Source organism: Eretmochelys imbricata, chromosome 23 (assembly GCF_965152235.1).
Source record: "Eretmochelys imbricata isolate rEreImb1 chromosome 23, rEreImb1.hap1, whole genome shotgun sequence".
Classification (NCBI taxonomy): Eukaryota; Metazoa; Chordata; order Testudines; family Cheloniidae; genus Eretmochelys; species Eretmochelys imbricata.
In genome coordinates this window covers 7,331,011-7,471,545 of record NC_135594.1, presented here as the reverse complement: position 1 = coordinate 7,471,545, position 140,535 = coordinate 7,331,011, and the positions used below count along the sequence as shown (strand labels likewise).

Sequence of the window (140,535 nt, the reverse complement as noted above, 5' to 3'; positions counted from 1 at the left end):
CGCGGAGTGCCAGGAGCCAGGTCTATGAAGACATGGGGATGGGGTCCTGAGTGACGTGTGTTCCCTGTGCCCACCCGCCCCAAGGCTCAGGACTGGCTGCCCTCACAGCTCCCCTGTGGGCACAGCTGGGAGCTGCAGGCAGCTGGTTACCCCATCCCGGACAAGGGGAGATTGAACCTACCTCCTGGAGGAACCATATTCCCGGCCTGCAAAGAAAAAGCAAGGGTTACAAGTTGGAGATGAAGCCTCTGTACTGGTGGGCAGGGGTTTAGGAGATGCAGCTGCCCTGTGGGCATAATAGCTCAGCGGTCAGGAGAGGGGTAACCTGACTGCTCTGGAAAGTGGGACAGCCCTTTCCAGCAGCTTTAGGCTGGGGGAGGCATCTCTCAAAACTTGTGCTGATTTATTGTGAACTAAGTGAGAAATGCAGGGGATTCAGCCAGCGGCGCTGGGGAAAGGACGTACTGCACAGTACCAACCTGACCCTGCAGGAGGGGAGGGTAACCTGACTCACCGTCCCACTGACACCTATGCGATCACTGGCGAGCGCCAAGGCAAACAACATGCAAGTGTCTGCAGCACGGCGGGCTATGGCAGCAGTTTCATTACCTTAGCAGTGTAAAGGTCTGTCACTCAACACCACAACCGGTTCTGTGTGAACACCAAAGACTCACGCACTGGCTGGCTACATAACGCAAGGACTGGGAAAAAATGTCGATTCCAATTAGGTGTGCGCACACTGCATACATGGCAGCCAGATTTTCCCCCTAGCAGTATCCATCGGGTTGGCCTGGACGCTCCCTGGGGTCACGCCTTCACGGTGCTCAATATAGGGCCATGCCGACCTACCATCCCCTCAGTTCCTTTTTGCCAGCTACTCCGACAGAGGGGTAGGAGGGTGGGTATTGTAATGAACATGAGCAACACATCTCGAAGAACAATAGTTAAGAGAAGGTTAGTAACTTTTTTCTTCAAGTGATTGCTCATGTCAATTCCAATTAGGTGAACCCTATCCTTAACTTTTGGAGGCGGGGTCGGAGGTCAAAGGTTCGCTGACTGAAGCGCTGCTCTACCAAAGGCTGCATTGTCTCTGGCTTGTTGGGTAATTGTATAATGCAAAGTGAAAGTGTGTATTGACCAGGTCGCTGCTCTGCATATTTCCTGGGGTGGAACATGTGCCAGGAACACCGCTGATGAGGCCTGTGCCCTGGTGGAGTGTGCTGTAAGCAAAGGGGCAGGTACCTTCACCAGGCCATAGCACTCCTGGATGCATGGATGTGATCCACGACAAGATCCTCTGGGAGAAGACTGGAAGCCCATTCATTCTGTCTGCTATGGCAACAAACAGATGAATGGACTTCTGGAACGGTTTCATTCATTCAATGTAAAATGCCAGTGTCCAGCGAGTGAAGTTTCTGCTTCCTGCTGCTTGAGTGCGGCTTAGGATAGAAAACTGGGAGAAAGATGTCCTGGTTGACGTGAAACTGGGAGACAACCTTGGGAAGGAAAGCCAAATGTGGCCTGAGCTGAACCTTGTCCCTACAAAACACAGTGTAAGGAGGCTCTGATGTTGAGGCCTTAAGTTCAGACACCCTCCTGGCTGTTACTGCTATCTGAAACGTCACCCTGTATGAGAGGTACAGCAGAGAACATGTTGCCAGCTATTCAAAAGGTGGCCCCATTAGTCTGGAAAGGACCAGATTGAGGTCCCAGGCCGGGACTGGCTGTCAGATGTGTGGATATAGCTTGTTGAGACCTTTCAGGAAACGACTGACCGTGAGGTTGGCAAAGATCGACTGGCCCTCTGCACCTGGATGGAAGGCAGAAATGACAGCCAAGTGAATCTTTACTGATGACATGGACAGCCCCTATTGTTTGAGGTGGAACAGATAGTCCAGTATGAGGGGAATGGACATGAGTGTTGGAGACGGACGGTGTTGCACTGACCAGATTGAAAATTTCTTCCACTTGGCCAGGTAGGTAGCCCTCGTGGAAGGTTTCCTACTGCCGAGGACTTGTCTGACCAGGTCCGAACAAGCGAGCTCCATTGGGTTTAGCCATGGAGCTTCCACACCGTGAGATGCAGTGATTCAAGGTTCGGGTGCTGGAGACAGCCATGATCCTGAGTTATCAAATCCAAGAAGAGTGGCAAGGTGATTGGGGCTTCCACAGACATTTCCAAGAGAGATGTGCATCAGTGTTGACGGGGCCAGGCTGGAGCTATCAATGTCACTGAGGCCCCGTCCCTCTGAACTTTGAGGAGCATCTTGTGAACAAGAGGGATGGGAGGGAACGCATACAAGGAGGTGGCCCTCTCAGGAAAGGAAGAACGTGTCCATAATGGAGCCCAGGCTGTGGTTCAGGAACGAGCAAAACTGCTGACATTTCTTGTTGCATCATGTGGCGAACAGGTCTATCTGGGGAAACCCCCACCGTTGAAAGATGGAGTGTGCAACATCCAGGCGCAAGGATCACTTGTGGCCATGGAACGACCTGCTGAGATAGTCTGTACTCCAGGGAGGTACAATGCTTCCAGCTGTATCGAATGAGTTTTGCAGAAGTCCTACAACTTGAGGACTTCCTGGCAAAGGGGAGAGGAGCGTGCATCCCCATGTGTTTATATAAAACATCGCTGTGGTGTTGTCCATCATAACTGATACACATTTCCCTTCCAGATAAACTTGGAATGTCTGGCATGCTAGGCGGACGACTCTCAGCTCTCTGACGTTGATGTGGAGAGCGAGCTCTGCCTGAGACCAGAGACCTTATGTCCTGAGGTCTCTCAGATGTGCACCCCACCCCAAGGCTGACACATCTGTCACCAGTGAGAGGGATGGCAGAGGCCTGGTGAAGGGAACCCCCCACACATACCACCTGTGGGTCGAACCACCACAGGAGGGAGTCAAGGGCTGGATGAGGCAGAGTGACGATCTTGTCCAGATTGTGCTGAACCAACCGATATACCGAGGCCAGCCACGATTGGAGCGACCAGAGTCTGAGCCTGCTGTACCCACATAGGTACAAGCGGTCATGTGTCCCAGAAGCTTTAGGCAATTCCTTGCAGTTGTGGTAGGGAACTGCCTGAGATTTCAAATAATGTTGCCCAGGGCCTGGAACCGCGATTCCGGGAGGTATGCCCTGGCCTGCATGGAGTCCAATACCGCCCCTATGAACTCTATTCACTGGACTGGGGACAGAGTTGACTTTTGCACATTCAGAAGAAGGCCCAGTTCGTCGAAAGTTGCGGTTATGAACCCAACTTGGGCCTCCACTTGCTCTCTGGAGCAGCCCTTGATCAGACAGTCGGTGAGGTATGGAAACACCTGTACCTGTCACCTGTGCAGGAACGTGGCCACAAATGTCATGCATTTGGTAAACACTCAAGGCGCCACTGAGAGGCCAAACAGGAGGACTGTGAAATGGTAGTGATTGTGGTTCACCACAAACCTGAGGTACCTTCTGTGGGACGATGTGATTGAGATGTGAAAGTACACGTCCTTCAAGTTGAGGGTGGCATACCAGTCCCCTGGATCCAATGAAGGAATAATGGAGACCATGCGAAACTTCAGTTTTTTCCATGAACCTGTTGAGCTCTCGCAGGTCTAGGATGGTCCTGAGGCCGCCTTTGGCTTTTGGTATTAGGAAATACCAGGAATAGAAGCCCTTGCCCTTCAGCTCCTGAGGAAACTCTTCTACTGCCCCCAGCGATAGGAGCGAATGCACCTCCTTTATGAGGAGTTGCTTGCAAGAAGGGTCCCTGAAGAGGGACGGGGAAGGGGGGTGGAAGGGCCAAGAATTGGAGGGAGTATCCCCCTTCTATCGTGCGGAGCCCCCAGCAGTCTGATGTAATATGGGTCCATGCAGGGTAGAAAGGGGACAATCTGCTCAAGAAGGTAAGGAGGGGTGGATCCAGTGTTCATGCTGGTGCGCCGTCCTCGACTGCGCCTTCAAGAGGTCTGCTTCTGGCCTGAAGACTGCTTCGACTGGCCATAGCCCTGGCGTGAGGAAGGGTGGGGCCTCTTCCCATCATTCCTATTCCTCCGCCAAGAGCCATCCCATCCATTCTGTGGCTGGTAGAACCACGGCAGAGGTTGCAGCCTGAAATGTTTCTGCTGTGTAGCGGGGGTATGCAGGCCAAGGGATTTGAGTGTGGCCCTCGAGTCCTTCAGGCTATGGAGCCTTGTGTCTGTCTTTTCTGAAAAAGGGCCGAGCCTTCAAAGGGGAGGTCCTGGATGGTCTGCTGGACCTCACAGGGGAGGCCAGAGACTTGCAGCCAGGAGCTCCTCATCATGGCTTCCCCCCTTGCATCGTGCGGGTGGCTCCAGCAATGAGCTTGCCCTCCTCAACCAGCACAGACAACTCTGCGCGGAAGTCCTGTGGCAGCAGCTCCCTCAAATTTGGCCATCACTCCGCAGTTGTGGTAGCTGTATCTACTGATAACGGCCTGTTGATTTGAAATGCGGAGCTGCAACCCCCACATCGAATAGACCTTCCTGACAAACAGATCTAATTTCTTCACCTTCCGATTTTTTGGGGAGGGTTAGCCGCGTCCCCTACCAGGGAATCTGGTGGAGGGCACATATAAAGGTGCTCATACCCCTTTGAGGGAACAAAGTACCTCTGCTCATTCCTCTTCGCTGTGGGAGGCAAAGAGGCCGGGGTCTGCCACAAGATTTTAGTGGCCTCTCTGATCGTTTTAATAAGTGGCAGGGCAATGCAGGAGGGCCCGGAGGGGGCAAGAAAGTTGACCACAGGGTTCGTGTCTTCTACTACCTCCTCCGCCTGGATCCCTAGGTTCTGTGCCACCCCCCCTAAGCAGTTGTTGCAAGACCCTGCAGTCTTCCAGGGCTGGGGCCGTTGACATGTGCATCACTGCTTCATCCGGTGACAACGAAGACAAAAGCCTGTCTGGCAGTGGGTCGTGCTCCCTGCCCTCGGCGCCAAGGGGGTCTTGTGGCGTCCGGTGTCCTGGTGCAGTCCCCGATGGGAAGAACGGTGTGGCCACAACAGGTGGTGCCATGGAAGTCGGTGCTGTGGATGCCGGTGCCACATATACCGTAGCCGCCGACATTGGAGCCATGGCAGCTGACTGCAGTGGTCGCTACAGCCAATGCCCCCAGTCCGACAGCGTCGATGATGGCATAACTGATGCCAAGGCCACCTGTGATGACCTGGAATGGGACCTCTGGCTCTGTCCCCGGCTCTGATGGAACACCCAGGGACTCCAGAATAGCCACTGGAGTGGAGCCTGCCATTGACCCGGCCATGGTGGCGGGTAGGGCTGCCAATGGCACCGGGATCTTCTGCTCCTCCTGGAGTGATACAGCTCCACCTCCGAGGACTCCATATAGGAGGACCACAGAGGAGCGGTGCCCATTGGTGCCGGTGATCAGTGCCGGGGGACTGGTGCGGCTCCCCTGCATGGGTAGCTGGTGCCGGGGAACAATGTGCAGGAGATGGTGATTGCTGCCCCATCATCACCGGCTTGCCCCTCAACGGCACCGAGGGTCACACTGGCCCTGGTGACTTGTCCCTCCTTGGAGGGGAGGATGGCGCTGTAAGCTCCAGCAGGTCCCTTGCCGCCTCTAGTGTGGAGGGGAGCTGCCGCTCTCGGCTGTGGCGGGCCAGTGAGCAATGAGGGTCCGGACTCGAGTGGCTCCCCATGAGGGAGGAGTCGGCATGACAGTGGTTGGCGGTGGGGCTGAGGTGGCGTGGCCTGGCCTGACACGGGTCACACACCCAACCGCTCCTTGGGTTTTGCTGGAGGAGAGCGGCTCCTCTCCAGCCTCCTCTTCTTTTGGGGCACCGGAGACTGAGATTGGTGCCTCCCTGTGGCCTGTGCCGAGGCCTTGTGGGTGGAGCCATGGTGGTGCAGAGGATCTCTCAAAGAGCCCTTCCTCGGCACCGGCTTGCATGCCAGCGCACTCCGCACTGACGAGGAGGTGCTCGGGATTGGCTCTGCCAAGCCGGGGTCCAATTGAGGGTGGAGTGCAGCCTCCATCAGGAGGCTCTTGAGACACTGATCCCGGTCTTTAAGGGTTCTGATGGCTCTCCCCAAACACTTCAGACACAATCTGTGCGGTTTGCTCCTGGGCATAGACTTGCCACAGTCCTCGCAGGCTTTAAAACCCAGGGACCGAGGCATGCCCCAGTGCCGGGAGAGCATTGGCGGGGAGGGGTACCCCCAAAATTAAACCTAGCGAAGAAACTACCTATTTATCTTACCACAACAACTACGATAACTATATACACAATTTATAAAAAAAGACACTGCAAGAGTGGAGACGCTTGCCGAAGCAAGAGCTAAGATGTTCTGGCTAACCGTCACTGGCGGTAAGAAGGAACTTAAGGGATGGTGGGTCAGCATGGCCCTGTATTGAGCGCCACGAAGGTGCAACCCCAGGGGGCGCCCAGGCCAACTCGACGGATACCACTAGGGGAAAAATCTTCCAGCTGCCGTGCATGCAGCACGCACACACCTAATTGGAATTGACATGAGCAACACAGCCTGGAGAACTTTTTTTTAAATACACAGGCCAATATTTTCAGAAGTAGAAGCCTGAAGTGTGGCCCTTCAGCCCACATTTAGGCATCTAAGGGTGGGATTCCCAGAAGCTCCCACGTGATTTCAGAACAGATGTTAACGACGCCCTGGACTCGTCTCTCTCAGAACAGATGAGCATTTTGAGAGTGACACATCTGAGTAGAAAAACTGCTGTGTAAGCTCTGAAATTCTCTGAACACTTAGCAAACTGCGGAGTCATGCATGAGCCATCCAGTTCAGCAACTGGAGATGAACCAAGAAGCAGTTGGCTAATAGGGAGATCAGCCAACTGCTCTGGGGAAAGGACGTACTGAATGGTACAGGCCTGACCCTGAAAGCTGGGGAGGGTAACCTGACTCTTGCAGCCCTACTAGCCAGATGGAAACAGAACAAGCTAATTACACTTTTAAACTTGCACATACAATCAATATTTTTTATTCTTATTAATCTTGATTTAGCTCTACCCTCTGAGGCACCTGGCATTGGCCACTGTCGGATAGGATACTGGGATAGATGGACCTTTGGTCTGACCCAGTATGGCCGTTCTTATGTTCTTAATCCCTGGCGAAAAGGGAAGTCCTGGGTACAGCAGGCTCCCGCTCGGGTGCTGGCCCTCCAGGGGCATGAGCCATTAGTGAGGCTGGAAGCTACCCAAATGGCACTGTTCCCCTAGAACACCGCACACCACGCTTCCCCCTCACAGACACCTGGACCCCTGAAGAGGCTGTTCTAAGGGACTGCAAGAGTCTGACCTCGAGGGTACTGGGAGTAGGGGTCTCCCACTGGCCTCAAAATCACTGGCCACTTCTGAAGATTTAGGCCCTAATCTCTGGGAACCCAGCCAGTGTCCAGAGCACATGCTGAGGATGAAGAGTGACATCTGCTGGACTCATGCAGCACTGAGTCACCTTCCAGCCTAGCCCACGGCCACTGCAGCACCATCCCAGTGAATGCTGGAGCAAGGAGCAGCTCTCTCTCCAGTTCTGCAGACAGCTAGCTCCCAAACAGCAGCTGCTCCCTGTGACACTGGACTCCATATGCTTTATGAAAATATGCTTATGATTGTGAATATGATGTAACTGGAATATGCTCTATGCAAAAGGTCTCTTGAAAGGTATCATTACAGAGCTTATGATCTACTGAGTGTGGTCATCTTAATTTGTTTGTATGTGTTATTTCTATGTCTGGAGTGAGGGGAAGAAGATATAAACTTGTTTCAGAGTAACAGCCGTGTTAGTCTGTATTCACAAAAAGAAAAGGAGTACTTGTGGCACCTTAGAGACTAACCAATTTATTTGAGCATAAGCTTTCGTGAGCTACAGCTCCGATGCATCCGATGAAGTGAGCTGTAGCTCACGAAAACTTATGCTCAAATAAATTGGTTAGTCTCTAAGGTGCCATATAAACTTGTATTACTGATGTAAATATATTAAGTGGAAGCCATTAAGGGTGCTTCAGAATCAATGAACTGTAAATGGCTCTGTTTACTTGCAAACCTTCCTGTGGAAGAGCAGGCCAGTCCAGGAAGAATGGGGTCTCACAGGACATGTGACCATGTCACATGATACTAAAATTCATCTTAAATCTGGTACTTTTCCATTTAGAAGGGGGGTGGGGACCCAGAGAGACAAACTATTCCCACCTTGTGCCAAAGCTATAAAAGGGGGTGGATCAGGACAAGGGAGGTCCCAATCATGAGAAAACCCCTAGTTACCACCTGAGATGGCTGCTGGAACTAGCAAGGACTGTATCAGGGGAAAGGATTGCGCCCAGACTAGGAAGGAGTCTAGTCTGTAAAAGAAGCTTATTGGAACATCTCTGAGGGTGAGCTTTACCTGTAATCAGTTTCTTAATGTATTAGGCTCAGACTTGCGTGTTTTTGCTTTATTTTGCTTCGTGACCTACTTTGTTCTGTCTGTTATTACTTGAAACCACTTGAATCCTACTTTTTATACTCAATAAAATCACTTTTATTAGTAAACCAGAGTAAGCGATTAAATACCCGGGGGAGCAAACAGCTGTGCATCTCTATCAGTGATATAGAGGGCAGACAATTTATGAATTTACTCTGTATAAGCTTTATACAGAGTAAAACGGATTTATTTGGGGTTTGGATCCCATTGGGAGCTGGGTGTCTGGATGCTGGAGACAGGAGTATTTGCCGAGCAGTTTTCAGTTAAGTCTGCTGCTTTGGGGGCATGGTTCAGACCCTGGGTCTGTGTTACAGCAGGCTAGCATGTCTGGCTCAACAAGGCAGGGTTCTGGAGTCCCAAGCTGGCAGGGAAAACGGGCCGAGAGGTAATTTCAGCACATCAGGTGACAGTCCCAAGGGGGGGTCTCTGTGATCAAACCCATCACGCTCCCTGCCCCCCAGTCTGTGCCTGCCCCACTCTCTGTCAGCACAGGAGTCACTTGCCCAGGCGGTGCCAAGCAGCGGGTACTCACTGTATCGTGGGGACGGGGAGCGGCTCTGCCTGCTGTACTGCCTTTCCCATTCTTCCCGCTCCTTTTCTCGCCGCTCTCTCTCCCTGCAGAGAAACAAGAGGGCTAAGCGCACAACCTGCAGAGAACATGCCCAGAGAACAACAGGGAAAGCAAGAGAGTTTACTTCATTCGGATCTTCCGGGCCATAGCTCGCAGCTCGTCTTCTCGCTCCTGAAAGAGAGAGGCACGGATCAGCCAAGCTCAGTGTGAACCCCCAAACACACACACTCCCCTCAGCACAGCAGTGCTCCCCCAACTTCACTCCCCACCTCTGCCTACTGAGTCCCTGGACCATCACCACTGTGGATGCTAGCTCTGCTCTCAGGTAACACATCCATGAGCGCTCCTAACCAGGCAGAGGGGTCTGCAGGGAGAGGCCGTTCCAAATGGCCAGACACTCCACCCAGGGGTGTGAAATGGGAGTAGTGGCGCAGCCCAGTGATTAGAAGCAGAGGCAGACCCATGTCAGGGTGCAGCTGGGTCACGTACCTGCCTTTCATGTTCCTGTTGCATCATCTTCTCTTGTGCTGCCTTTTTGTCAGCTTTAACTGAGAGACAGAGAGAGAGATTTTAAGCAGCTGCCACAAGGCCAGGCCAGAGCGGCAAGTGAATTGCATAATGAAACTGGTCCTGCTTACACTGCCTGTTGAGAGCCTTCTGCATTCGCAACTTCAGCTTCTCCTGTGGAGTCAGCTTTGGCTACGAGGAAAGTTAAACAGAGACATGTTAAGGGAAGGCACAGGGACATCGGCACTGCCAGACAGGATCAGATCCAGAGGCACTCTTGCCGAGGAGGGCATCTCCTACACCAGATGCCTCAGAGGAAGAGACAGGAAACCCTGCAGCAGACAGATGGGGGAGCAACCTGCCCCGGCAGGTCTCATCCAGATCCTTGACACCTAGAGATTGGGTTAGGCCCTGAAGGAGATTCTCCCCCCTTCTCCCCCCACTTCCAGTGTTCTGTGTTGTGTTGACTAGAGGAACTCAGGATATTCTTGTCAGCCACAGAAATGGCCAGTCCTTATTGCATCTTGCCAAGTTTTTGGCCTCAGCAATATCCTGTGTCAAGGAGTTCCACAGACTGTCTCTCATATTCTATTCAAAAGGATGTCTTCATCAGTTTTGAATTTTCACCTTCTAATTTCATGGAATGTCCCCTTCTAATGCTGCGAGGCAGGGAGAAGCTCCCAATCTCCCTTCTTGACCAGTCAGTAATTCATAGACTTTCTCCTGTCGCCTCTTATTCCCCTCCTCTAGAGGAATGTCTACCCTACGGCCAGGAGGTGAATTTGTAGACATACTCAGGCTAGCTTTGGTTGAACTTGATCAAAACTAGCTTGAGTAACAATAGCATTGAAGTCACAGCAGAAGGGGTGGAGGCATAGGCCAGCTGCTCCGAGGGGCCAAGGTAGCTAGATCAAATCTACCTTAGGTATATCTACACATGCTGCAATCCCACTTCCAATTGCAGTGTAGACATACCCTAAGGGAATAAAGCCAAATCTTTTCACTCTCTCTAGCCAAGAGTTTTTCTAGGCCTTTGACCATTGTTACAGATTTGTAGATTCCAAGGCCAGAAGGGACCATTGGGTATAACCCAGGCCAGGGGACGGCCCAAAAATAACTCCTAGAGCAGAGCTTTTGGAAAACCATCCAATCTTGATTTAAAAATGGCCAGTGATGGAGAATCCACCATGACCACTGGTAAGTTGTTCCAGTGGATAATGACTCTCACTGTTCCCGTCTGAATTTGTCTAGCTTCAACTTTCAGCCATCAGACCGTGTTAGACCTTTTGCTGCTAGATGGAAGAGCCAGTTATTAAATATTTGTTCCCCACACAAGTACTTGTAGACTGTGATCAAGTCCCCCCCTCCTCTGAACCTCCTGTTCTAGGGTATCCTGTGTGAGATAGGGTGACCAGTCTGCACCCCTGTTAATCTCTATCCGATCCTTTGCACCCTAGCCCCTGGTTTGTTTTCCTGGCTGCAGCGGCATACTGAAGAGGGCTCTGTTAGGAGCTGCCTGCAATGGTGCCCGGGTCTCTGGCCTGACTGGACACCACATTTACATCACTCCAAGGTGGGCGAGGGGGAGGACAATGTACTTTCCTGCCTTTTTCTGGGAGCACTCTCAGGCTGTGTGTTTCAAGCTGGGCCTCTCAGCTCTGGGGAGCTGCCCTGTGGACAGGCATCCAGAAACAAGAGGCTTCACTGGTGAGAATACGCAACTCAACTGAGGCCAGCAGGGACCCACTCACAGGCAGGCAGGGGCACCCAAAGTAGGGGCCAAGGGCCACTCTCCAGTTGGTTCTAGCGTAGATGGGGCGGGGAGCTGGGCAGAAGCTGCTGCTCCTCTAACAGCCACAGGACTGGAGGAACTCAGCCCAGGCAGCCACGTCTGTTCATGCAGCCGGGAGGAGACCAGCACCAGCAACACTCCAGGGGCCTGCTGGAGTGTGCAGCTTTCAATACCAGCTAAGGGAAACCCTGCAACTCATGGCCAGCTAGCAGCCTTAGGGCCACAATTTGGGCTCCCTGGAGCAAAGAAACCCAACCCCTGGAGCACTCCTCTGATTTAACACCCTCCGACCCCACACGGAAATGTGACCTGGGCAGCTTTAACGTGCCTTAAGTTACAGGTTACAGACCGGTACTCATGCCACAAGTGTGCCCAGGCTTTGACCCCCCCGAATCTGCCAGCGGCATGGGACCACTGCAGTCCTTCAGGGTAGGGCCATGGAAGCGCTCCCATGGCAAGCCAGATCAACCCACAATGGGGCAGCTGATACTAGACTCCTGCTACGCTCGGCCTAGCGCTCTCCTGACCGTTGGCCCCACGAGTTAGCACAGGTAGGACCAGAGAGAACCCATGTGGCAGCACCACGACTCTGGGGACAGCACTGATCTCTCACAGGGATTCTAGCCAAGGAAGAGTGTGTCTGACACCTGCAGTGCTGCGGAGCCCTGGCCACCCTAGCCCAGCTCCATTCATGGAGGGCCAGGCTGGCCAGGGCTTCACCTCCATTGCCCGCTGGCGGAAATGCAGAAGCTCGTCCCCAAGTCTTATTCCCTGAATGCAAGAAGTTAGTCCACCAAGACTGAGCATGTGGATTGCTGCTGTTGGCCGTCAGTCACGTTGATTGACATTTCCCCAGTGCTTTAGCAAATTTGATCCATTAGCCCAGCGTATTAAGCAGACAAGAAAACATATTTAACAATTGCCTTGGGGCTAGAACCAGCTCCCCACATTCAAATCATACCAAGAAGGTGGCTGGCCTATATACACCCCTCCCTCGCTGCTTTCTGATAGACAGCACCCATCTGACAGCCTGAGCCCTAAGGGTCACACAAAGGCTCCCCATGGTGGTGGTGGCTTGGAGATGACCTGCAGAGCGGCAGGCAGAGGGAGGCCAGGGTAACTCCAAGGGCACTCCCTCTCTTGCTTTGCAGAGGATCCCACTGCACACCCCCACACAGGCACCTTGCTTCCCTAGGGACCATCTTGGGATCTAGACCACCAGGAGTTCATTGGGTGCCACTCCTTCCCAGACACATGGAGGGAAGCCAACACCCTGCTGCCCATTCCTGGAGAGCCAGTGTGCGCCTGGATCCCAGGTAGGAATGCAGTGACGTGCTTTCCCTTCCTATTTGGGATCTCAAGGACACAAGGGTCAACAGAACACAGAGTGCCTCTCTGCATTGCCGGCTGACTTGGCCATGAAATGGCCTTTGCAGAGTACAGCAAGGCCCCCTGCTTCTAATCCAGCACCTCTCCCTCCATGTCTGGAGCTCCTTCCTAGGGGCTTCATCTGGAGTCAGGGCCATGCAGGCTGGGAGGGCCATGCTTTAGATCAGGAGCCTAACCCTAGGTCAAGGTGCTCCAACCTGCCGCACAGGAACGGGTAGCAGGCTCCAGAATGATGCAGAGATCCCACAGTTGCGAGGCCCGGAGTCCGAAAGCACCAGGAGGTTTGTTCCAGGAACCAAACAGCTGGGACGGGAGGATGTGTCCTGGCCCCAGCCCCCTTGGCAGTTCAAAGCACCTTCTCCTGTCAACGAGTCTCCGACAGCTCCTATTGGCGGCACTTTGTTTACTACTTTGTGCACCGGCACAGAGGCAGCCAGTGGGAGCAGTCACGAGACACTCGCCGCAGAGCAGCCCAAGCCCCAGACCGACAGGGTCTGGAGAGCACAGCTGGCAAGGCAGGGTGGGTGTTAAGCTGCCAGGGGGACTGACGCACCAGGCTGGTTTCCAGGGGCGGCAATAATCCCAGAACTTGGCACTCTTGCATTCTAGCTTAGTCAGTGCAATAGAGGACATAGGTTCATCCACTTACAGGGTCACTGAAAGTGGGGGATCTGGGTTAGCCCCCGTACCTGCCAGCCCCACCCCCCACGCTATGGACTGGCTACTACCCAGCGGACCGGGGTCTTTGTGTAGCCAGTATAAGGGAAGGTGTCTTCTGTTCCCAGGAATTCAGCGAAAGGGACAGTGACCCAAAACCCATCGCCACATGTCACTCAGAGCTGAGACTGCTCCGTTAACCCCCTCGCTCGGAGGCAGGGTTGCTGCCACTTGCCTATGCTGGCTGCCATTCATTCTCAGTTCTAAGGAGCTACTGGGCTTGGCGGGCCTGCACCTTGAGGAGAGGGCTCAGGATTTCCAGCCCAGGGACAGGGGACTTGGGTTTCAAACGCAGTCAAGGAGCCCTTCATTCAGACAAGTCCCTGCATCTCCTCACTCCCGTGAACTACGGGGTCCCTTAGTTTGTTCTGCAGTGATGTGAATTAAACAGGTGAGGTTAAATTCTTACTGACTTTGGCAGCTCCTGTCTCTTTACCACCAGCAGTGTCAGCCCTAGAGGGGGAAAAAGAGCTGTGATCAGAAGCATTGTGGAGCAGATGGGACGCCACGTCCTTGTCTGGGAGAGTGAGAGGCCCAGCACTAACCTCCCCCATCAGACATGGGCAGACCAGGCAGCTCACGCAGAGCTCGGCATTAGTCTCCTTCCTGTACCCACACTCCCGGGTGCCAGCGCTCCCCAGGGCGGGGGCAGAAGAAGCCCCTTCTGCTGCAGGGCTCAAGGCCAAACACAGCATGCAGAAGGGAGGCCAGGGGGAACAACTAGAACGGGGTGGCCTTCCCTGAACGGGCCCGGCTCCACTCACTCACTTTTTCAGTTTCTCCCCCACAGCTGGGGAAGCTGCAGGCCTCAGCAGTTTCTCTCTTGCTGGAGAAGCTGATCTGCTGCGGCTTCGTGAATCACTGGGACTCCTGCTGCTCCGACTGCTACTCCAGTGTCTCCCCGCTCGGCCGCTCCGGCGATAGCGCTCCCCAGACCGGGAATGGCTCCTAAGAGTGCCAAGGACATAGCCAAGGACCGCAGGCTTCCAAGCCTTCCCTATGCCACAGTGCAAGCCAGCCTCCCTCCCCCACCGCACATGCCCTGGAAGCGGGGCAGTAGCATGGCATTAAGGTTGACAATCCCACAGCTGTGGATAACTGCGGGAAGTGCTGTTGTCCACCATAGCCCCATCCAGAGGGTCAGTGGCCTCCAGCCAGGGCTGGAGCGGTTCCTCAAGGGACAGAGAAGGGAGGAGGAACCCAGGGTGTAAAGCTGCCATCTGACGCCCCACCCAGCCCTGTCACTATCTCTGCCTCCAGAGGCGCCTTCCTGCAGGTCACAGCAGCACATGGTCCCATTGCAGGGTGAACAAGCCATGCCTGGAAATTCCTGCAACCCCCCACTCTCCCCACCCGGCTCACTGAACAGCTCCAGGCGGGACTCACCTGGACCTGCGACGGGAGCTGTACCGGCGGCCCCGATCAGGCGAGTGTGATCTGGAGCGGCGGCGGCCATCCCGCGAGCCCCCTCCGGAGTAGCGCCGGCTCCTGCTGCGGGAGCGGGAATACCGTCGGCTGTGGGAGCGGCGGTACCGGCTGGACCGGTGGTGGTGCCCACTGGCTCGGTGAGAGCGGGAGCTGGAGCGGGAGCTCGAAGAGGAGGAGGACGACGGGGAAGAGGAGGAGGAGGATGAGCGTCTCCTATAGAGGATCAGAGACAACGCAAGCCATTCACGCAGAGGGCAGAGATGTGACACGGGGGTGCCGAAGAACTGGAGCATCATGGCGCGCCAAGATCCCTGCCCTCCTCTTAAGTAGCACTGGGCAGACTCAGCCCCTGGCCTCTGCCCCCAGCTAGCACAGCCAGCCAAGAAGCGGGCTCGGCATGAAGGAGGAACAAGCACGTTGCGACGGTTGTTACCAGCTCTTCCCCCAGTCCAGCTCCGAGACAATCTCAATACAGCAGCTCTTCAGAGCCAGGAGACAACGGCAAGTGGACTGTGGGGCCACATGAAGGCATCAGACAACCGTCCCCTCACTGCCGCCAAGATCCCTGCATGCTGGCCCAGGGGAGGGCTAAGGAAAGGACAGCAGTGCCCCCAAATGACTCAACAGCATGTTCAGTGCCCCTGCCCCCCCAGCAGCGTCCCTGTGCTTGAGCTGCGGAGAGGACCCTGTGGACCAGTCCCTCACACTCTGCACCATCAACCTCTGTGGCTAGCAGTTCCACTCCAGTCCACAGGGGCAGGGCTTACACATCAGCGGCTGCAACACAACTGCCTGCTGCCCAATTCACTCGTGCACAGTATGAGAGCATCTGGGGGTGTCCATGGCTCACTGACAGGGGGAGCCCCCCCAACAGGAGGGGCTAGGGGCTCAGTAACTCATGTCTATCCTTCCGCTACCAGAATCCTCCACCATCCATTCCCCCTGGGGGCCCACAAAGGAAGGCTGCAGGGAGAACAGTGGGGCTCAGGCCTTTGTGCAGCCAGAGGCTGTGAAGGCTCATTAGGCTAGAAAGGCCATTCTGGTCTTGCCCGTCTGCCCCAGAAGACTCTACAGAGGACAGGGCTTGCAGTGACTTCCATGGTCCCAGAGCAGGCAGGGGAAACCCAATTGCGATGGTACAGGCTCAGTGCAGGTTTGGTTACACCATCCTACCACAATGCTGGGGAAAAGCCTGAAGTCTTATCACTCCCCTCCCCATTAAAGGCTGAGACCATGCCGATGCCTGGGTCCTTCAACGAGGCCTCCGGCAAGGTACAGGCTCCACACCGGGCTCAGCTCTGGCTGGCACAGCGAGTTAGGAGGGAAGTGGTTCTGAGAAAGACCGTCGGGAATGCTGGGCTCTTCTCACAGCCCCCCCATGGCCTCACTGCCTAAGACAGGCAAGCGGCTTTACAGCCCCCCATGCCCCCAGCACGTCCTGAGGGCTGGGGGAGTGGACCTTCACCTCCTGCAACGTGGGCCATGAGAAGGCTCAAACGTGTGACGACTCTCTCATGGGGCAGAGCTACCGGGGCCAACCAGGATTCTGGCTCCTGGCAATGCTGCAGGGGGGGCACTGAGAAGGGCAGTAACGTTAGGCAGTGCCAGTGCCATGTGCCAGCCCAAAACGCCAGGACATGCAGTTCCACCTGAAGGCACCAGCCAAGGGCTCTGCAGAATGTCTGCAGCTCTGGCTCCCTACACAGCCTTGGCCAACGGGGTGCAGATGGAGCCTCCGGCTCAAGCTAGTTAGCCACAGACACACAATGGCAATGATGCAGCCACAGCCCCAAGGCCAGGCACTAGCTTGGTCTATACAGTGCATACGAGGCACTTTACAACCCTGTGAGCTCTCAGCCTGCACTCAAATGCCCTGCTCATCTGGAGAGGGAGTTGGGACAGGCCAGTACGCTGAGAACAGGGCCAGGAAGTGCCTGGGCACAGGAGGGGAGGGGAAGTACAGCAATTCGGGGGTGGAGGGTATGGGTCAGGTGAGGAGAGGAAAGGAGAGGAGAGGAAGGGATATTGTGGGCAAGTAGAAGAGCTGCCCCTTTCCAGCTGCCAGATCCCCCATGTCATAGAATCTCTCTCCCTCACTGATGTGCCAGGTCCCTTCCCTGGGCCCCAGGACAAGCTGCCCTCCCAGAGTTCCCCTCATAGGTTGAAAATAGGGCTATTCAGGGCCTTCCAGGCACCGTCTACCCAAACAGGCCTCTTGCTCAGTCTCCTGGAGAGTGCCCCCAACTGGCCACCCCACACAGCGCTTGGCCAGCCTGTGGACAGGGCTGAGAACGAAATGGCAGCTGGAAAGGACTGGATGCCAAGAGCTCCCACTGGACAGGGTCTCCAAGCAGGGGCAGCTTGGCTTGGTGCCCATTGGGGGCACAGAGGGTGCAGGCCGATCGCGTAGATGGGCCGTTAGCCCCTGCTGAGTCTCTGGTGTTAAGGTTTGGGAAAGCGAGCCAGACGGGGGAGTTACCGACCGGGAGGAGGCGCTATGACCTGCTGCAGCGCTGCCCTGATGCACTTGGGTGGAGCGCGGCTTGCCAAGGGAGACGGCTTTCCCGGGGACTCCTCCGGCTTGAGCAGCAGCTGCTTCCTCGTCACTGCCCCCGAAACTGGTGATGAACGTGATCTTCTCTTCTTGGCCCGGGGAAGGCGAGCGAGAGCGTGAGCGGGATTCGGAGCTGGATTCTGAAGGCGACCTGGGAACAAAGTGAGAACAGGAGGGCTGCTTCACGGCGGGAGGTGGAATGTGCCAAGAGCTCCCCCAGGGGGGCAGCACACTGGGGTGGATGCAGCTTCTGGACCCCTGCTGGACCTCCCAAGGGCTGCAGCAGACCCAGCACGTACCGTAGCACCTGCTCCAGCAGGAGGTGACCTTTCCCCAGCCCAAGGGCCCCTCAGAAACAGCCAGAGTCTGTCAACTACAAGAACCCCCCCCAGAGACTGTCGCTGCAGTGGCCTCTCCCGCAGGACGGGCAGAGGCACAGCAAACCACTCCTGCCATGCCCAGCAGCTACAAGCACTCACCGTTTGTAGGGATCGTACGTGGGGCTGTCTCTCCTCGCATAGCTGCAAAGAGAGAGCACGTTAGGGAGAGCCTGTGGCAATGGCCAAAGAGAGATCCAAGGGGCACAGCCTGCCATGCGGCCAGCAACCAGGCGCCCTGCGGAGTGACCAGCTGGCAGCACGGCCATGCCGCTCACCCTCCCTAGGGCCCCACTCAGTGCAGGACGCAGGGCAGAGCTACTCCTCTTGGGTTTAACCCACCCCACCAGGGTCGCAGCCCCCCCCCCAGACCTCATCTGCCGGTACAAGCAGGAGGGTTAGTGAGGGAGCCAAAGGCCTCTGAATGGAGCAGAGGCCTCTCCTAGAGAGGGAACGTAACCCTGGTGCACGCGGCCTGTACTGGCTCTACATGGAGGTGAGAGCACAGAGGTACCAGCGGTGGCCCACAATGCGTTACCTGGGCTGCAGGGGCCGGGTGGCAGGGCAGCGGCAGCCGCGGGGCTCGTGAGGGGTGGGGCTGCGAGCCCTGGACCCACAGGGCAACCCGGCCGGACCCCTCTGCGCTGGGCAGCTGGGAACCTCACAGACCCCCGGCATGCGGGCCAGCCTTTAGCACACAACTGAGAGGGGCACAGCTGTGTGCTAATTGGGCCGCATGCGTCCTCGGAGGTTGAGAACTGCTGCTCTAGCTCTTTGTGATGCAGACAAAAGAAGCCTGTCAGCCTATGATGGTTGCAAATTTATCAGTTGCATCAGAATTGGTTCTGGATTTAACTAAAGCCCAGGAAGGAAATGTTCCTAAGTTTGCGTCTGCTAGGGAGAAGGACGTTGTAACTAGGTCGCATCCAGTTAGTCCCAGGGACCAGGCGATGCTGGTGCTTCTTCTCTGCTTGTTGCTAGTGTGTTGCTGGGTAAAGATATGACAACTCTCTTTAATCAGGTTGATATAGCCAGGGCACAAGGAGAGCATGAAAGTGATTTAACTGTGTTACCCACCAACATTGTGGAAACTTGTAACTAAGTTACTATGTGTAGAGAGCCATGTTGCCGGTGAGGAAAGCTGCAAAGGGAAGGAGAAAGCCTCTAACTATGGAGTCTAGCAGCTTGCCTAAAAGGGGGTTGTGTAAAAATCCTCCTAATGGGCCAGTGGTGATTCTGAGTGTAAGTGAAACTTAGAAGGAGGTGGTGGTGGCTCTGCAGAGCAATGCTTCTGTGGAGCAAGATAAACGTGAATTGTTGCTTAAAGACGCTCCTAAGGAGAAGAAGCCTCATGGTAGTTTTTTCAAGCAGTTTGCTGTAACTGAGGGGTGTGCAAGTGAATTAACTGATATAGATCAGGATGAATTTCTGTCTGTAGAAGGCAACAGTTGATTGAGAGATTTATTTCAGTTCCTAACAGCCAGAATTCTTCTGTTGAAAATGGATCCGCTGACTTTGCTTTAGAAAGACCCAGTGTGAATAACTTAGAGAAGGCATCAGATGGAATGAAAATTGTCAGGGATTTGGAACAGCCCTATGATGACCAACAAGTGGCTGTGCTTGACCAGCTTGTTGGAACATGAATGTCTCCATACTGATTCTGTGAGTGAACAGTCTGGGTCTCAGGTTCAGAGGGAGGACTGAGTTGCTGCATCTACAGAGCAGGACAGCTGTGCAGTTATCTCTTGAGAATACAGGGGATGGCAGGCAAACTTTCACCCCTAGATACTTCGGATATGACTTGTAGTCTCTTAGTGGACTTGACATCTGATTCCATGTGGAAGCAGAGGTTGGTAATTAAAGGACACAAGAACCTTGAGTCTAACATGCTAGTGAAAATGGATGGTATCTCTTTAAGACAGAGTCCAGCCTTGGAATTGGTAATTGTTAAGAATCTGAAAACTAGTAAACAAACTAGTGTCTGTGTTGATGCAGATTACCTGACTGACAGGGGAAGAAAAGACTTACCCATACCAAAACTGTTAGCAAAAAGGACACACCTAGCCAGCCAATGGATTCTGTTACACAAAATAGCTCAGATTTTGACCCTTCAGGACAGGGAGGAAGGGAAAAACTTCATGTTGCTAATGGAAACCACAAGTTAGCCCTAAAATGCCAAAACCTCAACAGTATTGAGCCAGAGGCATGGCATAACACAAATGCTTGTAAATGTACACATGGGACAGATTTAATGTTAATATTATTGCTAACGTTAACTCTTGCAATTAGTTTGTTGAGGATACCAAAAACTGTAAAAATGTACAGTGTGCATGATCTTTTGGAAAAACCCTTGGGAGTGGTGCACAAGAACTCACTATGTGCTAGAAGCCTTTATGGGTTACTGTTTCTTTACATGACAACACACTTTATGTTAAAAGGCCTTGTGATACTGATATTTCACAGCCAGTGCCTGTAACCAGTCTTAAAACTTTTCACATCAGAGATGGCATTATAGACCTAATGTGTGTATGAAAAGGTAAACTAAGGCATACCACCCTATTGCTTTCATGGCTAAATGCCAAGATTCCTACACTACGGAGAACATTAATATCTACATTGACTTGATGTTAATTGCGTCCCAAACATTTGCCAGAGCTTGCATGGATAAATTAACTATTTTCATTAGCTCATGGCAGGATCATATGAGACCGGCAGAAATTATGCTGCAAAAGCACATCCAATCCACTATTGATCTAACCAAGTTTTACCTTGGTTTGTAAAAGAATTCAATATTGTTACTTCCATAATGAACCTTACAAAGAAAAAGCCTGTTTAAGCCAAACATGATTTTGATGAACCATTTCTGTTATACACTGATACTTCTAAGACTGGGTCAGAAGCTGTAGTAATACAGAACCAAGAATGGGAAGCCCCTACGATGCATTCAGCAGTATCTGGGACACCCCTTCCTGCATCAATTTTGTGTTGGAGGTGTGACGTTGGCTGATTAAAATATGACCACGTAGATCATTGTTGCTTCCACTGTTACACAATTGCAACAGATCTTACACAAAGTGTGTCAAAGTAAGGTGTCAACAGAAAAGTTATGATTTGCTGAGTATGATTAGGCTATTTGTATGCATGTATCATTTTTGTATCTGAAGCTATGAATATTAACTATGTACCTGTATTTCAAATGTTTGCTCATATGGAAACACCCACAAGGTGTTTAGCCAGCACATTGTGAAGGAACTATTCAAGTTGAATGGCCCATCAAAGAACACTTAACTCACAATGGAAGACGCCTAGCTACACTTAATGGACTTTCTCGTGTGATGGCCTCTACTATGACTAAGCGAAGCATGCATGGATACGTGACTTGCCCACGTGACTCCAAACACCATCTTATTCCCTGTAATTTTCCAGTGAGAACAATGGGTTTTCCCTCACTTGGCAGTTCTGCAGAAAAGGACCTAGGGGTTACAGTGGACAAGAAGTTGGATACGAGTCAACAGTGTGCCCTTGTTGCCAAGAAGGCCAATGGCATTTTGGGATGTATAAGTAGGGGCATTGCCAGCAGATCGAGGGACATGATCGTTCCCCTCTATTCGACATTGGTGAGGCCTCATCTGGAGTACTGTGTCCAGTTTTGGGCCCCACACTACAAGAAGGATGTGGAAACATTGGAAAGAGTCCAGCGGAGGGCAACAAAAATGATGAGGGGACTGGAACACATGACTTATGAGGAGAGGCTGAGGGAATTGGGGATGTTTAGTCTTCAGAAGAGAAGAATGAGGGGGGATTTTATAGCTGCTTTCAGCTACCTGAAAGGGGGTTCCAAAGAGGATGGCTCTAGACTGTTCTCAGTGGTAGCAGATGACAGAACAAGGAGTAATGGTCTCAAGTTGCAGCGGGGGAGATTTAGGTTGGATATTAGGAAAAACTTTTTCACTAGGAGGGTGGTGAAACACTGGAATGCGTTACCTAGGGAGGTGGTGGAATCTGCTTCCCTAGAAGTTTTTAAGGTCGGGCTTGACAAAGCCCTGGCTGGGATGATTTAGTTGGGGATCGGTCCTGCTTTGAGCAGGGGGTTGGACTAGATGACCTCCTGAGGTCCCTTCCAACCCTGATATTCTATGAAGCTATAAACGGCCCTAGAAATATCTCCATTTTGCCTCTTTCCTGCTCAAACCTCTGGACTATGAACTTATACTAATGGGAGCATTCTAACCAAGGGATAGAGGACCTTCCAATGATTTGGAAGCAATCAGAGACTTGACTTAAGCCAGCAGTTTATTCCATCCAGGGGCTGAGCAGGGCAGGCCTGCTACAAGCCTGATCCAAGAACTTGGCAATTACTGTATTTCATTCCTTTAACCAATTTTAACTCTCACCTTCCTTTTTTTCTTTTTATAAATAAACCTTTAGATTTTAGATACTAAAGGATTGGCAACAGCGTGACTATTGGGTAAAGAACCCTTTGTTTGATGGAATTGACTTTAAATAACTACTCATTAAGTTTAGTGTTTTTGGTTGTGATACAAGGACTGGAATGCCCAAGGAGACTGCTTTTCTGACTTCTTGTTAGCCAGTGTGGTGAAACAAGTTTACTTTTGTTGCTGGTTTGGTATATCTTATAGGAGAATAACCACCAGTTTTGGATGTGTCTGCCCTATTTCTCAGCAGTTTGTCCTGCATTTGGTATTCTCAGTTGTGACCCACGAAAGAATGGTGACACCAGCCTCCCCGCTAAAGGGGTTCAGAGGAGAGGAGTCCAGACAAGGAGAGGCAGAGACGGAAGCACATGGAACATCTGGAGCTAAGCGAGCCGCCCTGAGACCTTGAGGGACAGAGCTAATGAATTTACCAGATCACGGTCTTATAAGTTCGTGTGAGAGCAGAAGATTCCCTACCTTACACACAGACCCCTGGCCAAAGAAAGCATCACACTGCCCAGCCCCTTGGCCAGTTTGCACTAGCAGAACCCATGTAGACATAGCCTTTTCAGAGCCAGTTGTTTGAAATAACCATGATTCCAGAAGGAGTCGCTGTGTTCAGGGCTGGGGGAGCTGCCCTGACACTGCAGCAGGGGCCAGACACGGGAGACGAGAACCCAGCCCAGGCCCTTGTGCCCAGGACAGCTAGTGCCAAAGGCCCCACCCCAGCACCCTGTTGCTCGCCAGCCCCTCTGGCTGACTAGCTTGCTGCAGGGGGACGTTGCATCGTCACTGCCTTACCTGGGAGGGCTGATTTTTCTTCCTTTTAAGCGCTTCTCTCTAAACTCCCTCCTCTGTCTGCGAGAGCGACGGCCCTAGATGAGAAAGGCCCAGCGCTGAGCGGCGGAGGAAAGCCTACCAGGAACGCCCAGCCCATGGCTCAGCACTTCCATTGCTCTACCCCAGTACTAGGAGGTGGGAAATGACAGTCTGTCCCATCCAGCTCCTCTGGGCTGAGCTGCCCCAGTCTGGGTGCAGGCCAGCTGTGGGGAGTCCTGGCTAACATGGCCAGGTCTTTTAAAACCTCCTCTGCATCCCACTGCTAACCCTCTGGAAGCAGGGCCTAGCTGGAAAGCAGAAGAGCTCTCCAGAGGGCACCGCTGACCCATGGGGAAAGCAGCTTCGTCAGGCTTGGGAAATACAGGCAGACCAGAGCAGGGCTGGGAAGAGGCCTGGCTGGGACAGCCCTCCCCAGGGCTGCGCCTTACCGAGTACATGGCTTTCTCCTCCTCGAGGGCTTTGGCGTGTTTAATGGCTTCTGCCTCCTCTTTGTCCTTCCGCAGCATCCTTCCGGAAAAGGAAAGAAAGCTGGCTAAGTGTGGCTGCTCCCAGAGCCTGCCCTGCTCAGCCCCTGGATGGAGGTACACAGCTCAGGGGCATGGGTGCGCTGTGACAAAGGGACTTCACAACCACAACAAGTGCTGGCAAGCAAGAGCCTCTGCTCTGCCTCCACCCTGACACAGCCCCAGCATCTGTCTCTAGCACAGGGGCTGCTACCAGAGCACCTAGGCCTTCAACGGAAGAGTCAAGGGGCTAAGCTGGGGCTGGGTCTAAAACTAGTACCAGGGTGTTACTGGCACACAGGAGGAAGCGCCAAGTCGGAGCGGTCCATGCAGCAGCAGCGTCTGGGCTGCCCCTGGAAAGCAGGGCAGGTGCCATCCAAAGGGTCTTACACTAAAATTAACTAAGCAGCCCCCAGGTGCATCAGTGAAGAGAGGAGCTGCATTTAACTTGCACCTCTCCCTGGCTCTCCTGCCACCTGGGTCAGATGCTTTGCCCCTCTATGGGAGCAGTGCTGATGCCAGAGCTGGACGCTCCTCCCCACCGAGGGCTGGCACTTCACATGTATGGTAGGTGATGCAGCAGGCAGCGAGCCAAATACATGGGGCTGCCCTGAGGCTGCACCAGCCTCTCACCGATACCTGCAGCATCCAGACAGCTGTACACATCTGCCCCAAAGCAACCTTCTCCATGCATGTGGGCAGAGGGGCAGCAGCAGCAGCTTCCCATAAGCCAGGGCTGCCAAGGGCTTGCTGCCACGGGAGCCCCCACACCAAACCACAGTGGGTACATCTGCCCCCTACATCCCTCAGTAGCTATAGCTCCCCTATGTGGCTTGTGACTATGGCAATCCAACCCCCAGAGCACCTGGTGGTGCGCCTGGAGCTCGGCTCTGAGCCCTGACTCACACGTGGGCCGTACCTGACGAAGTCCCCCTCAGCCATCCCGTACGTGGTAGCCTGTTTATTCAGGTCAGCCACCTGCTCCTGATTTAACTCATCCACGTCAACTTCCACATCTGCAAGCAGAGTACCGGTGTCAGCGTGCCTCACCATCGTTCGGGGCAGACAGCTGAGCTGGGCTGCTCTCCAGCTGCCCCGGGACCACCCGGGGTGTTGCTGGAGTATCTGCTGCACCATAGTGCAGCTGAGGTTTGAAATGTGGGGGCCACAGGACTTTCTTGGGCCTCTCAGGGAGCCTGTTTCTGGTGCTGAGCTCAGTGAACATGCCCCCTCCACCCCCACATAGTCCTCCACCCACTGCTCACAGGATTGAGGGGGTAGAGCTGGGGAGCAGCCCCTCTTACCCTCCCCACTGGAACACGTAGCAGCAGCTTTACCTGAGCTCAGCTGGGGAAGCAGGGACAGCAGCTCCCGCCCAACCCAGGGCTCTGAGGTCAGCCACCAGACTCCCATTCCCCAGGAGCTCTTCACAAGCCCTAAGGCAGCAGCAGGGGACAGGTCTGCAGTGGGGGATGGTGGGGGGAAGAGAACACAACCCCAGCCAGCACCCAAGGCCCCTGCAAGCACCCACCGATGCATGAAGGGAGGAGGGGGCTGGGAAGGGTTGGCCAAGGTTCCCCACGTTAGCCAGGACTCCCCACAACAACTGCACTGCAACACACTGCTCCCCCACACCCCTCCCCTAGAGATACACACAGGCACCACGTAAAACAGGCATGTGCCCAACACACTGGGGAGTTGGCACTTGAAGGATGAACTCGTAAGCACAAGGCCTGGGAAAGCCAGTCTGTGCATGTGGGGTGGGGAGAAAGGCTACCCAAGCACAGCCTGGACAGGCAATATCCCGAGGCAGGACTGCCTGGGCAAGCAAGACACACCAATATCCGGAATGACTTCGTCCTCATCCGTGTTGCTGTCCTCCTCAGAGTCCTCTTCGTCTCCCCGCTTCTCCAAGGAGTTCTCGAGCTCGGCCACGGTGCTGTCCTCGTATGTGTAGCCAATCGATGCCTTCTTCTCTGCAAGCCTGGGCACAAACACTGTCTGTGAACGTGTACTGCCAGGGCAAGGGCACAGGGCGCACACCCAAGGTCCCTGGAGTCTTGCAGCACCAGCTTTCCCTGCTCTCTAAGGGCTGCTTTGTTGACCCCCACGTTGCCTCAGTTACATTTGAAAACCCAAAGCATAGTTAATGGAGAACCACTACAGAAAGAGCCCAGGGGACCAAAGGCCTCCCCACAGCCCCAGACACATAAGGGCATCACCTTGCCCTCCTCTGAAGCCATGCTGAGGCACCAGGCGAGGAGGTACAAGGAAAAAGGGCTCCCTTTCTTTATATTCCATCTCTCCCAATCGCTAGGCGGTGCTACGCATGCAGTCTGACTGGTTGGAATACTGGCACCAAGGCAGAAATAACCCAGTCTCAGGCTTCAGGACAAGCTGAGCACCGCAGGGTCAGGAAGGCATTGTCCCCAGTGCTATTCCTGTCCAGCAGCTTTATTATTCAGGAAGAAGAGGGAAGGACTTCCTCTGCAGCATCAGGTATCAGCCACTCCCACACTCCCTGGAAAGCCTAATTCTGAGGCAGGGCAGAGAGGAAGGACTGATGCCCCGCAGGCCCGGGGAGATGGGGCTCAGAGGGCAGCGGTTGTTCATTCTGATCCAACCTGGGGCACAAATACATTCACTTCTGTCCCCTCCAAAGCATGCCTAGAGGGGCAGCTCAGCACACACGCCACTGGGGACCAGCACTGATCCTCTTTTCTCCCATACTCACTTCTTTTTCTCATCCTCATTGGGCTTCTGGAGTCCCCCATAGAGCTCATCAATATAGATTTGATAGAGACACTGCTCCTCCGAGACTTCAGACAGAGAGACAGACAGACAGACAAGGGAGTTACATGCCAGCTTGAGGGCAAACACCGATGCCAACAGGCCTTGATTACAGCTGAGCGACAGGGCTCATTCGAGGTGACACAGGTAAGAGGGAGCCAGCCTCTCCTGTATGTATCATCAAACCACATGAGCAGAGCAGGATCCCTGCCTCAAGAGCCGGGTGGGTGTAGGGGAACGGGGATGGATTGCTGATCCTGAATCCTAGAAGTCATTGGTTGGAATGCAGCCTTGCCCAGGAGCGGCTGAAAGCTGTTACCAGCTGAAGTCTGCTTGAGGACTCCTAGGTGAAGAGCTGGGTGACATGTGCAAGTTACCAAATGTGCACTAACTGCCCTCTCAGTGTTATTCTTGGCAGAGAACCCAAGAGTCGAATGGGCCATGAGGGGGAGGGAGGGTCCCTTCCTCCTTCCCAGAGGGGCTCCTGGCAGAGCACAGCAGAGCAGAAGTTCACAGAGTGGTGTCAGGAACCATGCCCTGCTGTTGCCAGCTGATACCTCTCACCAGAGCCAGTTTCTCCTCACAGCATCGCCCCCAAGGATGTCTCCGTGCCCCAGAGGACAGTGGTCTCCAACAGACACTTACTGCCAGCGAAGTCGTTCTGCACCAGACCCCTGTAGCGCTCGTAGTTACACTTCCTCTCATCCGACTCCTGCTCAGGAGAGCTGAGAAGCAAGAACACACACTGGCACCAGGAGACTACTGAGCAGACAGGACAGAACTAAAGGTGACCAGCTCAGAAGCACCTCAGTGACCTAGCAGCCCATGGCCCATTTCCACAAGTGACTTCCTGTGAGATTCAGACTCCCATGTCACATCTCAGCAAAGCACTTATGGAAATTGGACCCTAAAGCAATTGCGGCTGCATTCTGCTAACTCCACTGTTCAAACAGTGCGACATTAACCCCTTGGTGGCCATCCCCGTGCACCAATGATTTCCATGGGCTATTAACAGACCTCAGCAGGATGCTGCACGGGAGTCTCCATAGGCAAGGCTGAAGCTAGTTCTCCTTTACCAAACTGATGCGACTCTCCCGCCCCTGAAACCCAGTTGGCCTAAAGTTTCACAGGGGACAACATGCCTAGAATTCTGGGAAATCTGGGGTGCTTGGGAGATATGCACGGTCACTCCCACTTACAACTGACTTGGCTTAGAAACATTAAGCTCAGAGAAGACGAGCTCTGAGAGGGGAGAGCTGGCTGGTGAAATTTAGTTATTGAAGCTGTTTCTGCAGGACTCAGTAGAGACTTTGCAGAGTCTGCATGGGAGGATTCAGAGTAACAGCCGTGTTAGTCTGTATTCGCAAAAAGAAAAGGAGTACTTGTGGCACCTTAGAGACTAACCAATTTATTTGAGCATGAGCTTTCGTAAGCTACAGCTCACTTCATCTGATCTGATGAAGTGAGCTGTAGCTCACGAAAGCTCATGCTCAAATAAATTGGTTAGTCTCTAAGGTGCCACAAGTACTCCTTTTCTTTTTGCATGGGAGGAGCGGCAGATGGAGGGGATGGGCAGGAAGGGAACCCATCTAGAAGTCTACTGACCATTTCCCAAATAAACCCACCTCCAGCCCAGTCCACCCAATGTAGTTCTCTCTACACCAGGATGGGAAGCAGGGAGCCACATGGGCAGAGTTGTGCAGGGACAGAGCCTGCTCCTTTCATCTGGCAGACTCCAGAGTCAACTGCCTTGGCAATTCTTACCAAATTTTTAAACTAAGGGAGATCCCAGCCCCCTTTAATGCTGGAGTCAGAGCTGGAAGTACCAGAGATCAGTTGTTCAAGGGAAAACCCCATTTAGTGACGTTCTGTTCCAAAATGGACTCTGTAAATGGATCTTTCTACTTAGCTCTGCTCCATATGTGAACCGATGGCCTCCCCCATCAATGATTTTGGCTTTTCTTAGGGCTGCAGAGCCAATAGAGCAAAGACTTCAACCACAGCAGCCCTGCTTGCTTTGTTCCCATCAGCCACACCTGGGCAAGCTCATGGAGTTGCCCTGGGCCCCTTATTTGTTTGGCAGAACATTATAGCAATGAAATGTGAAAAGAGACCCTGGTATGACTCCAAGCCTGGGTCAGGTCTGCAGAGCCGGCAGATGGGGAGGAAGGAGGAAACAGTCTTTTTACTTGGAAGCCAAGCACACTCAACCCAGAACCAATCAGAAACATGGAATCCCAGTGCCACAGGGTCCTTTCAGAGCTATGTTAAGCAGATCCATGCTTGGAGAACCCGCTGCAGCACCCCATCATCACCAGTGTTGGACAGCCTGGAAAGTCAGGGGTCAGGTTACATTTACCAACCCTATGTCCTAAGGGATACCAACAGCAACAACACGGAATGCTCCCGAGTCCCCCTGGTCTGCACTGATCACCCAGCACTCTATGCCCTGCTAGAAAGGACGAGGTTGGGGGCTTCCGGAGCATTGCTCCCAAGCAGCACTCCATGGAAATGGCTTACATTGGGTTGAGCAGTGGTGGAGTGTACATGGGAATGTAGTCCAGGTGAGCTCGCACATCAAACCGGTCGATCATGTTGTTCGTATCGCCTTGCCAGGGCATCCTGCAGCAAGAGAGCAACAGACAAACCAAAGTCATTTAGCACCTCAACTGGGACAAATGACAGACCTGCCAGAGACAAACTGCTATGAAGAAGAAGGCAGAGGTGCTGGGGCACTCAGTCTAGACCCAACGTAGTTCAGTCCCGTGACATCTGTGCACTGGCTCTGCTGCATGGTACACAATGGGACACGCTCTTAGCCAGAGCCAGCGTGTAGTGACAATCGGAGCACAGTAGGTCTACCCCAGGTATAAGCCTAACCGTGGGAAAGTGGATAAAACTTCATCAAATGTCACAATAATCTATAACAATAACGGTGCCAAACGGAGACAGAAAAACAAAATGAGTCTAAATAGAAAGGCCTCCTGATATAACTCAAGTATGTGAGATGGACATCATGCCCGGTAAACAAAAAAGCATGGGACCGGAAATCAATAACCCCAAACTGGTGTGTCAAAAACTAAGCCTAACTGATTAACAAAATAATGAAGGAGTCTGCTATTCCTTTCATCACTGTGTCTTGGGATCCTCAAAAGGAAAGATTTTAGGGGGAAAAAAAATCAACAAGAACGATGCTGGGTGACTAAAACAAGGAGGAGTGATGGCTGCTACCCCCACCATCTTCTGAAACACTGGTATCCACCATACCACCGCTAAGCCTTGGGCATTCTAATCCCAAGAGAAGTCCAGACCAAACCAGGCCAAAGAGAGGGACCCAGATGACAGCACCACCTCCACCGGCTAAATCCTGAAAATTATCTGGGATATGAGATTGTTGTCCCGCACCTCCTTGTGCGCCTTTGTCCTTCTCTGCCTCATTTCTTCTCTCTCCTATCCTTCTCCCATTGCCCTCTATTTAATAAGAGTCTGGTTTAGCAGGCGAAGACTGTATATTTTGTAAACACCGCTGTAAGCCTGTGATCAGACAGGCAACTAAAGGCTCGGCCCTAAACAGCCTGATGCTGGTGCAAGTTTGCCAGGTCTTAAAGAGGCCTGTGTTTTTCTAGCAGTGTTTGTCTTGTCTTCTAGGAAACAGGAATAGACCTTAACAACAACAACTCCAGCCCGTCTTTTCTCTTTTCCCCAAAAAGAACAATTATCTTTGATAACATCTAAGAGACTGTCACACAAGGGATTTTTCCCCTTCTAAAAATGGTTTCCAGGGAAAGGGAACAAGGGATACTGTTGCAATAAAAGCCTTACTTAATACTTTACATTTCAAATGCTTCTACGCTTTCTACTTCTCCTGCATCTATAACAAAAAGCTAGAGGGATTTTTAATTGTATGTTTGCCATGGCACTACGCAGGCTGAGGTCTCTGTATACCAAACCCTGAACCTTGATTAACACTCTGCCCAGGTAACGTGACCACCTTTGACTCTTTGACCAATTTATTCCACCTAAATTAGTACAAGCAGCCACCTGTTACCCTGAGCCTTAGTGCCATCCCTTTGAGAGTCTTGTTCTTCACCTCAGCAGGGCGAAGTAGTCCAGCATAAAAACACTGGTGCACTTGGACTTTCATACTTTACTCACCACCCCAGTGGGGAGGAAGACAAGTGAACTTGTTTTGTGTAACGGGTATCTCCTCAGAGGTGCTGCCAAAAGAAATTCCTGGGGCTTGTGGGATCCTTTAAAATAAAGTGCAAGGGAGGGGCCTCTGCTCATTATTAACATTAGGAATTGTCCACATAGTGTGCTCTCTGCTGGAAAACACTAGTGAAAACTGAGCACTCAGGAGGGGAAGGAGGCAGAGCCAGACACCTCAGAACAGCTTGTTCCTGCGTATTTCACTCAGACTTGGCAGCTGGCGGAAAGATCCTTCATGCCCGTCCCTCCAATGAAGAGCAGAGAACGCAGCCAGTCCAGCTGACAGCCCACCCATCAATGAGCGCCCTGCAAGAGTGGGGAAGAGCCGACTGGATGTTCCTGCTTCTCCTAAAGGTAAACACCAGGCAGAGCATGGTTTCAGAGGCACCTCTATCCAGCAAGATGCAGCACTTGCCCCACTCCTGGGGTGGGGCATGGAAGACATCTTTGAACTTGTCTCAGTTTGAAAAGAGGCCACCTTGCCTCAGGGAGGATAAAGAGTCAGAAGGAGCCATGAGGAGGGAGGGTCTGAGCCTGGACAGTCTCCCCTCAAACCACTGTCCCACAGTCAGCCTGTGCCCAAGAGAACAGTTCCCTGTGGTCTCCCACCCCTCAAAACAAACCTGCAGCAGGACCCCAGCTCCACAAACAGGTTTGGCTAAGGCCTTGCCTGCCTCATGTATAGGGCCCTACCAAATTCATGGTCCATTTTGGTCAATTTCTTGGTCATAGGATTTTAAAAATCATAATTTCCTTATTTCAGATATTTAAATCTGAAATTTCACGATGCTGTACCTGTAGGGGTCCTGACCCAAAAGTGGGGGTGTCGCAAGGCTATTGTAGGGGGGTTGTGTTATTGCCACCCTTACTTCTCTGCTGCTGCTGGTGGCACTGCCTTCAGAACTGGGCAGCCAGAGTGTGGCAGCTGCTGGCCAGGAGCCCAGCTCTGCAGGCCGCGCCACTGCCAGAAGCAGCACAGAAGTGAGAATGGTATGGTATTGCTATCCTTACCTCTGACCTGCTGCCCTCAGCCAGCAGCTGCCACTCTCCGGCTGCCCATGGCCACCCTTACTTCTGCGCTGCTGCTGGCGGTGCTGCCTTCACAGCTGGGCACCTGGCCAGCAGCCGCTGCTTCTTTCCACCCAGCTCTGAAGGCAGCGCAGAAGTAAAGGTCGCGATATTGCCACCTCCGTAGAGTAATCTTGCAACGCCCCCACCCCCCCATCACCTTTTGGGTCGGGACCCCCAGTTTGAGAAACGCTGGTCTCCCCTGTGAAATCTGTGTAATATAAGGTAAAAGTACACAAAAGACCAGATTTCACAGTCCGTGATGCGTTTTTCACAGCTGTGAATTTGGTAGGGCCCTACTCATGTACCTTGACTTATTACGGGGAGAACTAGCCATTTCCACAGTCTCCACTGTTCCTGGGGATTGGACCCAAGGTCCCTGTGCTGAGATGCTGATCATATGCCCCAAGGATGGGGTGGGGAGAGGGGGGGGAAGGTCACTCCCTAGGGTACAGAACTGTACTCACAAGATGGCATGCCCCTGCCAAGCCGCGTTGACCTTTGCATAGTCGAGCTGGCAGGTGGCATGCTCAAGGGACAGTCAGCCTGAAGTGCAGACAGCAAAGGAGCTTCAGGTACAACAGGCCCCAAGCCTCCCACCAATTCTGGGGGGTTTACAGTCACTTCTTCCCACCTTTTAAAGAGATTTCTACAGTGCTGTGTGAACATGAGGGGAAGAAACTGGCCACAGAAGGGACTCAGCATCGCTGACCACGCACAAAAGCAGACAAACAGGAACACTCCAGACCTTCCCCCTCTTCTCCTTCACGTGGTCACCTTACGGGAGCCCACTAGCAGTACAACAAACACACCGAAGAGAGCAAGTTGATGGTGCCCCTTCGAGGGCCTTCCAGCCACAATCCCCATCTGCTTCACTATGCTCCCTGCCTGTCAGTGCAGAGCTAGCAGGCAGGGCCCGCTCAAGCTACTCACATGTTGACAGGACTTTCAGCTGCAAGAGCAACGGCAGAATCCAAGTGGACCTTACACGCCCGGCCATGCACTTGGAGGAACTGAGCTGGGTCCTTTTTCTGGAAGAAGCACAAACAGCGAGATGTATAAGGCTGGCATTTTACGGGATCTGGTCAGTTTGAGCAAGGCACCAAGTTATGCAGACACTGAATGGCCGAGTCCAAAGCCTTTGTAAGGGGTTTAAGCATTCATTAAAGCTACAAGTGAAATCCCTTCAGAGCAGAGAGTCTGACAGTACCACGTGCAGGGGGGTGTTAAACACATCCTGGGGATCTCAGGCAGCAGCAGTTAAAGTGCCAAGCTACACTGAAAAGCAACAATAGAAGCAGCCCCTGCTTACTCGAATCTGCCTCATGTGCTTATCGGGGGCAAGCCTGATGCCTTTAGTGACAAAAATTTTCCCTGCTCTTAGCCCTGCAGAGCCAGCACAGCTAAGACAGAAGGAGCTGGATTCGATTCCTTCATATGTGTCAACCAGTTTGCTTCCTACGCTGCAGGCAGTTGCACTTGAGCACATCCAAGAAAGGCTGAGGGACTGCACAAGTGGTACAGCAGAGCCGGCTTGGCCTGCAGAACCTTTGTTACTGGCGCTGCTGTGCAACAAAAGAATCAAGGTTTGCTCACAGATCCCAGGTGAATTCTGTGATGCTGGCAGCTAGAAAAAAAAAAAACATTTTACTTGTAAACCGAGCAGCCTTGATATGGCGTTAACCATGGCTCAGAGCAGGACTGCATTTTAGAGAGGGACACACCACAGGGAAGCAGGCCAAAGAGCTGATCCAAGAGTCAAGCTGCAGATCAGGCACTCCTGCATGTGGAGTGTTTCCTGTAATCCTGCTCTGTTCTTCCAGAAAGGAAATTGAACGTGCAAGAATTCAGTTCTACATAATGCCTCACAAGAGCACAGCAGGCCAACAAACCATGATAACCACACAGCCCGCCAGTCAGCATCACAACTCTGCATCCCTCTCCTTGGAGCGGCCCAGCATGCTGCTCTGCGGTCACAGCACCTCTGAGACAGTTCTGCCTGCTGAAACAGAGGCTGCTCAGGAAGTCAGACGTTGGTATGGGATTCAACATGTATCAATTCACTTAGGCAGAGGGGGACTGCAGCTCTCAGGCGAGGGCTGAGCTCCCAAAGCAATAGGAGTGGCTGCCACAAGGCCTCGTTCCATTTCAGCTTTGGAGGGAGGCACAATGAATATTGCACCTGCCCCAGCAGAGCATCAAGAGTCCAGGCCCACACTGTGCACAGGGAAAGCCGATACTTTCACAGACACTTTAATTTTTCCCTGCGAGACACCATAATGTGGTTTGTAGCCACCTGACCTACAGCAAAACCCCACAGCACAGAGGTGTCTCTAGCCCGAGGCAAACAGACTTGGCACTAACCGTCCAGGCCTAACTATCATTAAAGGCAAAAACTTAATGCAAGAGTAAAGTCACAGAAATGAGGAAGGGCCGAAGGTCCCAGCAGTAGCAGACGCACACCTTGGACGCTTCCTGTGCGTGCTTTGCAACTGAACAGCAATATGTAAAGCTGCATAAAGCCAGACATGGGAACAGAAAACAACAGGAGCAGTACCCAACCCGACAGCAAAGGCCACAGACCGGGATGGCGGGGGCGGGGCCGGGACTGTGCAGGGGCACTCACTATTTTCTCATAGTATTCTCTCCGACGCTCAGCTCGTTTCTTGTAATCGACCATCATCCCACGGAGCTTGCGCTCATGTTTCCGGGCTTCGTGCCACATCCTCCTGTCTGCAAGCTGTCAAAGGGAAGGAACACAGAACTGAATAAAAGCAACAACCTCTCAGCATTCCCAGAGACTGGGGTGCACTCTAGGATGTGTGCACACAGCCGAGGAGAGAAACGCAGACTCCACTCTGCACACAGACACCAACAAGCTCAGTGACTGAGAGTTACGGGTTAATCCAGGAACACACATTGTTGCAGAGAGCTGCAGCGGATGCCACAGCCATCACCAACAGCTACAATCAAACATTCCCCCAAGCCTCAGCCCCAGGGGACCAATCACACAATGCAGATGTTAAGGGCTTGTCTACACTTACACCGGTGCAGCTGTGCTGCTGAAGCACTTAGTGAAGACACTACCTACACCAATGGGAGAGCTTCTCCTGTTGGCGTAGCTACTCCACATCCCCAAGTGGCGGTAGCTACGTTGACAGGAGAAGCCCTCCCATCCACATAGTTCTGCCTACATCAACTTCGTCACTCATGGGTGTGAATTTTCCACACTTCTGAGCAACATAGTTATACCAACGTAAATTTGTAGTGTAGACTAGGCTAAGTATTTTAGGGTAGAAAAACATCACGCTGCTCTCCTCATTCCAGGACCAGGAGGCTGTAAGAGATCATAATCAAAAGGAAAAATTGGCTACATGGCACCCACCCTGAGAGACTCCAAGATCATAAAGTCTTAGGCAGAAGGGTACAGAGGAGAGCATCAGGCAAGGGCCATGAATAGGAGAGTCAGAGCATCCTGGACAAGTGGGCTGAACACAAGAATGGCCAGACTGGGTCAGACCAATGGTCCATCTAGCCCAGTATCCTGTCTTCCGAGAGTGGCCAATGCCAGAGTTTCAGAGGGAATGAACAGAACAGGCAATTATGTCGATCCATCCCTTGTCGTCCAGTCCCAGCTTCTGGCAATAACCGCAGCAAGGGGTCTATCTGGTCTCTACCTGAGGAGGTGGAAACCAGCCTCTTGGCTTTGAGACTGGCCAGTCAGGTTACTGTAGTGAGGTTACTACAGTCACAGAGCACCAATGACAATGCACTGAGATTAGAGAGACAGGCATGAAATGAAAGGAGAAAAACATCTTAGCACAGGGACAGCTATTCCAAAGGAAATACACCACAAGAGGGAGCGAGCGGGGCAGCAGGAACACCGACTCGACCAGGATACCTCTCTGCCCCCCCACATCACCATGGCATCTGAGCATGTCAATCTTTCATGTACCTATACCCATGCCCCAGTAAGGCAGGGCAGGACTATTACCCCCATTTCACAGATGGGAACTGAGGCCCAGAGAGACTAAGTGACTTGCCCAGAACCACACAGGATGTTTGTGATGGGGCAGGAATTGACCCCAGGGTTCCCACAGCCCAGGCTGGTGCTGTAGCTACTGGGCCATCCTTCCTCTGAAGGCTGAGGGCAAGCCAGACAGGTGCTTGCATTGTGAGCATCCCAAAGACACCCTGCAGACGTGGGCTGCGCTTACATCAGAACAAGCCCCGAGAGCCCTGGGCTGGAGGCAAAGGACTGAAAAGCCCCATTAGCTCACCTCCAGTCCACTTTACACCACACGTTCAGGCCTTTCCCCGCCCACAAATTCCCCCCAGAACAGTTACCCAGCTCTTCCGAGTGGGCTGAGTGCCCAGCCGAATGAGGGTGGGTGGGGGGTTAATCACAAGAGACACCTCAGGGAGGTCACAAGCTGGAGAAGGGCAATACTCACAGAACAGCAGCGTGGAGACCTGGGAGCAGCAGCTGCGTGCTCACTCAGCACAGCCCATGAGCCAAGGGAAAAGGAGCCTAAACAAAGAACACTGCAGGTCAGCGACCTGGGCAGGCACACCACAGGGCTACAACAAAGAGAGCGAAGGCCAGGGGTCTCTGAGTGTGGGGGGATGGGGGTCCCTCCCTCAAGGGGACACATGCTGTGTGCAGGAACAGCTCTGTCCTCCGCACAGGTTCACTAGAATCACCTGACTGACCGCAGCACAGAACAGGAGATGCGCTGCCCCCAACCTGGGGAGGCTGCAGAAATGGGCTAGGAGTTCTTCCAACTCTGCAGGGAAAGGTCTCTGCTATGAGCCCTGGCCCACACATTCACACTCAACATCACAGCCAAGACATGAGGGGAGTCAGGCTAGCCAGGAGCTCCACTGGCTGAGCAGTCTTTGCTGCTGCTTCTACCCCAAACTTACTCGGGAACCCCCCCAGGAGCCCAGCTCTGTCAGCTCCAAGTTTGCCATCTCTAGCCTGAGGGGTAAGGGCAGAAGGCTTTCCTCACTATTAATAGACCTACTGAAGGAATATTCCCAATCCAAGAGAGACAGCGGCTACATCATGCCTTGTTGATCTTCTCTCTGAAAAAGCTGACAAGCTCCTGCATGGAAAGGGCATAGGATGGGCAGAAGTTAAAGCTGAGTAGCTTTCACCTAGACAGCAGCAGCACCCATCTTATCCTACACCGGGGGGCAGCGCCCAGGCACCAGCACCCCCATTCCCTGCCCCGCATGAGGGGGCAGCACCTACACCCTGGCAACCCCCACTACCCTGACCCACAGCACTCAGGGAGACAGTGCTTAGATATCAGCTCCCTGCATCCCCCACCACACTGGTGGGAGGGGGGCAGCAGGACGCATAGAGCTTAAGAGCAGAAGGGCCCTTCAGATGATCTAGTCTGACCTCCTGTGTGTCACAGGCCACCCACACCACTCAGCACCCACACCACAAAACCCAACAACTGAAATTAAACCTAAATTAAACAACCTAAACATTGCAGTCCACAGGAGACGAGACTATTACGTGTCACAGGCAGAGAACAGGAGGGACTAAGGGGCACCCACAATGGCAGGGAAATGATTCCGTGAGATATACCCAGATAATCCTGGCAAGTGACCAACACCCACACGCTGCAGAGGAAGATGAAAAAACCCCAAGGTTCCTGCTACTCTGACCCGGGAGAAAATTCCTCCTCCACCCCACATATGGCAGCCAGCAAGACCCCAAGCCTGTGAGCAAGAACCAGCAAGCCAAGCACTTGAGAGAGAGAGTGCTCAGTGTCACCTCACCAAATAGCCCCTCTCCACCTAGAGCCATGCTTGAGGCATCAAAGGAAGGAAGCCAAAAAAAAAAAAAAAAGCCCAGAATACTTTGAAGAAAACAAAATCCCTTCCTGACCCCAGCAGGCAGCTGGCTGAAGCCCTGATGCACAAACTTTTAGGAACATGACGCACAAATCAGAAGGGAGCACCAGGGCTGCTGAGCCCTATCCTATCATAAGCAATCCCGTCATACAATCACACTCAAATTTCATAGAACAGTAGGATGGGAAGGGAGGACTAAATATTACCTAGACCAGTGGTTCTCAACCTGCGGCCCAATCAACACACAGCTGCGGCCCACATGACACTCAGGGCCATACAGGTAGTATTGGATGTGGCTCACATAACACATTATGGACTGCATATGTGGCCCATAATGGTAAATAGGTTGAGAATCACGGGCATAGACCACCCCGACAGCTGTTTGTCTAACCTGCTCTTAAAAATCTCCAACGATGGAGATTCCACAACATCCCTCAGCAATTTATTCCGGTGCTTAACCACGCTGACAGGGAGTTTTTCCTAATGTCTTGCACAGGTTCTCACAACACATTTTTTGGTGGCCTCAGAGGGCATCCACCAACTCTTGCTGGTGGCTGCTTTGATCATTTTTCCTAAAATACTTAACTAACTTTAGGAAAAAATAAATAAATATGCACTTGTCCATGTCCAAATCATTGTAATTTATTTATGTAGGGTTTCTTTTTTTGTTTTTTTTACAGATTCAGTAATAACTACACTTGTCTCTATTTAGAGAGTAGAAACCCAAATAGGGTGCTTTGCACGTTCTCGTATTTTTTTGTTGTTTCCTTTGCTTTTTTGGTTGTGGTGGGTTTTTTTTTTTTGGTTTTTTTTTTAAGACTTGCTACCTAGTAAGTCTGCTTGGTACGTTTGTTAATATAGCTTTTCACAGCAGCACACTTGTTAGCTAGCTGGGAGACAGTGAAAAGTGACATTAACAAACATACAAATATCACTTTTCACAACAGATGTACTCAGCCCAAGCCAGGGGACAAATTAAGCCTTGGATGGGGAGATGGGTAGGGAGGCAATGAGGGCCAGGGGTGATGGGGTGGATGGGTGAGGGGCCAGGGACAGCAGCAGGGGCCAGAGGTGATAAGGAGGGGATGAGCCCGAAGACCAGTGGCCAGGGGATGGAGCCTGCTGCTGTGCAGCCAAAGCCGAGAGCCCGAAGCCCCACGCTCAGAGCCAGTGGCCGGAGCCCGCTGCTGCTCAGCCAGAGCCTGCCGCCTGCCACACCAGTGCTGAAGCTGGAAGCCTGAGCCCCACCGGCCCTGGGAAGGTGGAAAACTCACACCGGCTGTCTGCTCATCCAGCATTTGTGCCTCAAGAATGGGGTAAGCCCCCCCCCAATCCCTGCCCAGGATGCTGTGGCCGCAAAAGCCCCTGGCAGCTGCATGCAGCCATGGTGGCAGCATTTGAGAAACGCTGATCTAGAGCCCTGTGGGGATACAAAATTTATATCTGTGGCTGCGGATATCCGTGGATATAAAGCAGATCTGTGGAACTGCAGGGCTCTACCAGTAACCTGCCGCGGTGACAGCAGCAGCGGGTTCGACTGCCGCTCGCAGGAGCCAGTGCCCAGTACAGGCAGCTCCTCCATTTTGGCTGTACTGTCGCCCTACCCCACCACTGATTGCCCCATCCTCAGCCTGCCCCACACCAAGGCGGGGGGGGGGTCGGGGGACGTGTGCACGTATCCTGGTACCATTAGCCCCAGAGCCTGCCCGCCCTGCAAGGGGAGGGCGGGGGAACATACCCAGCTACCATCAACCCTGGCCCCCCCAACACGGGGAAGGTGGGGATGTGAACGTGCCCAGCTCCCGCCACCCCCCCCCAGCCCCGCCCCGGGGAGATGGGGGGGGAACGTGCCCAGCTCCCGTCACCCCCCCCAGCCCCGCCCCGGGGAGATGGGGGGGGAACGTGCCCAGCTCCCGTCACCCCCCCCAGCCCCGCCCCGGGGAGATGGGGGGGGAACGTGCCCAGCTCCCGTCACCCCCCCCCCAGCCCCGCCCCGGGGAGATGGGGGGGAACGTGCCCAGCTCCCGTCACCCCCCCCCCAGCCCCGCCCCGGGGAGATGGGGGGGGAACGTGCCCAGCTCCCGTCACCCCCCCCCCAGCCCCGCCCCGGGGAGATGGGGGGGGGAACGTGCCCAACTCCCGTCACCCCCCCCCCAGCCCCACCCCGGGGAGATGGAGGGGGGAATGTGCCCAGCTCCCGTCACCCCACCCAAGTTTCCTACCTGCGGCGCCATCAACCACTCACCTGCGGAGGGGCGCGGCAAATTGACCCGGAACCGGAAAAGTGAGAGACTCGCCCCATCGGCGGTTGGCTGGTGCCGATCACGTGGCTCTACCTCCTCAGCTAATGGCTGCCCCTTCCCCACTGGGGCCCGCCCTGCGGGGCGGGGCCGGGCTGGGATAAACTGGCGGGGGTGGGGGGGGTAGAGAGGCGCCTGCGCAGTCGCTCTAGGGGCCCTCGCGCGGGTGGGGTGTGGAGCGCTAAGCAGGAGCGCGGGGGCGGGGACTCGACTCGCTCCTGGCCGCCGGGTCCTTGGCGCGGCGCGTTCGGTGCTGCGGGCCGGGGAGCTGCCCTGGGCTCCGAGCGAAGGTCGGCTCCTGGATCCGTGACTGGTGAAGAGGCAGGAAACACAGGGTAGGAATAACTGGTCCATTTCCAGGCTGGAGAGAGGTAACTAGGGGTGCCTCCCCCCCGGGGTGGGGGGGGTAGGTCTGTCTGTCTGTCCTGGCTCGGGGTGCCCCCCCCCCGGGGTGGGGGGGGTAGGTCTGTCTGTCCTGGCTCGGGGTGCCTCCCCCCCCCCCCCCGGGGTGGGGGGGGTAGGTCTGTCTGTCTGTCCTGGCTCGGGGTGCCTCTCCCCCCCCCCCCCCCGGGTGGGGGGGGGTAGGTCTGTCTGTCCTGGCAAGGGTGAGTGAGGTGGCAAAACTTGCAGATACTACAAAACTAGTCCAGACAGTGAAGTCCCAGGCAGAGTGCGAAGAGCTACATAAAGGGTCTCTCACAACTGGGTGACTGGGGAACAAAATGGCAGATGAAATTCAGTGTTGATCAAGGCAAAGTAAGGCACGTTGGAAAACATCATCCCAACTACATCTATGGGGTCTAAAGTGGCTGTTACCACTCTAGAAAGAGGTCTTGGAGTCATTGTGGATGGTTCTCTGCAAACATCTGCTCAAATGCGCAGGGGCAGTCGAAAAAGGGAACAGAATGCTGGGAAACTTTAAGAAAGGGAGAGATAATAAGACAGAAAATATCGTATTGCTGCTGTATAAATCTATGGTATGCCCATATCTTGAACACTGTGTGCAGGTGTGGTTGCCCCATTTCAAAAAAGATATTGGAAAAGGTTCAGAAAAGGGCAATTAAAATGATTAGGGGTATGGAACAGCTTCCGTATGAGGAGAGATTAATAAGATTGGGACTTTTCAGCTTGGAAAAGAGACAACTAAGGGGGATATGATCGAGATCTATAAAATCATGACTGGTGTGGAGAAAGTAAATAAGGAAGTGTTGTTTGTTCATAACACAAGAACTAGGGGTCACCAAACAAAATTAATAGGCAGCAAGTTTAAAACAAAAGGAAGTATTTCTTCACACAGCGCACAGTCAACCTGCGGAACTCTTTGCCAGAGGATGTTGTGAAGGTCAAGACTATAATAGGGTTCAAAAAAGAACTAGATAAAAGAACTATTAGCCAGGATGGGCAGGGACGGTGTCCCTAGCTTCTTTTTGTCGGAAGCTGGGACTCAGTGATGCGTGATGGATCACTTGATGATTACCTGTTCTGTTCATTCCCTCTGGGGCACCTGGCATAGGCTACTGTCAGAAAATCAGATATTGGGCTAGATGGACCTTTGAGCTGACCCAGTATGGCCGTTCTTATAAACTAATCAGGGATTGAAAAGTTCCTAAAATAGAACATCTCACAACAGTCAGTCTGGTGCATGAGTGGCAGTATTTGGTGTGACAAATGTGGGAATTCTGGTAATATTTTTATGATACCTATGTGTGTCTCACTTTCCCCTTGGGCTTTACACTGTCTTGCACTGAGTGTAAAGAGAAGGGATGAGGTGTTGATTCAGCAGCCTGGTTGGAAACCAGAGTAAATGTCTACACGGGTGAGTGAAAGAGACAATGGAAACCCCAATGGCCAGGACATTTCCACCTAGCGAGTGTCCAACTGGCAAGAAGAAGGAGATTTCCACCCACCTCTCTGCAGGGAAGCCGAGCAAGGGCTCCAAGCAGGAGAACAAAGGGGAAAAGTGGTCGGTGGCCATGTTAAAAGCTGAACTCATAGATACCTACAGCACACACACATGGAACCAAACACAAAGGGACAGAGATGGGGTCAAAATGGATCTTACAGCAGCTTGGTGGGGTAGAGACCTGATGTTGGCCAGGCTGAACTCTGTCCTGTCCTTTGCTTCTCTAAGGACTGTCAGATTCTGTAGGCCAGGTGACTAATAGATTACCTTCTTTTGAAAAGGCTGTCTGGTGCCATTGTAAATGCTTACTGGGAGCATTGCGTCCTGAAGGGACACTGTACAAGCCTCCCACAAAAGTCTGGACTTGCAGCAGGGAACCACCGGGATCCCTGGTACCCAAAGGCCCAGTTTCAGTTATGGAGTCCATGGGCCTACCCCTGTGGAAGTGTGTGGATGCTGGGGGCCCAACACACTAAAAGGGTCACTCCACGGAACTGATTACAGGTTGGGGCTTAGACCAGACCCTGTGGATCTGTGATGTAGGGCACTACATTGCTTTCTTCCAATCCTTCATGCCATTGCAGAGACCTTCAATGCACTGGAAATGGATCAGAATGTGAAGGGATGTTGACTTAGTCTTCATCAACATCACTTGTTATGTGAGGATTTTTTTCCTGGTCAGGAAAAGGGTCATTCCCAAGGCTGGTGTTTGTAAATTTGAGGTTCTATTGTCCTTTACAGGAAGTGGGGTTCTTCGAGATGTAAGCAGAGTCAGGATGAGCTCTACCCTGACATCTGGTGGTGAGCTGTGGCAGGTTGTGGAGAAGAACTTCAGGGGCTGATCTCATTTGCATAGGCACACCCACCCCTCCTAGATGGTCACTTTAGCTGCTGTAGGAGCCTGTTTCTCTGTTGTTGGGACAGGAAGAATAAACTGTTATTATCCTAATTATGTGAATCAAGGACAGTGGAACTGTACTTGGCCTTTTGTTATGATGGAGGGACTCATCATCACTGATGCAGCACTTGCTAAGCAAGGGTCATGGGTTCCAAAACCCAATGAATTGAGAGAGGTTGGGAATAGGCATTTGTACTTTGTGGTATGGGTTCTTTTTAAGGGCCCTAAATGCCAGCTGTATCTTTTCTACTATGTAATAGCAGAGCTAATTTTGATTTCGTTAGGAGCCTGGTTACAGATTACAGAGCTGAATTTGTTTTGGGTCAATGGTGCACCAGTACTGGGGTTCCCTTACTATGAGCTGAAATCACTGAGTACTGTGCTAAAAATAGTAGGGGGCCTGAAGATATATTGGTGAGTGACTTGCAGGATGACTACGGGGGAGGAGCAGCTGGTGGACGGCTCACAGGATGGCTACAGGGGAGAAGCAGCTGGCAGAGAGGAGTGCAGAGAGGTGGGGGAGCAGCTGGGGAGAGGAGTGTGGAGCATGTAAGGTACCCTTTTGCTTCTTCCCTGACCCCGTTTCCACACAGGTGGTGGTGGGGTTAAAACTCTATAGATGAACTTTTGAACTCTGGACTCACCAAGGACAGACTTTTGGGTTGCTGGACTCAAGAACCAAAGGGAAAGGACACGGCCCAATTTGCTTGGGGTGGGTTTTTGCTCATTGTTTGTGTTATGAATCCTGTTGGTGCTGTTTCCCTAACATAATGCCACATTGTTTCTCTCTGTTATTAAAAGGCTTTTGTTACACTCAGACTCTGCTTGTGAGAGGGGAAGTATTCTCTCTTAGAGGCGCCGGGGGGTGGTATATATTTATCCCAGGTCACTGGGTGGGGGCTCAAGCCGGTTTTGCATTCCATTATTGGAATGGAACCCCTAGATACTGAACCCGGCCCTTGTTGCTGCCAACTCTGATGAGCAGAAGGGATACATAGATATTTTGTTCAGTTGGATCCATTATCGTGCATATGCATCTCACGTGTGTGAGACTGGAATCTTTTGACCAGAAGTATCCATTGGGTCCATGCCTGGGCCCTGCATGTCCATTTGTCCCTCATACTAGGGCATACAGGACAGAGAGTCTCTACCACCTCAGCCTTCAGGATGCTTGTTTCACACAGTGATTCATTCTGCCAACAGAAAATATCTCCAGTTTCCAGTGGGACACAATACCTAATACTGGTTACGATCGTCTAGCCTGTTTACACCCCAGGAGTGTTCACAAAATGCCTGGTAGTAGGAGAGGCCACCTGAAATACCGTGCTGGAAGGGACCACAGTACAGATCCTGACAGACACCACCCCTGCAATGTATAATATCAACAGGCGGGGGGGGTGCTCTGTGAGGAGGGAATCAAACTATGGAAACAGAGCCATCTGCACAGGAAAACTTCCATGGCCCTTCACCAACCAGGAGCAAATAACAATCTGGTGGATTACCTCAATGACAGTACTCGGCCAGCCACCAATAGTCTCTCAAGCCTGTGTTCCACAGAGGGGGTTTCCCTGTGGTAGACCTGTTTGCCACTAACAAGAACAGCAAATGCCCTCTCTTCTGCCCCAGAACAGGTACCAGTCCAGGCTCCCTCCAGAATGCTTCCCCCATATCCCAGTCTCAAGGCCTCCTTTATGCCTTTCCTCCCATTCCTCTGATATTCAGGGTCATAAAAAAGATCAAGCAGGATGTGACCACAGTAATACTTGTAGCATCAGTGATGCCTCACAGACCTATTGCACTGTCCGCAACACTCCAGTCTACCAGATGTATTCTCTCAGAGAAGAGGAAAATTCTCCTTCCAAACCCAACCTCTTTACAGCTCGTGGCTTGAAAATGGGCTGGCTGTGCACTACAGCCAGGGACTGCTTTAGAGAAGACCAATAAATCCTTATAGAGAGGAGGAAGCACACGATCAGTCTATGGATCAGAGTAATGAGAGAGACTTTCTATCTGAGCTTCCTTCACAATACATCAGCCCATTAGATGCCAAGATTTTGGACTACATCCTTCACCTCAAGCTATTGAGCCTCACCATTAGCCATGCTCCAGTGCAAGTCTGTATGGTATTCTCCTGTCCGGCTGTTTCAAACATTCTAAAAGGACTGGTCCACACCTAACCCTGGTCCATGATCCCCTCTTTCCTGGACCCTTAATGTGGTAAACTGGAGCCTGGCAGGCACCTCCTTTGACCCTTATCCAGGTACCATCTTCACCATCTCACTCTCCAAACCACCTTCATGGTGGCTGTCACCCCAGCTATTAGTGCTTGGCTCTCGCAAAGCCTCCTAGCAGCTCCATTATACTGTCCTCCACAGGGAGAAGATGGGGCTGAGGCCCCACCCTAAGCACCTCATCGAGGTGGTGTCTGAGTTTTCATTTAAACCAAACCATCAACCCCACCATTTTCTTCCCCAAACTGCACTTGAACCTGGGAGAATCCAAGCTCCTCATTTCAAGTAATCAAGGAGGGCTCTAGGCAGTATGGAGCCATTCAGGAAATCACCTAGTTTATTTTGTTGGCATTGGGGAAGATCGGGCCAGATTAACACATAGACAAAGTAGGCATGTACCTGGGACCCAGGCAGGTACGGGCTGTGAGGGTGTGGAGCGGAGGGCCCAACAAACAGCTATATAGGATGCTGCTTGAGACTGGTCTGGCTTTCCTGTGGATCCACTGGGACCAGCTGCTCATCCTGCTGCTGCTCGGGGTGAGGCTCACCATGACAGAGGGGTGGCTGGGCCAAACCTGAGTGAGTGGCACCGTGACCTGGCCAACGGGGTTGTAGCACCCCCCAGGTTAGGCCAGGCTATGCCTCCATCATGGTGACCAGCGACCAGAGCAGTGAGATGAAGAGCCGGGCCCAGCAGAGCCACAGCAAGGTGAGTTTGGCTGCAGAGAGTGTCCTGTACAGCTGTTTGTTGGTGTTCATATTAGAAAGCAGGGGCCCAGACGTGTGCATTTGTCTAGGGCCCAGCAGTGGGTTAATTCGGCCACCTCTTCTCAGAGCTCACTCCATCGGTTACAATCTGTAACCAGCTAGCAGATGTGCCCCGGGCCTCAGGCAGCAGGGCCCTCTCAACTAGAGCCCAGGAAACCTCCTCCGAAGTATTCCTCTCAGAGATCTCCAGGGCAGCCAGACAGAGCGCAGCCCACACCTTCACCATGCATTACACTGGGGGTTTTATTACTAGTTGTGATACCAGACTTGGTAGAGCAACTCTGCAATCCTTATTTTGTCAGCTCTAGCTAGGACTCCTCACACCCTCCTCGGGTTAGTCGGGGAGCTACTAGCTAGTCACTGGAGTGGGCTCCACATGGACAGGGACTCCAATACAGAGCAAGTACTTACAGTACAGTAACTGTGGTTCTAGGTGCTTTGTCAGGGGGAAGCCCACAACTCACTCCTTTCTGCCTGGACTAGGCTTGATATCCAAAAGGTTTCCTCCTGGTAGCAAGCATCCAGATACCCAGGGATCATGGAGTGGCCCTAGAGACCTCTGGAAGGAGCCAGAGGATGGACTGCTCCAGCAGGCAGAGCGTTAGCCACTACTGAGACCTACCAGCCACTTGGGTGAAAGGGCAGCCTGGTGCTACATGTCACTGCCACAGCTGGAAAGGGAAGTGAGAGGTGGGCAGAGCCACTCTGCCCATGGGTGGAGGGTAGGAGTGCATGCTGGGGGCCAGTGCTGCCCTAGTAGATGCTGGTCAAAGCTGAGATGACAGCTGGAGAGGCCATGGGGCCCCCAGATGGCACCTGAGCAGTGAGGCAACAGCCAGAGAGATGTTGAGAAGTGGGGGTGGTCACAGGCTCCCTACAGGCCTGTCCTGGAGGGTAGCTGTGGGCACAGGTTTCCCCAGGACATGGGGAGCAGGCCCTCTAACGGCTCTGAGTGGGGAGAGCCACCTAGGATTCTCTTTGGGTTAACAGTACGAGACTTCGCTCCTAGCGAGCAGAATGATGCACCCAGTTAGCAATGAGGCAACTTCTAGCAGCTGGCGGGGAAGTGCTCTAGGAGCAGCAGCAGCACAAATCTCTCTACGTGAGCTAGCTGCTACGGGGGCACAGAGCCCATGTTAGCCTGGGCTACACGGGGGTCTCTGGGCACTTCACCTGCTGACTTAGCACCTGGTGCTGCCAGCCTCTCAGCACTCACAGGCTGAGCGGCGTCAGGCCTCATTGCTCTGCGGGGGGCGCTCTGCCCTCCGTGTCAGTATTTTACCAGTGCTCCTTGGGTGGAGGATGTGTGAGATAAGTAATATTAATGCCCAGAGCCTGGGTAATTCTGTTCAGTCTCCTTATATCCCCCCCACCCCACAGCTAAATCGTGTCCCGCCCTCAGTGGCGGTATGCTGTTGCTATAAGATGTTTGCTGCATTGCACCCTAGAGCTGGGTGCACTGTAGTGACAGCAATGGGCCCCCCTGTCTAGAGGTGATATATGGGCTCGTGAATTGGTTCAGGATGAGGCAGTAGAGAAGTATTGTTTTTTATTACCATCTGTCACAACACACCTGGGTGGTGGGTGAGCAGCATCACCCTCATTTTACAACTTGGGAAACAGACACAGAGAGGTGAGTGACCTACCCAGGGCCACAGAGTGAGTCAGTGGTAGAGCTGGGGACAGACCCCAGGTGTCCTGGCTCCCAGTTCCCCAGCAGCTCCGTTCCAGCTGGTATCTCAGCACGGCCAGGTGTGAGGCTGTGTTCTAGTCCCAGCCTCCTCAGGTCAGCAGGTGCAGGGACTGCTGCGGACGGGGCATCCAGCCTGCACAAGGCATGGCCTTCAGGAAGATCTTCAAACTGTCCCCTTATTAATAGCAAAGCCAGTGGCCCAGCTGTCCTCACTCTGGCCAGGGGAGCCTGGCCATTGGCTACAACGGGAGCAGGAGCAGACCTTAAATTTCTTCCACCCTGACTGGCCAGGATTTGGGGGCCAGACAGTGTCCATGTGCCTCCCCCCCCCCGACCTTTGCCATGAGGTGGCCTCATTTATGGCAGGGAAGTGCTGGCTACAACTAACCCCTATAAATATAGTGCAAAGCGTGAACCCCTGCAGCAGCCTATGCAGTCAAACCTGGGCACAGTGCCCCCGCAGAGCCCCTCTGGCCAGGTCCTGCCCCAGCGAGCCAGCACCTCAGCTCCTGGAGGGAGTTCAGCAAGGGGAACTGCAGAGTGAATATGCTGACAGTGAGGAGGCTGCTCGGAGGTGGAATTGGACAGGCTGGGATGTGGAACTCCAGTTGCAGGTGGAGCATTCCCAGGCAGCCACACTCCTCAGGGCCCACACTCTTAGGGGAGGGCGGTGCTGTCATTCTCTCTCCATGCCCCTTGGTCTCAGCTGGTCTCCTGGAGGTAGGCCCTGCAGTGACAAGCAGTCTCCTTTGTGCTCGCTGCCGGGAGGCCCGGGAAGCTCTGCCAACAAGCCAAGTGCCCCAGTCCTTCCATCTCCAGGCCCTGCCCATCTAGAGCAAGGGGCTCCCTGCCGGGACAGGTCTGAAACAAGGCTCGACTGCTCCTCACATGCCTCCCAACCTCATGCCCAGCTATGCCCGCTCATAGGCCTCCTTGTACTGACTGGGGAACATGTTACTTCCAACCAGACTGGCCGTACCCTCAATGTCCCCCGCAGAGTTCTCCCCAGGTGCCAGGAACGGGGCAGGGCTGCTCTGCGCGGGGCTGTAGGCGTCCAACAGGAACTCTGGGCCAAGGCAGCCTGGCAGCTCCATGGGAGAGCAGGCGGCGGGCAGCATGTCCCTCGGGTTCAGGCAGCTGTAGGTGGTGTAGTCCTGGCCCAGGCAGAAATCGAAGGGCTCAGGCACCGTGATGTGCTCCAGGCTGGGGTGGAGGGCAAAGCCTTCCTCTGCAATCAGAACAGGAATGGCTCAGTCAGCTAGCGAGCCCTGTTCCCCCAGGAATGCAGCATGGTGCCCAGGCTGCCTTGGGGACGACAGGGAAGAGCGACAGGCATCCTCCTGGGAGGCCGGGTTGCCATGCAGAGGGTGGGCAGTGGGGGTATGGCCAGACAGGCTCCCCACAAGGGGAACAGCCTGTACCTTGCCAGCATGTCTAGCCACCAGTCTGGGCTGGAGCGAGTCAATACCTGGGGTTGGGCCAAGGCAGGGACATGATGGGTGTGACACTCCTATATCTTGGGGCAATACCCTGTAACCTTCATATTAATCATTTTGTATATAATTGTGATCATATAAAGCAGGTATTGTGAGGTATCATGGGAAAGGTTATGACCTGCTGTTCCATCTAAATGTGTGTATCATTAATGCATATAAAACTATAAGAATTGTCTTGTACGGTTTTCACTAAAATATGCTATGGGTTTGGGAAGCATCCAGATACTAGCTCTCCAGAGACAATGACAAAGGAGATAACCAACACCCAAGTGGGTTCTGAACGGACATCACCAGCCATTGTCCAGCAAGGGAGCTACAATGCAATGACTCACTTACACAAGGCCACACTAGGGGAATTGCTCAACCTTGCCTGGTGACTCACCTGCCATGCAGTCATCACTTGTGTCCTCCAAGTACATGGATTAACGATATAAAATAGAACACAGTGGTACCATGCTTGGTCTTTCTCCTCCCCACACCTATGCTGCAAGCAACAAGGACTCTCAGAAGACTGAAGACTCCAACAGAGGAGACTGGCCCAGGCTTCAAGGGTGAAACCTGTGTACTATGAACTGCAATATCCAGTGGGGTGAGAAAAACTGCTTAATCTAGATGTTGCCCAGACTAATAGGGTTGAGAGTTTAGACTGTGTGCTTACATTTTATTTTGGTAACTAACTCTGACTTTTTGCCTATCACTTAAAATCTATCTTTTGTAGTCAATAAACTTGTTTCATTCTTTATCTTTACCAGTGTGTTTGCCTGAAGTGTTTGGTAAATCTGCTCAGATTTATAGAGGCTGGTGTATATCCACTTTCCATTGCTGAAGAGGTGAACCAATTAATTTACTTATATTGCTCAAGAAAGCGTCTTGAGCAGTGCAAGATGGTATATTCTGGGAGTTGGGGGGATTGGGCTGGTGCCCTTCTCTGTGTGATTCGTGAGTGGCTCTGGGACCATTCATGCAATCAAGCTGGGTGTGGGGGCTCCACATGCGGTTGTGCTGAGTGATCACAGCGCCTGGAGGGGTTTGCTGCTTGTCACTAGCAAAGCATTGTGAGAGACAACCCAGGCTGGAGAGTTAAGAGGCCACGGCGGTCCCACAGTCCCAGGCTGCACCCCAGGGATCCCGTCACAGTGGGGAGTGACCCCAGCGATGAGTGCAGTCACTGGAGGGCTCCTGGGGACGTACCTGGCCAGCTGGGTTGCAGTGCTGCAGGCCTGGGGAAGCAGAGGGCAATGCCTTGGGGGCTCCAGCAGGGGGTGGCCCAGCTCAGGACACCTTTGGGCTAATTCTCAGGGGGCCAGAGCACCCCAGCTCACATTGGCTCCACTAGGAGTTCGGAGCTGAGGCCCTGACATCGTTGCCACCCATGAAAAGGGGCTCCGCAGAACCCCACTGCCCCTTAAGTGTGGGAATCATTGTGCCCCCAGGTCCCCACATGGGGGATCAGTGTGTCCCCTCAGGCTCCCCCCCATCTTCCCCCATGGGGAGGAGGTCATTATGCCAACCCCAGATGCCCCAACCTGCCTCTGCCATGTGAAAGGGGTCACTGTGATCCCTGGATGCCCCCACCTTCCTCCTGCCCAGTGTGGAGGGGGTCATAGCACCCCCTGGGCCCCATCTGCTCCCCTCCCATGTGTAGGAAGGGAACACTGCACCCCCCCTAAACAAATACACCATATGGGGGGGGTCCCTGCTCAGAGGCACCAGCCAGCCTTGTGCCCATCCACATCCTGACACAAGACAACTGACCTGCTGTCTGGGGCGTGATGAAATGGTCCATGTAGCCTGGCTTCTTCTTCCTCTTCTTGGCTTCAATCCCATGAGGGTCTAAGGGACAAGAAGAGAAGGCACTTCACAGTGCCCTAGCACGGGCACAACCTAGCCCCACAATGGGCACCCGAAGGAGCCAAAAGCCACCTATGACTGCAGCAGCAAGCCTGATGGGAGCAGCCCCTGCAAGATTCCCCTGTCCCCTCAGACAGCAGGTGCCTGAAGGCTGCACTCCATCGACCCGTCACTCTGAGCAGGGGATGTGGGGGACTGGCCCTCAAGCTGAGCGATATGGATGTGCAGGGGGGATCAGGCCATGATGCTGAGCAGTGTGGATGGGGGGACCAGGCCGTCACGCTGAGCGGTGTGGATTGGGGGGGAGGGGATCAGGCTGTCACGCTGAGTGGTGTGGATTGGGGGGGAGGGGATCAGGCTGTCACGCTGAGCGGTGTGGATTCAAGCCTAATTTAATGGTGTCCAGTTTGCAAAATAAAGACTGGGAGTGGATGTGTCATTACACAAAGTAAAACTATTTCCGCATGTTTATTTCCCCCCCCCCCACTGTTCCTCACACGTTCTTGTCAACTGATGGACATGGCCCACCTTGATTATCACTACAAAAGGTTTTTTTTCTCTCCTGCTGGTAATAGCTCACCTTAAGTGATCACTCAGGTTACAGTGTGTATGGTAAAACCCATTGTTTCATGTTCTCTGTGTATATAAAATCTCCCTACTGTATTTTCCACTGCATGCATCCGATGAAGTGGGCTGTAGCTCATGAAAGCTTATGCTCAAATAAATTTGTTAGTCTCTAAGGTGCCACAAGTACTCCTTTTCTTTTTACCTTTTCAAGTGCTCTGCCAAGGAGTCAGATCCCTGGTGCCGTTCTGCAGATGGGGGCACACTGAGGGGAGTGACCCAGTGGGAACCCAGGGCCTCATCCCATCCCACCGGAAACTCCAGAGCCAGGCTGGAGCCATCAGTCACCCCTGGCATGGGCAGAGCCAGCCCAGGAACCAAGAGCTTCTTGCAAGGGCCATAGCCCAGGCCAGCCTGATCCCCACAGCCCCCCAGCCTGTCCTGGCGTGAGGCCCGCACACTCACCTGATGCTGAGAGCTCCTCCAGGACATCTGGCATCCCCCGCTTCCTCTTCACGTGCACCCCATATGTGTCTGTAGAGATTGAGGCAGAGGAGGGTGTGGCCTGAACCATGGGAAACTGACACAGGCCTCTGCCCACAGGCTCCCAAAACCTGCCTGGCACCAGCTGGGCACGTGCCTGCTCCACCCTGTGGGGCTGTGACCAGCAGGGGCTGCTCTGGGGCCCCTGACTCCCCTTTCCATGAGGGGCTGTGACCAGCAGGGGCTGCTCTGTGCCTGCTTGACCCCCCTTTCTCACCCCCGATGTGACTGTGTCCATTGGGGCTGCTCTGGGCCCCCCTGACCCCCCTTTCCCTGAGGGGTTGCGTGCGGCAGGGGCTGCTCTGGGCCCCCTGACCCGCCCTTCCCCCCTGATGTGGCTGTGTCCATTGGGGCTGCTCTGCTCTCCCCCAACCCTCTCCAGAGGGCTATAATCAGCGATGGCTGCTCTGGATGACCCGACCCGTTCTTTCCCTGAGGGGCTGCATGTGGCAGGGGCTACTCTGGGCCCCATGAGTCCCCCTTCCCCCGAGGGGCTGTGACTAGTGGGGACTGCTCTGGCCCCTGTTCTCCCACTCCCGCACAACGGGGCTGTGACTGATGGTGGTTGCTCTGGGCTCCCATGCCCCCCATCCCTCCCAACAAGGCTGTGATTGGTGGGGGCTGCTCTGGTCCCCACCAAGGAGCTGTGAGCAGCAGAAGCTGCTCTGGGGTCTCATGACCCCTTTTCTCCACCAACAGGGCTATGATTGGCAGGGGCTGTGCTGGGCCCCTCTGACCCTCCCTATCCCCGAAGGACTGTGACCAGTCCTCCCCCTCGCCCTCAGGAACTGTGACTGGCAGGGGCGCCACTGGGCCCCCCAACCCCTTTACCCATGAGGGGCTGTGGCTGGCGGGGACTGCTCTGGGCTCCCCTGATGCCCCTTCCCCTGAGGGCCTGCTCTGGGCCCTCCCCTTTCCCCGAAGGGCTGTGAAGGACATTATGGGGTGGCGGTTACCGTGGTCCTTGGGCAGGTAGGTGAAAAGGAAGGGCTCGCTGCAGACGCTGTCTGTCAGGCGCTGCAGATATACCTCCACCTCCACCGGCTCCAGGATGTCCAGGTGCTGGTACGGGGGTGTCTTGAAGACGATGGCTATCTGACGGTGCACGTCGGCCTGCGAGAAGTCCGCCTTGCTCTCCCACGCGTCCCTCCGGAAGACCACGGCAATGTCCTCTGCGGGGGATGCAGGGTGAGGGCTGGGGAGTTGACTGGCAGGCAAGGGGGTGCCCCGGGAGACTGGGTTGGATGGGAGGAGCTGGGGACAGAGCCCCTGAGGGCAGATTGGGGCCCAGATTCAGCTGCTATGGGAGGAGACCCCAGGCCCACAAGGTATGGTAGCACAGAGAATTCCCTGCCTACTTGTCTGGCTGCTGGGTCTCACATACTTGCTCAGGGTCACGCTAACCTCCAGGTTTGGAGCAGGGCAGGAATCCTCCTCCCCAGATCAGACTGACAGGACCTTGGGGCATTTCACCTTTCCCGGCTGACAGGTGTAGATCAGCTGGCCACGTCTCATCTCATCAACTCTCTGCCGTGGCAGGGGCCTGAGGGCACCTGGGTCTCTCCAGTCCTCTGCCTGTGGCTGTCAGCAGCACAGTGTCCGAGGACTGAAACCCTCTGGTGTAACTATGTCCTTGGACACTGCACAGTGCAATGCAATGGCCTGTGTGATGCAGGGGTCAGACTGGCTAATCTAATGGGTCCTCCTGGCCTTGAGCTCTACAAACTTCTGAGTAAGCATGTGCCCCGCAAAGGCCCCACACCATCACCTCCCCTCGCCTCTCGGTGTAGCAGGGCTCCAGAACCAGCCCATTTGCCCTCCCCCCCAACCCCTTCCCCTTCTACCAGAGCTCCATGCCTCCTCCCACCCCCCATTCTAGCAGACCCCCTCCCACCGCCCCAGTCTGCTAACCCCCTTCCCCTCCGTTACCTTTCTGGACTTTGTCGCAGAGCAGGTAGAGCTCCTCCCCACCCGTGCAGGGCCCGTACTCCTTATTCATCCGGCAGATCCTCAGCTCTGATGTGTTTGTGGATTCTGCACATGCCAAGACTCAGTTCAGCCACCACACAGATCTCCCCACCCTGCTCCGTCCCTTCCCAGCCACATGGGGCCAGCTGGTATCAGGGAGCCACCCTATCCTACCCGCCACCATGCAGGGCTGGCTGGCTGGTACGAGGGACCCTCCCATCCCTCCCCTGCCACACACGGCTGACCAGGCACGGGGGATCCCCCCTCTACTCCTGCCCCACAATGCAGGGCTGGCCGGCAGGAATGAGGCATCCCACCTCCATCCCTGCCCTACCATGCAGGGCTGGCCAGCAGGCATGGGGGACCCGCAGCCTCTGAAAAGGCCAATGGGGCTATGCTGACACTTGTAAAAATTCATTCTGGTTATTTGCCTGACCTGGGTGGCGTCAGCTCTGGGGCCAGGTGGGGGTGCCCTGTGCCAGGGAACAGACACGGTGCTGCTGCCAGGCAAGCACCAGGTTATGCCAGTCACAAATCTGCAGCCATCTCAGTCTTCACATGGTCACTGTTTTGCACCCCACAGCCACCCAGAGCCTCACAGTGCTGGCAGCCTGCTCCGAATGCCCACAAGAGCCTCCATCAGCCATTGGCAGTGCAGGGCCCATGACACACAGGAGGCGGGCTGCCATTCCTCCAAGCCGAGTGCACCAATGCACACCAGTGGATAGGCTGGCGGCTGCCCACGAACTGGCCTGTAAGCCACTCCCGTCTCCTTGTTCAGATCCCCCCCAGGAGCCCCCGCCTGCCATGGGGACAGGAGATGGCCAGGGCCACTGGGAACAGATCCTATCCACCGGTTAAATGCGGCGCTAACAATCACTCCCAGCACCTCCACGTTTCCTGTCCCTAGTGTGAACTCCCAAGTGCAGACACCATCTCTTCCTACTGGTCCGTATAGGACCAAGCATGGCACCGCTGCAATACCAGCCCGGCCCCAAACGGCCCGTCCGGCACAGGGCTGCCCAGTCCCACCAGGGCACCGCTGCAATACCAGCCATGCCCCAAATGGCCCGTCCGGCACAGGGCTGCCCAGTCCCACCAGGGCACCGCTGCAATACCAGCCATGCCCCAAACGGCCCGTCCGGCACAGAGCTGCCCAGTCCCACCAGGGCACCGCTGCAATACCAGCCATGCCCCAAACGGCCCGTCCGGCACAGGGCTGCCCAGTCCCACCAGAGCACCGCTGCAATACCAGCCATGCCCCAAACGGCCCGTCCGGCACAGGGCTGCCCAGTCCCACCAGGGCACCGCTGCAATACCAGCCATGCCCCAAACGGCCTGTCCGGCACAGAGCTGCCCAGTCCCACCAGGGCACCGCTGCAATACCAGCCATGCCCCAAACGGCCCGTCCGGCACAGGGCTGCCCAGTCCCACCAGAGCACCGCTGCAATACCAGCCATGCCCCAAACGGCCCGTCCGGCACAGGGCTGCCCAGTCCCACCAGGGCACCGCTGCAATACCAGCCATGCCCCAAACGGCCCGTCCGGCACAGGGCTGCCCAGTCCCACCAGGGCACCGCTGCAATACCAGCCCGGCCCCAAACGGCCCGTCCGGCACAGGGCTGCCCAGTCCCACCAGGGCACCGCTGCAATACCAGCCCGGCCCCAAACGGCCCGTCCGGCACAGGGCTGCCCAGTCCCACCAGAGCACCGCTGCAATACCAGCCATGCCCCAAACGGCCCGTCCGGCACAGGGCTGCCCAGTCCCACCAGGGCACCGCTGCAATACCAGCCATGCCCCAAACGGCCCGTCCGGCACAGGGCTGCCCAGTCCCACCAGGGCACCGCTGCAATACCAGCCCGGCCCCAAACGGCCCGTCCGGCACAGGGCTGCCCAGTCCCACCAGGGCACCGCTGCAATACCAGCCCGGCCCCAAACGGCCCGTCCGGCACAGGGCTGCCCAGTCCCACCAGGGCACCGCTGCAATACCAGCCCGGCCCCAAACGGCCCGTCCGGCACAGGGCTGCCCAGTCCCACCAGGGCACCGCTGCAATACCAGCCCGGCCCCAAACGGCCCGTCCGGCACAGGGCTGCCCAGTCCCACCAGGGCACCGCTGCAATACCAGCCCGGCCCCAAACGGCCCGTCCGGCACAGGGCTGCCCAGTCCCACCAGGGCACCGCTGCAATACCAGCCCGGCCCCAAAAGGCCCGTCCGGCACAGGGCTGCCCAGTCCCACCAGGGCACCGCTGCAATACCAGCCCGGCCCCAAACGGCCCGTCCGGCACAGGGCTGCCCAGTCCCACCAGGGCACCGCTGCAATACCAGCCCGGCCCCAAACGGCCCGTCCGGCACAGGGCTGCCCAGTCCCACCAGGGCACCGCTGCAATACCAGCCCGGCCCCAAACGGCCCGTCCGGCACAGGGCTGCCCAGTCCCACCAGGGCACCGCTGCAATACCAGCCCGGCCCCAAACGGCCCGTCCGGCACAGGGCTGCCCAGTCCCACCAGGGCACCGCTGCAATACCAGCCCGGCCCCAAACGGCCCGTCCGGCACAGGGCTGCCCAGTCCCACCAGGGCACCGCTGCAATACCAGCCCGGCCCCAAACAGCCCGTCCGGCACAGGGCTGCCCAGTCCCACCAGGGCACCGCTGCAATACGAACCATGCCTGTAGTGGGAGGGTCACCTGCTCTTGCCCTGAAGGGCTGAAAAGCTAGCCCTTGGAGAGGGCTATGGGCTAGAAGCTGGGCTGAGTAGGGAAGTAGCCGTAGCTGGGCCACACCCCAATCAGGGCCCAGCTGGCAGCCAGAAGGATTGTGGGGGAAGGATAGCTCAGTGGTTTAAGCATTGGCTTGCTAACCCCAGGGTTGTGAGCTCAATCCTTGAGGGGGCCATTTAGGGATCTGGGGGGGATTGGTCCTGGTCCTGCTTTGAGTTGGGGTTGGACTAGATGATCTCCTGAGGACCCTTCCAACCCTAATATTTATGATTCAGACTCTTTCTGGCTGGAGAGAGAGACAGGCCTGGCTGTGGGGGAACTCACCTAGGGTACCTAGAGTGAGGCAGAGCTGGGGAAAGGCCTCAGGAACTGGGAAGCCCTAGGCCAGCAACTCCCCAGGCCCATATAGGTATTGGGGTTGCAGAGGAGCAGCCTGAGGGTGGGTAAAGGCAGCCAGTACAAACCCCTTGTTGCCTGTGATGATTGACTTTTACACTGCAGTTGGCCCCAGGGCGTGGGGCTAGATGGTGACTGGCAGTAGCTGTGATGTGGGGATAGTGGGTGAGGGTTCCGTGGGGTGGGGAGACCCAGGGAGTGGGGGTACTGCCAGGGGGCAGCACCCAAGGCAAGGGCACTGGGTCCTGGGAGGGACTGGGGGGGCCAGTGGTAAGGTGGACCAGCGGCCTGCAGAGGGTGCTCTGGGCTGGAAATCGAGCTAATTCCCAAGGACGACCAGCAGGACGCGCCAGCGGGTGAGTCTGAAAGCTTACAATACCCCAAACGGCCCGTCCGGCACAGGGCTGCCCAGTCCCACCAGGGCACCGCTGCAATACCAGCCCGGCCCCAAACGGCCCATCCGGCAGGAGGTTACCTGGCACACACACCACGACAATACAAACAGCCTACACAGCACTGGACTGCCCAGCCCGGTTCTCTCAGCCAGGGCCCTGGCAGGCTCCAGCCTAGTGACGCTGTTCTCTCACTCAGCCAAGGTAGGCTGAGCTATTGCAGTGAGTCTCCTTTCCCTCAGAAACATCCCCCCCTGCAGTCCCCAGCCCAGGCTGGGTGTCCAGACATGCAGGGACACAGCTGCAGTGCTGATCCTGCCCTCTGTCCAGCACTCTGTCATCCTAGGGAAAGTGGGCTTGACCACATTCCCTCCTCTGGCATCACCATGGCCCGCTGCATCGCTCCGTTCCACCCCGCCCCGCCCTGCCACAGCCCAGCTACCTACTCTTGTCAAAGATGGGCTCAGAGAGGACGGGGTTGAGGTGCCGGATCTGTCCTGAGGGCTCCTGATATGAGGCCTGGAAGCAGATCCTCACCACGTTCATGTCCACCTCCTGGTGATTCTTCAGGGAGCCAGCTGCAGAGAGAGAGCGGGGCATTCAGCATCCTGAGGCACCAGGAGGAGAGCGCCCCTGCAGAGTTTGGAAAGCCATCCCAGAGCTATGCCCCAAGCTGAGGCAAGCCAGCCTGTGTCCAAGTCTTGCCAATTCTTTCTGCAGAACATCTCGAAGATCCTGCCTTTCCCATCCCTCCAGAGCTAAAACTCCTTCAGGTTCTCAGCATCACGTGTCCTGAACACCTCAACATCCTTCTCTTCGGCCTTGACACATGCATCCTCGCTCTGCTCTGTGCTGTGCAGAATGCGGCTGCAAAGCTCATTCTCCCAGCCCATCGCTTTTCCCCCATCACCCCTCTCTTGGCATCCCTCCACCAGCTGCCCCAAAACCAGAAAACAGACCCAGACCTTTACTGGGATGGTGGGGTGCTGCCAAAGGTTTGTACCCCACTTTAGCTCCCTACCAGCTCCCATCACTAAACTGTACAAAAAAGGGTAAGACAGACAAGGTGGTCTGGACCAAGCAGTGCCAGAGGCCTCTCTGTTCGTCGAAGGAGGCTCTAAGCGAGGATCCAGTTCTAGTAAACCCAGACTTTGACGAGCCCTTCCTGGTGTTCACAGATGCCTCAGACACAGGGCTGGGCGTGGTGCTAATGCAAGCCAATGCTATGGGGGAGAGACACACAATTGCATACCTGAGTAAGAAACTGCTGCCCCAGAAGCAGAACTATGCTACCATGGAGAAGGAACACTTGGCCGTTGGGTGGGCCCTTAAAAAGCTGCAGCTGTATCTATTTGCATGGCTCTTTACCGTGTATACTGACCACTGTCCTCTAACGTGGCTACATCAAATGGAAAGGGCTAATGCCATGCTTCTGAGCTGGAGTCTGATCCTCCAAGATTATGATAAGGAAGTGATTCATGTTAGTGGGAGTGCCAATCTTAGAGCAGATGCTCTGTCACTGAAAGAGGTACCTGAACTTCCCCAGGTCACCGGCCAAAGTGACCCCACTCAGTTCAGTCTCAAAGGGGAAGAGATGGGACAAAGTGGGAATTTTTCACAATGTTTTGTATGAATAGTGGGTAGCCCTATGTGCTGCATAGTTAACTGGGTCGGGGGAAAAGGGTGTTTATTTTTTGCGGAGACACAGAGAACAGGTCATTGGAAAAGGACTGGCTGAAACCAACTCTGTATCAATGGAGAATCCAAAAGGATAATGGCAAATCCAGTCATCAGGGCATTGACACCTAACAACCGGCAACCCAGAGAGAGCTGGATTTCCCGACCTCTCAGCAGGGGAGCTGAGCAGAACCCGCAGCTGGAGAGCAAAGGATGGGGAGGTGGGGGGTAAGAGCCAGCTCTGGAAGGAGCTGGGGCTCTCATCTGGGGACTGACCAAGGAGATCAGACGGGAAGAGAGACAGAGCCTGGCCATGGGGATCACTCCAGCTTGGCTGGGCCTGGGCTGACCAGGCCAGACAATGCTTTAACCTCCATGTCTCTGCAAGAACCTGGGGATGTCCCATGCTGGGCTCCAGGGGACCAATAAACCCAACTGTTCTGCCAGGCGTCCCTGCAAATGCTGCTGGGGGTGTCAGTCCCTGCAGTAGGGGGCTGTGGCAGGAGGGCTACAGCCCAGAAGTTCAGTCTCAGAGGCAAGGAGGCTACATGGCTGGCCCTGGAGGATAAGTGAGATCCCTGGGGGGCCTAGCCCACTGACGGGTTCCTCCAGGAGGCTGTTCCAAAGCTGGGGGTGTAGCCCCGATTCTGGGGCTCCGTGACAGCCCTTTAGTCCATTGGAAACAGTGGGGGTGGTTGGGCTGGAGGGAAGTCAGAGTGAGTGCCTGTGTTTGAGGAGAGGGCCCTGGGGGGACTTGGTGGCGGGGTGTGTGTGTGTGTGTTGGTGGGCTCTGGGGGCAATGGAGTCAGGATGAACACGAGTGTTGGCAGGGGGCTCTGTGGGATTCTGGTGTGTGTGGGGGAGGGGACTTGGGCGGAATCAGGGTGGGTGGGTGCGTGTGGGGACGCAGGGGGACTCAGGCAGGGCAGGGTGGGTGTGTGCATTGGGGAGGGGAACCTGGGGGACTCGCAGGAGCTTGGGGGGGGTGCTATGGGTGGGACGTGTTGGGGGCGCAGCTCTGGAAGTTTTGGGGGTGGGGCAGGAGCATGCATTGGGGGTGGCAACTCTGAGGGCCAGCCTGGGCATGTGAATTGGGGGGCGTGGAGTGTGACACTGCATCCCATATTCATCATAGTAATATTATTAAGATATGATTGTGGCACAATTATGATGCATTTTGTAAAAGTTGGGTCATGTGAGGTGTCATTGGAAAAGTTATGATTTGCTGAATATGATTATCCTATCGGTATGCATGTATCATTTTTGTATCTGAAGTTACAAATATTGACTATGGATCTGTATTTCAAATGGAAATACTTACTTTGGAAAACACCCACAGCCAGCCTTTCAGGTACAACAATGAAGAAGCCAGACAGTGCTAATGGCCCATCAGCAAAGACAATGGGCTGTGGAATAGCTTAGCCGACCTGTAAACATTTCGGCCAGCTTGTAAGTAATGGCTGCTATGACTCTGCAAGGGCATGTGACCAGATCACATGACTCTGAACTCCATTTTGGGTACCTGTATTTTTCCACAAACTGGTCTGGGAACCAAGTTTGAAACAAAGGGTACCCACCATTTGGAAAGCTATATAAGGCAGGGAGTGACATCATCTGGCATTCTTTACCCCCCCACAACTCAACACCTGAGAGAAGCTCCGAAAGAAAAGGACTTGGAACGGGGTGGGGAGGCCAAGCTGCAAAGCAAGCGCTGCTTATGCCTTGAGAATCTGCAGCTGGCTTATCACCAGTCAGGGTGAGAAACTGATACTTCATTTCCGATCTGTCTAGTATCTTAGGCTTCCTTTGGGGTTTCGTTTACTTACTAGGTAATCTGCTTTGATTTGTTTGCTATCACTTAAAATCTATCTTTTTGTAGTTAATAAGCTTGCTTTTGCTTTATCTAAGCCAGTGTACCTTTGAGTGAAATGTCTGGGGAACAATCTCAGCTTGGTTAACACGAGCGTATTGTGCATACCCTTCCCACAGTGAGGGGAGGGCAAACTTTATGAGCTTACGTTGTACACATCCCTGTGCAGTGCAAGACGGTACAATCTGGGGTTTATACTCCAGCAAGGGTGCAGGGTGGAGAAGCTGGAGAAGTTTCCCAGCTGTTTCCTGCCTGTCTTTGAGTAAGGCACTCAGGTAAGTCAGTTTGGGTGTGTGGCGCCACCTGCTGTCAGGTTGGGTGACCACAGGGCCTGAAGAGGCTGTGAGTCACCAACAGAGCCGTGCAGGAAAGGGCAGTCAAGCCAGGAGGTCAAAAGGGTGCAATGGTTCCCATGGCTCCCAAACTGCACCCCAGGGGTGACAACCCGTCACACCCTGACCCAGTACCTGACCCATCTAACTCCACAATGGAGTTGCCTGGCTAGCGGGGGGGCAGGGCTCCTTGGGGCCACGCACCTTTGAATGGATCGATCCCTAGCTGCAGCTTCTTCTCTATGGCTGCCTCGATCTCCTTCTTCTTCACGCACTGGATGCCAAGGTTGTTAAAACTGCCGGGAACCAAAGGAGAGACGTGTTGGAGACGCTGCGGGCAAGGCTGGGGCTAAGGCCATGGCCAGCCACCGTGGCCCACGCAACGCTTTGCCAGGGGCCATGCGAGAGGAACCCCACCTCTGCACAGGAAGTGCCATCACCTGGGACCACAGCCCCGGGAAGGCCTGGGCATCACCCCCTTTCAGCCAAAGCAGCCCTTCCATCGGGGTCAGGAGATTGATACGACCCTGCTTCTCTTAGGCTCTCACTTATGGAGCCCAGAGCCTGCAAGGGAGTGGCCTGCACCTTAACAGAGACAGAGGCTTGCGGATGTCTGTCCCCCCGCCCCGGGGTATAGGAAATGGAATATGGGATTTCTGTTGGGGATTCAACTAATTGTGGTTTTTGTAATAGATCAGCCCCAAGGATGGGTATTATTGAGCGAGAAAAGTCTGAAGTGAAGTTATTGGATTACCGGAGAGGGGAAACTGAAGCAGGTGCACTTGTGTCATGGCCTGCCACAAGAGGATGCCCTGGGTGTGGCTGCCCTAGGACAAGGCCACTCTTGCCCCAGAATCAGAGCATCCACCCCGAGGAGGGACATGCCTGCATGGCAGTGCCAATGGTCCTCACAGTGCTCTTGTGGGCACATGGCTCACTGAGTTCTGAGCAGTCCTCATGTGGCTTCTCCGGTGTCGTGTCAGGGTACCTCACTTTGGCTTAGCTTGAACAGATGCCTAATTAACTTCCTCTGAAGCAAATGAAGTCTCCCCCCAAGCTCCAGGGCAATTTGCTAGAGCAGGCATTCTCAACCTTTATCTTTCTGAGCCCCCCCAACACGCTATAAAAACTCCGTGGCCCACCTGTGCCACACCGACTGATTTCCTGCAGATAAAAGCCAGGACCTGCATTAGGGGGTACAAGCAGGGCCATTGCCAGGGGCCCCATGCCACAGGGTGATGCCCTGTGGCATGCGGCCCTGGGTGGTGGGGTTCAGGGCCCCAGGCTTCAGCCCCATGTGGTGAGGCTTTGGCTTTCTGCCCTGGCCCCAAACAAGTCTGACACTGGCCTTGCTTGGCGGACCCCCTGAAACCTCCTCATGATCCCGCAGGGGCTCCTGGACTCCTGGTTGAGAACTGCTGTGCTAGGGGTCGGTTTTCCCATGTGGTGAGGGCGGGGCAACATGGTGGGCTCTGGGGCAGGGAGAGGACTGTTCTGTCACCAGACCAGGACAATGGCAGAAGCTATAGGGTGGGGAGATCTCACCTCAGCTGACCCATTGGCCGCAATCAGGTTACCGAGCTGCTTAGGGGCAGCAATGTCTATTCATGGAGGATAGGTCCATCAATGGCTATTAGCCAAGATGGGCTGGGATGGTGTCTCTAGCCTCTGTTTGCCAGAAGCTGGGAATGGGGAACAGGGAATGGATCACTTGATGATTACGTGGTCTGTTTATTCGCTCTGGGGCACCTGCCATTGGCCACTATCGGAAGACAGGATCCTGGAATAGATGGTGTGACAAAGTGGGGTTTTCCTCCTTATTATGTTGCATGTGAGTCTTAGTGTTTTGCATGAATACTGTGTGTGCCTCAGTTTCCCTGTGTATCGCACCTATGCCTAGGTGGTGGGAATAAGGGTGTGTGACTTTTGCTGAGACCCTCGGGGCCAGGCGAAGAGGCTCCAGCTGCCTGCACATAAGTGATGGCCGATGCCCTTCGTAACCTGAGACCCAGGCGGGGGATGTGACCAGGTGACACTTTGCCCGGAAAGCGAGACAAAGACCGAAGGAGGGGCAATGGGTGTGTCAGAGGTGGGGGGGTCTCTGGAAGCTGGGCAGTCTCCTGTTTAGGACTCAGAGAGGGGAGTCCAAGACGTCCGGCCTGGGGTCCCCCCCCCAAGATGGACTTTGCTGAAAGTCACTGATTTCTGTGCTAACAAGCTCTGTTCTACGCTGTGTTGACTAATAAACCTTCTGTTTTACATGCTGGCTGAGAGTCACTGCTGACTGTGGAGTGGGGGTGCAGGGCCCTCTGGCTTCCCCAGGGGTCCCGTCCAGGTGGACCCACCAAGGGGGAGTGTATGGTGTGAACAGGGATGCTGAATGCTCCGAGGTCAGACCAGGAAGTCTATAGTTGAGGGGGCTTCTTTGCCCTGGACAGCGTGCCCTGAGGGAGTCACACTACCCAGAGTCCTGGCTGACTTCATACAGAGCAGTTCCAGAGCATCAGACCTGTGACTCCGTCATAGATGGACCTTTGGTCTGAGCCAAGTATGGCCATTCTTACGTGGAAGTAACTGAGAGGTTTGGAACGGTTCAGTTGATGTGGCCTGAGATGTCCCACTCTGCCCCAAGGGGACACTGGGTGCTGATCACATGGTGGGGGAGATCATGGAGGGAGCACTCGGGAGAGTAACCGCCACCCTGAAACCACCTCTGCGTCCTCAAAGCCCCTCAGCCTCGCAGAGAGGGCGAGGGGGAGCGCAGTGTCCAGCTGCGAGCGGCAGGCCCTGTCCCCACGTGAGCTCTGTCAGCACCAGTTCACAGCTGGGCCTCAGCCATGCACGGAGAGGAGCTGCCATGCCCGCTACACTGCATGTGGGGCCGCAGCAGCACCCCCGGCGACGGCCCTGGCGTCCCTGTGCCGAGCAGGGAGCTGGTACCTGTGTTTGGGGTTGGCCTGGGGCCTCAGGGTGACCTCACAGAGCCCATTGTTGCAGTCTTTCCCCACGAGACTGTGAGGGTGGATGCGGTAGGGCCAGTCCTTCCACACCAGGCACGCAATCACCTTCACCTCGGGGATCTTCTGGCAGTTCAGCAGCTGGGGAAAGAGCAAGAGATCAGAGCCAAGGCCACGCTGGGAATCCCCCGCCACGCCATGGGGGTGAGTGAAGCCAGAGCCTGGTCTATGTGTAATTAACCTGCCCAGTAAATTGCCCACCCCTCTCCACAGGGAGCAGGGCTCAAGGCACGGCTGCTCCCTTCAGCGGCTCAGAGCCCGCAAGCGACCCTGCGCCCGCTGGGCTGCCCAGCTCCACTTTCCAGCCATGGATCCTGACTGCCACAGCGTGAAATGGCAATAAAACCCACAGAGATAACCCGAGGGCAGGGCCTGGCCACTGGGAGCGAAGGACCCTGGATGGCCACCACCAGCTGCGGTGCTAGGCCGGCCAGGACTGCGCAGAGGGAGCCAGGGTTTGGCAGTCACAGGGCCCTTCCAAGCCCAAAGGTGCTGGCGTGCTACAGCATGGGCACTCAGCAGGAGCGACCAGGGCCCTTGGTAGCCCTCCCCTCCCCCGCCCCCCAACCTCGGTGGGGCGCCAAGAACCAGGAAGAGAGCGAGGGGAGTGGGGCAGGTCCCCGGTCCCCGCCTCTCCTGTGAGGGGGGCACTAACGGACAGATAGAGGAACAGTCGGCCTCGCCACACAAGGCGCAGGCAGCCCAAGGCTGGCCCTGACCCTCCCCCAGCCCCTTTCCCTGCTGTGAGGAGACTGGCCCCTGCTCCTCCCCCACGCTCACCTCGATGGCTGGCAGGGTCTTGCTGGCCTCCGTGCTGCTCTCGCCCAGGATGCTGCCTGCTGACCTGCCCTCGCACTCGTAGCGGAAGCGCATCCCCCGCTGCTTCGGCTGCTCAGTGATCACCAGCCTGGGAGGCTCCAGCATGTCTTCCAACTGCTCCTTTGGCGAGCGCATGGGCGAAGGCCACTTGGGCCGGCTGGCAGGGGGTGGAGTCGTCCCCCTGGGCACCAGCCTGGGCGTCAGCTGCAGGCTACTGAGGCTCTGCGAGAGCAGGGGAGGCTGAGAGTCCAGTGGCAGGACATGAGCCACGGTGGGATGGGAGCTTCCAAAGGAGGGCAAGCCGCCTTGCAGTGGGCTAGGTCCTGTCGGCTCCATTAGCCTCAGCATCCCAGAGGGAACGGCTGGGTTTGAACCCCTGGGCACCAGCTTGGCCGTGCCCTTGGCAGACGCCTTGGAGAGGAAGGGCAGGGCTTGTGGCTGGAATCCATCCTCCTTAATTAACTCTTCGATGATTTCTGCAGGACGGGGACAGAGCCAGAGGGTGAGACGGGGGACAGGCTGGCCTCCTGCTGGGAACGGGCTGGAGGAGAGCCATGGTGGGCCAACCTCCACCCTCACTAGTGCCCTAGCAAGACCCAGGGAAAGGGCAGGCCTAAACTGATCTTGTTCTGAATGCCCAGTCTCCATGTGCACACACAGAAAGAGGCTCGAGCCTCCGAGAGGATCCATGCACCACTGCAGGGCCACCACTGGGCCAGCCCAGGCAAACAAGGCAGCAGATCCCCAGGCAAGGGCTGGAGGATTCAGAGGTTTGTACTGCGAACTTTCTCCCTTTAACTGACTCTGTACGCGTGCGCGAGTCAGTGGACATACATGGGTGATACCAAAAAGCAATGGGCCCGATTCGTCACTGCCCTGCAGGGCCTGCACCAGCCACACCAGGGCAGAGTGCTCCTGCTCTGCTCTGAGAGTGTTTCACACCCATTTTCACAGAGACCAAGACTGTGAGGCCAGAAGGGACCATCCTGCACATCCAGTCTGACCATCCATGTAACACGGGCCACAGGGCTTCCCTGAATTCATTCCTGTTCGAGCTAGAGCAGGTCTCTCTGAAACACCCCAGTCCTGACTGAAGAATAACACTTGGTCACATTACACTGAAGTCAGCAACTGCTCACGTGCCAAGCAGCAGGAAATCTGGCCAAGGTACTTCACAGCACTTGCCTAGGCATCCCTGCCCCTCACTCACTCACCTCACACATTAGGTCGGCCCGCTCTACCCACAGCCCTGATGCCCAGGTGCCTCACTCGATGGGCCTTGCTCTCCCTGCAGCTCTGGTGCTCAGGCACCTCGCCCAGTGGGCCCACCCTCCCCACAGCCCTAGCGTGCAGGCATCTCACCTGATCAGCCCGCCCTCCACGCAGTCCTGGTGCCCAGGTGCCTCACCTGATGGGCCCACCCTCCCCACAGCCCTATTGCCCAGATGCTTTACCAACTAGGTCTGCCAGGCCACAGCCTTAGCACCCAGGTCCCTCACCCAATCAGCTGGCCTGCCCACCCCATGGCCCTGACACTCAGGCACCTCCCCCCACTAGAACTGCCCGCCCAACCTCCCTGCAGCCCTAGCACCCTGGGCGCCTTGTAGTCTCTGGCCTGTGGTATACAGGAGGTTAGACTACACGATCTCAATGGTTCCTTCTGCGCTTGGAATCTGTGAAAAAGGTCTCTGTCACACCAGTTCAGGTAAAGGTGTGACGCCGTATCAGGTTAGAGACATCAGTGCAACTCTGTGTGCAGAACCTCTTCCACCCTCAGTCTGAACATGGCAGGCATCAGTGCAAGCTAAACCAGGTGGAACCTGACATAAGTGTCCCCACACAAACACTGCACTTTGTGGCATGCTTTCAGCTAAACTGGTGCAACTCTGCATATGGACCTGGCCTTCCTGAGAAGCATCAGCCTAAGAGAGCGTAAGGAGAGAACGACGCCAGACCTTCCACTCTGCTTTACCACTAGGTCAGAGCCCCCATTCAAGGGACATTACTAACTCCCTTTTTTTGAAACTAACCAATTAATTTTTTTAAGTCCTAACCCAGTTTCTCACAGAGCCCCCTTAATTGTGGGTCCCGCTTTAAAGAGACAGCCTGTGCCATGGTAAGAACTGCCTCTTCTCTCTCATGAGCACGAAGCTGGTATTTGCTCAGGGCAGTGGCTTTTTGGCTACAAACGTCGTACCATGGCCAGAAAGCTGGCTGAGGAGCCAGGAGTGGAGGTGAATGCCAGGCATTCTTAACGTACTTGTTTGCTTCTCAATATTCCAGGACGTCCCACTGTTTTCCTAGAAGTTGGATGTATGGAATGGTAACTCTTCTCAGCTTGTGTGAGCTTTGTACCATGCTCACTGTTCTCCTGGCCTCCAGGCCCCTCGGCAGTTTGGAAAGAGTGCAGGTGGATCCCTGGAATGCTGCAGGAGGCATGCCTGCAAGCTGTTGGCTTGTATGTGGTCCCATTTCCCAGGTATTCCCTTACCTGCTCTTTGGGCCCAAATGCTGAAGCTCTGGAATTGACTTCATGGGGAGGGTGCATGAGGAAGGACTGCAGGATTTGTCTTGCATTGCCCCTCCCTCTGCAGACCACACTTACATGATATCTGCCCCCTTTGCTCCAGCCAGGGTCCTATGCACAGGGTCTGCACTCGCATGTGCCTAGAGTGCTTGCACTTACCTGAGGTTGCTGTACCCCCATTTCCCAGCGTCCACTCACCTAATTCATCTGCAAAGGAAAGAGAAAGCAAGAGTGTTTCTAATTCAGATGTTTAAAAGTTTACGTCTCAAACCAGCCCCTCCCCACACTAGAGGGGCTGAATAAAGGCTGCCACCCACTCAGCTGGAGACATACAACAGCAGAGCCCAGAGAAAGTGCATGAGCACTGTGGTGGTCCCTATGCTGGGGGACGCTCCGACTTCAAGGGGCTCCAGGGAGATGGGAGCAATGGGGCAGTTTCAGCTTGTGGGATTGCTGGCACCGCTCAGCCTGCAGTGAAAGTACAAACTGAGCCTTTAACCAGCAAGAGCTGCCCCCTCCCCCAGGAAACAGAGAGCTGAGCAGCAGGTGCCAACGCAGATGAGAGGAATGGGGGGTGGGGGGAGGTGTCCACGTCAGGCTGCAGAGATACTACCTTAGCTAGAGAGCTGCACAAGGGACAGTGCTGAAGTCCAGAACTCCTGCAACTGTGCAAGATTCTCCCCGCTGCGGGGGAGTGGGAGAAAATGTAGGGACACGACTGAAATGCATGATTTCCACAAGCCCCTTGGGAGATCAGGGTAGGGAGTGAGATAATGCTGTCAAGGGAGGGAGAGGAGCACCAACAGGCCCAAGCCAGGCATGGCGGAAGGAGACTACAGACGTGGGAGCGGGGAGGCTGTACAGTTGGCATAAATGAGCACAGGCCCAGGAGCCTGGATTCCTGGGTTCTAACTTGGCTTTGCCACCGTGCCCCCACCATCCCCCACCACATGGTCTGGCCTCTCTGTGCCTCAGTTTACCCATCTGTAAAATGGGGGCAATGATGCTGCCCATGCGATGGGGCTGCTGGACAGATTCATGCTCTCGTTCCTGTACCATGCCCGGACCGTGGACAGTGCTAGCCAAGGCAGAAGCATTATCAGTTTTAGCAGGGAAGGGGATTACCTTCATCTGAAATTGCAGCTCCCTTACCAGAGGCCTGTGCTGTATGTGCCATGACCAGGCCGGGGTCTGGAAGAGCAGCACCTAAAAAGACAAGACACATTATTACCCCATCAATCAACAGCAACCAGCCTTGTGCCCCGCCCACTGCCACCCCACACAGCACCTGGCAGGGGAATCAGCAGGTGGCTCCTGCTGATTGTGGCTGTGGCAGGTGCTTAGGGAGATCCCAGAAAGATTGAGCTCTGCAAGGCCTGGCCCAGAAGGCGACGACACCCCCCCAAGCTCCAGCTGTGAGTAAAGACAGCAAGGAGAGACCCTAACCCCAGCCAAGCACCAACTCAGAGAGCCCAGCGCTCGGGAGCGGGTCCCGGGCGCCAGGCAGAGCGGGCGAGGGCCTAAGCCAGGCCGGTGCCACCAAGCAGCGATTGAAGGGTCCCAGATGCTCACACGAGGGAGGCTGCGCTGGACGGCAAAGCCGCAGGCACCGTCTCAAGCGCCCTCCCCATCCCCCGGGCTCGCCCCCGCGCCTTCCCCATCCCCCGGGGGCGCCTGCCGCAGGCCCCTCTCGCTCCCAGGGGTCGCTCGCCCCCCCCCCCCGGCCTCAGGGTCCCCCTGGGCCAAGCTGCAATCCCCCCCCCCCCCGACCCTCCCTAACGCTGGCAGGAGCCGCCCCTGCCCCGGAGAGCGGCCCCGCGGCTCCGTGCCCCGCGCCTGCAGCGCCGGCCCCTCACCCCGCGGGAGAGCCAGCTCCTCCGGCCGCGGCTGCCGTCCCCTGGTGTCCCGCATGGCGGGGCCTGGCGCTCGGCTCCCCGCGCTGGGCTCGCTCCCCCAAAGCCCCAGTCAGGGAGGCAGCGAGGAGGCGACGGCTCTGGAATTCCCCAGCTCCGCCGGCGGCCGCCGCCCCATTGGCTACGGGCCCTGGTGAGCTCATCCCCGTAAAACGGGAAAGCCCCGCGCTGGGCAAGGCGGCCCGCTCCGGCTGGGCTCGGCGCAGCGGGGCGGCCAGTGCCCGGGCACCCCCTGCCCCGCCAGCTGCCCGCGCCCCGCGCCCCGCGCCCCCTGCCCGGCGGGACCAGCGGCCCGCGGGCGGGAGGAAGCTCGGGCCGAACCTGGCCTTACCCGCCAGCGCTCTCGCCGGCCCAGGGCCCTCTGGCCGCGGCTCTCACGCCGGGGCCGCCGCCGGGGCCACCCGCATCTCGCCTCCTTGCCCGCAGCTCCCGGCTCGGCAGCGCTTCCGGCCACCTGCAGAGGCAGGGAAGGGCCAGGCGGGGGGCGCCGACTCCCCCCCCCAGCCACTCGACAGCTCTTCCCCGGCCGCCGGAAGCTGGGCCCGCGTCTCGGCCAGAGGGGACAGACACGTGGTGCCCGGGCCCGGAGCGCGGGGGGCCCGCGGAGCTGGGCCGGGGACAGGGGGCGCGGGCTGGCCGTGGGTGTGGCGAGCACCCAGAGCAGTCCCAAACCCAGGGCCGTGCAGCGCCCGCCGTTTGTGTCTCAGTCCCCTGCGAGGCTTTTCTGATCTCACTGCCCTGGGGGAGCCCGTTGGTGAGTTACTGGGAGGGCTCGGGGGCCCAGCTTTATTCCTTTCACTGGCTTTGAGTAGGTGCGAGGTCAGAGGCTCCTGCAGAGGACAAGTTGTCACTTCAGCACTTGCTGCAAGGCCAGGGGAGGTGGCAGGTGACACGGTCCGGCCAGGGGAGGTGGCAGGTGACACGGTCAGGCCAGGGGAGGAGGCAGGTGACACGGTCCGGCCAGGGGAGGTGGTAGGTGACACGGTCTGGCCAGGGGAGGAGCCTTGTTAGTCTGTATCCGCAAAAAGAACAGGAGGACTTGTGGCACCTTAGAGACTAACAAATGTATTTGAGCATAAGCTTTCGTGAACTACAGCATCCGATGAAGTGAGCTGTAGCTCAAGAAAGCTTATGCTCAAATAAATTTGTTAGTCTCTAAGGTGCCACAGGTCCTCCTGTTCTTTTTTCTACCAGAGTAATCCCTTGCCAGAGGGAGTCACGGAATGGGCCCTGGCAGGGAGGTCCCTGGGAGACTCTACTAAAACAGCCCATACTATGAAAACATTAGAGAACATGGGGCTGGGCTATGTACAGGGAAGACACAGTCCCTGCCCTGAAGCATTCATTACCATCTAGAACAAGGCACAACATATTAATAGATTCTATGCCCAGAAGGGACCACTGTGCTCATATAGTCTGACCTGCTGCATTACATAGGTCACGTAACTCCCCTGAATGAATTTCTGTTCGAACTAGAGCAGATGCTAAATGGAGGGAGAAGAGGTCCAGAAGTGGCTTGTGTGGTTACAATGAGCGCAACTGGGCTGCTCCACCTCCTTAGGCAACAGAGGTGGTTGCTAGATTTGCAGTCTCAGGTTTCGCCAGCCCCTCTTGAAAAATCGTGGGCCTGATTTTTGGAGGTGTTGAGTAGCTGAAGCCAATGGGAGAGCTGGGTGCTCAGCGCCTCTGAAAATTCACTGGCCCAAACTTCATTAATGCAGAGTTAGAGTTGTCTAGCAGCATGTCATACCTGTCTGGAATGTCAAATGCACCCAGCCTGAACACGCTGAAACCCAGGGAACACTGAATCCTGATGTCACAGACTCATGCTCTCTCTTGGCTCCATACGTCCCTGAGAGGAACCCCATTCAGAGGGACAGCCCTTCTGGGGGTTCCACTTTGTCTCGGGGGTTAAACCGTAGGCCCCACTGCCTCCTGGAACCATGTCTCTCTGAACCCTAAGCACGCCTGTCTCTCGCCGTGGGCCCCCTTGGAGAGTCCACTCACTCTGAACCCCTGAGGCCTCCACACCCAAAGGGAATAATGCAACCATGATCTCTAGACTGGAGTGACTCTCAGCCAGCGTAAAACAGAAGGGCTTATTGAACGTCTGAACAAAGCACAGGAAACTCTCCGGGCCCTCAGGCCTAGCCTCCTTCAGCACAGTACATCTAGGTCTGTCCAGGCTCCAGGTGGACTCTGGCTGCTCTCTCTCCAGTCCAGAAGCCTCCTCCTTCCAGCCAAGGCATGCTATATCACTGGCCCCAACCGCTCCTCCCCTGTCCTTTATCTTCCATCCCAGGTAAACAAGTCGCTGAGGCCCTCTCTCCTCCTCTGCTGGACCTGGTTGGTGAGGTCACCGGAATCCTTTCTCCTCAGCCCATTGTCTTCCCACTGGCCAGAACTGGCTGCCGGGGCCCCAGCTGCTAGGTGAGGTCATACCTGGTCCTCTGCAACAACAAACCCTCTCCCACCACCTTGTTAAAGATGCAGCACAAAGGGAAACTGAGGCACACACACTATTCATGTAAAACACTACAAAAATCCCCAACTTTGTCACACCTGGTACATCAGCCCTGCACTGCAACCTTCACTTTGTCCCGAGCCACAGGGAATGTACCGCAGGTGGACTCCTGCATGCGCTGCCCTGTAACAAGGCAGAGGAAATGTGCCGTTGATGTGGGGCCCCCCGGGCATATTCTCGCTGCAGCCGTTCCAAACGCCCCCTGCTACACTAGGGATGGCTGCAGTGATTGGTCAGGGATTGCTTGCAGTAGGTGGTCTTGCTGCAATGTGAAAAGTGGGGCATCTGCACGCAAAAGGCCTGGCCCCTGCAGGTCTGGGCTGACCTATGTGGGTTGTGCAAAGAGAGGAGCACAATGGTCTGTGACCATGGGTACATTGTAACAGTGGGAGTCCCAGTGCACTGAAGGGCAGATGTTCCAGAGGGATCCTTAGGACAAGGAGTGGGAACACAGGGCAGCTTTGTGCAGAGTGGTGAAGTGGTCGAGGCCAGGCAGCCCAGACATAGGTAACAGGAGGTGTTCTTATGTCGTGTTCGCTAATGCTACATGGTAACTAACACAAAGTAAAATCTAGTGAAGACAAGGCCATTAATAGGCAAAGGGCAGAGTTAAGGTTGCAGGGCAAGGCTGCTGTAGGAGGCCCTTCCTTAAAACCCTTAGCTTAATGACTAGGGCGCTCATCCTGCACGTGGGAGACCCTAGGGCAAGTCCCCCCTCCTCCTGATGAAGCAAAAGGATTTGAGCAGTGATCTGCCCCCTCAGGTGAGTGCCCACACAGCTCTACGGGGTAGTCCAATATGGGTCTCTCTCAGTCTCACCTATTGAAGTTGTTCCACTTTAAACAAACAGTTGAATAAATCGATATTAACTGGGCCAGAGAAAGAGTTAAAATCATTCTGTAGCCAAGAGGTCAGACCTTGTTCAAACCCCTTCTCCACCTCAGGAGGAAGGGAGACATGAACTAGGTGTAATCCTGGCTGAATGCCCCATCCCCTGGGCTAATTATTGCAAGGGAAAGCTTCTCCCCACCCCCAGCCATTTGTTTCAGGCTCTGCATGCAACATAGACAGCCATGTCCTTTCTTTCCCTGGTTCATGGCTCACTAGCAGACCTAGATGCCTCCCTGCCACCCGGAAGTAAGCACCTATCTTTGAGGGATGCCCCCTCTGGTTGGCTAGCTTAGGCAGCTCCCTGCCTAGTGTGCTGGCTTTGTGGATCACCTTCTCAGGTGCCTCTCTCTCCTCATTGATTGTATAAAGAGCCTGAGCACCTAACTCAGGCTTTGTCGTTCCTGTGATTGTGTAGGCACAGTGACACTCAGCGTTGCAATGCCCAAGTACCTGCGTGCATTCCACATCACTAACATTGTTCTAGTCTAACATTTCGTTCAAACCCTTTCTCCCAGAAGCTCCAACACTTTGAGGGGGCCATGCAGAGGCATGACCCTTTGGTTTGAGTAGATTGAATTAATTATTGTAGAAAGCAGCAAATTATTTTGTGTTTACTTTTCATGACAAACATAAGTTACTGTTTGGGCTGAGGACAGTACCCAGGTGCCACATTCTAGTCAATGTTGACCTTGTGTCAGTTACAATAGGGCTCTCTATTCTGGGTACATTTTCTGTTGCTCAACAACCCTGTGATCATGCCAACTTTGATGAGTCGCAGCTACTTGGTTTTCTTTGATCACACTCAGTCCCATTGTTCAGGAAATGAGGAAGGAGCACAAGGCATAATTACAGCCCCTGAATGCTTCTGCTTCCTAGAATCTTTCATCCGACCTCTAATTAATGCTGTTTGCCTTGGCCAAACATGTAATGCAAAATCTGGGAGTGTGGGGGGCACTTTAGAGCACTTTGAAATATCATCTCTTAAGCCAGAAGCTTTGCTGTCAGAGCAAAACTTCTAGAATGAGCCCCTGCAGAACAGAGGCAGAGAGCAACTAACATGCACAACACACATCCTCAGAGAGCTGTGAAGGGCAGGACTCATGCAGTTCCTGTGTGCTGGGCAGGTTCAATGGCCATAGCATGCCACCTTCAGCCACTCACTGACTCTGATGTCAGGTTATCCACGAACCCTCTGGCTTAGAGCCCCAGTCATCTTCTGGTTCCCATGCAAATGACTTTCACTGGCTCCTCAGCGTGGCTTGGGCCGCAATGGAAGTCCAACTTTTACCCTGTTGCTTCCTCAGAGGGGCAGTGGATGCAGTGTATTATTGGCGACTTTCCAATTTGGAAAGGATCAGAGCTGGAGTTTGAACCTCAAGTGTGGACAAAAAAAAGTGATAAGAACTGTACCATTTTGATGTCACATGATTATTTTAGGGGTGCTGTATGTTAGGAACCCCTGTCTCAAATGTCCTCAAGTTTGGACCATTAATGCTACTAGAGATCCTGCTGAAGATGTCAAGTTTTGTAAAGAAAATCTGAATCTGCACATGGATTTTGTGGATTTTGCACTTAGAAAAACTGACTGTTGAACAATGAACTAGTCTCCACTCATCTCTATAATGGTGCCACCACCTGACTATAGTCACATTCAAGCATTACAAGTTTCGTACCAAACATTAAAATACCAAAACTCAGGGGCCACTTTTGCAAATTTTGGTTTTGAGCCAGATTTTCAGACTCTTATTTGCACGGTATGCACCTGTTTGTTCAGAGCTGAAAGGCAGGTAGGTTAACCCAAAACATCTTGCAACCATGCCTGAAGGTGGGGAGAATCATCCTCCGTCTTACCTGGGGGGCTGCTTGTTGGTCCCACACATGCTGCACACAAAAATGCTATTTTAAAAAAATACTGGATTTTTATTTAATTACATTATTCTTTTTTAAAATAAACCTATTTGAAATGAAATTATTACAACCTATATTAAGGTCTATCATAGAATCATAGAATCATAGAATATCAGGGTTGGAAGGGACCCCTGAAGGTCATCTAGTCCAACCCCCTGCTCGAAGCAGGACCAGTCTAAACTTTCTATGGTCTATTAACATCATTTAAATTAAATAAAAAATAATATTCAAGCAACAACTTTGCTGCCAAAGTTCTAAAGTCAGTCTAGTCACTGAACTGGGGGAGTCCCTGGCTAAGTACTTGGAACAAAGTTTATGGATGTGCTAAACCAGCTTTGGACAGCAGTAGCCTCTTCTGCAGTACATGGAGAATATTTCCCTCACTTTACTTTATTCAACTAGTTCAGTTTAATGACTAGTTCATTCAAAGTCGAGAAACTGAGTGAGACATAAAAAAAACAGCACAGCTTGTTTTCCTCTCTCAGTCTACAGATAAAAATGAGATATGAGGAGATAAAAACTAGATCTAAAATCTTGAAAGACATGGTGACCAAAACCAATCTGTTCAATTCACTAACAACAGATAATACTTCCTTTGGTGAATAAATCAGTTAATTTAAAATGCAAGACATGTTTTGATAAATTTATTTTTTTCTTATGTATCCAGAACATTTAAGGCGGTTTTATTTAATTAATAAATGTAATTAATAACATAAGAAGAATATAGCAGTAGGGATATATTACTGACCACCTGACCAGGATGGTGATAGTGACTGTGAAATGCTCAGGGAGATTAGAGAGGCAATTAAAATAAAAAATTCAATAATAATGGGGGATTTCAACTATCCTCATAGTGACTGGGTACATATAACCTCAGGACTGGATGCAGAGATAAAGTTTCTTGACACCTTAAATGACTGCTTCTTGTAGCAGCTAATCCTGGAACCCACAAGAGGAGAGGAGAGGCAATTCTTGATTTAGTCCTAAGTAGAGCACAGGATCAGGTACAAGAGGTGAATATAGCTGGACCTCTTGGTAATAGTGACCACAATATTATTAAATATTAACATCCCTGTGGCAGGGAAAACACCGCAGTGGCCCAACACTGTAGCATTTAATTTCAGAAAGGGGAACTACACAAAAATGAGGAGGTTAGTGAAACAGAAATTAAAAGGTACAGCACCAAAAGTAAAATCCCTGCAAGCTGCATGAAAACTTTTTAAAGACACCATAATAGAGGCTCAACTTAAATGTATACCCCAAATTAAAAAACATAGTAAGAGAACCAAAAAAGAGCTACTGTGGCTAAACAACAAAGTAAAATAAGCAGTGAGAGGCAAAAAGGCATCCTTTAAAAAGTGGAAGTTAAATCCTAGTGAGGAAAATAGAAAGGAGCATAAACTCTGACAAATGAAAGAGAAAGGAGCATAAACTCTGACAAATGAAGTGTAAAAATATAGTTAGGAAGGCCAAAAAAGAATTTAAAGAACAGTTAGCCAAAGACTCAAAAAGTAATAGCAAAAATTTTTTAAAGTACATCAGAAGCAGAAAGCCTGCTAAACAACCAGTGAGGCCACTGGATGCTTGAGATGCTAAAGGAGCACTTAAGGATAATAAGGCCATTGCAGAGAAACTAAATGAATTTTTTGCATCGGTCTTCACGGTTGAGGATGTGATTCCCAAACCTGAGCCATTCTTTTTAGGTGACAAATCTGAGGAACTGTCCCAGATTGAGGTGTCACTAGAGGAGGTTTTGAAACAAATTGATAAACTAAACAGTAATAAGTCACCAGGACCAGATGGTATTCACACAAGAGTTCTGAAGGAACTCAAATATGAAATTGCAGGACTACAGGTTCTCCCCCACCCGCCCCCCTGCTCTCCTGCTGGTACTAGCTCACCTTAAGTGATCACTCTCGTTACAGTGTGTTTGGTAACACCCATTGTTTCATGTTCTCTATGTATATAAATCTCCCCACTGTATTTTCCACTGAATGCACCCGATGAAGTGAACTGTAGCTCACGAAAGCTTATGCTCTAAGATGCCACAAGTACTCCTTTTCTTTTTGCGAATACAAACTAACACGGCCGCTACTCTGAAACAGGACTACTAACTGTAGTCTGTAACCAATCATTTAAATCAGCTTCTGTACCAAATGACTGGAGGATAGCTAATGTGACGCCAGTTTTTAAAAAGGGCTCCAGAGGTGACCCCAGCAATTACAGGCCAGTAAACCTGACTTCAGTACCAGGAAAACTGGTGGAAACTATAGTAAAGAACAAAATTGTCAGACACATAGATGAACATAGTTTGTTGGGTAAGAGTCAACATGTTTTTTTGTAAAGGGAAAGCATGCCTCACCAATCTACTAGAATTCTTTGAGGGGGTCAACAAGCATGTGGACAAAGGGGATCCAGTGGATATAGTGTATTTAGATTTTCAGAAAGCCTTTGACAAGGTCCCTCGCCAAAGGCTCTTAAGCAAAATAAGCAGTCATGGGATAAGAGGGAAGGTTCTCTCATGGATCGGTAGCTGGTTAAAAGATAGGAAACAAAGGGTAGGAATAAATGGTCAGTTTTCAGAATGGAGAGGTAAATAGTGGTGTCCCCCAGAGGTCTATACTAGCTCCAGTCCTATTCAACATATTCATAAATAATCTGGAAAAAGGGGTGTCATAAATATAAAGGGAAGGGTAACCACCTTTCTGTATACAGTGCTATAAAATCCCTCCTGGCCAGAGGCAACATCCTGTTACCTGTAAAGGGTTAAGAAGCTTAGCTAACCTGGCTGGCACCTGATCCAAAGGACCAATAAGGGGACAAGATACTTTCAAATCTTGGGAGAGGGTAAGACTTTTGTTTGTGCTCTTTGTTTAGGTGGTTGTTCTCTCTTGGGACTGAGAGAGGCCAGACAGAAATCCATCTTCTCCAACCCATCCTAATCCAAGCCTCCACTATTGCAACCAGTAGAGGTAAGCCAGGCAAGGCGGATTAGTTTATCCTTTGTTTTATGTGAATTTTCCCTGTGTTAAGAGGGAGGTTTATTCCTGTTTTCTGTAACTTTAAGGTTTTGCCCAGAGGGGGATCCTCTGTGTTTTGAATTGGAATACCCTGTAAAGTATTTTCCATCCTGATTGTACAGAGGTGGTTTTTACTTTTTTTTTTTAAATAAAATCCTTCTTTAAGAACCTGACTGATTTTTCCATTGTTCCAAGATCCAGGGGTTTGGGTCTTTGATGATTATCCAATTGGTTAGGATATTATTCTCAAGCCTCCCCAGGAAAGGGGGTGTGTAGGGCTTGGGGGGATATTTTGGGGGAAGACGTCTCCAAACAGTCTCTTTCCCTGTTCTTTGTTTAAAACGCTTGGTGGTGGCAGCATACTGTTCAAGGACAAGGCAAAGTTTGTACCTTGGGGAAGTTTTTAACCTAAGCTGGTAAGAATACGCTTAGAGGGCCTTTCATGCGGGTCCCCACACCTGTATCCTAGAGTTCAGAGTGGGGAAGGAACCCTGACAAGGGGTAAACAGTGAGATGGCAAAATCTGCAGATGATACAAAACTACTCAAGATAGTTAAGTCCCAGGCAGATTGCAAAGAGCTACAAAAGGATCTCTCAAAACTGTGTGACTGAGCAACAAAATGGCAGATGAAATTCAGTGTTGATAAATGCAAAGTAATGCACATTGGAAAACATAATCCCAATTTACCAGCAGGACAGTGGGGTGGGAGGAGGTATTGTTTCATATTCTCTGTGTATATATAAAGTCTGCTGCAGTTTCCACGGTATGCATCTGATGAAGTGAGCTGTAGCTCACGAAAGCTCATGCTCAAATAAATTGGTTAGTCTCTAAGGTGCCACAAGTACTCCTTTTCTTTTTGCGAATACAGACTAACACGGCTGTTACTCTGAAACCTGTCATAATCCCAACTATACATATAAAATGAGGGGGTCTAAATTTGCTGTTACCACTCAAGAAAGAGATCTTGGAGTCATTGTGGATAGTGTTCTGAAAACATCCACTCAATGTGCAACGGCAAACAAAAAAACGAACAGAATGTTGGGAATCATTAAGAAAGGGATAGATAATAAGACAGAAAATATCATATTGCCTCTATATAAATCCATGGTACGCCCACATCTTGAATACTGCCTGCAGATGTGGTCACCCCATCTCAAAAAGATATATTGGACTTTAAAAAGGTTCAGAAAAGGGCAACAAAAATTATTAGGGTTATGGAGCATCTGCCATATGAAGAGAGATTAATAAGACTGGGACTTTTCAGCTTGGAAAAAAGACGACTAAGGGGGGACATGATAGAGGTCTATAAAATCATGATTGGTATGGAAAAAGTAAATAAGGAAGTGTTATTTACTCCTTTTCATAACACAATAACTGGGGATCACCAAATGAAATTAATAGGCAGCAGGTTTAAACAAAAGGAAGTATTTTTTCCACACAATGCAGTCAACCTATGGAACTCCTTGCCAGAAGATGTTGTGAAGTTCAAGACTATAATGGGGTTCAAAAAAGAACTAGATAAATTCATGGAGGATACGTCCATCAATGGCTATTAGCCAGGATGGACACGGATGGTGTCCCTGGCCTATGTTTGCCAGAAGCTGGGAATGGGCAACCAGGGATGGATCACTTGATGATTTCCTGGTCTGTTCATTCTCTCTGGGGCACCTGGCATTGGCCACTGTTGGAAGACAGGATACTGAGCTAGATGGACCTTTAGTCTGACCCAGTATTGCCGTTCTTATAGTCTTAAACTTTTTAAAATGCTGTTTTATGATTTTTTAATTTAATTCTAATTTCCATCCACATGCAGCTGGAAACATATCACAAATAAAAAACTAATCTAGTAAAATGTGTCATTCACCATTTTCTCACAAAACAGAAAAATGTAAAAATTAAGAATCGGAATAAATATATGTTAAGCTATCTAATTGCATAAACGTGTATCTTAAAGTCTATGAGTAATATAGTATATCTCCCTGGTTAGCAACAAGTAACACCCATTTTAGTGTAAAAACTATAATTAGTTGCAAATCAACATGTTTGAATGGTTATCAGCGTATGAGATTCAACCTATCCTTAGGAAAAGAACTGAAGAGTACAAATGCAAAATAAGATGAAAATTGATTATTCAAATCAAGATTTCCTGCTTGCTGATGGAAATCATGGTTACAGTGAATGATTTAAATGGCTTTGATTTAAATCAATGTAACCCGTTTACCTAAGGCCCTTATCTGACCCACAGCACTGTAGTATGAGCACCTTTGTATGGAGCCTCACCACCCCATTTTGAGACAGGGAAGTGCTATATCCACAGTGTGCAGATGGGGACTTAAGGTGCAGAGACTGAGCAGCACACTCTGGATTGAGCATGCAGCATTAGGGGTCCAAAACCGAGGGTTTTAGCTGTAGCAGCAGAGACTCATTTAATGGCACATAAAATAAGAGATTAAAGCTATTGCCTCCCCCACCTCACCACACCCTCAAGTAGTTCAGCTCCCCAACGCCTCCTGCCCCACTATGCCCCCTCCGGCTCAACTCCCCCACTAAGTATGCTCCCCCCGCTCAGCTCCCTCCAGCCCCACTACACCCCGCCCCCGCTCAGCTCCCTCCAGCCCCACTACACCCCCCCAGCTCAGCTCCCTCCAGCCCCACTACGACCCCCCCAGCTCAGCTCCCTCCAGCCCCACTACACGCCCCCCCAGCTCAGCTCCCTCCAGCCCCACTACACGCCCCCCCAGCTCAGCTCCCTCCAGCCCCACTACACCTCCCCCCCAGCTCAGCTCCCTCCAGCCCCACTACACCTCCCCCCCAGCTCAGCTCCCTCCAGCCCCACTACACGCCCCCCCCAGCTCAGCTCCCTCCAGCCCCACTACACGCCCCCCCCAGCTCAGCTCCCTCCAGCCCCACTACACGCCCCCCCCAGCTCAGCTCCCTCCAGCCCCACTACACGCCCCCCCAGCTCAGCTCCCTCCAGCCCCACTACACGCCCCCCCAGCTCAGCTCCCTCCAGCCCCACTACACGCCCCCCCAGCTCAGCTCCCTCCAGCCCCACTACACGCCCCCCCCAGCTCAGCTCCCTCCAGCCCCACTACACCTCCCCCCCAGCTCAGCTCCCTCCAGCCCCACTACGACGCCCCCCCAGCTCAGCTCCCTCCAGCCCCACTACGACGCCCCCCCAGCTCAGCTCCCTCCAGCCCCACTACGACGCCCCCCCAGCTCAGCTCCCTCCAGCCCCACTACGACGCCCCCCCAGCTCAGCTCCCTCCAGCCCCACTACGACGCCCCCCCAGCTCAGCTCCCTCCAGCCCCACTACGACGCCCCCCCAGCTCAGCTCCCTCCAGCCCCACTACGACGCCCCCCCAGCTCAGCTCCCTCCAGCCCCACTACGACGCCCCCCCAGCTCAGCTCCCTCCAGCCCCACTACACCTCCCCCCCAGCTCAGCTCCCTCCAGCCCCACTACACCTCCCCCCCAGCTCAGCTCCCTCCAGCCCCACTACACGCCCCCCCCAGCTCAGCTCCCTCCAGCCCCACTACACGCCCCCCCCAGCTCAGCTCCCTCCAGCCCCACTACACGCCCCCCCCAGCTCAGCTCCCTCCAGCCCCACTACACGCCCCCCCCAGCTCAGCTCCCTCCAGCCCCACTACACGCCCCCCCAGCTCAGCTCCCTCCAGCCCCACTACACGCCCCCCCAGCTCAGCTCCCTCCAGCCCCACTACACGCCCCCCCAGCTCAGCTCCCTCCAGCCCCACTACACGCCCCCCCCAGCTCAGCTCCCTCCAGCCCCACTACACCTCCCCCCCAGCTCAGCTCCCTCCAGCCCCACTACGACGCCCCCCCAGCTCAGCTCCCTCCAGCCCCACTACGACGCCCCCCCAGCTCAGCTCCCTCCAGCCCCACTACGACGCCCCCCCAGCTCAGCTCCCTCCAGCCCCACTACGACGCCCCCCCAGCTCAGCTCCCTCCAGCCCCACTACGACGCCCCCCCAGCTCAGCTCCCTCCAGCCCCACTACGACGCCCCCCCAGCTCAGCTCCCTCCAGCCCCACTACGACGCCCCCCCAGCTCAGCTCCCTCCAGCCCCACTACGACGCCCCCCCAGCTCAGCTCCCTCCAGCCCCACTACGACGCCCCCCCAGCTCAGCTCCCTCCAGCCCCACTACGACGCCCCCCCAGCTCAGCTCCCTCCAGCCCCACTACGACGCCCCCCCAGCTCAGCTCCCTCCAGCCCCACTACGACGCCCCCCCAGCTCAGCTCCCTCCAGCCCCACTACGACGCCCCCCCAGCTCAGCTCCCTCCAGCCCCACTACGACGCCCCCCCAGCTCAGCTCCCTCCAGCCCCACTACGACGCCCCCCCAGCTCAGCTCCCTCCAGCCCCACTACGACGCCCCCCCAGCTCAGCTCCCTCCAGCCCCACTACGACGCCCCCCCAGCTCAGCTCCCTCCAGCCCCACTACGACGCCCCCCCAGCTCAGCTCCCTCCAGCCCCACTACGACGCCCCCCCAGCTCAGCTCCCTCCAGCCCCACTACGACGCCCCCCCAGCTCAGCTCCCTCCAGCCCCACTACGACGCCCCCCCAGCTCAGCTCCCTCCAGCCCCACTACACCTCCCCCCCAGCTCAGCTCCCTCCAGCCCCACTACGACGCCCCCCAGCTCAGCTCCCTCCAGCCCCACTACGACGCCCCCAGCTCAGCTCCCTCCAGCCCCACTACGACGCCCCCAGCTCAGCTCCCTCCAGCCCCACTACGACCCCCCCAGCTCAGCTCCCTCCAGCCCCACTACGACCCCCCCAGCTCAGCTCCCTCCAGCCCCACTACGACCCCCCCAGCTCAGCTCCCTCCAGCCCCACTCCACGCCCCCCCAGCTCAGCTCCCTCCAGCCCCACTCCACGCCCCCCCAGCTCAGCTCCCTCCAGCCCCACTCCACCTCCCCCCCAGCTCAGCTCCCTCCAGCCCCACTCCACCTCCCCCCCAGCTCAGCTCCCTCCAGCCCCACTACACGCCCCCCCAGCTCAGCTCCCTCCAGCCCCACTACACGCCCCCCCCAGCTCAGCTCCCTCCAGCCCCACTACACGCCCCCCCCAGCTCAGCTCCCTCCAGCCCCACTACACGCCCCCCCCAGCTCAGCTCCCTCCAGCCCCACTACACGCCCCCCCCAGCTCAGCTCCCTCCAGCCCCACTACACGCCCCCCCCAGCCCAGCTCCCTCCAGCCCCACTACACGCCCCCCCCAGCCCAGCTCCCTCCAGCCCCACTACGACGCCCCCCAGCCCAGCTCCCTCCAGCCCCACTACGACGCCCCCCCAGCTCAGCTCCCTCCAGCCCCACTACGACGCCCCCCCAGCCCAGCTCCCTCCAGCCCCACTACGACGCCCCCCCAGCTCAGCTCCCTCCAGCCCCACTACACCTCCCCCCCAGCTCAGCTCCCTCCAGCCCCACTACACCTCCCCCCCAGCTCAGCTCCCTCCAGCCCCACTACACCTCCCCCCCAGCTCAGCTCCCTCCAGCCCCACTACACCTCCCCCCCAGCTCAGCTCCCTCCAGCCCCACTACGACGCCCCCAGCTCAGCTCCCTCCAGCCCCACTACGACGCCCCCAGCTCAGCTCCCTCCAGCCCCACTACGACGCCCCCAGCTCAGCTCCCTCCAGCCCCACTACGACCCCCCCGGCTCAGCTCCCTCCAGCCCCACTACGACCCCCCCGGCTCAGCTCCCTCCAGCCCCACTACGACCCCCCCGGCTCAGCTCCCTCCAGCCCCACTACACGCCCCTCCGGCTCAGCCCCCTCCAGCCCCACTACACGCCCCTCCGGCTCAGCCCCCTCCAGCCCCACTACACCTCCCCCCCAGCTCAGCTCCCTCCAGCCCCACTACACCTCCCCCCCAGCTCAGCTCCCTCCAGCCCCACTACACCTCCCCCCCAGCTCAGCTCCCTCCAGCCCCACTACACCTCCCCCCCAGCTCAGCTCCCTCCAGCCCCACTACGACGCCCCCAGCTCAGCTCCCTCCAGCCCCACTACGACGCCCCCAGCTCAGCTCCCTCCAGCCCCACTACGACGCCCCCAGCTCAGCTCCCTCCAGCCCCACTACGACCCCCCCGGCTCAGCTCCCTCCAGCCCCACTACGACCCCCCCGGCTCAGCTCCCTCCAGCCCCACTACGACCCCCCCGGCTCAGCTCCCTCCAGCCCCACTACACGCCCCTCCGGCTCAGCCCCCTCCAGCCCCACTACACGCCCCTCCGGCTCAGCCCCCTCCAGCCCCACTACACGCCCCTCCGGCTCAGCCCCCTCCAGCCCCACTACACGCCCCTCCGGCTCAGCCCCCTCCAGCCCCACTACACGCCCCTCCGGCTCAGCCCCCTCCAGCCCCACTACACCTCCTCCGGCTCAGCCCCCTCCAGCCCCACTACACCCCCTCCGGCTCAGCCCCCTCCAGCCCCACTACACCCCCTCCGGCTCAGCCCCCTCCAGCCCCACTACACCCCCCCCCGGCTCAGCCCCTCCAGCCCCACTACACCCCCTCCGGCTCAGCCCCCTCCAGCCCCACTACACCCCCTCCGGCTCAGCCCCCTCCAGCCCCACTACACCCCCTCCGGCTCAGCCCCCTCCAGCCCCACTACACCCCCTCCGGCTCAGCCCCCTCCAGCCCCACTACACCCCCCCCCGGCTCAGCCCCTCCAGCCCCACTACACCCCCCCCGGCTCAGCCCCTCCAGCCCCACTACACGCCCCCCCGGCTCAGCCCCTCCAGCCCCACTACACGCCCCCCCGGCTCAGCTCCCTCCAGCCCCACTACACGCCCCCCCGGCTCAGCTCCCTCCAGCCCCACTACGACGCCCCCAGCTCAGCTCCCTCCAGCCCCACTACGACGCCCCCAGCTCAGCTCCCTCCAGCCCCACTACGACGCCCCCAGCTCAGCTCCCTCCAGCCCCACTACGACCCCCCCAGCTCAGCTCCCTCCAGCCCCACTACGACCCCCCCAGCTCAGCTCCCTCCAGCCCCACTACGACCCCCCCAGCTCAGCTCCCTCCAGCCCCACTACGACCCCCCCAGCTCAGCTCCCTCCAGCCCCACTACACGCCCCCCCAGCTCAGCTCCCTCCAGCCCCACTCCACGCCCCCCCAGCTCAGCTCCCTCCAGCCCCACTCCACGCCCCCCCAGCTCAGCTCCCTCCAGCCCCACTCCACCTCCCCCCCAGCTCAGCTCCCTCCAGCCCCACTCCACCTCCCCCCCAGCTCAGCTCCCTCCAGCCCCACTACACGCCCCCCCCAGCTCAGCTCCCTCCAGCCCCACTCCACGCCCCCCCAGCTCAGCTCCCTCCAGCCCCACTCCACGCCCCCCCAGCTCAGCTCCCTCCAGCCCCACTCCACCTCCCCCCCAGCTCAGCTCCCTCCAGCCCCACTCCACCTCCCCCCCAGCTCAGCTCCCTCCAGCCCCACTACACCCCCTCCGGCTCAGCCCCCTCCAGCCCCACTACACCCCCCCCCGGCTCAGCCCCTCCAGCCCCACTACACCCCCTCCGGCTCAGCCCCCTCCAGCCCCACTACACCCCCTCCGGCTCAGCCCCCTCCAGCCCCACTACACCCCCTCCGGCTCAGCCCCCTCCAGCCCCACTACACCCCCTCCGGCTCAGCCCCCTCCAGCCCCACTACACCCCCCCCCGGCTCAGCCCCTCCAGCCCCACTACACCCCCCCCGGCTCAGCCCCTCCAGCCCCACTACACGCCCCCCCGGCTCAGCCCCTCCAGCCCCACTACACGCCCCCCCGGCTCAGCTCCCTCCAGCCCCACTACACGCCCCCCCGGCTCAGCTCCCTCCAGCCCCACTACGACGCCCCCAGCTCAGCTCCCTCCAGCCCCACTACGACGCCCCCAGCTCAGCTCCCTCCAGCCCCACTACGACCCCCCCAGCTCAGCTCCCTCCAGCCCCACTACGACCCCCCCAGCTCAGCTCCCTCCAGCCCCACTACGACCCCCCCAGCTCAGCTCCCTCCAGCCCCACTACACGCCCCCCCAGCTCAGCTCCCTCCAGCCCCACTCCACGCCCCCCCAGCTCAGCTCCCTCCAGCCCCACTCCACGCCCCCCCAGCTCAGCTCCCTCCAGCCCCACTCCACCTCCCCCCCAGCTCAGCTCCCTCCAGCCCCACTCCACCTCCCCCCCAGCTCAGCTCCCTCCAGCCCCACTACACGCCCCCCCAGCTCAGCTCCCTCAGCCCCACTACACGCCCCCCCCAGCTCAGCTCCCTCCAGCCCCACTACACGCCCCCCCCAGCTCAGCTCCCTCCAGCCCCACTACACGCCCCCCCCAGCTCAGCTCCCTCCAGCCCCACTACACGCCCCCCCCAGCTCAGCTCCCTCCAGCCCCACTACACGCCCCCCCCAGCTCAGCTCCCTCCAGCCCCACTACACGCCCCCCCCAGCCCAGCTCCCTCCAGCCCCACTACACGCCCCCCCCAGCCCAGCTCCCTCCAGCCCCACTACGACGCCCCCCCAGCCCAGCTCCCTCCAGCCCCACTACGACGCCCCCCCAGCCCAGCTCCCTCCAGCCCCACTACGACGCCCCCCCAGCCCAGCTCCCTCCAGCCCCACTACGACGCCCCCCCAGCCCAGCTCCCTCCAGCCCCACTACGACGCCCCCCCAGCTCAGCTCCCTCCAGCCCCACTACACCTCCCCCCCAGCTCAGCTCCCTCCAGCCCCACTACACCTCCCCCCCAGCTCAGCTCCCTCCAGCCCCACTACACCTCCCCCCCAGCTCAGCTCCCTCCAGCCCCACTACGACGCCCCCAGCTCAGCTCCCTCCAGCCCCACTACGACGCCCCCAGCTCAGCTCCCTCCAGCCCCACTACGACGCCCCCAGCTCAGCTCCCTCCAGCCCCACTACGACGCCCCCAGCTCAGCTCCCTCCAGCCCCACTACGACGCCCCCAGCTCAGCTCCCTCCAGCCCCACTACGACCCCCCCAGCTCAGCTCCCTCCAGCCCCACTACGACGCCCCCAGCTCAGCTCCCTCCAGCCCCACTACGACCCCCCCGGCTCAGCTCCCTCCAGCCCCACTACACGCCCCTCCGGCTCAGCCCCCTCCAGCCCCACTACACGCCCCTCCGGCTCAGCCCCCTCCAGCCCCACTACACGCCCCTCCGGCTCAGCCCCCTCCAGCCCCACTACACGCCCCTCCGGCTCAGCCCCCTCCAGCCCCACTACACCTCCTCCGGCTCAGCCCCCTCCAGCCCCACTACACCTCCTCCGGCTCAGCCCCCTCCAGCCCCACTACACCCCCTCCGGCTCAGCCCCCTCCAGCCCCACTACACCCCCTCCGGCTCAGCCCCCTCCAGCCCCACTACACCCCCTCCGGCTCAGCCCCCTCCAGCCCCACTACACCCCCCCCCGGCTCAGCCCCTCCAGCCCCACTACACCCCCTCCGGCTCAGCCCCCTCCAGCCCCACTACACCCCCTCCGGCTCAGCCCCCTCCAGCCCCACTACACCCCCTCCGGCTCAGCCCCCTCCAGCCCCACTACACCCCCCCCCGGCTCAGCCCCTCCAGCCCCACTACACCCCCCCCGGCTCAGCCCCTCCAGCCCCACTACACGCCCCCCCGGCTCAGCCCCTCAAGCCCCACTACACGCCCCCCCGGCTCAGCTCCCTCCAGCCCCACTACACGCCCCCCCGGCTCAGCTCCCTCCAGCCCCACTACACCCCCCCCCCGGCTCAGCTCCCTCCAGCCCCACTATACCTCCCCCCCCCGCTCAGCTCCCTCCAGCCCCACTACACCCCCCCCCCGGCTCAGCCCCTCCAGCCCCACTACACCCCCCCCCCCCGCTCAGTTCCCTCCAGCCCCACTACATCCCCCCCGCTCAGCTCCCTCCAGCCCCACTACATCCCCCCCGCTCAGCTCCCTCCAGCCCCACTACATCCCCCCCCCCCGGCTCAGCCCGCTCCAGCCTCACTACACCCCCCCCGGCTCAGCCCCTCCAGCCCCACTACACGCCCCCCCGGCTCAGCCCCTCCAGCCCCACTACACGCCCCCCCGGCTCAGCTCCCTCCAGCCCCACTACACGCCCCCCCGGCTCAGCTCCCTCCAGCCCCACTACACGCCCCCCCGGCTCAGCTCCCTCCAGCCCCACTACACGCCCCCCCGGCTCAGCTCCCTCCAGCCCCACTACACGCCCCCCCGGCTCAGCTCCCTCCAGCCCCACTACACGCCCCCCCGGCTCAGCTCCCTCCAGCCCCACTACACGCCCCCCCGGCTCAGCTCCCTCCAGCCCCACTACACGCCCCCCCGCTCAGCTCCCTCCAGCCCCACTACACGCCCCCCCGCTCAGCTCCCTCCAGCCCCACTATACCTCCCCCCCCGCTCAGCTCCCTCCAGCCCCACTATACCTCCCCCCCCGGCTCAGCTCCCTCGAGCCCCACTACACCCCCCCCAGCTCAGCTCCCTCCAGCCCCACTACACCCCCCCCCCGGCTCAGCTCCCTCCAGCCCCACTACACCCCCCCCCGGCTCAGCTCCCTCCAGCCCCACTACACCCCCCCCCGGCTCAGCTCCCTCCAGCCCCACTACACCCCCCCCCGGCTCAGCTCCCTCCAGCCCCACTACACCCCCCCCGCTCAGCTCCCTCCAGCCCCACTACATCCCCCCCCCCCCCGGCTCAGTTCCCTCCAGCCCCACTACACCCCCCCGCTCAGTTCCCTCCAGCCCCACTACACGCCCCCCCAGCTCAGCTCCCTCCAGCCCCACTACATCCCCCCCCCCGGCTCAGCCCCCTCCAGCCCCACTACACGCCCTCCCCACCGGCTCAGCTCCCTCTAGCCCCCCGAGGCTCCACTATACGCCCCCTCTCGGTTCAGCTCGGGCTCGGCAGCCCTCCCCCGACCTTGAGTCACGCCCCCAGCTCAGACCCACAGCTGGAAGTGGCCGGGACTCCCCCCGTGAGCGACAGTCACATGACCAGATCATCATATGATCCGCAAAAGGGGCGGGCCCGGGAACAGCTTCTCGCGAGAACAGCGGAGGTATCGGCGCAGCAAGATGGCGGCGCCGGAGACAGTGGCGGTGCTTCCTGGTTCCGGCCCGGAGCAGGTAGCGGCGCCGTGGAGCGTCGCCGGGCCCCTGGAGCCTCCTCTTCCTGGGCCGGGGTCGGTTCCCCGGCCCCTCAACGGCTCCCCTCGGGGTCGGCTCTGCTCGCCGGCCGGCTCCGCTCCCCGCTTCCTGCCTCCCCTGGCCGGGCTCGGCTTCCCGAGCTGCTTGGCTCCGCTCAGCCGCCCCCCGTCCCCCACGCGTCCCTAGGCTGGTCCCAGCTCTGCTTCCCGCCTCCTCCTGCCCTTGCCACGCGGGCCTCGGCTCCGCTCCTCGGACGCCCCCTCCCCTCTCCAGCCTCCTCCCTCCGCTCCCCCCCGCCGCCTCCTTCCTCCGCGCCCCGCTTCTGAGCCCCTCAGTCCCCTTCCTCGCCAGGCTGCCCCGACTCCGCTCCCAGCCTCCTCTCCCGCCCGGGGTCCTCTCCCTGGGCTGCCCAATTCCTTCTGCTATGGCCCGGGCCCTTCATCCATGGGAGCTTTCGTGTTGTTTCCCCCTGCTGGGTCCAGACTGGGGCTCTGGGCTCCCCGCGGCGGCCCTGGATGGGGGCTTGTCCTGCGTAGACAGCTGGGGATACCACCTGGCACTGCCCACCATGTGAGCGTTTTCCACCAGCAATACAAGATAACCTGCTGCTTACCAGCCCGTCTCCGCTCCTCCCTCCAAAGCAGGTAACGAGTAATGGAACCGCAGCGGGGGCCCCGACTGCAGAGACCCAGCAGCAGAACCAGCCCCAGCAACAAGCTCCCAATGCCTGGCAGGTCATCAAAGGAGTGTTGTTCAGGTGAGCCCTGGCTGATTCCCCAGCTGCCCTCTTCTCATCACGTATTAAAAACATGATGTTAATTTAAATTTGGCCTCTGAATCCCTTGTCCCTGGCTGTAGGTGCTCTGACAGTTATTACAAATACATTTAATAACAAAACAGCAACAGATCCCAACCTCTTTTAAAAACTGCCATTCAGGAAGGAAACATGGACAACTAAAAACTCCCACTCCTCTGGTCTCCTCAGAAACCCACAGCCCAGCCACTGCTGCAAGAGCAACACATTTTCTGGGCTGAGACAAAGATATAAATTTGGGGTCATCTGTTTACTGATCGCCCTTCACCCGCAGTTCAACTCTTCATCCATCAGCTCTGCCACCAGTTTCATATCACATAGAATGCTGCGGTCCGCCACATCTGAGATCTCTTGGGCACCTATTGAACATTGCCTAACACTAGTCTCTGGGACTTCTCCAGGTGGAAGGGAGAAGAACAAAGCCACCTGAGTTCAGCTTTTTCACTCTACCATGCACTCTAGTTGAGAGACTAATGCCTCATGATCTCGTATTGGCACAGGCACCTGGTAATCTGTGACATACCCAGGTCACAGCTCTAGTTGTGAGTGTGAGGCATCGAGCTACTTTGGAATGTCTTTTCCATTGTCATAACCAAAAATGGAAATTTAGATATTAGTCAGTCACTGGAGAGACTGTCAGCATCAAGTGAGAGCTTTTAAGCGGAGTCCGAAGAGATGTTTCCACTAGAGCAGTGAGCATCCTGCCCTTCTCTAAGTAGATGTTAATGTTCTCAACTAGCCTTCAGCAGCACTGAAGGAGGAGATAAAGTATGGGTTGGGTAGAGTGTCGTTCCAGGACATCCAGAATCTGAGTGAACAACACTGGTCAAAACAAAAAGAAAAGGAGTACTTGCGGCACCTTAGAGACTAACCAATTTATTTGAGCACAAGCTTTCGTGAGCTACAGCTCACTTCATCGGATGCATACCGTGGAAACTGCAGCAGACATTATATACACACAGAGATCATGAAACAATACCTCCTCCCACCCCACTGTCCTGCTGGTAATAGCTTATCTAAAGTGATCATCAAGTTGGGCCATTTCCAGCACAAATCCAGGTTTTCTTCCCCCCCCCCCCCCCACACACAAACTCACTCTCCTGCTGCAGGAGAGTGAGTTGGGGGGGGGGGTGGGGGGGGGCGGAGGGTGAGAAAACCTGGATTTGTGCTGGAAATGGCCCAACTTGATGATCACTTTAGATAAGCTATTACCAGCAGGACAGTGGGGTGGGAGGAGGTATTGTTTCATGATCTCTGTGTGTGTATATAATGTCTGCTGCAGTTTCCACGGTATGCATCCGATGAAGTGAGCTGTAGCTCACGAAAGCTTGTGCTCAAATAAATTGGTTAGTCTCTAAGGTGCCACAAGGACTCCTTTTCTTTTTGCGAATACAGACTAACACGGCTGTTACTCTGAAAACTGGTCAAAACGTGACTGGAGAGAGCCAAGTGTCCTGTTTATGTGGCTGCAGACAGTTCTAGCTAAATCTACTCAGTTTTCTTGGGAACAGGAAGGCTTCACAGCAGCCAGCCAGTGTGTGGAAAGAATGTGGGTTAATCAGGTTAATTGCTAACCTGAAAGAAATTGCTGCTGGAGGTTTTGCAGATGCAGTAGAGTTTTTAAAAAAAAAAATTCTTAACTTTTGCATGGCCATTGTGAAAGAGTGAGTATGTGTGTGTATATATATGTGTATATATATTGACATACATGATCAGCTTCAGATGAGATTTTTACCACTGGTGGTGGTGATGATGAGAGCAGTTTAATGTGTGTGAATTGAGAGTTGTGGGCTCTAATATTTTGAAGAGGAAAGATGTAGAGTCAGGAGCATTGGAAATACAGGGGAAAAATAAAATATAAGTCCCATGGGAACGGAAATAGCTTAGGTTAAAGATTCCTATGCAGCTTGATGCTGTTTAGCTCCCAGTCCCCAGAGTTAGAACAAGTCTTTTACAGACTAGACAATCTTTCCAGGCTGGTGTAGGCCCCTGCCATGCTTCTAAATTAACGTCATTCATTTAAGACTGGAACAGGCTTCTGTTTTAGACAGGTTCCCAGGCTAACAGTCTTAAATTAAACTCCAAGCTGGAGAGGTGATCCTGGCAATTACAGCCAGTAAAACCTAACTTCTGGTACCAGGCAGATTGGTTGAAACTATAGTAAAGAACAGAATTATCAGACACACAGGTGAACATGCTTTGTTGTGGGAAGAGTCAACATGGCTTTTATAAATGGAAATCATGCCTCACTAGTTTATTAAAATTCTTTGAAGGGGATCAACAAACATGTCAATAAGGGGGATACAGTGTACTTAGACTTCCAGAAAGCCTTTGACAAAGTCCCTCACCAAAGACTCTTAGGCAAAGTAAGCAGTCATGGGATAAAAGGGAAGGTCCTCTCATGGATCATTAACTGGTTTAAAAAATAGGAAACAAAGGGTAGGAATAAATGGTCAATTTTCAGAATGGAGAGAGGTAAATAGCAATGTCCTGCGGGGTCTGCATAGCAACCAGTGCTGTTCAACAGATTAATAAATGATCTGGAAAAAGTGAGGTGGTAAAATTTGCGGATGATACAAAATTAATCAAAATAAGTCAGTCCAAAGCCGACTGTGAAGAGTTATAAAGGGATCTCACTAAACTGGATGACTGGGCATCAAAGTGGCAGGTAAAATTCTTTAAGTGCAAAGTAATACACATTGGAAAACATAGTGCCAATTATACATACAAAATGTTGGGATCTAAATTAGCTGTTACCATTCAAGAAAGAGATCTTGGAGATATTGTGGGTAGTTCTCTGAAAACATCTGCTCAATGTGCTGCAGCAGTCAAAAAAGCTCAGTGTTAGGAACTAGTAGTAAAGGGATAGACAATAAAACAGAAAATATCATAATGCTTCTATATTAATCCATGGTATGCCCATGTCTTGAATATAGTTTGCCGATCTGGTCGCTCCGTTACTAAAAAGAGATACAGTGAATGGCAACAAAAATTATTAGGGGTATAGAACCTCTTCCCTATGAGGAGAGATTAAAAATAGGGCTGTCGATTAATTGCAGTTAACTGACGTGATTAACTCGGAAGAATTAATTGTGATTAATCACAGTTTTAATTGCATTGTTAATAAATTTCAATTGGTATTCTATTAACTATTTTTGGATGTTTTTCTACATATTGATTTAAATTACAACACAGAATACAAAGTGTACAGTGCTCACTTTTTATTATTTCAAATATTTCAACTGTAAAAATGATAAACAAAAGAAATAGTATTTTTCAATTCACCTCATACAAGTACCATAATGCAATCTTTTTATCATGAAATTACATCTCTAAAAGGTAGATTTTTGTTGTTACATAACTGCACTCAAAAACAAAACAATACAAACCTTTAGAACCTACAAGTCATAGAATCACAGAACTGGAAGGGACCTCTAGAGGTCATCTAGTCCAGTCCCCTGCACTCAAGGCAGGACTAATTATTATCTAGACCATCCCTGGCAGGTGTTTGTCCAACCTGCTCTTAAAAATCCCCAATGATAGAGATTCCACAACCTCCCTAGGCAATTTATTCCAGTGTTTAACCACCCTGACAGTTACGAAGTTTTTCCTAATGTCCAACCTAAACCGCCCTTGCTGCAATTTAAGCCCATTGCTTCTTGTCCTATCCTCAGAGATTCAGGAGAACAATTTTTCTCCCTCCTTGTAAAAACCATGTACTTTTCCATGTACTTGAAAACTGTTATGTCCCCTCTGTCTTCTCTTTTCTAGACTAAACAAACCCTTTTCTTTTCCCTGTCTTCCCTCATAAGTCATGTTTTCTAGACTGTTAATAATTTTTGTTGCTGTTTTCTGGACTTCCTCCAATTTGTCCACATCTTTCCTGAAATGTGGTACCCAGAACTGGACACAATACTCCAGCTGAGACCTAATCTGCGCGGAGTAGAGCGGAAGAATTACTTCTTGTGTCTTGCTTACAATACTGCTGCGCTAATACATCCCAGAATGATGTTTGCTTTTTTTGCAACAGCGTTACACTGTTGACTCATATTTAGCTTGTGATCCACTATGACCCCCAGATCCCTTTCCACAGTACTCCTTCCTAGGCAGTCATTTCCCATTTTGTATGTGTGCCATTGATTGTTCCTTCCTAAGTGGAGTACTTTGCATTTGTCCTTATTGAATTTCGTCCTACTTACTTCAGACCATTTCTCCAGTTTGTCCAGATCATTTTGAATTTTAATCCTATCCTCCAAAGCACTTGCAACCCCTCCCAGCTTGGTATTGTCCTTTGTAAGTGTACTCTATGCCATTATCTAAATCATCGATGAAGATATTGAACAGAACTGGACCCAGAACCGATCCCTTCAGGACCCCACTAGTTATGCCCTTCCAGCATGACTGTGAACCACTGATAACTACGTTCTGGGAATGATTTTCCAACCAGTTATGCACCCACCTTATAGTAGCTCCATCTAGGTTGTATTTCCCTAGTTTATGAGAAGGTCATGCAAGACAGTATCAAAGGCCTTACTAAAGTCAAGATATGCCACATCTACTGCTTCCCTCCTATCCACAAGGCTTGTTACCCTGTCAAAGAAAGCTATCAGGTTGGTTTGGCATAATTTGTTCTTGACCAATCCATGCTGACTGTTGTTTATCATCTTATCTTCTAGGTGTTTGCAAATTGATTGCTTAATTATTTCTTCCATTATCTTTCTGGGTACAGAAGTTAAGCTGACTGGCTGTAATTCCCTGGGTTGTCCTTATTTCCCTTTTTATAGATGGGCCCTATATTTGCCCTTTTCTAGTCTTCTGGAATGTCTCCCGTCTTCCATGACTTTTCAAAGATAGTTGCTAATGGCTCAGATATCTCCTCAGTCAGCTCCTTGAGTATGCTAGGATGCATTTCATCAGGCCCTGGTGATTTGAAGACCTCTAACTTGTCTTAGTAATTTTTGACTTGTTCTTTCCCTATTTTAGACTGTGATCCTACCTCATTTTCATTGGCATTCACTATGTTAGATGTCCATTCGTCACCAACCTTCTTGGTGAAAACTGAAACAAAGAAGTCATTAAGCACCTCTGCCATTTCCACATTTTCTGTTATTGTCTTTCCGCCCCTCATTGAGTAACTGGTCTACTCTGTCCTCGGTCTTCCTCTTGCTTCTAATGTATTTCTAAAATGTTTTTCCTGTTTCCTTTTATGTCCCTAGCTAGTTTGATCCCGTTTTGTGCCTTGGCTTTTCTACTTTTGTCCCTACATACTTGTGTTGTTTATTTGTATTCACCCTTTATAATTTGACCGAGTTTCCACTTTTTGTAAGACTCTTTTGAGTTTTAGATCATTGAAGATCTCCTGGTTAAGCCATGTCTTGTAACGAGACTCGATGAGCTCAATCTATTTAGCTTAATAAAGAGAGGCATAAGGGGTGATTTGATTAGTCTATAAATACCTACATGGGGAACAAATATTTAATAATGAGCTCTTCAGTTTAGCAGTGAAAGGTCTAACATGATCCAATAACTGGAAGTTGAAGCTAGACAAATTCTGATTGGGCCAGTGAGAGTAATTAACCATTGGAACAGTTTACCAAGGGTTGGGCATCTCCATCATTGACTATTTTTAAATCAGGATGTTTTTCTAAAAGCTCTGTTCTAGCAATGGTTTTGGGGCAGTTCTCTGGCCTGTTGTATACGGAAGGTCAGACTGAATGATCACAACAGTCCCTTCTGGCCTTGGAATCTATTAATGTTCTTGCCCCCAAAGAGATTACAGTCAAAGACAGACATGACACAACAGGTGGATTCCAGAAACTGATGGGGAAGCATGAGGGACCAGTGAGACCGTTCTGATCAGCAGGATGAGCAGTGGCCACAGCTGCTGTTTTTCATCTTGTACACATTCCCTTTGTGCTTTGTCTTGTCCTGCTACAGCCCACAGGCTTGGGGACTTCACTTGCTCTCCACCCTGCCCTCGAGTCTCTGTATATCCAGCACCTGGCAGCGTTGTGCTCCCCTGTCAGCCACCTTAAGGTGGCTCTGACATGGCTGTAGTGGGCAGCAGACTAAGGATCTCCACGAGAGGCTGCAGAATCCAAACTCGCCTGTGGCTTCCCCTACCCACCACTTTCTAAGAAGCTCTCCCTCCATCTGCCCCACCCCACCCTTTTTTAGCCTCATAGGCCCTTCGTGTCCTGGCCTTCCAACTACAAAGCACCCAGCCTCGTCAAAATAAGCCACCTCCCCATGCCACTTTCTCAAAAAGGAGATGCATTTATTTTTTTCCCCTGACACCACCAGGATCATGTTCTTGCTCTTTCATGGGATGCTGTGACTCTCATCCGCTTTGGCAGACTCCCCTCAGGAGTGATCACAGCTCAGTTTCCAGCCTGTGGGCCAGGGAAAAGATTCACTGAGCCAGGAGAGAGAACTAAATCTTCGGCCCCTTTGCTTTCCTGAAAAATCCAGGGATTCAAGCAAACCTATCTCCTAGTTGCAGAGGTACGAGAGTTGGAGAGTTGTTCCGTGCATGGGCCAGGCTGGCATGTGGAACAGTAGGGGCTCTGAGGGTATGTCTACACTGCAATAGAGGACCACTGGCACATCAGCTGACTTAAGCTCAGGGGCTTGGACTGCAGGGCTATAAAACTCCAGAAAGAGAGAGGGTCTCAGAGCCCAGGCTCCTGTCTGTCTACACTATTTTTAGTCCCACAGCCTGAGACCATGATCCTGAGGCAGCTGACTTGAGCTCTGAGACTTGGTGCTGTGGTTTTTTAATCACGTTGTAGTTGTACCCTGGGGCTTGCACTGTTGCAAAGTGAGGGTGGGGACAGCAGATGAGGTAAGAGTAGAGCAGAGGCCTAGAAAGGCAAGAGTGGAAGCTTACGTTCAACAGAGCCGATGTGGGAATTCAGCCCAGTGACTCAGAGGGGCTGACTTGGGCTGGTCAGATAAAGAAGTTGAGCTTGGAATGTGGCACTCAGAGTAGATGCAAGTCTTGCAGGACACAAATTTCAGCACGCACATTCAGTGCCTGAAGTGTCCTACCTCTCTTGGTTCTGTATCCTTAACACATTTTTAACAAGTTTTTTGTGGCTAACTGCTCTAGAAAATAAATTCCTACCCATGTAGTCTTCACTGTAACTATTGGCTATGGCGCTTAATATTGTAACTGGCATACCTCTGTGGTACTGAACCTTGAAAGGATTGGAACTGTTAACTTTTCAACTTACTAAGGCAAATTAGCTTGCAGAAGGGGTGTCAGCAAGGACTTTCCACTTGGAAATGTGCAACACCTAGAGTTAGCTGTTTCAGTGTTAAGTGTACGAAATCTGTTGTAATATCTACTTGGCATGCCCTCTCTTCGCTCAGAGGGCTGAGTAGCGTTTTTTTGATAGGCTGTAGTTCAAAAGGAATTATCTTGGGGCAGTTCTCTGGCTTGTGCCTTACAGGAGGTTAGACTAGTTGATCACAGTGGTCCACTCTGGCCTTGGAATCTACTGTATAGGGATCCAGTACTGCAGATTTCTCTGTGTGATTAAGGCTTCTCTTAGTCCCTGGTATTGGTATAGTTTATTTTCGAGCATCTGCACAGGCTTCCATATGTGCTTTTAGGTTTGGGGTACTTAACTAAAAGCTGACATCACTGCCAACTTCTGTGGTCTTTGTATCACAGTAAATTCTCACTTACTCTGTTGCCTTGCTCTGTCGAATGGTGTGAGAATTCATTGGGGACCTCTCACGTATGTGGCCTTTTCGTGGACTATTTGGATCACCGAAGAGGTTTGTTAACGCAGAGTTCAGGTTGCCTGGTGAATGCTGCCTTGTACCCTTCCAGAATGTGAAGGAAAGCTAAACTTAAAACTTCTGAAAACCAGGAACTACAAATGTAGCCCCACGTTCAGAGCCTTGTAGGGCACAAGGCAACTGTTGTTCTGCTTTTAAGTTGTTTGCCAGTGAATTTACCTTGATGTTATCTTGAAGTGGTGGTGATAGTGAAGAGGTTATGACTAAGGGGCACCTGTGGGGCTGGGCCACCTCCTGCTGGGCACACCTTACTGCTTCTCAGCTACCAACTCTGTCCAGCCTCTCCATGCCATGGTACAACTAGAAGGGCCAGAGGGCGGAGGGAAAGTGGTGGTAGAGGGGCTATGAAGAGTCCCTCTGCCAGCTAGAGACAGCAAGTGGGGGGAGACACTTGAGACCCCTTATTGGAGCCTAACGTAGGGATCAGTGTTCTGCACACCTATATGAGGCTTGCAAAGGTGTGAAATGGCCCCTTCATCTCACTGGGTGTTCTCCCAGCTCTCCTGACCAAGCTGTGTGTATCAATGGCATGCACTGAGTGTACTTGGTTTTAGTTTCCCACGCAGACTAGTCAGTTTTTCATAGTGTTGCTCAGCAGGAGTCTGTAACCGTGAACTGGCACAGAACCAGTTTGCCCTGGCTGGGCCTCATGACCACAGGCTGTAAGTCTGAGAAAGTGATGTGACCGAGAGAAACCAGCGAAGCTTCTTCCGTACGGAGCTGGCTGGCTGTACAGCAAGCACAGTCCTCCTAACAGATCTGTCATCACTTCAGTTGTAGGCTTGGTGTGTGGGGCTTCTGTTATGTGATTAAGGGGGCATTTGGCTGTGGCAGAAAGGACTGGGTAAAATGTCAGTGTTAATTCACTCCCCCTTTTTCTTCCATAGGATCTTTATCATCTGGGCCATCAGCAGTTGGTTCCGTCGTGGGCCGGCACCACAGGATCAGATTAGCACTGGCGGAGCATCCCGTGTTCCAAGCCGCAACCTCTTCCCTAAAGACACTTTAATGGTAATGGTGAAAGGAGCAGGCCTGTTAGCTGACCCAGGTTCTGAGTAGGGGTAGCCACCCCAACTGCATGGGTATCAGACAGTTGTTAGGGCCAATCTCAGATGTAGGGTAAATATGACCTGTGGTCCAGGTGTCTGTATCATCCTGTCCCAAAAGGATCATCATTAGTGCTTGGGGCAGAGCACTGAGACTAGAACCCTGGGAAATGAACCCCGCACTGCCACTATGTGACCTGGTGTAACTCACGTCACCTCAGTTCTCCTACTTGGAAAGTGATACCATCTCCCAGGGATGGCAAGACTGAATTAATCAGTGTATGTGACTCAGGCCAAAATCCTCAAGATGCTCTTGAAGGGCAATACGGGTCTCCTATGTTGCACACAATTGCAGAATCCACCCAGACTTGTTCCAGAATCTCAGCTTTCCTTAAAAAAAAAAAAACAAAAAAAAACCTTGAAAAAGTGAATGATGCAATGGAGGGGAGAGGGCTGATTCTGGGAAGGGGGACGTGGTAGGGAGAGTGTTTTTGGGAAGGGTTTGGGAGGAAAGGGCTGTGTGAGGGGTGAGGGGGGTCAAGCTTTGGTATATTTGACTTTGTGCAGCTGATGAATTCCAAAGGTAAGGGCATTTTTTCAGTGTGTTCTGATTGGAGTGAACTCGGGCTGAGTTATGTGGGCCCAGTTCCAATTCCCACTAGGATTTTGCCATGGATAGCATCTAGGGTGGGGAGTTCATTTCTCTTTCTTCTGCTCCCAAGGGTGTCTCCAAATCCCAGCCTGCTACATAGTCACTGCTCCTCTCTCTCCATATTGAACTTCTCCCAGGGCAAGGGCCACTTCCTGAGTAGCCTTTTTCCTTGGTGCTGAAGGTTGGCATGGAGGAAACCTAGCAACCCTTCCTCTCCTGCATATAAACTAGCCCAGATACCTTCCTGTCCCTCTTGGGTATGGCTAGGTGGGAGCTGCTGCAACTACTGGGATTGTCCCTGTGAGGGCAGGGCAGTTTGAGTGTCAGTGCACCTGAGAGGTGATCAGCTAGCCAACAGGGCAAGCTGCTGCAGAGGTATAAATGATGAGTTGAAAGGAGCAGCACTTGTAGGAACGCTAGGCAGCAGCTAGAAAACCCAGGCCTGGTTCTCGGATGGGGAATTGAAGTGGTACTCCTGAGGGCGTTCTGCGCCAAAAAAAACAAATATTTTAAAATTCTGCACACAATATTTTAAAATACTGCAAATTTTATTTGTCAAATAAATGTGGAGGCTCCAGCGTGGCATTGGGGACCACAGGCCACTGGTTGCATAGAGGTGGGAGATCACTCTACAGCTCCTCCCTGTGACACAGACTCAGCGCTGAGGCTGCATCCTACCCTGATACAGCGCAAGGACCGGGCCTGCCCCAGAAACACCCCAAGGCCCTGCCTCTCTGTACCAGGTGTGGGCAGGCAGGCTCAGCTCGGCAAGATCCAAGTGTGGAGCAGCTTAGCATGGGGGGATCCTGGTGTGGGTTGAGAGGGTTCTGTGTGGGGCAATCTGGGTGCACGCAGCTGAGTGGGAGATCTGGGTGCACGCAGCTGAGTGGGATCTGGATGCATGAGATTGAGGGGGGGCTCTGGGTGCAAGGGAATGGGACTGCAGGGGGGGTCCAGGTGAAGGTAGTTGGAGCTCAGTGGGGGTGAGGGGTCTGGGGGTGTGTGGAAGAGAGCTCAGCAGGGAGGTCTGGGTGTAAGGGGTTCAATGGGGGAGTCCAGATGCTGGGGGAGTGGGGCTCAGTGTGGTGGGGATCCAGGTGCGGAGGGGAGGGCAGGGTATGAGGGAGTCTGGATGCATGGGGGTTGGGTGGATGGGGGAGCAACTCCCTGTACAGTGATCCCTCCCCCTGCAGCTGATGAGTAATGGGCACAGGAAGGGAGCGGGAGAGAGTGTTTGCAGAGCTTCCTGCAGACTGGGGAGAAATCTGGGGGTGGGTCTGACCCAGTCCTGGATGCTGTGCAGTGGAAGAGGAAGTCCCATCCTCCCCAGCCCAGCCGGGACTAGCAGTTGAGCCCAGCACAGGGTAGGTGCCACCAGCTGGGTCTTCCCCAGTCCTGCCTTCTGCCTCACAGTGATTTCTCTCTGCTGGCTGCCCTAGGCACCCAAAACATCCTGCTGGGGAGTTGCATGACTGCGCTTGTGGATTCCCTTTGCTTCCCTATCAGAGAGTCATTTTTCTCCAGGGAAGCAAAGAAATCTGGGGGGGCATGAATTCTGTGCATGTGCAGTGGCTCAGAATTCCCCCAGAAGTAAAGTGGGAATGAGAAGAGATGGGTGGGGTTGCAGGAAATGAGAGAGGTTTAAAAGGAGGTAAAGTGAGAGCCAGTGGAGAAATCTTGTCCTGTGTGTGCAAGGGACACCTTGGTCCCCAAACCATGGTTTCCTGGCTAGTGGTTTTGAGCCCTGAAATAACTTCCTTCCATTAAAGGATCGGAGTCTGGAAGAGTTCTTTCCAGTTCCCATCCGTGGTGGGATGCAGAGAAGGATGTGGTACGGCAACATTCTTCCCCCAGCTATCAGCCAGGTGCTGGTTAGGAGACTTGGAAGCTCGATCTCTGAAGTTTGAGCAGCTTGAATGGGAGGGAAGTGAAAATAGAACTCTGGGAAATGAACCCTAAACTGCCACTGTCAGGCAGATTCCTGTGGCCTATATTCGAGCAACCCTGGAGCTGAATTAGTGGAGATTTGAAAGCTAGGCTTTCCCTTGCTGAGGAGCAGTGTCTGTCCTCTTTCCAGAGGACACTGGTTTTGGACATCACACACTGAGCATGTCCAGCAAAGTTTGTAAAGTGTGCACCCAGCTCCCTGTCAGCTCCATGGTTCTCACTGATCAGCACTTCCCAAATGGGTCAGCGCCAATAGGCTCTGCGGTGGGCCTGGGACGCTGCACGTTTACTGTTCTCTTCCACTGACTGACCAGAATTCTCTGCATGTCACCCTGGTTTTGTGCAGCTGCACCCACTTCCTGCCCACACATCATCCCCTCCTCCCCCATTTTCACACTGGGTAACCAAACCATCAAGAGGACTTGTCAAAAGTCATGTGGGAAGCTTGTGGTGGACCAGTGTCAAGCTGCAGTCTTTTGTCTCCTAGGCCTGTGCCTCTAGTACTGAGGTATTCGCCTCTTGCTGCAGAATTAGGCTCAGAATCTCAGCTCTCATTTTTAAAAAATGTATGTTTCTAGTCCTATAACCTTAAAACTGTGAGACAAGCAGAAACTGCCGCTGTGATGCTAGTGCAAGGCTGCAGAGAGCCAAACAAAATAGCTCTAAGGTGTGAACCGCCATTCAGTCAGGACCCTATGTACTCCATGGTTCTGCAGCTGCAAACTTGGCATATTTCCAGGAGGTCGTGGAGTCTGTTTTTTGCTGTGGGTTTTGCCATTTTGCTATGGCTGAGTGCTGATGTTTTGTCTTGTCTCTCTGCCCCGTTGGATCCTGTCTTCACCCATCTTTAGCTCTGCAGCATTCCCCACAAGTGGAAAGCCAGTTGGATTCCAGCATGTGTTCCCTGCTCTGCTCAACGGGACCAAGCTGTAGGGGTCAGGATGCCAGAGTTGGGGGCTAGTTTGCAGCAGGGAAGCTGGAAGTGCAGGTGGTGATCAGGGCTGTCTGGAGAACGGTGCAGCAGCTGAGACCCAGGGAGATGAGCCACTAAAGCTAGCTCTGTACCCTTCTGTCTAGGATGCATGGACGGGGGTGGTTGCCATCGGGGTTATCCCAGTTCTATATGGAATATGTGGTGCCCTGCCCTTAACCCTCTACTCTACCGTGCAGCTGAAGCAAGGTGCTCATTCGTTGTCTCTGTTTTCTTAACTTTAAAAGGGACCGGGTAGCACTAGTGCATTTCCTGCTGTAGGTTTGCTCACTTGTGTTTTGAAGTCTGTTGTTTGACGGTGTCATAAGCACCTAGATTTGCAGCAGTTCTTCTGAGTGGCACTGTGACTTCAGAGCATAGATGGATTTGTCACATTACAGAGCTTATTCCACGTTCTCTGTCTTAGGCTCTCTATTTGTCTTGGGGGTGTGAAAAATCCACACCCTTAGAGGCATAGCTATACTGACATAAGACTATGTCTACACTGGCACTTTCGTTGCTAAAACTTTTGTTGCTCAGGGGTCTGAAAAAACACCCCCCTAAACGACAAAAGTTTTAGTGACAAAAAGAGCTGTTATGGACAGCGTTATGTCTGTTGACGAAGCTGCTGCCCCTCATTGGGGTTGGTTTTATTTTGTCACCAGGAGAGCGCTCTTGCAGTGAGAGAGAACGGCCACACAGCGAATCTGACAAAGGTGCGGTTGCAGCAGTACAACTGTGCCATTGTCAGGTACGCTGTGTAGATGTATCCTACCCCCAGCGTAGACAGCTCCAGGTCAATGGAAGAATTCCATCCTAGATACCACCTCTTGGAGGAGGTGGATTACTTACACCGATGGGAGAATCCTGCCTCACTGAAGGTAGTGTCTACACTGAAGTGCTTGTCTACGTAGGAAAGTGTTTGCAGTTGTACAGGTATAATTAAATCTGTATAACTATACCCGTGTAACTCCCTGTGCAGACACTTTCTTCCAGAATAAGAGTGTTTTTTTCAGTTTAGTTTAAACCCTTTCCCAAGCAACATAAGCTAAATTTAAAAAAAGGCCCTGTTCTGTGGGAATACGGGTGTCTGCATAGGGAGTTATACTAATATAACTGTAGCTGTTTAAATTCAGACCTTAGCTTATACTGTTTCCCATGTAGACAAGCCCATAGTGATTGCATAGCTAACCTGCTCAGTTTACGGCTTTAGAGCTGTTTTCCTTGCAAACCCATCGTGGGATCTGAGAGTCAAGCTGGGGTCTTTCTGACTCAGCAATAAAGATTGTGCGGGCACATAAACTTTTGCAACCCTGTTGCCCTGTGTGGATCACATAGGTATGACAGAGGGCAGGACTTGTCAGTTGGCATGCTGCTAAAGATCCTGATGACACACAAGCCACACCAGACTCCAGGTTCCCCTCGCATTCCTGTGCTGCCTCTGCATGGTTAACTGGAGTCAAAAGCAGGAGAAACGTATGTTAGCCAGCAGATGTAACTGTTCTCTTGTGAGCCATCTGCTGAGTCAAAAGGGGCCACGTGTCAGAGCAGAACCACACTTCACAGGTAAGTAATACAGCATTACAGTTGGAGTTCCATCCAGGGGTGGCTATCTGCTCCTGGCAGAGTATCCCCTTTCACCCACCCTCCCTTCAGTATTTTAATGTCACCATCATGTTGAGCTGTCTGCCAGAAGCAACCCTCCTCTCCTCTTCCTGCAGGACCTTCACGTGTATATCTCAGAGCATGAGCACTTTACAGATTTTAATGTCACCTCAGCACTGTTTTGGGAGCAACGGGATCTTGTCTATGGTGACTGGACCAGTGGTGAGAATGCAGATGGGTGCTATGAACGCTATGCAGAGTTAGACATTCCTGAGGTTAGTACATAACTGATTTCTCTCTTCCTAGGTGGTTTTTCTCCTGACGCTGGATAATGGGCCATAGAATGGAGCACTGACATGGAGATGAGTTGTTTTCTCCCCTTTTTTGCTCTATGTCCTCCTTTTAAAGCCTCAAATGAAATGCTTAGGCTAAGGCATTGCAGGCTTTCCCTCTGCAGCCTTCAGGGATTTTACGGAGTGACTGATCTTTCCATAAGTAAGGTGTAGCTGGCATTCTGTTGCAAGCTTGAGTTTCACTCTCCTGATTTGGCCAGCAATAAACTTCCCTGCCTGCAATGTCCTTTCTGTCCTTGTTCCAGAGCAGGAGTCAAATGCTGAGATGTACATGCACAAGGCATTGGTCAGCTTGCAAAACCAGCACCATTTCCTTGTTTGCAAATGAGTGTTGTCTTTGGGTGGTGGCGAGCTGCTGCTCTGCCAGTAATGGTGAAGTCTGGAACATCTCCTTTTATTCAGACCCAGCCTTCTCTCTCTGCCCATATAACTAAAACTCTCACCCAGGCCCCTTATGTCCCATCCCGACTCTGGCTCCTTGCTACCTCTGGCCTGTTCAAAATGCCACTGCTGAGATAGTGTTCTTGGTATGTCAGTTGGACTATATTACTCTCCCTCTTCTATTTGCTCTGCTAGCTCCCCCTTTTGCCTTGTCAGACTTCAGCTGCATACTATCACTCTTCAAGTCCCTCCTTCCAGCTGTTACTGTTTGCTAGCAAGTAGTCTCCTGCCACTCCTCCTGCAGTGTCTGCCTCAACAGCCTGCTTGCCTGTAGCTCCCATAGTGCTTGCTTCTGGGCCATAAGTAGGCAAGGATCATCATCTCTAAATTGATCTGTCAAGCCACTATCCAATCTTTCTCCAAACTCCTCCTAAAAATCTGCTGCTACAGGACACTGACCACTGCAGTGGCAGACAGATGGCCCTTGGGGATTACCAAGGCCTGGCTTGGTTGTCTTTTAGTTTTTAATCTCATAAACATTTTTTAAAAAAACCCAAAGTTACTTGGAGCCGCTGAGGGGGCTGGGCTGGGTTGGGGGTAGAGCCAAAGATAAGATGGGGTGGGGCCAGGTTGCAAGTGGAGCCACTGAGGTGGTGGGGCTGGGCTTTGGGTGGGGCCATGTGATCCTATCACTTCTCACCCATATTCTTTCTTTTATGCCCACTTGGTTTTGTCTGCTATTAAGCTGTACGTTTTTCAAACCATCCATGTCTGAATGGCTCCCACGCAATGGGGCTTCACCTCCCTCAGGCCCCATGGTGTTACTGTAATACAAAACAGTCTTTGGAACAGCCTTATTCATCAGTCACAGGGATTCATCTCTTGAGTCACCCCAAAAGGTTGAATATTTTGCAGCCTCTGTATGGTTAAGAGTGGGCTCCTGCCTTCCTTATGGCCAGACAGAGCATGGGAAACCTCCTTTATCTAGTCATGATTAGACAAGTAGCATTCCGAGAGCAGCCATTCCCACTGTTCAAACATATTATGCAAGTATTATGCACAGAGGTAATTTATGGGCAAGGCTGTCTTTTGTTCCAGGTTTGTACAGCACCTAGCACAACAGGGTCCTGGTCCATGACTGGGGCTCCTCGGCACTATGGTAATATAAATAAACAGCAGACTGAAATAAGGGAAGTGTGGCACTTACATGGAAAAAGCAATGGTCCTGTAGTGATGAAGCTTTATGTTTAAAATTGTAGAGATATGTAAATCTAGTTATAAAACCGGAGTTGTGATGTTCCCCTCGTATGGGCCCTATGTATTAAGCATTTTCATTACATAGGAAATAGCCATGTCACTTTGGATTAGCCAGTGGACTCACTGGAGCATAACGGATGCTATTAGTGCATCCAGAAGAGGAAAGCAATGTGCCTTGAAGTGATCATGACAGGCACAGTAAGCTGCTTGATGCAGACTGCTCTGCGTAGCCTAGGCAGTGTCGTTCCTGGTTTTCCAATGCAGGGAATGAGGCGGCTAACCATCCTGTTGGTATGTGTGATTTCAGAGTGTGCAGCGTAATGGCTCCATGTACGTCCATGTGTATTTTACGAAGAGTGGCTTCCATCCTGATCCCAAACAGAAGAACTTGTACAGAAGACTTGCTACAGTTCACACATCACGAAGTAAGACTGCTCTTGCTGGCATGTGTGGTGGGGTTCAATAGTGTTTGATTTCCGTCTTCTGAAGCATTGGGGATGGTCATGGCTGGAGATGGGACAGTAGCGGGGCCAGGGCTCTGAGGTGGCATCGAGCATTCTTTCTCAGGTGCTTGGCTGGCTGGTTTTTGCTTACATCCTCAGGATTGAACTGGTTGCCATACATGGGGTTGGAAAGGAATTTTCCCCCCAGGTCAGCGTAGCAGGGACCTCGGGGTTTTTCACCTTCCTATGCAGCGTGTGGGTGCTAGTCACTTGCTAAGATTATCTGGGTGTGTCTCACTTAATCATTTCCCTGCAATTGTGGGGGCCTTGGGCACTGGTGCCCCTCGGTCCCTTCTGTTCTCCGACTCTGGCATATAATAGTCTAGTCTTCTGAGCGCTGTAATGCTTAGGTCTAATGTTGGTTGTTGAGTTTACTGTGCAGATGCTGGGTACTGTTGGTGGCCTGTGATACACGGGAGGTCAGACTCTGAGGCGGTGGTCCCCAATGTTCCCTCTAATTTTTTCTATTCATGTGCAGCATAAATGTTATGTGTACCGAGGTATGTGCAGATGTTCGCCACCAGTAGAAACAAAAAACCTAGAGACAATGTATATTTTTGAAAAGTTACCATAGGGATAATTAGTCCACCAGGACAGCTTAGGCATTTTAGAACTCATGGCTCAAAGAATCAAATTTAAAGAGAAATAAAAATTATGAAATGCATAAACCAGTCAAAACACTATAATTTTATTCTTTCAAAGTGTTATTTTAGCAAATATACATGCACTGCAGGAAGTGCCAAGAAGTAACAGCAACAATAATACAAGTGTGTGTTGGGAGGTGTGCGGGCTGCTGGGGAAACCCGTATGCTGTCTCTTTAAGACACACTGAAAGCTCTCCTACTCTATCCTGAGCCCTGTTGTCTCCCCCTCCCCTGCTCGCAGAGATGGGGTATGTGGCGAGGGGAGTGAGCATGGGGTTGGGGGGGCGCAGTGGGAGACTGTGTGAGCTGGCTGCTGGGGAAATCAAGGTGGGGGAAGGGGCACCTGAACACATGCTGCTGGCTGTGCAGACTCTGCTAATCAGCTGGGCAGCACTGGAATGTCTCCTGTGCAGCTGCCCAAGTGGGCAGCTTACAGGGAATGCAGATGGGTCCCTTCAAGCATTAAACTCTGACTGTCTGATTATGTATATAGTGCTCGAGTAGTGTGTGATAACTGGTGTCACAGTACAGAAGTGTTCTAATACTAGAAGAACTAACTGAGAGGCTACCATAGTGCTGTGTTGGTTACATGTACCTTTTATGTGTCTTGCGCTTTCTAACTAAGGACTTGTCTACATGGTAAGTTAGTGGATGGCAAGCTATGATGTGATTCTACAGCAGTGGTTCTCAAATTTATTTGATCGCACCCCCCTTCTTTTTGTCTGTAGTAGCTTACAGTGCCCCACCCCCCTTCTGGGCACCTGGCCAGCAGCCACCACTCTCCTTCTGCCCAGATCTGAATGTGCGTAGTAAGTCTCCCCTCTCCCCCTCAAAGTTTCTCAGGATCCCCAGAATACGTTCTGCGCCACCCAGTTTGAGAACCTCTGTTCTACTGTGCTCTTACTTGCCATGTGATACATAGATTCCAAGGCCAAAAAGGACCACTAGTGTTATGTCCTGTACAGCACAGGCCAGAGAACTTCCCCAACATTATTCCTTTTGAAGTAGAACATCTCTTATTTAAAAAAAAAAAAAAAAAAATTCAACCTTGGTTTAAAAATTCCCAGTGATGAAAAATTCACGATGACCCTTCGTTAGTTATTCCAATGGATAATTATCCTCACAATTAAAAAATGTGTACCGTCTTTCCAATTTGAATTTTTCTAACTTCAACTTCCAGACATTGGGTCATGTTAGACTGTTCTCTGCTAGACTGAAAAGCCCATTATCAAATATTTGTTTCCCAGGCAGATACTGTAATCCAGTCATCCCTTAACCTTTTCTTTGTTAAACTAAATAGTGAGCTCCTTGAGTCTATCACTATAAGGCAGGTTTTCTAATACTTTAATCATTTTCATGGCTCTTTTCTGACCTCGCTCCAATTTATCAATATCCTTCTTGAATTGTGGACAACAGAACGGGGGACACTATCCTAGCAGTGGTCACACCAATGCCAAATACTGAGATAAAAGAACCTCTCTACTTGTAGGTTTCAGAGTAGCAGCCGTGTTAGTCTGTATCCGCAAAAAGAACAGGAGTACTTGTAACACCTTAGAGACTAACAAATTTATTTGATCATAAGCTTTCGTGAGCTACAGCTCACTTCATCGGATGCATCTACTTTGTACTTGATTTTTCTGTTTGTGCATCCCAGCCCTTTTGGCCACAGCATCGCACTGGGAGCTCATGGTTAGCTGATTATCCACCACGATCCCCTAATCTTTTTCAGAGCTGCTGCTGCTTCCCAGGAGAGAGTCCCCCATCCTATAGGGGTGTCCTACATTCTTTGTTCTCTAGATGTATGCCTTTACCTGTATTAAAATAATACTGTTTGCTGGCACCCAGTTGACCAAGCAATCCAGATCTTTAAATCAGCAACCTGCCCCTTGCAGAACCCTGCTAAAAACACACCTGCTTGATGAGGCCCCCCCTTACTTTAAATTAAATATGCTGATAGGTCTCAAAGTAATTGTATCATGTTAATTTTGTATCTTCCTAGGTTTTAATCAAAATGGTGTGGGATACATATTAAATGCCCTACAGAAGTCTTATTATATTACAACTATTATCTTTATCAGCAAAATTCGTAATCTCATACCAATCAAGTTAGGATCTATTTTCCATAAACCCATGTAGATTGGTATGAATAATATTACTCTACTTTTATTCTTTCTTAATCGAGTCCCATATCAGGCATTCCATTATCTTGCTGAGGATCAGCGTCAGGCCTACAATTACCTAGGTCATCACATCTACCATTTTTAAATATTAGCACATTTGCTTTCTTCCATTCTTTGGAAACTGTGGAAGTTACAGGATTTATTGAAAAATGAGTATTGATGGTCCAATAAGCTCCTCCTCCAACTCTTTTTAAACTCTTGGGTGCAAGTAACCCAAATGAGGTGATTTAAAAATTTCTAGCTTTGGTAGCTGCTGTTCTTCTGAGTGGTTGCTCATGTCCATTCCATTCTAGGTGTGTGCATGCCCACGTGCATAGTCGGAGAGTTTTGCCTTAGCAATATCCGTAGGGTCGGCTACGGCACCTGCTTGAGTGCCACGCTCACGCATCGGTATGTTAGGCGCTGCCGGCCCTACGCCCTCTGATTTCCTTCTTACTGCCTGTGACAGTTAGTCAGAGCACCTTGTCTTGCATTGCAAGAGCGTTAGCGGTTCTTACAACCCATTGTTCTGTCTCCTTTGTATTAGTTTATAGGTACTTAGACCATTAAGTTAAGTGTTAGTATAGTTTAGTAGGTGCGGCAGGCCGATGCCCATTAGCGACCCCCACAAGAGCTGTTTAAAGTGTTTGGGGGACAAGTGCAGTAATCTACAAAAACTTTCGCCCTCGAACTCAAAAGGAGTGGGATACCCAGTTGAGGGCTCTCCTTATGGAGGGTGCACTTCGTCCTGCCTCAGAGCCCTCCCAATTGGACTCCATGCCTAGCACCTCGGCATCAGTGCGGAACGTACTCCCAACACTGGGGTCCGTCCGGCACCGTTCCCCCTCACTGGTGCCTAAGAAGCGGCTGCAGACGAAGGGCCTGCCAGCACCAGAGGGGAAGGGGGCTTCAGGAAAAGGACCTGTCAGGCCACGTACCCACCCCAGAGCTACACGGGGATACCGTTATGGTCCGACCCCCCCACCCCAAGCTACCCAGGGATCTGCCCCTTGGTAATGGCAAGGGGCCCCGGCTCCTCGTAGGTTCTTCGGTGCCCAAAGCAGTCCTGGCAGCCACAGATCAAATAGGCCGGCTGGCACTGTAGACACCAAGCCAGGTGACAGGCCCCGCTAAGGCCCCCAGCATCCAAGGGCAAGCCGGTTGTGGGACTGCCCTCTAAATCAGTGGAACATCCCTGGTCCCCAGACCACAGGTGCAGATACCGCAGTCCCGGTTCCCGTTTAGAAGACCAGGTTCCTCACGCCACAATCTCCACCTATGAGACGCAGGACACCTGAGTTAAGGCACCAAACCCCATACCCAGGGTACCATCGGACCTCCCACCAGAGATCACCATGGCGCAGGTCACCATCGCCTAGGCGGTCTCCCAGGCGTCGGTCCCCTCTGGTCCGGGATAGTTCCCAATCGCGGCACTGGTCTCCGACTCCCTGGTACCGCTCTTCGAACAGACACTGATCCTCGCCCTCTTCTTACTGGTCGCCGACGAGGTTCAATCAGCAGACTCGGGCCTCTACAGCTCCACCCTGGTCTCTGGATGGGCAGTGGTCTGGGTCAGAGTGGCAGTTCAGCCCCTCACCAAGGAAAGGTGAGTCACCACCAACCGGCAAGGCTGGCACAGCTCCCGCAGTGGCGGTGTGGCACAGAGCCCGTGGCCCACGCAGTGGCTGTACTGGAACCCATGGAGTGTGCTCCCACCATTTCTCCCTGGCCACATCAGACAAGGTGCCTCCAGCACCACTGACACCAGAATTGGAGCACGGTGCCGAATCTGAAGTGGGGGCAACACACCCAAGGAGCCATCCCCAGACAAGGACGGGGAAGCTGCCCCTCCCCGTGCAGTGCAGTCGTCATCCTCTCCGGATGAAACGGTGGTGGGCGCATCCCAAACAGGCAACCCCCCCAACGACTTTAAGGCGCACCAGGCCCTCCTCAAAAGGGCAGCTGCCAATCTGACCTTGGAGGTCAAGAAGCTAGCGAAGGAGTCTGACGACCTCTTTAATGTTATATCCTCTACCACCCCGGCCCGGGTTGCGCTGCCTGTCTACCCAGAGGTCCTTAAAATTGCCAAATCAGTATGGCAGACTCCCTCTTCCATTCTGTCTACCGCCAAGAAGGCTGAAAAGAAGTACTATGTCCCTGCAAAGGGATTTGAATACCTGTACGCCCACCCTCCAGCAGCGTCCTTGGTCATGTCCGCTATCAATGAGTGGGACAGTCAGGGCCAGCCTAGTGGCACACCAAAAAATAGACGCAAAGAGGTGGGACTTGTTTAGCAGGAAAATTTATTGGACAGCCAGCCTTCAATTTTGGGTGTCTAACCATCAGGCCCTACGAGGCAGGTACAACTTCAATCTGTGGGACTCCATTAGCAAATTCAAGGATGCCCTTCCATGGGACCAGGTCCAGGCGTTTGCCACCTTAGTGGAGAAAGGCAGAGCGGTAGCGCGAGGCACCCTCCAGATGGCCTGGGATACTACGAACTCAGTGGCCAAGGTGGTCGTCTCTGTGGTGGTCATGAGGCTCAGCTCCTGGCTACGGTCCCCCAGAGTCTGAGGAGATGCAGACCACTCTTCAGGACCTCCATTTTGAGGTAACAGGGCTCTTCTCTGAGCTTACCAATGCTTAGCTCCACAGCCTTAAAGACTCCCATGCCACCCTCCGTTCCTGGGGCCTGCACACTCCTCAGCAGGCTAGGAAGCCGCTCCATCCTCCACCTCTTCAGTCAAGATACAGGGCATCCCCTGTTCAAGCACTTACAGGAAAAAGGACAAAGACGAGGTTTAAGCAGCAGCACCCTTCATCTTCCTGTTCCTCTGCCCAGCCTGGTCCTTCCAGAAGCAGGCATTTTGAGGGTGCACCTGAGGACGGCTACCCGGTCGCTTCCCAGGATCCACCCTCTTATTCTTTCCTCAACTGCCTGCGCCCCTTCCAGTTGGCCTGGTCGTGGCTCACCTCAGACCATTGGGTGCTTGACGTAATATCTTCGGGCTACACTCTGCAGTTCATGGCCGACTCTCCCTCCCACCCTCCTTCCCTGTCCCCCTTCAGAGACATTTCTCACGAACAACTCCTCGTTCGAGAGGTCGAGAACCTCCTGACCCTGTGGGCAGTGGAGGCGGTCCATTGGGACATGAAAGGGAAAGGGTTCTACTTCCGCTACTTCCTAATCCTGAAAGCAAAAGGAGACCTCAGACAATTCTTGACCTGCGCTGCCTCGAGTCTCAAGAAGTTGAAGTTTCACATGGTCTCCCTGGCCTCCATTATCCACTCCTCTCGCCACCTCTCACACGTGCCTGCGGTTGTTGGGCCACGTGACAGCCTGTACTTCTGTGGTCTGGCATTTGTGGTTCCACCTCAGGCAGTTTCAGGCATGGCTGGCGTCAGTCTACATCCCCAACGGACATAGCCTGAACCATCTAGTCAGAGTCCTGGACCATGTCCTGTCGTCACTCACATGGGGGAAAGATCCTGCATTGGTGTTGAAGGGAGTTCCCTTCGCGGCCCCACTCCCATTGGTTACCCTCGTCTCTGATGCTTTGGACCTGGGGTGGATAGCCCACCTGGGCAATCTCAGCATGCAAGGTGTCTCTGGTTTGGTCTCGATCGCTCCATACACATCAATGTCAGGGAGCTCAGAGCTGTTTGCTTGGTCTGCCACGCCTTCCTACCTCTCATAAAGAGCAGAGTGGTTCGGGTCCTGATGGACATTACAGCAGCTATGTTCTATATTGGGGAGGGTTAACTTTTTTTGGTCCAAGGGCCACATCAGTGTGTGAAACTGTATAGAGGGCCGGGTAAGGAAGGCTGTGCCCCGCCCCCAAATATCCTGACCCCCATCCGCTCCCTCCCACTTCCCGCCCCGTGACTGCCCCCCTCAGAACCTCCGACCCATCCAACCCCCCTTGCTCCTTGTCCCCTGACCGACCCCTATCCATACCCTCGGCCCCCTGTCCCCTAACTGCCCCCTGCGGTACCTCGTGCCTCTTATCCAAACTCCCCCCCACCCCACACACACCCCCCCCCACCTTACCATGCAGCTCAGAGCAGCAGGACCTCACCGCCTGGCCGGAGCCAGTCACACTGCCCATGCAGTGGCGTTGCTGCGGGGGAGGGAAAACAGCGAGGGAGGGGCTGGGGGCTAACCTCCCCAGCCAGGAGCTCAAGGGCCAGGCAGGACCGTCAGCCCACAGGCTGTAGTTCGCCCACCTCTGTTCTATATCAACAAGCAAGGCAGAGCCAGATCATCTGCTCTTTGCCAAGATGCTCTCCAGCTATGGGATTTCTGTGTACAACATGACCTCCTTCTGGTGGCCACTCACCTCCATGGGGCCAAGAAGACTTTGGCAGATCGCCTAAGCAGGACCTTCTTATCTTGCCACAAGTGGTCCCTCCATCTAGAGGTGATCAGCATCATCTTCCAAAGGTGGGGAACTCCCCTGGTGGACTTCTTCACGTCCAGGGAGAGCAGGAAGTGCCACCTTTTCTGCTCCATTCGGGGGTCTGAGAGAGGCTCCTTGTCGGATGCTTTCCTGCTCCCATTGTCGAGCGCTCTGATACGCGCCTTCCCTCAAGTTCCGTTCATTCCACAGAATCCTCGTGAAGATCAAGCAGGACTGGGCTAGGGTATAGAGCGTCACACCTACCTTTTCGTAACTGCTGTTCTTCGAGATGTGTTGCTCATGTTTGTTCCATTAACCAACTCTCCTGGCCCTCTGTCGGAGTTGCTGGCAAGAAGGAACCAAGAGGGCATAGGGTTGGCAGTGCCTAATATACTGATGCATGAGTACGGCACTCAGTGGGGCACCACAGTCGACCCTATGGATACAGCTAAGGCAAAAATCTCTGACAACTGGGTACGTGGTCATGCACACACCTAGAATGGAATGGACGTGAGCAACACATCTCGAAGAACAACAGTTATGAAAAGGTAGGTAACTGTTTTTTCAACATCCTCATAATTTACTATTGGAATGGAAAGTGTCATCACATAACTTGACTACATCAGGGTTTTTCCAAATAAAGAACAAATATTTATTGAACACTTCTGCCTTTTCTGCATTATATTGATAATTCTACCGTTTCCATCGAGTAATGGACCAGTACCATTGATAGGATTCTTTTGGTTCTTGATATATTTAAAAAGCTGTTTCTTATTGCCCTTAACTCTACTGACCATAGATTTCTCCTTGTGTCCCTTTGCTTCCCTTATCAATTTTCTACAATTTTGAGATTCTGATTTATGTTCATTACTATTGAGTTCCCCTTTCTTCCATATTTTTATAGCTGCTTTCACTTCCTCTCTAAGCTAGGTTGGCCTTGCTGCAGTGCACGGAAAGGTCTATAGTGCACTATGGCATACTGCTGTTAAACTGGAGCACGTTAAAGCACACGGGGGAACTTTTAGTGCACTCTAGGGGGGCCCACACGTCGAGTTACTGTGTGACAAACTAGTGAGCTGTAGGCTCCACCCTGATTTGCTATATAGAAAAGCCCTAAGATGCTTGTTTTAAATGGGTTGCTTCATTAATGGAAATAAAATAATTGGGATCCTGTCCTTTCATCGAGGTGGCAAAGGATTGCATCTCTCTCTCTAGAGAGAGCTTAAAACTAGAATTGCTGTTTTAAACCACTCGATTAATCATTTGTTGTCAGATCATCCCTGCAACAAGAGTCACTGCAGGATTCCCATAAGGCAGCAGCTAGTCAGATATGCTGCTCACTTTCATTTTGTTGTGGTTTGTTGAACACAACTATCTGCAAATTGTTTGTACTTGTCTATGGACTGAATGCACACAGAGAGGTCATCATTTCCCAATGGCTCTACCATTCCAGCTACCCTGCATCTTCCTCAGTCTGCTTCTCTGGATGAATCGCTCCATCTGGTTATTGCAGTGGGACCAGGGAGTCCGGAACCTTCATTATGTGGGTGCTTCCAGTAATCCCCACTGGGAATGCCCTCACACTGGAAGTGTCCTGCTTGTCGGCCATTACTCTACAGATAGTCATTAAACTGACTGGGTTAGTGATTGTTTTCATTAATTTAAGCATCAGGATAGTCAATGAGTTGTTGAACTTGAAGCAAAGATTAATGGGTGACTTGAACACAGTTTATAAGTAAGGATACAATTTAGTAATGGAGGTCACAGATTCTGAGACTTTATCGAACCTCCATGACTTCTTCAGCTCTCAGCATTACCCCTCTCCCCCACCCACCAGGGTTGTGGCCCCCCACCCCCACCCCCGGCTGTGGCGGGGGCTGTGCACATGCCACCCCATCACCTGCCGGGGCTGTACACACGCCACACACATCTCCCCCACACACATCCCGGCCATGGCTGCAGCTGGAGTGTTAAGATATAGATATTCAGGCCTGTCTGTAAAGGCCTATACTTTAAGAATGTAGGTATATGTTTATCATTTAGCTAGTAACAGGGGTATAAAAGAGAGAATCAAAATCACTGTCTGCCTGTGTAAGGGCCTTCTCTCACTGGGACAGTCTGAGGCCCTGTTCTTAAGGTAAGGCCTTTGGTTAAGCAGCAGAGGCAGCCAGAAGCTGGGAAGTGTATGGTGTCATGCTCGCATTCCAAACTAGTCATATTGAAATAAGTCAATCTGGTGCTGTTAGAAAGGTGATCCGATCTATCGCCTCCAGATAAAGGGAAGAGTCTAGAATATGTAAAAGGAAACTTAGTTTGATAGTTTGCTGTTTGGTAGGAAGTCACTTATCAATAGACATAGTTGGGAAACCCTTATGTCTTTATAGATGTGGTGGTGAAATCCTCACTTCTGTATTTTATCATAGTTCCTACTTTGCTATTGTTTATTTGCATGGTCTGTGTCTGGTTCTGTGATTTTTTTTGTCTACTGTAATTAATTTTGCTGGGTGTAAACTAATTAGGGTGGTGGGATATAATTGGTTAGCTAATCATGTTACACTATGTTAAGATTTGGTTAGGTAAATTTCAGTAAAATGATTGGTTAAGGTATAACTGAGACTATTTTATAAATTAGGGGCAAACAGGAAGTAAATTGGGATTTGAAAATAAGGAAAAAGGAACTTGTATTTAAGCTTGCTGGAAGTTCACCCCAATAAACATTAAATTGTTTGCACCTTTGGACTTCGGGTATTGTTGCTCTCTGGTCATGTGAGAAGGACCAGGAAAGTAGGAGAGTGAAGGAATAAACCCTCTAACGCGGGGCATGCACCCCGCGCCCCATTGGCTGGGGCTGTGTCCCTGCTGGCCCCCTGCCATGGCTATGTGCTCCAGGTTGTGTGCGCCCTCCCATCCTCCAGGGCTGCATCCAGATCATATCCCTCACCACCACCACCACCCCCGTCATGGCTGCAGTTGGAGCAAGGATTGTGCACCCTGTACCACAGCTGCGGGCTGGAGCAGGGGCTCTGCGCCCCCTTGTGGCGGAGGGGTGCCCCTCCCATGGGGCTCCCACAGTCATTCCTCCGCACCCTCTCCCCCACCCCCTTAGTTACTTTTAGTAAAGTCACAAGGTTTTCATGGATTTTCCATCACTTACTCACTTAAAATCAAGATTGGAATTAATTCAAGGTCCTTTTTCAGTCAGGCTAGAGATCATTGGTCCCTTCTGGCTTTAAACTCTGTCTGTTTTTATTATACAAATTTGAATAAATGCCCTTTAGAAAGGGACATGTTTGTGTTTTTAAAAAAACAAAACAAAAAAAATTGAACAGATGGGCATCAACAGATCTAGGAGTTGGCTTCTGGAGGATGGTAAGTGAAACTTATTTCTGAGAAGTCATGGAGAAGTTGGGGTGATCCTAGAAGGTTACAGAAAAGCAATGCATTATGAATCAGAAGTGGGTGGTTGCAATTTTTGTTGGAAAGGGAGTGTGTCGTGCTGCGTAGGATGGGAATGTGGTTGTCTTTTGTTGTGTAACATGAAGCTAGGTAGAATGTCATCTGACCATAATCTCAGTGAGGTTTATAGAAATCTCCACAATGTGGCTTTTGCAGAGACCATCTTTGAAATATGCAAGGCTGCTACTGAGTTAAAGCCAGACAGTTTTATTATAAGTAAGGCACAAATTTAACATTGAGGTGATTAACCATGGGTGCAAACTGCCAAGGGAAGGGGCAGATTCTCCAGTTGGCTGCCTTTCTGGATGGTGTGCTTTAGTCAAACAAGCCGTTGGGCTCGATGCCGGGGTAACTAGGTGAAGCCCTGTGTAATACAGGGAATCAGAGGATTTCCGTATGAGGAGAGATTAATAAGATTGGGACTTTTCAGCTTGGAAAAGAGACTAAGGGGGGATATGATTCAGGTCTGTAAAATCCTGATTGGTGTGGAGAAAGTAAATAAGGAAGTGTTATTTACTCCTTCTCATAACACAAGACCTAGGGGTCACCAAATGAAATTAATAGGCAGCAGGTTTCAAATAAACAAAAAGAATTTTTTTTCACACATCCCACAGTCAGTCTGTGGAACTCTTTGCCGGTGGATGTTGTGAAGGCCAAGAATATAACAGGGTTCAAATGGCTATTAGCCCTGGATGGGCAGGGATGGTGTCTCTGTTTGCCAGAAGCAGGGAATAGACGACATGATGGATCACTTGGTGATTACCTGTTCTGTTCATTTCCTCTTGGGCACCTGGCATTGGCCACTGTCGGTAGACGGGCTACTGGGCTAAATGGACCTTTGGTGTGACGCAGTATGGCCATTCTTATGTTCTTAAGAAGCTATTATGTCCCCATTGGATGCTTTTCTTATATTAATTTACTGAGAGCCTATAAATCTAAACCAGGTGTTCTCAAACTGGGGGTCGTGACCCCTCAGGAGGTCACAAGGTTATTACATGGGGGGGGGGTTGTGAGCTGTCCACCTCCATCCCCAAACCCTGCTTTGCCTTCAGCATTTATAACAGTGTTAAATACAAAAGAAAGTGGTTTTTTTTAATTTATAAGGTCGCACTAATAGGTTTGCTGTGCAAAAGTGGTCACCAGTACAAAAGTTTGAGAAACACTGATCTAAACCCACATGTGCTCTACCCCAATATCCTTCTGGCAGTGGTGGTGATCTGAGGTCTCTGACTCTCTGAGGAAGTGTCCATAGCAAAGGAGTAGTTCCTTTTGCTGGCTAATTTATGCAGCAGCATTGATGTTTGCTAATGTTTGTTAACTTTCCTGCCATTGCAGCTGTGATTCTGGGAAAGGAGCCCAGAAGAGGGGTGTTATAAAATAGGGACAGGTTAGTTTTACCAGTTTGAAGGAAGGATGTTCAGGAAGTGTCAAGAACTGATGCTTTTTATTCAGCTGGTCAGTGGTCCACTTTATGTCCCAAGTCACGAGCTCAGGAAGCTTGAAGCGGATCTGTTTTGGACGGTTGCCTCTTGCAGAGAGTGTTACTGATAAGTGGAAGAATTCAGCGTTACTCACGCCTGCCTGTTTTTCCTTCTAGTGATAAATAAATATAAACGTCGACGGTTCCAAAAAACCAAGAATCTTCTGACGGGGGAGACGGAAGCAGATCCAGAAATGATAAAGGTAACGAACCGCTTTCCTCGTTCAGTGAGGCCATGGCTTTTCTCTCTCCTTTGCTTCCACACCCAGGTGCATCTTTGTGCTTGGAGAGACGTTTAGACTTTGCTGCAGTCAGGTACTAACTTCCACCCCAAGAGAATGGGAAGGATGGTCAGGGTCTCTGCTGGGGTGGGTGTTGGAGAGATTACACTGGCCAACAGCATTTCGCAGGGAGGCCATGAAGCAAATTGACTTGTAAAACACATGGTAAAGACATTTCAAAGTACATCTTAACTCCCTAGCAAAACCTGGACGTCTGCAGAATTTGCTGTATCCCGGGTGTCATTACCTGGGGAATTAGCAGCTTTGCTACAAGTGGATTGGTAATTTAAGAAATCAGTTTTTTTTTTTAAATCCTCTCTATATCCCTTTGTTTGCTGTGGGTTAATGCTTTTCCCAACCAGTGGGAAATAGAACTTAAACTCAGCAGTGAATAAGTCCAAAATGTTCCCTTGATGTTTGTTGGTTCACACTCCTTGATCCTTGGTACTGCGGAAATGTTTCTGTGGAATTCTTTGCTCCTTCTCTTTAATGAACTGTTACCTTGTTCTCCCTCTGATGTATTGATACAAGGTTTTCCTTCACCCCTTTGTCCAACGATCACACTGGGGGACTCTGACCTCCCTGGCTCTGTTTCCACTACCTTTTCCTGCTCCCATACCTGTGCTTCTGCTATCACTTCCCCTTCTGTCTCTCCTGTGGAACTTCCCTCTTCACTTCAGCTCTCCAGTCCTGTGACAGAGCAGTCTGTGACTGAGGAGGAGAAGGGTCCCAGGAAGAACTCTGTTAACGGGTTAACTCAGAAAGGGAGCCCAGTTAAACCCTCTGTTGAAAATGGATACAAATCTGAGTATGATAGAGAAGTAGAAACCAACTACAGAGGGCTTCCTCCTGCCCTTGTATTGCAAAGGGCAGACCTGGCACGCTCACCCCTAAGGCATGTGTGTTGCTGTTCTGAGTGTTCTCTGGGCCCAGGACAACCCAGTGCTATTTACTGCAGGGTGCCAGACTGGATCACAGGTGCTGCTGATTTGCAGCCTCATGCAGCCTTGTAAGCTGCAGAGAAGCATTATGAGAGGCCACCTTGCTAGTTGTGGTCTGGTCTGATCTAATCCTCATTTGCCTGTCTGTGCCTGACTGATGCTGACAACCCCAAGCTCTGGGTGTCCATAAACCTCTGACTGCTAGAAGCTGGGATGGATTCCTCAATAAATTGCCCTGTTCTGTTCACTCCCTCTGCTGCTGATCGCTGTCGAAAGACAGGATAGTGGGCTATGGACCATTGGCCTGTCCCAGTCTGGTCATTCTTCTGTACTTGTGTTAATCTCTCGCTCCCTCCTGGCTGGAGGAGAACAAAGATGGAAAAAACACAAGACACAAAAAAGCCCATAGGAGAGGAAAAACTGATGGACGGTTGAAGGGGTTGATTGGCTGAAGTGAAAGAGACATGGAGCCAAAGGCCTATGAAGTGATTTTTCCAGACCTGGTTCGGAAATAAAGCAGCACCTTTGGAAGGGTTAGTAACTAGCATTATGAAGACACTTGCTACCTAAAACCTAGCAGAACAAATCGAGTTCTTATGGGTTTTAAATTGTAAAAAAAATCTCCTAGTTTTGATGTGTAAAAGATTCATGAATTTACTTGTGCCCTTCTCCATCTAGCTGACTTGTACAATTTATACTCATGGGGGCATTCTGTGCCAAAAATTAAAAATTCTACACACAATCTTTTAAAATTCTGCAAAATTCGACACATTTTATTTGTCAAACTAACACTATATAATCACACCAGTTTCAATTATTTTGATAATTTATTTCAAAATACCTGTCAGCAAGTATGTTTGTAACAATACAGACAGACACAAATTCCCCCAGGAGTAGAGAGTTCAAGAAACCCCTGTGACAACCCAGTTCCTGTTTCTCTGCCCCCCAGAGTCCAGCCAGGGGGGCCAGATACCCACAACCCCTCCCCTCCCAGAGCCCAGTTGCAAGACTCCCCCCTTGCCCAGACACCCACCTTCCTCTTCCCCATTCCCACCCCACCCCCAAGCCCAGGGATCCAGAGGGAGAAACAGCCTGATGCTCGGTCCCAGGAACTGCAGCTGTGAGGAACCTCTAGCTCCCTCTCCCTCCCCCTCCCTCTAGCAGTGTCTTCTATGTGTGGGCTGGGCTCTGCCATGTCCAGTGACCCCTAGTGGTGACTGTTAGCACTGCAGCTCATTTCTGTGTGGGAAAGGAAATTCTGCGCACACATTAATTTCTACAAAATTGTGCATTGCACAATGACGCAGAATTCCTCCAAGTTTATCTCCTCTAATCTATCTACATCTGCTGATGTTTGTCCGAGATCTAGATGAAATTGTCTTCCCCTCTGCCTCCCTCATGGTCCTAAACCCGTCAGGTCCTTCCATCCCTGTCAGGTGGTCTCTCTAGCTGCATTGTGGAAGTCCAGTGCCTTTATCTGTGCATCCTTTCCCCAGGGCCAAATCCAAAATTACCTACAGTTCCAAATCTAATGAGCTGCATTGGATGTTTTTGTATACGTGGTGCCCTCTTGCTATTGCTAGAGCAGTGAAATGCCCCAGCACCCCTGTACCAAATGTGACTTTGTGTTCTTGTTGCAGAGAGCAGAAGACTTCGGCCCTGTAGAGGTGATCTCACACTGGCACCCTAATCTCACCATCAACATAGTGGACGATCATACTCCCTGGGTGAAGGGTAGTGTGCCACCGCCTCTGGACCAATGTAAGAATTTGGGATATGCCAGCACTTCCCATTCTCTGAGATGCCATTTTGAAACGTGTGCTTTTGCTCGAAGAACTCTTCTTTTCAGAGCTGATCTGTCTGGTTCTTATAGCTGGTCTTGCCATCTCCTCCCATCACAGTTCTCTGCAGAGTTTTCCTCTGTTATTTGCCCAGTTTGGGGCTCTTGTTGGAATGTAGTAATTGCATGTGAGTGGAGTTGGTTTTGTCTGCTTTGGACTAGCTTATTTTCTTCAGAATACTTGTGGATTGGGCAGTTGAGGGTTTGGGGAATGGAATATTGGAGACTTTCCCTCTAGTCCAGTAGTATAAATTCCTCTGAGTTGGTAGTAACTAAATTGTTACCGTCTATTCATGGCCTTGTGAGTAGGCTGGAAGGATTGGACTTTTAGCAGGAAATGTTGGTAAACACTGATTTCAACACACACACACACACACACACACACACACACACACACACACACACACACACACAAGACTATTTCCATCAATGATACTTTGCCTACCTATCAACATCAATTAAGAGAAATGCTGCTTGAAAACTTGAGTCCAACCGTAATGTGCATAAGACGGTGTTAAATGCCAGCATTAGCAGAACTAGAGCAGAGCACCTTTTTAGGGACCTTTAACTTTCTTAATCTCAACGTCTGGCATTAAATAATTGTCAAACACCTCCCTCCATAATATCCTGCAACTGTGAAAAAAGAGGTAAAAATTGGATAAACGCTTAAAGAAATAAGCATTGATATCTGTCAAAATTATTTTTAAAAATGCAAATTGAATTCCGCCAAGCCTACTTACGGGAAGTGAGTTAATGGCTTCAGTGCAGCATCTAAGAGGCAGGTGTTCACAGCGCACAAAAAAAACAAAACAAAACCAATTCACCCTTGTAATTGGGCCCCTGTGTTGCCTGTCTCAGTGGCAACCCAGGACTGAATAGGTCATGGAGCTTAAACTCTCACCAGGTGGCCCCCTAAGTAAGGACTCTGTTACTTTGTCAGGGAAGGATGTATGTGGCAGACTTACCCTGCTGCTCCCCACGCACTACCCGTTCTGTGGCTAAATGAACATCCGTCTCCAGCGTTGTTAGACTGGCACTATCCATCAGCTTGAGATTCAAATCACGAAGAAAATAGCTGGCACCATAAACTCCCCAGAAGCCAGTTTGATATTTTGGAATTCTGCAAATGGCCTAGTTTCCAGAGGGTGTTAATTGGATGCTGTCAGACTGCTTTTAATACCTGAGTCTGAGCTTGGTCAGTAATATACACAGAGGGAATGGGTATGAGCTCTGCAAGACAATGCTGAACCTAGTTGGGCACCAAGAGAACAGTGCTATATTCTCCCATTCCTCTGTGGAAAAGCAAGACCCCCCTCCATCGCACTCTGGCAGTCGCTTAGTGCTCAGAGTAGCCTGTATACAGCAGGAGTTGGCATCTTTCTCCTGAGGGAAGGCCGGGAGGTTCAAGCTCCATGTGCAGCCAGCTGTACAGAAGCAGTTGCTGGTCTGGGGTTCCCTGCTGGTGCTGGTCTAGGATGGTTTCTGTAGTTGCAGGATGAGGTGGGTCTCCCTCATCATCTGTCCGAGTGCATGAAGGTAGCTTTCTTTGTGCTATCCCCATCCCTGTTTGCGCTCTCAGGCCTGTCTCTGCGCTCTCTCCCATTGCTGCAGATGTGAAGTTTGATGCAGTCAGTGGTGACTACTACCCCATCCTCTACTTCAACGATTACTGGAACCTGCAGAAGGATTACTTCCCCATCAACGAGACAGTGGAGCGGCTGCCTTTCCGCCTCTCCTTCTGCCCACTCTCGCTGTGGCGCTGGCAGCTCTATGCCGCGCAGAGCACCAAGTCCCCATGGCACTTCCTGGGCGAGGACTTGTACGAGCAATCTGATGAGGAGCAGGATTCTGTAAAGGTTAGACAGCCTTGACAGATCTCCTCTGGGTGGGTTTTCTCCAGCTTTGCTTTTGGTGGGTCCCTCTCTCTGCCACTGTCCGTAGAAGTCCCGCAGGGCTCTGCCCTAGGCTCGTGCCTCTCCATCCTTTCTGACCACGGTCTCATCCACTCGCAGAGCTTCAGCTGCTGTCCCTATGTGGACGACTCCCAAGTGTACCTCTCCACTCCTGGTCTGTCCCCCTCCATCCAGTCCTGTCTTGGCCTGACTTTCCAACAACTCCTCATTTCATGCTGTCAGCGTAATTTTAACATAGCCAGACCTGAGCTGCTGCAGTAAGAGTGACTGAGGAGCCTGAACCCCAAATGGCAAAGTCACTTCTGAAAATGCATCTTAGGCCCCTAAGTCATTCAGGCACTTTTCAGAACATTCCCAAATGGCCTACTGATCCCTCTCCTCTGGCCCAGACATAACCACCATCTGGGATCCCTTTCCATTTTCTTTTCCTATCTGTGCCTCCTGTGACTGGGTACAACAGGACAGGCCCCAGGATATTGTTGCTGAGGAAACAGAGGCCAGCGTAGTCAGCGCTGTTCTGCTCTGAAAGGTGCTCTGTCGAAATGGTGTCAATCGTCACCAGATTTACTCTTGGATCTTGTCTCCCTAGCTCAAGACAGGCCAGGACTCCCCCAACTGTTAGATCAGTGGGGCTCTGGGGAGCTGGCAGTGGGATGCAAGCCCTCCTGCTCCGTCCAAACTGGATGACCTTGAAGACTAGAGTGACAGAAATGGGATGAAATTCGATAGTACAAAGTGCAAGGTCATGCACTTAGTTTAATAATAAGAATCTGTGCTACAAGCTGGGGGTTCATCAGTTAGAAGCGATGGGGGGTGGGGGGAGAGGCCTGTGTATGTGGGTCAATCACAGGATGGCTGAGTCACCAACCAGTGTGACGTGGCTGTGGAAAAAGGCAAATGCGATGCTAGGATAATAGGCGAGGCATTTCCAGTACGTCCAGAGAACTATTAATGCCATTGTATAAGGTACTGGTTAGACCTCACATAGAAGGCTGTGTGCAATTCTGGTCATACATCTTCAAGAAAGATTAATTCAAACTAGAACACAGCGGGCCTTGCTCAGTCCCTGGGTGAGTACCCACAGTATCCCATACACTTAGATGTAATGTAACTTCCTGTTTCCTGTGACTCTGAAATCTGTTGGCATTTCTGCTTTCCCCAATTGTTCCTCCTAATGCATCTCTTGGTTGGGTTATTTTTCCACACACGTACTGGCTCCTGTTTGTCCACCTGAAACCCTCAGTTCTGTCTGGATTGCCTTCTCTGGGTCCCTTTGGGTGAGGCCTGGCCGGAGGGGCAGGATAGGCCCTTCACATCTTTGTTCTCTTTTCAGGTTGCTCTTTTGGAGACCAATCCGTATCTGCTGGCTTTGACCATTGTCGTTTCCATAGTTCACAGCATATTTGAGTTTCTTGCCTTCAAAAATGGTAAGTTCCGCAGTGCAGTGAAGATCTCCTCTTTTGGCTCCAACCCTCACTCCTCTTAGGGAGGGTTTTTAACCTGGATCTGCATTGGCCTTTGCAGAGTTATTCAATGCCCCTTGTTGGGGTGGCAACATGAATGTAAGAGGAACGTCTAGGGCAGGTGAAGAGCATGGATGTGACTAAATGGAAAACAGTTGTTGTCACTTGGGCCCAGGCTGTCCTGTGCTGAATTGCTGAAGCCCCATACGGCTGACTAGCTGACCTGTCCCTCTGCTACCTGCCCTAACTCTCTGCACTTTGCTCCTTGCCATTCCTCCCCCCACACACCCCACCCCACCCCCACCGCCAATGTGCTTGAGGTCAGGAGGAGCACTCTCCATTCTGCCAGCCACCAGTTTCACAAGACTCTCCTCAGTTCTTGTGGGGCTTGCAAACTTCAAGTGTTTCCCTTACAAAGTCTGTGGGCAGCAAGTTGCATGCTTCTGACGCTGCTGGGAGTTCAGTCTGTATAATGACCCCATGATCACACACTAGCCATACATCTACTGGCCACAGGAGAGTCTGTATTCACAACATAATGGAGAGGGCAAAGTCAGTGTCTTGCCAACACTGGATAAGTTTCTAGCCAGGTTCATCTGAACCACCTTCATGGCGCACAGAGCTGGGCTGGCCATTTTCTTCCTACAGCTGGAATATAGAACACAACTCACTCCCACTCATGGAAGTGAAATGCATTTGCAAGTAGACCTGTGCGTTGCTCCTTTCATAAGATAGAGGAGAAAGCTGGAAATTCCTCCCTGCAGTGGGACTCCAGCTGCCCCTGAAGGGCCCCCTTTGCTCAGGAAGTTCTCCCTCTATGCTCTTTTCTCTGGCTCCTAGATATCCAGTTCTGGAACAGCAGGCAGTCGCTGGAGGGGCTCTCCGTCCGCTCTGTGTTCTTCGGGGTATTTCAGTCACTTGTGGTCCTTCTCTACATCCTGGACAATGAAACTAATTTTGTGGTTCAAGTCAGCGTCTTCATTGGGCTCCTCATAGACCTCTGGAAAATCACAAAAGTCATGGATGTCAGGGTAAGTGCGTGGCTCATTGCACTAGACCAGTAGTTCTCAGCCCACGGGCCACATGTGGCCCAATTAGCGCACATCTGTGGCCCAGCTCAGCTGTGTGCTAAAGGCTGGTCCATATGCCCAGGGTCCGCCAGGTTCTCCACTGCCTTATGGGGAGGAGTCAGGGCTGCTGGCCCAACCCATGTGGTGGGAGTCCAGGGTCGGGGCAGCTGTGCAGTGTTGGGGGTCTGGGGCAGCCGTGTGGGCCCCACAGGGTCGGGGGTCCGGAGCTGCTGCTGCCCTGCCACCCGGCCCCTGCGGCCCAAGTAATACATTGTGGGCCACATATGCACTAGACTGAAGGGATGCCGTGTGTAGGAGACCCAATTCTCCACCTTGCCAGTGTAAGCAGGAAGCGAGTGAGTGTGAGATCCGTCCCTGTTTGCTCCACACTTCTGGGCTATGATATCTGAGTGGGCCATTGAAGTTGCTTCCTTTGTAGCCCTTTGGGAAATGATGTGGAGAAGAGGTGAGTGTTGCTGCATTCCGTGAAGATGTCGAGGGTCGGCTGTTGCTGATCTGCTCTAGGAGCCTCGGGCTGCTGTTGAGAGGACTCCACTCCCTGAGGAATCTCTCTCCTGGTTCCAGTAGGCATCATGCATCCAAGGATCGTAGCTGAGGGATTGCATGAATAGATTTCACCCCAGCACTGCAGTGGGATTTTGGCAACTTGGGTTCTGTTCTGCGCTCTGCTCACAGTGTGACGGTTCTGTTCACTCCTGGTGACTTATTCGTTACGGTGACCCTGCAACCTGGAGAGATGGGGGTCTGTCTGGAACAGTTGTGTGCTGATGAAAACTGCCCGTGGATTGCAGACATGACACAAACAATACAGTTATTCAAAGCAGCTGGCCTGCCTTCATCTCCTGTTTAGTCTGGGAGTAGTAAAACTGCATCCCATGGGCAAGCTGGTGATAGAAAGGTCTGGGAGGTAAAAATCTACAGAATCATCATTTCAGTGGTGTCACTCTGCCCCGTGGCCAGGGGACTTGCTGCCACCCAGCTCCATGTCCTACCATCAGTGGAAATGTTGATAATACAGTGTCGTCGGAAATGGGTTGAGTTGAGTAACATTCGAAAGCCTGTTCTCCCACAAACCCAGTGGTGCCAAACATGACAAACTGTGAACAATTTTATAGAGAGAGATTCAAGAAAATGCTTAAAAATCAGTTTGTTTTAATTACACTTTAACACAGGGATGCGTTGCTTCCATAAAAAGACACTGATCTTTGGTCATCCTAGGGAAGTTAGCCTTGACATGTAGGACTGAAAACACTTATTCATCAAAGTAGTTATCTTCAGCGTTCTCTGTCTAGGGCATCACTGCTAGACACACTGATCCTCGTCTACGCTGCACTTGCACAAGGCAGGTGGTGCATCTGGTCTCTGCACACGAGCATTTGATGACCGAAAGGATTGATTCAGGAGCGCAGGGTATTTCACACATAACTGGTGTCCATCCTCCAAGACCCATCCAGGCCTGATATGTGAAGGTAGTTTTTGATGCACTAGGTTGTGCTGGAACTATTCTGTGGCTTAATAATCTGCCCTCTTGATAGACCTTGATACACAAGGCCTTGTGGGGGAGGGAGCTACATAGTCTGCTGTGTGGACAATAGACACTATCCCTTAGTGATCATGTGGAGCCTCCCCTACCAGCTAGGCTGCCTTTTCAGGAGGGTCCCTCTTGGGGACAGGTTGGTGGCCTTTATTATGTACTGCCTCCATACATGGCTGTAACTCCTGCTCTTGTCAATAAACAGCTGGATCGAGACAACAAAGTCGCTGGGATTTTTCCGCGTTTAACCTTCAAAGACAAATCAACATATATAGAATCGTCTACCAAAGTCTACGATGATGTAAGTCCAATGCATAGCAGAGGATTTCCTTCAGCGCATGGTAGGATCCCTCTGGGAGGTGGGGGCCCAGGGTAGTGTGGGTTAGATTCTTACGCCATTGGACATGGGACTCCCTGACTTGTGAAAGGGGACCCAGGTATACCCTGCATTAGGATCCTGCTCCCAAAAGAGGAGGTGCCCTGGATAGCGTTTCCCTGGTCATCCCTTCTAGCTTATTCCTTGGGAAACTGCTATTCTCCCAGCAGGACACAGCACCTTGCTAAGCTGGGCTGCACTGTGATCTGCAAGAGAGCTGAACCCGCAGCACCTTCTAGTTGTTGGCTTGTTTGCCTTGAGTTCTGTTCCTCCTCTCCGTTGGATGTGCGTGTGGGTCTTCATATGTCCAGTTTGCTACTCCCCTTGGTCTATCTCTTCTCTGACTTCTGGCAGCTGCTTGAGTGATGCATGACCTCCATTTGCCTGTCTGCAGCCACAGTATCCCCTCCATCAGCTCAGTGCATGGCCCAGTGTCCACACTAGGCCCTGCAGCCCCAAGTTTCACCTTTCAATCTTTTCCTTCTGGCATGACTGCAGGTGTTGGGGCATAGATGTCGTTAAGCCATGTGTGTGTTGGTGCAGCCCCACCCTCACGCAGCTGGTAATCTCAGTAAAATGTCAGTCATGAACTGCTAAAGGGTGCCCTGCTTTTCTTGGACACTCTGCTGGTCTGATCCCTGGAGTCAGGGAGGTAGTGTATGGGTGTAGCTCAGTGGCTTTACAGCTTTTTGTATTGGTGACCCCTTTCACACAGCAAGCCTCTGAATGTGATTCTTCCCCCCCCCCCATTTAAAATGGGGGTGTAATTTAATGGGGGCTAAGAGCTGTCAGTGGTTACCTTGTGACCCCCAGTTTGAGACCCCCCTGGTAGCTCTACCAACCCCTAAGCCCCACATCTTTGAGAGATGCAGCCCCGGGAGTGACAAGTGTGTTCAAGGGGCCATGGAGGACACTCACTCCTTGGTGGCTGTGATGGCGGAAGGGAAAAAGGATGGTGACCCTGCTTCCAGCCCTGCTGTGGTGCGGTAGCGAGTGAGTGAGAAGGGATGTGTCTAGCACCTTGTGACCCCATGCATTGTTCAGAAACCCCCTTCTAGCGAGAGTCCCTCACTGTGAAGCCGGGGCTTGAGAGCCAGCAAGGCAGCAGGCCTGCAAAGAGGTGGGTATGTGACTAGCTGGCCCCTGTACCCTCAGGGCCCCCCGCTCTGATCCTGAGCAGGATTCTGTGCAGCTCCCAGCTGACCAGTCACCTTTGAATCTCACCTCCCCAGATGGCGTTCCGGTATCTCTCGTGGATTCTCTTCCCCTTGCTCGGCTGCTATGCTGTGTACAGCTTGCTGTACATGGAGCACAAAGGCTGGTACTCGTGGGTCCTGAGCATGCTCTATGGCTTCCTTCTGACATTTGGTGAGTAGCGCCCACAAGGCAGTGTTCTGGTTGCATGAGTTTGCTGGAGTCGCTGGGCCCCGTCTGAGGCCTCCTGACCCCCTCCCGACCTCTTGCGCCCAGCTTCGGGGTCTGCCCACACTCGGGGGAGGCCGTGGATAATGCTGTGCACATGTTAGAGGCAAATCACGTGTGTCTGGCTGGAATTAGGATGAGCTTTCAGCGGAGAGAAGAGGTACTGAGTTGCACTTACCAGTAAGGAGCCCTCCAGCTTCTGATATCCCATGCAAAGGGCCTGGCTTCACATCAGCTGATTGGGAATCATTAAGAAAGAAAATATCATATTGCCTCTATATAAATCCATGGTACATCCACATATTGAATACTGCGGGCAGATATGGTGACCCCATCTTAAAAAAGATCTATTGCAATTAGAAAAGGTGTACAGAAAAGGGAAACAAAAATGATTAGGGGTATGGAACAGCTTCCATATGAGGTGAGATTAATAAGACTGGGAGTTTTCAGGTTGGAAGAGAAACGACTAAGGGGGGATGTGATCGAGATCTATAAAATCATGACGGGTGTGGAGACAGTAAATAAGGAAGTGTTATTTACTCCTTATAACACAAGAACTAGGGGTCACCAAATGAAATTAATAGGCAGCAGGTTTAAAACAAACTAAAGGAAATATTTCTTCATACAATGCACAGTCAACCTATGGAACTCTTTGCCAGAGGATGTTGTGAAGGCCAAGACTATAACAGCTCAAAAAAGAACTAGATAAATTCATGGAGGATAGGTCTATCAATGGCTGTTAGTTAAGGTGGGCAGGGATGGTGTCCTAGCTTCTCTTTGCCAGAAGCTGAGAATGGGTGACGGGATGGATCAGTTGATGATTACCTGTTCTGTTCATTCCCTCTGGGGTACCTGCCATTGGCCACTGTCGGAAGACAGGATACTGGGCTAGATGGACCTTTGGTCTGACCCAGTAGGGTCGTTCTTATGTTCCATGTCTGTCTCTCATGCACACTCCCATGCTGTGTCTCACGATCCAGAGCAGATGGGTGCAGTCCCCTTGTTTCTTTGTTCCTGTCTCCTAACCCCAACTTGGAAGCATGCCCTTTCCCCCAGGTGCAGCCATGCAGTATTCTGTATAGGCACCTCCAATTTCATTTCCCACTCTGGGTATTGACATTCCCCTTGTGCTTCGGCTGCAGTGATTAGGTTGCACTGGCCCTCACTTAGTAACTCTTCTAGTCTGTTCCTAGCCATATTCCCTGCTCTTGGGGGAGCTACTGTAGCAACTTCAGACTCTGTTAATCTTCAGCTTCTGTTTCAGAGAGGTTCTGTTTCCTGCTATATCCTGCACATTGGCAGTGCATGCTGGTGAACTGCTGGGCAACTGCCTTTTCTGTGTAGGTCAAAGTCCAGCCTTGCTAGTTTGAACTCGGGTGGAACCAGTTCTGCTTAAATGAACTGATGGAATCCAAGCAGGCTGTGATCATAGAAGCTGTTCCCAAGATTGCAGTGTGTCATCCTCACGTAGGCTTAGTCTACACTGCAAAGTTTTGCCAGCAGAGCTCTGCTCCCTCGGAGGGTGGAGAAACTCACATTCCCTAGCCAACGTAGCTATGCCGGCAAAACCCTTGGTGTTAACACAAATACACTGATACACAAGTGCTTCTGGTGGCAGAGCTGTTTAGCTATGCTGGCAGAACTCCTCCTGGTGGGTCACGCTGTCCCCACATGGGGGCTCTGCCAGCAAAGCTCTCCCAGCAACAAATCTGTAGTGTAGACAAGCAGCCTGGGTCTCAGAGAAACTCGCCTACGTGCTCACCTGCATAATCCCCGCCCCGGCTTCAGCTCGTTTCCTAGGACCAGGAGAGGATTTGGGGCTGTTCGTTGTTTTTCCCCCATGGGCAGTTATCAGTGGGAGTTCCCCAGCATTCCTCAGATTACCCAGTATTCCCCAGTGCAACATGACTTCGTACAGTGCTCCCTGTTTCCTTTATCTGGGCCCAAGTGTCTCAAGATGGAGCCATTGCTCAAGACTTCTAGCCCCTTTGTTTTTCTTGACGTTTGACTTTCAGTGGCTGGGCTGCTGACTGCTCTGGGGCTTAGGCCTTGTCCATACAGCCAGTTGGTGTATGGCAAGCAAGGGAGGAATCTGCAAGGCACCAGCTTGCTGCACACAAGAGTCCCATGTGCTCATTACTATAGCACAGTGAAAGTGCCAGAGTGTAGCTTAGCACACTGCACTCTGAAGCAGCTGTAGCAGTGACAGTGTGATGAGTTTACTATGTGCAAAGCTGGTGTGCTGTAGTTGCATGTCCTGGCTTGACATGTAGGTAAATCCTCTGTCTTCGTCCTGTGTCTAGGACAGAGACCATCTGCAGGGGGAGGGAAAGTGAAAGGAAGGTTCAAGTTCCCGGTTGATTTTTCCCACATCTTCTAGTTTTTCTTGATGCCGTCTTCTCCCGTCTTCCCCCTCTGGGCAACGTGTGGGTTGTTCCCATTGGAAAAAGTTCCCTGAACACTTGAAAGAACCTGCTGTATCCAGCTGAGCTTCCTTTCTCTTCCAGTGACTTCAGCTGTTCATTTTCTGCTCCAGAGCAGAGCATTCACACTAAGGCCATGTCTGCATTCGTCACGAGGCCCTGCACGTTCCCCATTATACTGCCACTGTGGAGCCTTCGCAGTCCACGACAGCTGCTGGTTTCAGATGGAGCCTGTGAGGAGGCCTCTGGCTGTCCCTCCTGCAGCATGGGCTAAAATCTGATTTTTAAAAAAAATCAGATTTTCAATTAGATTTTTTTATTTAAATACAAAACATCTTTCTTCTTAAAACCAACACTATTTAAAATTCAATGTGCAATTCTGACATCCTGCATTAAGGGCTAAACCTACTATAATCTATTAAAATCACTAAAATTAAATAAATAATAATCAGTTTCTATGTGCTGCCAAACTTTTAAAGAAAGTCAAGCTACTGAAATGGTGGAAGTCCCTGGCTAAGTGCCTGGACCCTGAGTTTACTGAAGTGATTTTGACAGCAGTGGTCACCTCTGCAAGTGCAGAGAGAGAGTTTTCCTTTGTCTCCATTTATTCAACTGGTTAATTCAGAGCTGAGAAACCGATTGGGAGTTGAAAAGCAGGAAAACTTGTTTTCCTCTTCCAGTCGATGAATAAAACCAAGGTGAGAGGATGAGATCTATTAGTTCTAAAGTCTTGAAGGCCATAGTGACCAGAAAAATTTACTAGCTACAGATAATACTTCCTTTCTTCAGTAAATCAGTTTTAAATACATAACACATTTGGTAAACTTAATTTTTCCCCTTATATATCCAGTACATGTAAGGTAGTTTTATTTAACTACTGAAACAATCTTTAAACTCTGGGATTTTTTTTTGCATTTTTAATTGGATTTCAGTGTCCATGCAAATGCAACTTGAGATAAATCACAAGTAAAAATTAATCCTATAGTAAATAAGAAACGTCGTTCACCATTTTCTCACAGAATAGAATAAAAATTAAGAATCTGAATAAATGTATGTTAAGCTATATAACTGGTTAGAATGTGTATAGGTATGGTGTATCTTCCGGGTTAGCCAATAGAAACATCAATGGAATGTAAAGGCTGTATAGTTAGTTGCAAATCAACATGTTTTAATTGTTACCAACCAGTGAGAATTGACCGTTCTTTAGGAAAAGAACAGAACAGTGCCAATGCAAAGCAAGATTAAAATCAGTGATTCAAATCAAGGTTTCCTGATAAGTGATTCAAATCACTCCACCCTGACCTGCAGTCTCTGGTCTGCAAGGCTAACGTGACCTCCCTTAGCTAACATGTTGCAATTTACCCACAGAACACCCGACCTGCATTGAAAACCAAACTCCCTTTGTTTTCACTTGCTTTGCTGCTAACCAGCCTCCCTATTGCTCCCTGTTCCTTTCAGATTCCAGGCCAACTGGTCTTTCTTTTAAAGCACTCCCTGGGCTTGTGGCAGCCTGCCTCACTCCTCCTCTCTGCCTCCCACTGTCCTGCTCTTAGCATCGGCTGCCTCCGGCCCTTCATGTAATCTCACCACTACTGGATCAGGAGCCTTCTTCCTTGCAGGAGCCTGCTGCTTTGAGCAGCCTTCTTGTATTTAATAGATTTTAAGGCCATAAGGAACCACTCTGTTCATCCAATCTGATCACCTGCCCAGTGCAGGCCAGAGAATCCTGTCCAGCCTAGCAGCTAGCAGTTGGACTAGCGCACACCAGCCTGGGTTCAAGTCAGGAGGAATGCACTCCGTCTGTCAGTAACTTGTTCAATGGGTGATTGCTCTCGCTGCTAAAAATGTGACTCTGCCATTTCAGATAGCTGAGAAGGTCTCTCCTCCCCGCCTCTGCCTCGGCTATTTATTCTTGGGACTCTGTGTGGTGAACTCTATAGAGCTTTATGGCAGAGCTGCTGTGCACAAGGGTTGCCCCCATTTCTGCCAGGATTTAACTCCATGGCCTGGGCCAGCTGCTCTGCTGGCATCCAGCCTGTCCCAGACATGCAGTGTACATTCCTTGGCGGGCGTTAGCCTCGTGGCCCACCACCTGACTTCTCTCTTTCTCCCCAGGTTTTATTACGATGACTCCGCAGCTGTTCATAAACTACAAACTGAAGTCAGTAGCCCATCTGCCCTGGAGGATGCTCACTTACAAAGCACTCAACACCTTCATCGATGACCTCTTTGCCTTTGTGATCAAAATGCCCATGATGTATAGGATAGGCTGCCTCCGAGACGGTAAGGGGCTCAGTGCCAGCCTCTCCCATCCCCTGCCATTATGTGTAAGGATGGCAGTGCGTCTCCTTTACGACTGTGTCGGAGAGGCATGGGGCATGCTGTGCTACTGGGGATGGGGGTGTAGCATGTCAGTGTGTCTCCACAGCCAGTGTGGGGATCGCCCAGGCTTAGCTGGGACCCTACTGATGTCTGATCCCAGCACTCAAGACCCCACTTCTTTCGGCTTATTGCAGCTGCATGGCACTTCTCCCACTGAGCCTTCCAGGAGTCCAGTGATGGCTGGCCTGTGAGTTCCCCATGCAGCATGAGAAAAAAGAGCTTTCTGCCTCAGGGCCTCAGCATTTCCCTTGTGGGCTACAGCTGAGCTATTCTGTCACTCGTGCCTGGGGCTCTCTTGCCAAGCAGCTCACCAGGCACTTATAGGCCATGGGGGACCAAGAACTGGGCAGTTCAGATGTGTGCATCTGGCCTGGGGTTTGCCTGCTGTTTACGCTCGCTCTGCTCTCCTCCCACAGATGTCGTCTTCTTCATTTACCTCTATCAGCGCTGGATCTACCGGGTGGATCTGACGCGTGTCAACGAGTTCGGGATAAGTGGGGAGGGCCAAGTGCCTCAGCTAACACAAGGTACCACTTCGGCGGACTGTGCCCCAGCACTGCTACCCGATGGGGAGGCAATGAGCACCCCGGGGGTGATAAAGGAGGGCCTGGCTGATGGCTCCCCTGCACCAGTAATGGAAGACGTGGCCGATGGCTCCCCTAGGGCCCAGACGGAGAAAACAGCAGAGGACAAGAAAAAGGACTAACCTGCTCTCACTTCAATTTTTAAAAAAAGCCCCGTGGATACTGGACAGAAAGCGAAGGGGGGGAGCTGCTGTGGTCCTCTGGCTCCAAAGCTTTTTATTTTCTATTCCAGTAACTTTGGGGTGGGTGGGGATTGAGAATTTGGTGACATTCCTGTGATGTGCTGTATCCATGGGAGAGAACCCCCGTATCTCTGTATTTAAAGTCAAACTCATCCAGTAATCATTGTGAGCGCCGTTCCATTGTGCAGGTGTTTAGGACATTAAGGAGTTTCTCAGAGTTGTGTCTCTGTTTCATAAAGAGAGCTGATTATCCGAACACGTCCCATTTCTCATCATTGCACTCTACTATGGACTCTGGATTGAATAAATTCATATGGGTGTTAAGTTAAACTTTGCCCTCTTCTCTTTCATCTCTCTGCACATCTGCCCTGGATGCAGGCTCCTCTAGGAACATAGGAATTGCCAGACTGGATCCGAACTGAGCCCCATCTAGCCCAGCCACCAGCATCAGCTGCTTCAGAGAAAGGTGTGAGAACCCCTAGTAGCAGAGGTGGAATAATCTCCTCTCCTCATCAGGTCTCATCCTGGTCTCTAAACTCTGAAGCCAAGGTTTAATATCTCTCCCACATGTATGGGTTTTTTTGTTAATTCCCATAAATGTCCAGTCCCTTTTTGAATCTTAAGTTCTTCGCCTCAGTGGTTTCCTGTGGAAATAAGTTTCACAGTTTAATTACACGTTGTGTGAAAAATTATTTCCTTGTGTTGGTTTTGAATGCGCCGCTTTGTAGTTCAATGGAAGGTCCCTTTTGTTCTTGTATTAGGAGGCAGAAAGAACCAGAGGCACCTTCTCCAGGACTTATAGCTGTTTTATGGACGTTTATCTTGTCTCCTCCAAGGTTACAATCTGGGGTTTTTTGGTATCTTCATTTGAGAGTTTTCCAGGCATGGATCATTCTGTTCCCCACTAGTTCTGCACTGTCCTCTAAAATGGGATGGCCACACAGCGTCCAAATGAGGTTACGCCACTAAGTTATGGTAAGATAGATAATACAGAGAACATTTTAAAGCTGTCCCATTCCTTATGCAAGCCAGAATTAGCTAATGTTCTCAGACCTCCCCCCATCTGAGCACCTCCCAGAAATGGGTCAAGCCTGGTGACTGGCATGTTATCAGTGGCAGGAACGACATTTTTAACTTTAGCACCCAGAACCCTGTTTTCAAAAATCACTTTGCAGCATGCAGTTCTGTCTGAACAGGCTGAGCTGCCTCCGGGAGCCCCCTGCTAGCTGGGTGAAGGTGATGCCAGGGCAGAGGTGCGTTCTCTAGCTGCAGCCATGCCAACCCTGCCTGCCCTCCGAGAGGCACGCTGGCTTTGCTGGTTTGTTGTGTTGGCTCTGCAGGGCTGGCAGGAGTCCAAGGCAGTGCAGTCAGCGGATGTGACTGCCTGAGGAGACCGGGCCTCTTTTGCCGTGAGCAGAGCTGTGTTCAGAGTACCCACGGGTGGGTAACAGGTGGGATGAGCCCTGCCCTGGCCTCTCTGCTGTTCCGATTGAACCAAGGGAATTGGTTAGGGGCTGCGCTGCCACTTGGACACTGGTCGCTCTCCTTGATTGCCGAGCAGTTTGATCACAGCCACCTGCGGGGCAGATGCATTGGCCTGCTTTAGGGACACTGGCTTGAGCATAAGCCTAACAGTGGTGTGTGGAAGGTGACTTCTGAGGAGCTTGGCTGCAGCTGCTGGCCTCTGTTATTTCAGCACCGGGTTGCTGCTTGTGAGACGGGTGGGCAGCCTGCCCCTGCGTTGCCACTGTGGCCTGAAGCTCCATGCTGCGATGGCTTTTTACTCCATACAGACCTCATTCCCACCCCCACCCATGCCTGTCTCCCCTGCAAGCCCACTGTTGGCGTTCGGTGCTCAGTGGGCTGCTGAGTGCAGCTGCCTTTGCCAAGGGAGTGTGGAGGAGAGGGCATTGTTTTAGCTGCTGATTCAATTCATAGCCTTGGTGCTGGGGCCCAGGTCTTCTGCCATTATTAAATGAGACCTTTGCCCTTGGCAGATGGCCTGCTGTGCTGAGCCAGGGAAGCGGCTAGCTGCTGCTGCTTCCCATGCATCCTGGACCCCTAGCCAGGCTCCACGAGTCTAGCACAATGCCTGAAAGAACATACATTTAAAAATATAGAAAATACAGTTCTGCCCCCACAGGCATCCCTCTGAAGAGCCAACGTCCCGGGGGGCAGATCTCAGGACTATGGAGCCCTGGAGAACGTGTCATTCACATTGTGCTCAGGGAGGTTGTTTGAAGAGGGAGATGCCATTTTGGAGGCTGGCATGTCAAATGCCATCTCACCCCACATCTGCAGCAGTGAACTGAGCTGGAAAAGGAACTAACTTGCAGGGAAGCCCTTGAGTATCTGCACCAGGGCAAAGGGTCCTGCAGGAGGGGCTCGGAGGAGCTGTCTCTTGTCCTCAGATGCACCCACAGCAGCGGGCAGGCATGTGCTCATGCTGCTTTTCTCTCAGGCATGCCCAGAAGCTCTGTGGGCTTCAGAGCAGCTCTAATGCCCCTGATGAGTGGGGAAACTGAGCCCTTGCCAGCCAAAGGAACACGAGCGCCACAGCACAGGCCGTCTGGGGCGCAGCTGGACCTGTGGCCTCTGCTCTCTACGGCAGGAATCCTGGCTCAGAAGCTTCTTGATCCATTTTCGTTGCCCAAGTGGAGGGACTGGTGCCTTTGCTAATCCCAGGGGAGTTTAGGACTGTCACTCCTCGGTTAAAGCTGGCCGGGCTACAGAGCTGGAGTGACTTGCCGAAGGCTCTAGGAGGAGACACTGGTGAAGCTGGGCCAGAGCCCATGTGCTCTAGAAAACACTTCCTCTCGCTGCATTTCCTAACAGGAAATAATTGCCATATTTCCAGCTTTGGCCTATTTGCCTCACCCTCCGCCCCACAAGCTCCCTGCCTTCACCTGACAGGCCATGTTGCCCTGCCCTCCTTTCCAAATGTAAACTCTCATCCCACTGTCAACCTCTGCCTCTGTTCCCATGCCCCTCTTCATGTGGTCTCCCATGCTGCCCTCCTGTGCTCAGGAAGAGCTGTCCATCATGTACAGTGCTGTTGCCTTAATCTAGAATCCCAGAAATGCTGGTCTGGAACAGGCCCCGAGAGATCAAATCCAGCTCCCCTGCGCTGTCAGGGATGGTATAGGCGTAGGCCTAGACCATCGCTGACAGAGGTTTGTCCAACCTGGTCTTAACCTCCAGTGACAGATTCCCCAGCCTCCCACTGAGGCCTTATCTACCCTTAGAGTTAAAAGTCTTCCATAATAGCAAACCTAAAGCTCCCTTGCTGTAGTATAAGCCCATTACTTGTCCTACCTTCAGTGGACATGGAGAACAATTGATCCCTGTCCTCTTTATAACAGCCCTGAATGTATTTGAAGACTCTTCTCGGGTCCCCTTTCAGTCTTTTCTCAACACTAAACATGCCCAGGTTTTCACCTTTCCTCACTGCTCAGGTTTTCTAAACCTTTTATCATTTTTGTTGCTCTCCTCTGGACTCTCTCCAGTTTGTTCACATCTTTCCTGAAGTGAGGCGCAGAGAACTGGACCCAGTCCTCCAGTGGAGGCCCCACCAGTGCCTAGCACACGGTTTCTCAAATGCTGCCATCAGGGGCTCTTCTTGCAGTCACAGCTGTGTTGGGCTACCTTCCCCCCAGGGTACCTGACATATTGGGGTCCATTGAGCCTGCCTGTTCTACCAGCCTACGCTCCCTTACACTGTCCTACTGAGCCAGGCCCTCAAGCCTCCTCCAGCACACACACAGCTAGGGACACACTCCAGCTGCAGAAAGACACAGACACTGAAATCAGCTCTGCATGGAAAGATTCAGCTCGGGATTTGCCCAGCACTTAAGTGCACACGCCCTCTGGGATGCAAACCCCAAATTGTATTGTCTTGCACTGCACAGAAACCTGTGCATCATGAAATTTGCCATGCCCCTTAGTGCAGAGGATCTGCACAGCGTTTTGCCCCCTATTATGTATTCCACAAACTGGTTTTAGAGAAAACAAAAACAAGTTTATTATCTACAAAAGAGAGATTTTAAGTGATTATAAGGGATAGCAAACAGATCAAAGCAGATTACTGAAACAAACACACAAACTAAGCCTAATACACTAAAGAAACTGGTTGCAAGTAATTTCTCACCCTGAATGTTGTTGTTTTTAGGCATTTATTTCACAGGCCAGACACCTTTTCCAGCATGGGCTCAGCTCTTCTCCCCCCCATTTCGTCTTTGTTTCTTAGATGTTTCCAGCAGTCATCCTGGGCAGGGATTCAGTGAAGAATAAACCCTGATGATATTACTCCCTGGCCTTAAATAGGGTTTACTATGGCAGCAATCCTTTGTCTTTTAGTATCATAGGGGTAGCTGTGTTAGTCTGTATCCACAAAAATAACGAGGAGTCCGGTGGCACCTTAAAGACTAGCAGATTTATTTGGGCGTAAGCTTTCGTGGGTAAAAAACCCACTTCAGATGCATGGAGTGAAAATTACAGAAATGGGCATAAATATATATTGGCATATGAAGAGAAGAGAGTTACCTTACAAGTGGAGAACCAATGGTGAAGGCCAATTCAGTCAGGGTGGATGTGGTCCACTCCCAATAATTGATGAGGAGGTGTCAATCCTAAGAGAAGGAAAATTGGTTTTGTAGTAAGCCAACCCACTCCCACTCCCTATTCAAGCCCAAATTGATGGTGTTAAGTTTGCAAATGAATTGTAGCTCAGCAGTTTCTCTTTGAAGTCTGTTTTGGAATTTTTTTTTTTTTTTTTTTTTGAAGAATGGCTACTTTTAAATCTATTATTGAGTGTCCAGGGAGATTGAAGTGTTCTCCTTCTGGCTTTTGTATGTTACCGTTCCTGATGTCCAGTTTGTGTCCATTTATCCTTTAGGTAGAGACTGTCCGGTTTGGCCAATGTACATGGCAGAGGGGCATTGCTGGCATATATCACATTAGTAGATGTGCAGGTGAACGAGCGTCTGATGGTGTGGCTGGGTCCTTTGATGGTGTCGCTAGAGTAGATATGGGGACAGAGTAGGCAACGAGGTTTGTTACAGGGATTGGTTCCTGGGTTAGTGTTTCTGTGGAGTGGTGTGTAGTTGCTGGTGAGTATCTGCTTCAGGTTGGGGGGCTGTCTGTAAGCGAGGACTGGCCTGTCTCCCAAGGTCTGTGAGAGCAAGGGATCATTTTCCAGGATAGGTTGTAGATCGTTGATGATGTGCTGGAGAGGTTTTAGCTGGGAGCTGTACGTGATGCCCAGTGGTGTTCTGTTGTTTTCCTTGTTGGGCCTGTCCTGTAGTAGGTGACTTCTGGGTACCTGTCTTGCTCTGTCAGTCTGTTTCCTCACTTCCCCAGGTTAATAACACACAAAAGCCAGTGGGAGAACGCTTCAATCTCCTTGGACATTCTATAACCGATTTAAAAGTAGCCATACTTGAACAAAAAACTTCAAAAACAGACTTGAAAGAGAAACTGCAGAACTAAAATTTATTTGCAAATTTAACGCCATTAATTTGGGCTTGAATAGGGACTGGGAGTGGCTGGCTCACCACAAAAGCAACTTTCCCTCTCCTGGCATCAATTATTGGGAGTGGACTACATCCACCCTGATTGAATTGGCCCTGCCCACACTGGTTCTCTACTTGTTAGGTAACTCTCTTCTCTTCAAGTGCCAGTATAATAATGCCTGCATCTGTAATTTTCACTCCATGCATCTGAAAAAGTGGTTTTTTTACCCATGAAAGCTTATGCCCAAATAAATCTGTTAGTCTTTAAAATGCCACCAGACTACTCATTTT

The 140,535-nt window shown here is 52.8% G+C and overlaps 3 protein-coding genes and 1 long non-coding RNA gene across 9 annotated transcripts in view; 2 read left to right on the top strand and 2 right to left on the bottom strand.

Moving 5' to 3' along the window:
* CLASRP (CLK4 associating serine/arginine rich protein) overlaps positions 1-39,774 on the bottom strand; it is a 40,375-nt gene extending 601 nt beyond the window's left edge. The window contains exons 1-22 of one of the 4 annotated variants that reach the window (XM_077840720.1): positions 39,732-39,750; positions 36,666-36,746; positions 36,093-36,169; positions 34,265-34,378; positions 32,572-32,669; positions 28,882-28,983; positions 27,007-27,086; positions 26,306-26,390; positions 25,410-25,555; positions 24,491-24,587; positions 23,497-23,575; positions 23,030-23,103; positions 17,895-17,936; positions 17,345-17,566; positions 14,820-15,074; positions 14,202-14,381; positions 13,847-13,886; positions 9,667-9,727; positions 9,518-9,576; positions 9,153-9,199; positions 8,990-9,072; positions 182-206 (exon numbers count right to left, since the gene is read on the bottom strand). In XM_077840720.1, the coding sequence (XP_077696846.1) occupies positions 182-206; positions 8,990-9,072; positions 9,153-9,199; positions 9,518-9,576; positions 9,667-9,727; positions 13,847-13,886; positions 14,202-14,381; positions 14,820-15,074; positions 17,345-17,566; positions 17,895-17,936; positions 23,030-23,103; positions 23,497-23,575; positions 24,491-24,587; positions 25,410-25,555; positions 26,306-26,390; positions 27,007-27,086; positions 28,882-28,983; positions 32,572-32,669; positions 34,265-34,363 (1,874 nt within the window). In that variant the 5' untranslated portion in view covers positions 34,364-34,378; positions 36,093-36,169; positions 36,666-36,746; positions 39,732-39,750. The other 3 variants (XM_077840721.1, XM_077840722.1, XR_013348661.1) reach the window with 3 other exon arrangements.
* Positions 39,775-47,141: 7,367 nt separating this feature from the next.
* On the bottom strand, positions 47,142-69,559 carry RELB (RELB proto-oncogene, NF-kB subunit). 2 transcript variants are annotated; one of them, XM_077840077.1, is made up of 12 exons: positions 69,330-69,559; positions 68,599-68,679; positions 67,672-67,680; positions 64,908-65,422; positions 64,051-64,208; positions 61,315-61,406; positions 57,678-57,809; positions 53,686-53,790; positions 52,713-52,928; positions 51,679-51,747; positions 50,554-50,631; positions 47,142-48,530 (listed from the first exon to the last, which is right to left on the bottom strand). In XM_077840077.1, exons 1-12 carry the CDS (start codon positions 69,382-69,384, stop codon positions 48,214-48,216), a joined length of 1,827 nt encoding a protein of 608 aa, XP_077696203.1. In that variant the 5' UTR covers positions 69,385-69,559; the 3' UTR covers positions 47,142-48,213. The 2 variants fall into 2 exon arrangements, with proteins under 2 accessions (XP_077696203.1, XP_077696202.1); XM_077840076.1 differs by lacking the exons at positions 67,672-67,680; positions 68,599-68,679; positions 69,330-69,559 and having other exon boundaries at positions 64,908-66,228.
* Positions 69,560-70,018: 459 nt separating this feature from the next.
* Positions 70,019-77,873, top strand: LOC144278747 (uncharacterized). The gene is made up of 3 exons (XR_013348629.1): positions 70,019-70,140; positions 71,689-71,816; positions 77,587-77,873. It is a non-coding gene; the product is annotated as an uncharacterized LOC144278747 (long non-coding RNA).
* Positions 77,874-88,685: 10,812 nt separating this feature from the next.
* CLPTM1 (CLPTM1 regulator of GABA type A receptor forward trafficking) lies at positions 88,686-135,426 on the top strand. Of its 2 annotated transcripts, none has more exons than XM_077840715.1 (14): positions 88,686-88,805; positions 89,468-89,583; positions 98,337-98,460; positions 103,786-103,944; positions 105,968-106,085; positions 118,420-118,505; positions 121,165-121,285; positions 122,976-123,220; positions 124,611-124,704; positions 125,581-125,771; positions 127,571-127,666; positions 128,974-129,109; positions 133,702-133,869; positions 134,385-135,426. In XM_077840715.1, the coding sequence occupies exons 1-14, from the start codon at positions 88,686-88,688 to the stop codon at positions 134,672-134,674; spliced, it is 2,064 nt and encodes a 687-aa protein (XP_077696841.1). In that variant the 3' UTR covers positions 134,675-135,426. The 2 variants fall into 2 exon arrangements, with proteins under 2 accessions (XP_077696841.1, XP_077696842.1); XM_077840716.1 differs by having other exon boundaries at positions 88,747-88,805; positions 89,471-89,583.
* Positions 135,427-140,535: the final 5,109 nt, after the last annotated feature.

Excerpts from the sequence above, each read along its gene's own strand:
- CLPTM1 (XM_077840715.1), top strand. The coding sequence starts at position 88,686 with ATGATCCGCAAAAGGGGCGGGCCCGGGAACAGCTTCTCGCGAGAACAG. Across the intron at positions 123,221-124,610 it reads AGGAGCAGGATTCTGTAAAG|GTTGCTCTTTTGGAGACCAA; the intron begins GTTAGACAGCCT and ends TTCTCTTTTCAG. Across the intron at positions 125,772-127,570 it reads CAAAAGTCATGGATGTCAGG|CTGGATCGAGACAACAAAGT; the intron begins GTAAGTGCGTGG and ends GTCAATAAACAG.
- RELB (XM_077840076.1), bottom strand. The coding sequence starts at position 65,636 with ATGGATCCTCTCGGAGGCTCGAGCCTCTTTCTGTGTGTGCACATGGAG. Across the intron at positions 52,929-53,685 it reads CTGCGACAAAGTCCAGAAAG|AGGACATTGCCGTGGTCTTC; the intron begins GTAACGGAGGGG and ends CATCCCCCGCAG. Across the intron at positions 48,531-50,553 it reads CATCACGCCCCAGACAGCAG|AGGAAGGCTTTGCCCTCCAC; the intron begins GTCAGTTGTCTT and ends TTCTGATTGCAG.